Source organism: Rousettus aegyptiacus, unplaced genomic scaffold (assembly GCF_014176215.1).
Source record: "Rousettus aegyptiacus isolate mRouAeg1 unplaced genomic scaffold, mRouAeg1.p scaffold_m13_p_4, whole genome shotgun sequence".
Lineage (NCBI taxonomy): Eukaryota > Metazoa > Chordata > Mammalia > Chiroptera > Pteropodidae > Rousettus > Rousettus aegyptiacus.
In genome coordinates, this window is record NW_023416307.1 from 2,040,153 (window position 1) to 2,183,943 (window position 143,791).

Sequence of the window (143,791 nt, forward strand, 5' to 3'; positions counted from 1 at the left end):
TAGACAATCAGATACCTTCATTCGCTCTTTCCCTTTCGTTTAGCTCTTCCTTTTCTGAGGGACTCATCCGATGGAAGCCAGTGTTTACCACGCAGTGCCCGCCTTACAGGCTTTCTATACAATTTTTGCTGAATGGAAGGACGCAGGTTTTGTGTGCATTTAATTTCACCTCCACGTACTGATTCCGTTTTGTGGTATCACTCTTCTGGAGGTCCAACGCCATCTGTTTTTTTTATGTCCCTCATAACTATGCTGATATTGTGCATGCATGACCACCACCAGCTGCATGAACCTTAAATCAGTTAATATACATTTGCATGAACATACTGATATTAGAATTTGAATTATGTATCTAATTTTCTTTGCATGATCTCCACGGCTCATAGATTTTTCTTATTTTCCAAGCTTTCAAAGTTGACACTACTCTACTCTTTAATCTTCATTTTTTTTTTTTAAATGCCTACAGCACCCGATCTTCCTGGGTGGTCTCCTATCCAAGGACTAACCAGGTCCGCCTCTGCGTAGCTTTCTTTAATCCTCACTTTTGACCACTCTCCTCCCTGAATTGTGGGAAGCAGACTGGTTTTCTCACTCTTCTTCCAATATGCTTTACACACTTACTACTTTTGTGACTCGTGAGTGTTGACTTGGAAGGCCCCAGGGAATTGTTTTTTCTTTAAGATTTTTCATCCTTATGCAACTTCTCAAACTTTCTGAGCCTGTTTCCTCATCTTTAAAATGAGGAACAGAGTCTCAGAGACGCCTGTGACAAACGAGATTGTACGTGTATTTATGACATACATTTTCAAATTTCAGGTCTCATGAGCTAGCTGTGTGATTTTGTGTAAGTCCTTGACTTTTCAGGCCGATTTCCTCCTTCGTGAAATGTTGTGGGAGAAAATAATTTTCAGTGCTTGTGTTCAGTGCTGTCCCAACCTGGCTTGCAGGCTGGCTAGGCGCCCTTGGGCCCGTCTCAATCTCTCCGGGCCTGAGCTTTCTCAGCTGTAAAGCGAGTGTGTTAACGGCACCTAAGAGCTGTTGTGAGAGAATCAATATTTATCCTGGAAAGAGGTTGCTTGCTAAGTACTAAAACATTGGAGATGAGTGACAGCATCATAAACGATGTCACCAGCCATTAAGATCTTCCAACCCTTGCCTACCAAGCAACTTTTTGATAACTTAGCTCTCTGCATAGCTTTCCTGTGGTGAAATTTGTTATTTCCATTTACCGGAAAGCGAACCTCAGTGTGTGCATTCGGAACAGCTTGGATTCAGGTGTGTGAGGGACAGATCCCTGACTCCCGCCTTATTGGCCACTTCCGGCAGTTGCTGATGTGCAGCTTACCCCGCTTCCCTGGCATAAACGGGAGTCAAGTCTGGGTCTCCATCACCTGAGCATTGAGTGGGGAAGGCATCCCGCCTGGTCAGAAATCTGAGTCTATTTCAAATCTTGGAACACTATTTGTCACGGATGTCAGTGTACGTTACAAAGGGACCACTAGGGCTCTTGCAAAAGACAACTCCTGTCATCACTCCTGAGCTCTTGTAACAGTTACTGTGCTGTCCACAGCAAAAACCATTGTTTTGCACAATGACGTGTTTGGGATAGACATTTTTGTAACATGTTTTGGGGTTATCTTTTATTTATTATACTGTTACATAATGAAATATGCAACTCCTTGGTCGCTCTTTGAAAGTTTAAATTTTGTCTTTGTCACCAGGTAACTGGTGATCTTACAGCATCCAATCAGACAGTCCTGCAGGAAAATACGCCTGGGACTTCAGTCAAGGCGTTCCAAATCGTTCTGCATCTGAGCAATTCAGCTCCAGCCTGTATGCCCTGTCTCGGCCGGTGACACAACCGTGACTCTTCTCATTCCACCCGAACCCATCTTGCTGATTTAACCCCTGGAGTATTTCTGAACCTGTCTCTCCCTCTCCTTCCTCATATTGCCCTAATGCACCTACACTGCCTTCCTATTGCAGGGGTCTACTAAGAGCTTTTTCTGCCTCTTGGTTTTAACTCTCTCAAATCTATCCTGAACCAAAACCCTTAGAACCTTTCGATTGCTCCCAATTTTAATTCTCCCCTTCCCATTTTAAATTGACTTATTGGGTCCTATCCACACCTCCAAAGTCACCTCAAGTTGTCATACTAAACTTTGAGTTCCTTAAACTTGAAATGTTATTCACGCCTTGGCCCATCGTTGTTCATATGCTTGGAATCCCGTTCTACACACCTAAGTCCGGAAAACTCAAATTTCTCTAACATTTCTCCCTCCCACAAGCAGGTTGAGCTAGCTCCCTTCTACCTCCGCCCTAAGTCTTGTTACTATTTGCTTACATCTGTTTCCCCTAAAAGACCCTGAGGTCTTTGATGGCAAAGCTGTGGCTCATTCCTTTATCTGTCACCATGACTTGATAGCGTTTGCTGAATTAACTGACATTAAGAACAGACTGTACTTGTACAGACATGTTTGGGTTGTTTGTTCACCAACATGTAAGAATTTTTGCTATTTGGTGTAATTATAAAAGCTACCACGTATACGATGCTTACTATACAGCAGGAACACATATTAACCCATTAAACCCTCACAAGCCTATGAAGTGGGCACACACATTATCTATCGTTTACAGGTGATAAAAATTGAGGCTCAGAGGTTAAGTGATTTGCTCAAAGGCACACATCTAATAGAGGGGACAAGCCCCAAGGTCAGTCCCACTCCGGTATGATCTGAACCTCTGCATTTAACCTCTATATGCCCTGGAGGTTAACGACAATGTACACTCCACGAAGGCAGGGATATTGGTTTTGCTCACTGCTGCAACTTTAGGGCTCAGAACAGGGCCCTAGAACAGGCCGAGTGATTGATTAATCCAGTTAGGTCAGAAACCTAGCATGGCAATTAGGGAATTTGTTTGGCCCTTGTCCACTGCTCCAACCTCAGGTCCTGTCTTCCAAGAGAATCCTAATTACCCTTGGTTCCCGTGTTCCCCCGGTTCCTGCCTCTCGCCCCTGGAAGGACCGCTGCCAGTTCGTCCCGCCCGGCCAAGACGGCGCTCTGGGCGGCTTTCCCCCGCTGGCGAGCTTCACATCCTCGGCGACGTGCTGCGTTTTCCTTAACCCTTTCTGGGCACTGCCCGGCGGGGTTCCTCCGGGACTGCGGCTCGGTCTTATTCTCTCTCGCGCCACTGCATGGGGCGACGAAGGGTCCCCGTAAGCGTTCGCTGTACCCCCGGGCCACAGAGGGTCAGTGTCCGCGGACCCCGTCCTCCCCACGCCTGTGGCTTCCCCGCACCCCTCCCCTCCCCTCCGCTCCCCGGAGGAAGCTTCTGGGCAGTTCTGCTGAGGGCAGCGCGACTGCTTTAAGGGTGTCGCGTCTCCGAAGCGAGCGATCTTCGTGCTGGGGTCCGGGGGCAACACACTGGCCCCAGATGGCCGTCCGAGAAATGTCCCTTCCGAGAGCTCGAGGCGGGCTCCGCCGGCGGACCTGCGGCGCGTCCCGAACCCCTGCGCTCAGGGGTGGCGGGGCTCCGTGCGCGCCGGGGCGCGGGGACCTGTTCCTGTCCCCACCCCCACCGCGGTCCCCGGAGCATCCCCCGGCGCGGCCCCCGCCCGACCTCCGCCCCCGGCGCCCGCCCCGCCGCGCAGCTGGGCCTCCGCGCGGCCGCCTCACAATGGCCGGGCCCCGCCTCGCGGCGCAGGGATCCGGCCGCGCGCCGCCCCGCCCCCACCGCTGGCGGCCCCGGGCCAGGCCTTCGCCCCGCAGAGGCGGCTTCGCTGCGCCCCGCGGACGGGACAGCGCGGCGAGGGCCGCCGTGCGGGCCGGGCGCGTCCCGCCGGCCTCGCCGCGGCGCCGGGCGGCCCCCGCCGGGGACTACTTTTCCTGCCGCGGAGGGACTACTTCCGCGGAGGCGTCGGCGCTGGCGGCGCGCACGGCATGGCGGCGGCGGCGCGCCTGAGGTAGAGGGACGCCGGCCCGCTCAGGCCTCGGCGCGGCCTACACGCTTCGCTCGCCCGCTCCCGCCCCTCTCCCCGCGCCCGGCCATGGCGGAGCCCTCGCCCGCCCGACGCCCGGTGCCCCTCATCGAGTCGGGTAAGACGCACGGCCCGCGCCCCCCGCGCGGCGTCTCCGGCCCGCGCCCCGACCCCGGCCCCCTCCGGCCGGCGCGCCCGCGCCTGACCCGACTCCCCATCTTCCCGCAGAGCTGTACTTCCTCATCGCCCGGTACCTCTCGGCCGGCCCGTGTCGGAGAGCCGCCCAGGTGAGCGCGGGGCCCGCGGGCGGCGGCGGCGGCGGCCGTGGCCCGCACCCCGGCCGCGCCGCCGCCTGGGGTCGCGGGAGGCGGGCGCGGGCGGGCCGCGGTGCGGCCCCCAGCCCTCTAACCGCACGTCTCGTCGCTGCAGGTGCTGGTGCAGGAGCTGGAGCAGTACCAGGTGAGTCTCCGCCGCGGTCCGCGCCCCGCGCCCCCCGCTCGCCCGCCCGACCTTGTGCGGGGCCCTGTCGCCCCCGCCGCCCCCGCCGCCCCCCGCCCCGGACCCGCGCCGTGGTCACTCGGGTGCGCGTCTCGTGTCTTTGCAGTTGCTGCCGAAGAGGTTGGATTGGGAGGGCAACGAGCACAACAGGAGCTACGAGGAATTGGTGAGACTTTTGACATTTCCGTCCCGGTGTTTCCGCGCCCCCGTCCCCCGCCCCCTTTTCGGGGCTCCAGCTCGTGGGGCGAAGTGACCGAGCCGCGCTCGGGGGCGGGTGGGCAGTCGGGACGTCACCGGGACCGTGGGACTTGCCCCCGGGGGGGTTTGTTTTGTCTTGGGGTGGTCGGGTTTGTTTGGGTGGGAAACGGCCGTGGGGGGGGGGCGGCGGGGCGGCGGCGGGGGCGACTCTGCGCGGCGGTTTGCGGCGGGGAGGCTCCCCAGCTGCCGCTGCCTGCGGTGAGAGCCGGGGGCGCGCGTGCGCGCGCGCGGGGGCGCGCTGGCCATTCAGCGATCTCTTCTCACCCGTCTGTCTGCGTAACCCGACTTGTAACTCTGGCTCTGATTGGTCGTCTTTCTTTGGCCCCGCCCAGCCCTTAAGACCACTTGTTCCCTAGGAATAGAATCTTGGGTGTCTGAAAGGTGGAGAAATGTTCCTTGTTGGCATTTTCTTCTTTCACCCCATCAGCATAATAAAAAAAGTGCTGCTGTGAGAATATGCCACTCCTCCATTACTTTTTCCGCTCTAAATTACACTTGTTGAATGCGTTGAACTGATTTATTTCGATGAACATTTTCAGCGATCTCGCTGCGCATATATAGGTCCTAATGATGACGTTTCTGTTTTTGGAGCACCGATATGTAGATTTTAGTTTTTTTCCTTATCCTTTATCTGTCAGTCTATTAGTTGCCTTCACAATATGTAATTCAGTTTTGTCCACTCGCTTGTTCTTAGTGGAATAAAACATTTTTCAGAGAAATGTTTTTGACAATTTTTATATCAGGACAAAGGATGTTTTTTTAGTCGCAGGGCCCTGTTCTGCATCTTGTATGAGTAAAACAACTCATGAATGATACTTTACCACAGTTTTAATATCTGTAAGCACAAGTTGGTAGGATATGGTTACCATTCTTGTATTAAAAAAAAGAAAAATAATAGATTTGTCATCTGTACATGAACAGTTAAATATTAACATGGTCTGATGAAAGTAACAAAGGGTTTCTGTTTCAGTTGTGAGTTTTAATATGTGCTTTAGAATTTTTTTGATGAAAACATTTAAAAGCAAGTAATATTTTCAAGAACGTGAGTTCCGAAAATTATGTATGATGGTGGAGTTTTTATGTTTTGAGGTTAATACTTTGAAACTTTTAAGTCAAAGAAACATAGGACTAGTGTTTTACTCTTGTTGATGAGAAATATAATGTTTTCACTGAATTAGAGGAGCTTCGATGTGACAGTGAAGTGCTCCTGATGAGAAAATGTACAAATTTTGAGGGAAGTATGCTCTAACCTACTGGAAAAGATACTTTTAAATAGATTTATGTGTGTTTTGGTTTTTGCTGTTAGAATTGCTTAAAATCCTACTTAATGTTCTGAAAATTATTCAAAATCTTCAATATGCTCCTGTGATGTTGCTATGACATGTCATCACTCAGCACCTGGCTAGTTTGGTCTGGTGGGCATCTTATTCTTTTACCTTTCTTCCTCCCCCCATCCCAGCACTAAGTAGTAGAGGAGGATTATTATTTTATCAAGGTATATGGGTAGCTTCTAGTTTCCCAAAGTCTTTTTTAAAAAAATAAGTGTTTCAAATGAGGATAATGTAATGAACCCCCATGTAACAAATTCATTGCTAATTTGCTACATTTACTTTGGCTTGTTTTTGAGGTGTATTATTTTTTGTAAACTATCAAATCTTAAAACATAGAAAAATAGAATAATGAACCATCCACCAGGTGCCCTTATCAGCTTCAGTGATTCCGAAAGAATGTTGTATCTATTACCTGCTTCCCCCCCAGGCTGTATGGTTTTGGGGCAAATTTCAGACATTCCTTTCTTTCATTGGTTAATATTCTGAAGTATTTTAAAGTAAATCTCAGATATTACATTTCACTCCTAAATTGTACAGGGTGCATCTCTAAAGAATGTAAGAACAATTTTTTATGCTACCACTGTTCCAGGATCACATTTATAAAATGGTCTATATTTCCATGTGCGCACGCGCACGTGTGTGTGTGTATTGTATACCTAGTTCATACTCAGATTTGTTCTCTGGATGTGCTTTAATATTTAGTTTGAATTGGGCTTCAGACAAAGGTCCAGGCATTGTACTGATTGTGTCTTAAACATCTTTTTATCTTGCGTAGTTTTTTTCCCCCTGTGCCACTGATTTGTTGAAGAGCCTGAGTTGATTACCCTGTAGAATATTATATATTCTGATTTTGTCTTCACTATTTCCTTATGTTTGTTTTCTTATGTCACTTAACTTATTCCTTCTTCTTAATAGTGGTCATTCTTGGGTCAGAACCATTTAGGGAGCTTTTTAAAATCTAGGTGCCCAGGCCATATCCCTGGCCAGTTAAATCGGAATCTATGTGGTGGGACTGGACATCACTAGTTTTTAAAGCCTTTCAGGTGATTCCAATATCACTTGTATAAAGCTGCAGATTATCTAAGACTTGTGACCATGCTATTATTCCAACCTGTCCTTTGAAAGCAAGAATATTTTTGATACTACTTAGAAGAATTGAGACTAGTTATCTTTCAATACCTAACTTTGCATTAGCAATTGGGCCTGTAAATTCATAAAATTTAATTGGAATTTTCATGATTTATAGGTGGTGAAGAAAGAGGAAAAAGGAACCAGAACTATAGAGTTGGACATAGGAATTGGGAAGGACAAAGTTTGTAAAGATAGGGTGTATTTAAAAGGGAGAAAGATTTGATATGCTTAGTCATTGAATAGCATGACACTATTTTGTAGGTCACACTCTTAATTAGAAAACACAAATCAGAAGACCCTTATTTTGTAGTCATTAGAAAATTTATTGTCATTAAGTTTTTTTAAAAAAAAATTTGAGTAATCCTTTTGTGTAAGGAAAAGTCTTTAAGAATTATTTGTAATGAAATCAGTATTTGGTTTATTATGTGTAGTCACTTTTTAAACCTTTAAGTTCCGTTCAGGGACTAACCAGGCCCTACCCTGCTTGGCTTCCAAGATCAGGTGGAATTGGGCTTGTTCATGGTGGCATGGCCATAGACTCACTGTGCTACTTTGAAAGAGAATAGGTATTGCTTTCATAGGCTCACCTGATCATAACAGCTATTTGCATTTAAGGGACAAAAGTTGCATGACCTTTTTCCTTTCAAGTTATCTAAATCCTTACAGATAGTTGCCAGCTTGTTCTGTTGGTTTCTGGGGAAGAGTGTTAAAATGTCCAACTACGATTATGGAGTTGTCTTTTTAAAAAATTTCAGTTCTTTATTTTGGAGAGCTGTGTCATTAGGTACATAGAAATTCAGAATTATCTTATTTAATTGATCCTACCCTGCCCCCCTTTTTAATAGTCTTAATTTTTTCTTAGAATAGTTTTAGGTTTACAGCAAAATCAAGTGGAAGATACGGATATTTGCCAAATTCCCTAGATATTTGCATGGTTTTCCTAATTATCCATATCCCCCACCAGAGTAGTATGTGTTATAATCAATGATCCTGCATTGACACGTCATAAGCACCCACAGTCCATAGTTTACTTAGGGTTCTATTATGTTTACATTAAGTCTCACATTACTGTAGCCACACCAACTTTCTTTTGGTTAATGATGGCAAACTATATCTTTTTCTATCCTTTTAATTTTTCTCATTAAATTGCGTTTTTTGTAAAGAGCATATAGTTTCCTTATTCACTCTTCTTGGGAGTGTCTTAAACCATTTGTATTTAATATAATTGGACAATTGTGTTAAGTTTGCCAGGTCTCTATTTTATATATGTCTCAACTCTATTTGTTCTTCCGCTTTCTTTTGGATTAAATAAATATTGTCCTAGTTATTTATTGCTTTTAAGTTAAGTACTTTACTGTTTTCCAAATAAACTAAAACTATTAGTTGTCATCCTCCTGCCCTTTGGGCTAGTATCATAGTTTACTTTTATGTACGTTAAAAATTTTTCCGGATGTTATTGCTATTCTAAAGTTAATATTTATTTGCTTACCCACCTGTGTACCTCTTCTATTTTAAATTCCTTGTCTTTGCATCTTTCCATATGTGTTTTCTGATTACTTTTCTTCAGTCTGAGCAACTTATTATAATGTTTTTTTCCCCCCATTGTTTTATTGTTTTGGTTTAAAGACATCTTTGTCTTGTCATTATTTTTAAAGGTTATTTTTGTTAGCTCTGAAATTTTGTTTTTTTCTTCTTTCAGCACATTAATATGTGAAACTAGTAGTTTTACTGTTTTTTTTTTTTTTCCTGAGGATACTGTTTTTTCCTTGCAGCTTTTTAAGATTTTTATTTTGTCTTCTATTTTCAGCAGTTTTACTATGGTATATTGTAGTATTATCTATTGCTGCAGAGCAAATTACTGCAAAATTTAGTGGCTTAAAACAACAAAGACTGACTATCTCACACTTTCTGTAAGTCAGGAGTCCAGGCACAGCTGAGCCCCGTCCTCTTTCTCAGTCTCAAGGCTGCCCTCCGAGTTGGCCAGAGCTGGGTTTTCAACTGAAGGCTGGACCGGGGAAGGCTCCGCTTCTGAGCTCACGTAGTTTTTGGCTGGATTTGGTTCTGGGAGGGGATCGTTGGATTGACACCTCAGTCCTTAGCGGGCTGTAGGCTGCCTTCAGTTCCCACATTAGTCTCTCCAACATGGCAGCTTGCACCAGGAGATAAAAGCCGACAAGTCAAGTCTGCTACCAAGACAGAAGTCACAGTCTTTTGTAACCTAGTCATGGATGTGGTATCCCCTCAGTGTTACTGTATCCTGTTCGTTAGGAGTAACTTACTCAAGGTGAGGGGATTTCACAAGGCGGTGAATCCCAGGAGGCATGGGGACCATTGGAGGCCACGCCAGAAGCCACCGCAGATGCCTAGGAGATTTCTTTGTATGTACTTTTCTTGAGGCTCTCTGAGATTAATCTGCAGGATAGCGAAGAGTCTAATGTATAAAGTCCCAAATGGAAAAGATAGAAAAATGGGGCAAAATATTCTGAAGAGAGACGTGCTGAGAGTTTTTGAATATCTGGGCCATCTGTGAATCTGCTTCTAGTGAGCACGCCCTCTCTTGACCATGGGCCACATGTTCGCCTTGTTATGAATTTCGTTATCTTTTCAAGTACGCTGGGCCCTTTGTGTTAAACAGAGTGAAAGCTGGAGGGGGAGGTGGATAAGGTGAAGGGGGTCGAATACGTGGTGACCGAAGGAGATTTAACTTTGGGTGGTGAACACAATGCAGTGGATGTACGACATACTGAACTGTACATTTGCACCTATATGATTTTATTAACCAGTGTCACCCCAGTAAGTGTAATAATGACAAACAAGAGTGGAGGCTGAAGTAATACAATCAGCCGCAGTCGAGGACAGCACTTTTTTTCTCTCAAGCTGTTTGTCAGGCTGGGTCAGTCTAATTTGTATCTGCTCGTCTGGGCTTGTCGCAGCTTCAGGTTTTGAGGGCGAGACTTTCCCTTTCTGTAGAGTGTGGGATTTGAGCCCTGGTGGGATTCCTGAGGTGTCTGTATTTTATAGCTGAGTGGCCAGCTCTCCACACTGTGTAAAGTCTTGTGCGCTCGGTCCCGTCGCTAGCTTTCTGTGTTGTGGACGAGTGCTCTTCGCTCTCCAGCCCTGCCCTTGGCTTTCTACCCTGTGTCCTGTCCCTCGCCGTGGGAGGGCCTCTGCAGGGCACTGTGCTGGAGGGGTTCTCTCCCCAGCTGCAGTTGGGGAAGGTCTACGGGAGAGAGTGGTGTGGGTGCAGACGCACTGCCTGAGGCTCCTCAATGGTCAGATTGGTCCTGCCGGCCCCCAGGTGGCTGTTAGGTTTAAAAGTTTGACAGGTTTTTCTTTTTTCTCATCTGTGGTCAGTTCACAGAAGGGTTCATCAGTTTCTGGGGTGTAGCTAACTTAAATTTGTGATAGGTTAAAAATATATTTTTAAGCTAATCCAGCTTCTTATTGTTAGGGTGAGAGCAGTAGTTTCACATGTTCTCCTTTTATTGGTTGGAAGAAATGATTACTTTTAATCTTTAAAAAATCTGTGGTGTGTGTAACCATCTTTAGTTATCGGTTGGTACACGTGTACTTCCTGGCATATAGTAGGCTCTCCATATTCATTGGAAAGATTAATTTTTTTAATGCTTTAGTGTATTTTCTTTTTGAGCCTAGTGAAATTTGGTTATTAAGTGGTGTTATATTTCTGATTTCTTCACATGGCTCTAAGATGTGCACTTGGTCTGTAGCGGGACAGTGTATGCAGGGTGGCCGTGGGACACATGGGAGTTGTCCCTTTTAAGATCCTTCATCCATTTCACTAGGAATGTGCAAAATAAGTCTTTTGGTTTTTGTTTATTATCTTTTCTTTGAGTGGAGAATGGAAAGAGGCATTTTGAACACAAAACTTCTGTGTTAAAATTATGTAATAGCTATCGTGGTACAGGAGGAATTATGCATGCAGTGTTCAGAATTAGGTCGGGACTTTGATTTTAGTGTTTCTAATGGCATAGGTGCATGAGATTTGGATGTGAGAATCTAACCGCGTAGAAAAAATTCTCTTGATTTTAATCAATTTGCATATATTTGGCTTTAAAAACTTGTGGAGGTCACTTTGGTTGATTATCTCATTACTGGCTGCTTTTATCAAGATGCAGCATACCTGACTGCAGTGATCCAGGGCTGGAGAGCTGCAGAACTAGGCAGGCCGGGCTTACATTCTCAGCTCTGCCATTCAGCTCTTTGATTCTGGGCAGGTTTTTTAATGCCCGTGCCTGTGTTTTCACATCTGTAAAATAAGGATAAGTAGTTGGGAGTTACAGGAAGTACGTGTACTTAAAGTTCTTAGAACAATGTCTGTCAGATTGTAATCACTATGTAAGTGTTAGCTGTTATCATTAATGTAGTGAGGAAGTAGTCAAACCTTAACACTTAGGTGTGTGTCTTATACATTGTAAGCACACAATTTTACTTATTTTTGCATGAGAACTCAAAGTCTTAGTACCTTTTGAAGGTTAGTTACTTGTCTTGTAAGTACCTTGTCTTGTAACTAGTTAGAGGTAGGGCTAGGGCAGGTAACCTCCTGCGGGTCAGGAGAGGCTCCTCCCACTTTATTCTGGTATGTGTTTTAGTATCATTGGTATATTTGAAGTTGCTTCAAATTGAGAGACTTTGGCTTGACAAAGACCTTGCGGTAGAGCCTCCTCCATTGAAGGTCTTCTGATTTGCCCATGTTATCTTTGTATGTAAATGTTTGAAGATGTTGATAGTGGCCTTTCAGTCGGGGTGTAACAAGTGGCATGCAGTTCTCGATCAGCAGTTTGAATTGTGGGAATCCGTTTAGGTGGGCTCCTTTCGGTAAATATGTACATTGCCGTAAATGTATTTTCTCTTATTATTTTCTTGATAACATTTTTTTTTCTTGAGCTTACTTTATTGTAAGAATATAGTATATAATGTATACATACAAACTGGATTAATTGACTATGTTATCAGTAAGGCTTCTGTTAGGCCATTAGTAAAGTTTTTAGGGAGTCAAAAGTTATACTCAGATTTTTGACTGCATGGGGTTTGGCACCCCTCATCCCTGCGTTGTTCAAATGTCAACTGTAATTAGTTCATTAGCCTTTTATCTGTGAACCGTGACTAAAAATTGTCATAATGTCTTAATGTTAAAGAAAAATTGCTTAACGTTCATTGTACAATATTTAGAAAATGTAAAAGCGAAGAGAAAATAGAAAACCATTAAAATGAGAAGTGCTTATTTTTCATTATATATATATTCTAACATAAATAGCATCTTTAAAAAAATTATACTGTGAATTCTTTTCCATTTCTTTGGAGGAGTTTAACCATTTGCTTGTTGGACATATGGTTGATTTCCAGTTTTTTCTGTTAGTGATTATAAAAGCTATGTATCTCTACATTTATTTATCTATATCTTATGTAATTGTCACATAAATTCCTAGGAACTTAAATAATATGGTTTACATGTTTTTAATGCTTACTGTAAATTTGCTCTTCTTAAGGCTCTGCCAGTGTAAACTTTTGGCTGCCATGTGAGAGTATACAGATTTCTTACCCCGATAACCTTTCTCATCTTTGCCAATGTGATGGATGAAATAGTAGCTCATTTTTGAGTCGTTTTTTTGGTAAATTCTACACAAAAGAGCTTTAACCTGTATAACTTCATTTTATTATATTTATTTTAGAATTATTTTAGACATTTCGGGACTCAGCTGTTGAGCCCAGAATCTGTATCAAGTACAGTGCTTTTAACTCTTCTAAAATATTAAGATCGTAACAGTTTTTTGAACACTTTTATAAACTTGTGTTCTATATTCGTATTGAGTTTTTGAATTTATTTTAAAGCTATAACTAAAATGAACAGGTTATATATATATTTTTTGTCGTTGGAATATGACAGACTTATGATGAAATAATGAACTAGGAAGTCTGACTAGGAAATATTTTAATTAATGTTGAAATCTGTGGTCATCACTGTGTTTATGTGGCTAAAATTATTTTACCAAGTACTTTACTATTTCATATCTTCTGTAGATTGTTCCATGCTAAAAATCCAGGCATTTTGGAGTTTGTCTCTTCTGCGTTTAATATATCTTGTGAAACAATATTTTTTAAAAATAAAGTTTGACTTTTTGGGGGAATATTTGACTCTTCATTAAGTTCCATAAAGGATTGAGGTTTTATTTTGATCGTATTCAACTTAGAAAATTATTATTTCGATTTGGTACAACAGAAGACTCTGAAGCTCAGTGTTTTCAGATGGTAGCTGATGCACTGGTAAACCCCGAGGATTTTGCATCATGTATTTTATTCCTTTCAGATCCGATGGTAGGTCTAGAAACAGCAGGAGAGCTTCCTACAAAGAATATCAGAAATCTTAGGATATTTTTCTTTTGAAAAATTTGTAATTTGGAAAAGCTGTTAAAGTCTAGAAGTAGGGGTCATTGTCTTGCTAAGAGAGGAAAAACATGACAGGTTATGTAGAAATAAATGCTAATTTAGAATGTATCCGTGTTTAGTATTGCAGTCAGCATTAATAGCGTTTTCCAAGTAACCCTCACTTTACTTGGGTGGTTGGTGGGTGACTTTGCTACAGGTATTCAGCATACTGTTATGATTTGTGAGTGCATAGTTAATGAAAGTAGGCTTTTGGAATACCTCATCTGCTTACAAGCAGGGGCTTAGTTCATAAAGATATATAATGATGTCTTACAGGTTGCAGGTGGCATTCATACAGTGATTTAATGATGCCATTAAAGGCACTGTCTCTTTCTGCTTGGGCAGCCTTTACATTCTGGCTTTTTTCTCCCAATCTTAGTTTTACAGTTGCTAGATGGCTCTTGCAGTGATATCCTAGAAATGGTGGGAGGGAAGGTTTCTTTATTCCTAGGACTCTTATTGGAGAGGTGAATTTTTCCAAAGACATTTCAAGGAGATATTTTCTCAGTTTCATTGGCCAGAACTAGCGCACATGACCTAATTATGAAGGAGTCTGGAAAGTTAGGTTCAGCCAAAGTGGGTGGGTAATGGCTGTTGGGTGAGCAGTCATTTCCTGCTCTGTCTGGGAAGCCAAAACTGGTCTATATTTCTGAATTAAAATAAATTTAAGTGCTTTTAAATGCAGGCTCTCCATGCTAACACTGGGACATTTCTCTGAGTGTTAAGTTCTTTTGTGTAACCGAGTGTTAAAGTTCTCTTATTTCTATAGGAATGTTTATCCTGTCATCGACTACTAAACATTCTCTTCTTTATGTAAAGCTTAGGAAAGAGGCCAAGAACATCCATTTCATCAGAAACTAAGAGGAATTATTTAAGCAAGGAAGACACCACATTTTGTATTTGTATAAGTGCTTTCTCATTTCTTTTCATTGTTGTATTTTTTATTGTATAGGAATTGGGATATATGATAATTACATGTTCCCCATTAAAAGATTCCTAGGTGTAGTTTAACATACTGTGAGGGAAAGCTAAAGGCTAGATAGGCACATATTAAGATATTAAATATTCTATATCCTAATTAGATTACAGCATCCCAGACTTTACCGAAAAAGTTACTTTGTCCCATAACTTTATAGTTAGGATATCTAGAGCCTACTACTGCTTTCTGTAACTGCTACCCTGGGCTTGAAGAACTCATGCTGTCCTCAGTGTTTGGCAGTAGTGATAGTAATCAAGTGATACTAGGATTGTGGCTGATAAACTCTCAAGGCCGAATATGCCTACAAACAACAAGATGGTAGAGAGAGTTGTTGTTGGATTCTTGTAGGGACTTAGTTCTGGCCTGACTCCTGGGAATCTTGTATAATGGCTTACTCATTGGAGTTGATGATAGAAACAGTTCTAACATTCATGTCTAGGAGTTCAAAACATCGAAGAAACATTATATCGATTTGATCAATATGCCATTAATTTTGAATAATATAGAACCATTATCTATTGATTATTTTTGTTGCCTGTATTGGGACTAGAACCACATTATTTTCCAGATGCACTTTGTTTCGTATAAAATTAAGATAATCCCCTCCCCTCCATCTTTGATACTATTGTTAGAATCCTCAGAAATGCAAGGAATCTGTAATTTTCTTTATGGGAATTACAACTGCTGCATGAAATTCCTGTTCCTGTTATATCTGGACTTTGCCCAAATATGCCTATGTCGAAGCCTCCATTGTTTTAATGATTAGTTTTATCGCTTGTTCAGCCCATGCATTTAGTGTAATCTGCATGTTTGTAAATTTCTCCTTCCAGATCATTTAAGAGGGAAAGTAAGATCCTGTCTAGCATTGGGAAGCAACCTGTTTAAAATGTTCTTTCCATACCTTTTCTATCTAAAGGAGTTCCTTTTATCCATACCTCTTATATCCAATTTCCAGTCTCTATTTCCACATAGGCTTGGTTATGTAACTTCAAAACTTAAAAGTCAATTGTAACTCAATAAGTTCTATATCCACCTAAATAGTGGAAGTCTCAAAGAAAACTATTAGAGAAATAATTTTCCCCTTACAGAAGCCATTTTGCCATCACCCAAGGCCAAGTATTTAAACCTTTTGCATAGGCATATTGTTTAGGTCAATCAGTGCAATTAGTTTAGTGGGAGTTTTTGTTTTCACATTTGCATTAGGGAGGAGTTCTTCTTAGATATGATTTTCTTGATTCCTGTCAGAATTATCTTCTATTTCCTCTTATCTCCCTTTCCCCTTCTGTCATGAGCTAATTATCTGCAGTAGTTTTTGGATTTTTAGACGGACGCTTTTAAGCACACAGTGCTAATTAGTAGGACACACTTTTTGAGGTCTGGCTGAGCTTTGATCTTTCTAGTTATGCCTTGGAATATCTGTCAGGGTGGAACATGTAAGCCAGGTTGAAATGTCGAAGAAATTATTTTCTGTCACTGGGGCTTATGAACAGGAATGTGATATTTCCTCCAGGTTTATTTTATGTTTGAATTCACCTTCTCACCACATCACCCAAACCCCCTCCCATCTGGCAAACATCAGCTTGTTCTTTGCATCAGTGAGTCTTCGTTTAATATGAAGTCCAATTTATTAATTTTTTCTTTCGTGGATTGTGCTTTTGGTGTCGTAATTAGAAATATTTGCCCAACCTGAAGTCATAAAGATTTTCTCCAATTTTTTTTTATTATAAGTTTTATGGTTTCATATTATACATTTAAACCTATGATCTGTTGAGATAATTTTTGTTTATGGTGTGACATATGAGTCAAAGTTATTTATTTTTGGCAAGTGGGTATCTAATTATTTCAGCACCTTTCATTGAAAAGATTATCTTTTCTCCTTTGAACCTTTGTCAAAAATCAGTGGTCCTTATATAACAGGCCCTAAAGTCAGGTATTGTTAGCTCTTAACTTTGTTTTTTTTTTTTTCAAAGCTGCTTTGGCTTTTCTGGGCCATTTTCATTTGCATATGAATTTGAGATTGAAATTGTCAGTTTCCATAAAAAAAAAGCCTTTTGGGATTTTGATTGGGGTGACTTTGAATCTATACATCAATTTACTGTTTCTTTAGATCTTTAATTTTTCTCTCAATAATGTTTTGTAATTTTCATTGTACACATTTTTCACGTGGTTTGTCAGACTTTAATATTTAGTATTTAATGTTTAGTATTTAATATTTTTGATGCTATTATAAACAGTGTTTTTCAAACTTGCTCTCCAATCAGGTCTTGTCCAATAAGCATGTGGCTCCTGATCATCTGTTGCAAATCTGCCAGCGCATTGGTCCCATGTTGGATAAAGAAATTCCACCCAGTATTTCAAGAGTCACTTCTTTACTTGGTGCAGGAAGGCAGTCTTTGCTACGTACAGCAAAAGGTACCTTAATTTGAAGAAGTGTTCTGCTTTGTATTACTAGCTTAATAATTATAATTGTGAAGTAATGTAAGCATTGTGGAAGAAAGGTGATATGTAACTATAAACTATGCTGTGGACTATAAAATTCTTTGCATTTAGCGTAGACATTGAATTTTATTACATAAGTGTTTAATGGGTCCTTCTGCATTTAAAAATGATAAAGGTATAGATGTTAAGCTAAAAAGCTTGAATTTATTCTGAGATGTGTTTGAGGTTTTATCAATGTGAGTTCTTAATTTTCCACTTTGTAGCTCACTTATAACTTCATTGAATGTAATTGTATGTGTCTAATAAACTCTTTAAATGCTAGAAGTACTTCATTTGATATTTAGATTCTTGAAAGCCCTTTGTTATAAGAGGAAAGTGATTTTCTAAATTTGGTAGCAGTTTGAAAACAAGCACTCAATATGTACAATTGCATGGTTCTTTTTTTACCAGTTTAATTTTTTTTTGCTAAGTTATGTGGTAGCAAACTGTTGGAATTGCTGTTCTTTTTCTGTTAGCTTGGTATAAATCACTTAGATTATATGTATGTGATATGATCTATGTATGCAAGCAACATGGCTTAACTGCTAATGGGCAAGAATGTTGGCTCTTTTGATCCTGAGCATACATTGAGTTCATCCCCGTGATTTTAAAGATCTATTGCTGACGCAATGCTGCCTCTTAGATGTACCACCGGTATCAAGGTCGACCGAGAAAGAGCCCTCCCTCGTGGTTCCATGCCCGACTGGTTTGTCAGCAATGGTTGTTCCTTAGTGCTCTATGGCCATGCCACACTGGCTCGAATCAGGAAACTGTCCATATTCTTCCTTCTTCTATGTCCCTGTTCACTTGTAATTACTCTGTTTTAGGTTGTTATATAGTGGTTGCCTGGGTAGCCTGTTTTCCTCTGTTTACTTGTGTCAAGTTCAATGTCGTTTTGTGATGGGCACTGCTTTAGAACTGGCAGACCTTAGAAGAGACTTCATTCAGCAAGCTGTTCTAGGGTAGGGACCATATTTCTCTGTTTTGTATTAGTGCCGTGGGAGGATGCCTGGTAACTGCTCTTTGATCATGATCGTAGTAATGAATCCATTCATGTAAAACGTAACCTGCCTGTTAGTTTGGGGCACCCGAGGCTCAGTAGAGGTTTAGTACCATGCCTCCCTTCCCTTCCTCTTCCAGTTGTGACGAAGCTCATTTCTAGCACAGCGTGATCTGTGTGTTCTGCTGCTCTCCCCTCTAGAGGGAGCAGATGCTTTTCCTTAGTACACTTGCTAGTAGGTCATAGAGGGAAGGGACTTTGGAATCAGTGTTCAGTCTCACAGATCCTATATATGTGCTCTTGTGAAGGATTATCCGTGACCCTTCCACAAGAGGAGAGCTGTTTAATTTTCTCACTACTTCCTAAGGAGATTAAAGTCATGGTAATATTGGCCAAAATTAATTTTAAAACTCAGTAACATTTAAATGGTTACTTAAGTCAAGGATTTTCATATAAATCAAAGAAATTTAAATTTTCCTTACAAAAATTTCCATTTTTGGAAAGTTGCATCAGTTGTGATTAAGACTTTTTATCATTAATATTTTACGGCATTATTCCGCATTGGAAAATAAAAATATTGAATGGGACTTGAAGTTAAAAGACCTAGTTTTGTGCTCCATCGTGACTGATCATTTGCAGTGGACCTCTTTGAAGGTCCTGGAACCTTTGAGCCTCAGTTACCTCACTTAATAAATTGGCAATCAATACCTACCTCACAGGGTTGTTGTGAGGACTCAATGAGATAATGTACATGGAAAGCACTTTGTAAATTGTAAAGTGCTACACAATGTTAGTTGTCGTTGTTGTATCTGAGATGTCTTAATTTTTTTTCCTTCAGAAATAGTCTAATAAACCTCTAGGGCTTTTCTGTTAAAGTATATTAGTTGGTAAAACTTTAAATAAACAGTTTATTAAAATATACGTAAGTATTCTATAAAATCTTTCTTGGGGTTAACTTTTCAAGATTTTATGTGTATCTAAAATTCATTTTAAAGACTGCAGGCACACAGTTTGGAAGGGCTCTGCCTTTGCTGCTCTTCATAGAGGAAGACCTCCTGAAATGCCAGTGAATTATGGTTCCCCACCAAATCTTGGTAAGTGAGGTTGGCCATTCAGATGCCGAAATCATTCTTTTAATTTCTTGACCAACTTCGTAGCTGCTATATCAAAATTTGAAAGGAAATACTGGTAGTAGTGATGTTTCAGTAGTAACAAGTATCAATTTTCAAACTTGTTTTCCTAAAATAATTTCTAGAAGTAATAAAGATTAATGAAAAAAAATTTAAATTATAACCAGAAGTCTGTACCAGTGATTATGGTAGAACGCAACTGGGAAGAAACTTGTGTCCTTAGCATTTCTTGAACTTAGATTTTGTTTTGGAGTTTTTCTTAGTTTTTTACATATTGGCTTCCCCTTAACCATTTTCGTTGTTTTTATTTCCTAGTGGAGATACATCGAGGAAAACAACTCACAGGGTGTTCCACTTTTAGCACAGCATTTCCAGGAACTATGTATCAGCATATAAAAATGCACAGAAGGATTCTTGGACATCTATCTGCTGTTTACTGTGTAGCATTTGATAGGACAGGACATAGAATCTTTACAGTGAGTTAACATTTTTAAACTCAATTTGTTATCTGGAGCACTTTAGTTCTTCTGAATCTTCTAGGAAATCTTATAAAACACATAGATTCTGTATTTCCCATTCTCAGGGATTCTGGCTCCCGCATGTCTGGTGTGGGGCTCATAAATCTGCATTTGTATTTGGTGTCCCAAGTGATTCACATGCAGATAGTCCGGCCTCTGTCGTGTTTGTGAGTCATTGGTTTAGAGCGGTGGTTCTTGGGTGTGATCATCAAGGATGCTTGAAAGTGTGTCTGCCAAGTATTTCTTCAGCCCATTTAGAACTACTGAATTAAGTCAATTGCTACTGTGTGTATTAACCAGAATCAACCCCCCACCTCCCCCAAATATCCAAGTCTCTATAGGTGATTCATAGTCACATCGATTATTCACTGATCCAGGGAAATTGAGTGATTACTTGAACACTGAAATGTTACTTTATAATTATTATAAAACTATATATAAATAATTGGAATTTAATTTGCCTTTTTAATGTGTTAAGGGAAAATTAAGAGGGGCAGAAAGTTTAGATATCATTTCACAGTTGTGAGATTCAGAGTAGATCCTCAGATACTTGCAGAACGGATGGATGCCAGCGGCTACTATCAATTTAAGACACTGTTCTTTGGTTATTTAATAGGGTGTGAGTCCAGTTACGCCTTCCTTAGTCGTTTTTGGGATTGCCACCTACTCTTGTTTCTCAGCCTATGAAATGTAGAGATATCTGTCTGAACACTCATCAAATTATTTAGCTTGATGTGAGCTAAACTGACATTTAACTATCGTTAAGTAAAATAGGTGAGCCAGGAACTTTAGTTGGACTTACTGCTTAGCAGAGAATAGAGGGCAGATAGTGTTTATAATGTGGTGTGATTAATAGGAATGAAATTTCATAGTATCTTTATGTAGACATTCTTTGATTTGAAGGAAGAAACTTATTCCATAAGAGTTCTGACCATGAGTCAGAATCTACAGAGTATTCTACAGTCGGAAAGAGAGGAGGAGTTACAGATACCTGATTTGAGTGACATGTAAATGGTGGTATTTTAGGTGATGTAAAAGATTTCTGTGTTAACATTTATTTTTGGGTGTATTTTTTCTTAGGGTTCAGATGATTGTTTGGTGAAGATTTGGTCAACACACAATGGCCGCCTGTTATCCACACTAAGAGGTCATTCTGCAGAAATTTCAGATATGGCAGTAAACTATGAGAATACAATGATTGCTGCTGGGAGCTGTGATAAAATAATTCGAGTGTGGTGCTTAAGGACTTGTGCCCCGGTAGCTGTGCTCCAGGGACACACGGGGTCCATTACATCTTTACAGGTAGATGTTCATGTGCGCGTTTGTGCATTATCTCCTTTTCCTTTAAAACTCGTCTCTCTTTGGAGATGAGAGATAGTAAGATGCTTAATCATTACATGATTTATTTTAAATTTAGTAATAAAGAAAAATATATACTTAATTGTACTTCCATGAATCTTGAAAAGGTGATGTAATAAATATGTAATGTAGGTAGAGCTTTATATGAAGGCTTAACGGTGACTTACTGATTCCTTTAGGTTTATAGTTGAAGTGAATGAGTCAGTTACAAACTGGCGATAGGTTAATGATTTTTCTACTATATTACTTGTAGATTTTGATAAACTGATTAAATTTTCAGGAATACATTTAAACTCCGTTTCGGTCCATATTCTGGAACATATCTGCTTAGGTTTAAATAGTCATTTTCAACATTAATCTAGAGTTACCAAAGCTGCTGGCGCGCACCCACCTGCCGGGGCCAGGGGGAGGTTGACCAGGTTGGTTTTGATGAGGTTATCTAAGTTTGAACATTTGAACTCTCCATTTTGTATACTTGAGAAGGAGCTTAGAAGGTACTTCTATGAAGAAGTCACAGGTTCAAGTCCTACCTACCTTACAAAGTATATAACCTTGGGAAAAATCATAAAACAGATCATAAACTGTACTCTCTGAGATGTTGTAATAATCAAAAGCATGTAATCATCTGAAAAAACACCAATAGCAATTTTTTTTCTCTTTTCCGCTAGTGGTAGTCCTGGTCTTCCTTTGCTACGCTCCTTTGTCCTGAATGTCTTGTGGGTCAGCAGATTGTGTTGCTTCTTCCTGGCTTTCCTCCCCGTTCTGAGGGAAGGAAAGGTTAAGGTTAAGCTTCTTGGAGTACTTGGATTGAGTAGATTGATGCTCGGCTTTTATCTGTATGTTTCCTTTCAGTCGGTGTTATATACTACTGCCAGACAAGTCTTTGGGTTGCCGTCAGTGTTTTATTTGAGAACTACAGTTACCTCATAATTTGCCGTTTATTAGGCCCAGATTCTCTACCCATTTAACCCATTTCCCCACCACTTCCGGAAATGAACACTTCAGTCATCTGGGTCTTTCCATTGCTATCGCATACTGTATTTCCTGTGACGTTTGTATTTTTGTTCACATTATTTCTTCGCCTAGTATATTTTTCTTGTTTTCTTTGTATTTTCCTCTGCATCTTTTAAGCCTTCTTGGACATCTCTGGACCAGATTGATCTTCATTTCTCCAGCCTGTTTGTACAGCACAGTTGCTATTTTATTAAATACAAATGTTAGTCCTGTTCTGAAGTTAGAACATAATTCTTGTATTTTCTTATAATACTTTCATGGTTTTGTTTTTTTAAATGTTTAAATCATGATCCACTTGGAATTGATCCTGATGCACAACCTGAAGAACCGCTCCCCACCCTCCCCCCAATTACTGCACACTGGGCCCTTTACCATTTATGCAGTGATTCACTGTTTCCCCAGCTGATCTGAGAGTCCATTTTGGAGTTTGTATTTTTTCCGTTGGTGGTTCTGTCAGTGTACCTAGTGTGCCCCAGAGTCTTGATGATCGAGGCTTGGTGATATGCTTTCATATTGATAGGCTTAGATCTTTATGTAAAAGTTTTGCTGCCTATTATAGTTTATTAGTTTTGGGAATAATCTGACTGAGATTACATTACATGTATAAATTAACTTAGAGATAGACTTTTCTTATAGGTTGCCATCTTTTCACTACAGTACTACCACGTATATTTTGGATTTCTTGTGTGTCACAGTGTCAGTTGAAGTTAACTTTGAAAATCTGTTTAAATTACTTTAGTACAAGCTCAGAAAACTGACTTGTATGTGTTATTGCTTTTTAGTTTAGTCCAATGGCCAAAGGCTCTCAGAGATACATGGTCTCTACTGGTGCTGATGGGACAGTTTGTTTTTGGCAGTGGGAGTTGGAATCCCTGAAATTCAGGTAAGTGACTTTTATTGTGTAATAAGTTGTCTTTTTTAATGTTAAGACAGTCTAATGAAGTCTGATTATAAAGAGAAATTATGGATTAGAGTTACCTTTTTACTTTTGAACTTAATTTTTATTATATACAGTATATGTGCTATTGACTACTTACTATTTATAGTTTTTGCTATTTAGATAGTTGGATATGTAAAAGGAGCATAGCTATTCTATCCTGGCACATTTTTGTGGGAAAAAAAAAAGATAGTTTGTATGTGAAACATTTTGAAAAAATGTTAAAAATGTGTAATTAGATACATAGTCAGAAATTTGGGCAGGATCATTTGAGAGTCAGAAGACCTGGATTATAGACCTGTGCTGCCCACTTCGGTACGCACTGGTCACATGTGACCGTTGGACACTTTAGATGTGGCTGATGCAGTTGAAGAACTGAATTAATTTAAGTTTAAAAACTGTTACTTGGTTCAATTTTTATGAAACTTAAGCATATTTCCAACAACTTGAGTATGTGAATTTAGTTTTTCAAGTTATAAAATTTGAATATTTGATGAAAACTTTGTTCAAATTGAGATGTGTTAGAACCGCCTAATACACACAAAGATTTCAAAGACTTAATATGAAAGAATCTAAAGTTTTCATTAAAATTTTGTTAATATTGATGTGTTTTGGATATATTGGGTTAAATGAAATAAAACTAATTTTGTCTCTTTTTACTTTTAATGTGGCTACTAAATTTAAAGTTAGTTACACATGTGGCTTGCATTCCGTTCTTGCTGGAGAGTGCTATATCCTGGCAGGTTTATACTCTATCTGCAGCCTCAGTGCCATGGTGGGTTCCTTCAGCTCTGAGGTTTAGTCACCTCAGTTACAAAATGGACATTAGTGGGCCTGCTGTTTCTGTGTGGTAGGGTCAGTGTGAGGACAGAGATTAGGCCATTTTCTAAAATCCATCCAGCTACAATAGCATTTGTGGAAATAGTTGGCATACTCTGAGGCACTATAGAAATTAAATTATAATATTTGAATATGCTTGTTAAAGCATTTTAAGCCATGTTAATGTGTAAAACTACTAACGTATTTTAAAACATCCTCTTTTAAAGTCCACGTCCCTTGAAGTTCACTGAGAAGCCTCGACCAGGTGTTCAAATGCTTTGTTCTTCTTTTAGTGTTGGTAAGGTAACTTTGGTACTTTTTTTCTTAGTTTTATTTTAGCATTTATTGAGTGACCACATTATTACCAAGAATGTTTATCAGAGAGATGGTAAATGGCTTATGTTTATTTCGTTAGGTTAATCTATGATGCTCCTTTAATTAGCCTTTTTCTTGTCTTTCACTCCTCCATTTTGCCTGTCTAGTTTCTAATAGCAATCAGTCAATGACGTAAGAGGTAGCTGGCAAAAAGGAGGGTTGAGATGTCCACATGAGCGATTCCTGTGTCATGTCCCTGGGTGTGTGATATACCAAAATTGTCATTTTCTTTTAATAAGCTAAACTGTATTTTTTTTGGGAGTTTTAAATTTGTTTTCTACTCATCTTGGTGGAATTAGTGCCCATTTTCTCTTCTCGTACGGTGAACTCGCGTGCTAACCTTTCTTTTTAGGAGAGTTCAAAGACTTTTCCCCTATAAAAATTTGAAAGCTTCAACATGTGACCTTTATGTTCCATGGCTAGGTTTAGGTGTGTCAAGCTGTGTAGGAAACAGAGCCCCTTTTGTCGAGTGTTTTTAGAGCAGCAACACTTAGTCATTGCCACAACTAGAAAAGCAGAGGGAGACAGTGAACATTAACAGATTGAATCAACAATTTCAGATTAAAGCCCCGTGTTGAGTTTTTCAGCACCAGCTGGGTATCCTACAATTCAGCTCAGTTATAATACTATCTAGAGAATAGTATGAGATGTCAGAGGTTAAGGGCCCTCCATGATTCTCCCTCCCTCCATGCCAAACTTCACACCGGGTTGTCACCTGTGCTTCTGATCGCCTGGCTGTAGATTGGAGGTTCCCACAAACTCCTCCTTGGCTTTGGCTAGTTTTGCTGGAGCAGCCCACAGAACTTAAACATTTTACTTACTAGATTTCCGGCTTATTATAAAAGTGTATAACTTAGGAACAGCCAGATGGAAGAGATGCGTAGGATAAAGTGCGTGGGAAGGGGCACAGTCGCGGTATGCTACTCTCCCCTCATCCCCGTGTGTTCACCAGCCTGAAGCTCTCTGAATCCCATTCGTTCGGGTTTTTATTAAGGATTCTTTACACAGGCATGACTGATAAAACAGTCGCTACAGTGATTGACTCCGCTCCTTCCCACCTGCCTCCCCAGAGGTTTGGCTGAAAGCTCCAGTTCTCTCATCACATGGTCGGGTCCCCTGCAGTCAGGGCCCCCGTGACTTTTGCTGTTTTCCCAAAGTCACCTTGTTAGCATAGACTAGTGTGGCTGAAATGTGTTTGTTATGGATATCAGGACACCTTTATCGCTCTTACCACTTAGGAAATGCCAAAGCTTTCAGAAGGAGCTCTGTGCCATACATGGGAACAAAGAGCAAATATATACATCTTATTATAAACCCTGCATTATATTAATTTTAAAATGTCTTTTGCAATAAGAAATTTTGCTTAATGTAATATAGAAATTTGGTTTGTTCAGATATTTTGTTACAAATTGGATTTTTAAACCTTAACTTTTCTTATTACAGGTGGTATGTTTTTAGCTACAGGTAGTACTGATCATGTAATCAGAATGTATTTTTTGGGTTTTGAAGCACCTGAAAAAATTGCAGAACTTGAAAGCCACAATGTAAGTATTCATGTTCTACAATTCTGTAGGTTAATTTTAATAATATTCTTGTTGATATGTAGTCAAATATTGCTAACAGGAGAAATTGCAAGATTTTGACAACTTGAATAGAACCTTGGCAGTGCTGGTATTTTGCAGTAGTTTTTTCAGCTTTAAGTCCAAAATCTTGATTATGACAGTTGATTTGGGTGGGCTAGGTTCAAGTGGGCCTGTTTAGTTTTAACTGAGCTCACGAAATCAGAATGCCATTTTATTAATGCGTAGTGAGATATATAACTCAATATTCTGAAATACTGGTCAGTGGTAAGGTCATCTTTTCTCCTAAATGAAGTTTTGTGAGGTTGTTTGATAAACAGGTTTGAATCACTTTAAAAGACAAATTTTTTTGCATAATCCTAAAACATACATATTCAACCTCGTATTCAACTGTTTAAACTTTTAATCACTTTACACATATTTCAGTTTTTATACAGATGTTTTACTGCATATATCTATCTTTGAGACAAGAGCTGAGCCTTAGTAATCGTGTTATATTCATGGTTAGGTTCTTTGCACTTAAATGTACAATACGTGGAGCCAGAGGAGAGAAAGAGCAATTAGGGGGAATGTTTTATAAACCATATAAATATCTAAGCAATGTACTGTATACGTGAAACTAATAAAATAAAAAAAAAAGGTACAGTGCATGTTTGAGTGCTGGGACTAAGCAGCACAGACTATGTGGATGATGATGTTGGTGTTTATTTTTTTCCTGCTTTAGGATAAAGTTGATAGCATCCAATTTTGTAACAACGGTGACCGGTAAGGAAGTGTGTTTGTATTTTCGTATGTGTGTTTAGGCATATATACTATGCTCATATGTCACTTTGTATATTGCAGGTATTTATTAGTAAATATGTTAATTGAATGAAAAGTGTCTGGGATGGGGGAAACACACGAAGTAGAATAGTTTCTTTTGTCTCCTATTACCAAATATAGTTCTCCTTTAGCTCACATTGGTTATATTTATGATTTAGAGGAAAATTAGGTGTAAAGGCAATGAAATTCTTAGGTTTGAGTAGTTAAAATCTTTCTCATCAGCCATTGTGACATAGATTGCAGTGAAATTATCACTTAAATTATATCCCTTTTTTGTGGTCCCCATTGTCTTTCAGGTCCCTTTCCTCAACTACTATTTTTAACAGTTTACTTTGTTAAAAGATTATTTTTACATAGAGTCCAGCATGAATTAATTTGAGTTTAGAATTAAGATGCTTATAATGGAGCTTTTGCTCTAATTTTCCCATACGTCTTTAATCGTTTTATTTTTTCCCCCACTCCAGGCACTGTTGTTTTCTAAAAACTCAATCTTTTCCACTAGCTGTTGATTTTGAAATGTGCTTTATTTCATAGGGCCAGGCAAATTATAGCAAACCTGATTTTTTCCATTCATATATACTCTAAAGCTCTCTTTTGAATGAACACCTATAGATTTACCTGCGGTCAACATAGCTATATTAAAAATTTTCTTGCTTGTGATTTTGACTGTAGCTGTTGCTGAGAATAAGATCTTTTGTGAATATTTTAAGGTTCTTAAGTGGTAGCAGAGATGGAACAGCCCGGATTTGGAGATTTGAGCAGTTAGAATGGAGAAGCATTTTATTGGATATGGCTACGAGAATCTCAGGGTAAGTGAGATAGTTTTTGTTGTAAGCACTTGGTCTTGCTCTCTCTACCTGGTTGCTTGATTGCTTTTGTTCAGGTGATTGGCACAACCAGGAAGTGCTGTGACGAAAGTGAATAGCTGCCTCCTACATAATCAGTAGATACTTAAATCTCATATATCCGAAAGAATTTATCCTTAACATTTATGTAGGAAGGAACCATACATATGTTCTGCTGTGGCTCACAGCATTGACTTCCTCTTAGGTGTTGCATTTAAAACCACCTATGATTTAACAAAATTATGAAAATAACGAGGTATGTAAAGTGCAGCAATTTTACTTTTTCTATAGATAGGAGTTTTAGCATTTAAAAAAAATCGCTGCTAGCCAAGACTGGTGACCACAGTAAGCAGACTGCTCTATTGTTGAGATTAGTCATGCACCAGTGGGAGTGCTTTCGTGCATGCTAAAATTTTGGCTTGTAAAACGGCTTTTAAGGCAAGTTTGTCTTATTGTCTTCCTCTTCTAACACTTGAAAGTTTTGAACATTTTTTTGAGAATCATTGAGATTAGTTTAGCACTTCCCAAGATATAAATAATACAGATTTGAAATACATCGCATATTTTTTTTGGTTTGTAAACTTTGGGAGGTGGTACAGGTGGTAGAAAATACATGTTTTGGAATCAGACCTTTGCTAAAATACAACTTATACTATTTATAGCTACGTATTTTTGAGAGCATCATTTAATATTGATCTCTTTCATCTAGGAAATGAGACAGACTGCTTTAAGTATCATTAGGCATTTTAAATGCTATGACGAGGACTTCCGGCATACTGCCTGGCCTAGAGTTGGCGTAGCAGTGTGCTTTTGTCCCAGTGCAGACATTGTTGCTTTAGTTATACTGTAATATAAATCAAGAACTATGAATTTTACTTTAGGGTTTATTTCCAAAGTTTATACTTTTTCATAGTAGTTTTTCTGAGAAATGTTTTACATTTTGTCTTTTGGAAATCCTCCTGGTTTATTTTCAATAATTGTAGAAGAAATTAATTCATTTTCTCTGCTGTGGGTCTAACAGTTCTGTTGGGTTTCAGAATAAATTTGATCTTAATATTTTTGTGGAATGATCTCTGACAGGAAATGGAAAGAATACTTAATGGAAATCTGATAATCTTTGTTCACAAACAGCTCTTTATCACTATTTAAAAATATACGTGGGTACTCAAAAGCATTTTAGTGTGAAAGTGAATACTATCGCTCCTTGATTAATTGAAGTGATGAAGGGGAGTGGGAGTGAAGATAATTCGAAATCATATTCACCTCTGAGTAATGGCTTTATTAGGAAAAGAGGAACATCTGTGTGAACACTGGAATAAGAATGTTAAAGACGAGACTGGCAGTTGCTTAGTTTTCTTGCTGCCATACTGTGCATGGAGAGAACTTTCCCTGTAATTCTCTTCATGGTGGAAATATCATTTCCTCATTTAAAGTTTTACCTCTTTCAAATTCGAAAAGCAGAATCTTCTGTATGTAAGAATTGATGGATATGTTTATTTTAGTGTGCTAATCTCTGCCGATCTACTTGATGAACTGTAACATGTCCGTTGGTAGATTCAAGGTTATTACCAGGGAATACCTTTTTGAATCTTACTCTTCATTACATTTCCCCCCTTAAGTTACACTTTTCCCCTTATCTGTATAGTTAGAATTATTCTCTTGTCTGTGTTTCATTGTGCTTACATAGAGAGCTGTTACATAGTACTCATTCCATATTCTTATAGCTGTTTTTTTAATTAAAATGTTTTTTTTATTACACCTTTATAATTTCTTAGAATGTTTTATATAATTTCAAAAGTAACTAGGCTTTTCTCTACCCTCCCACTATTTATCGCTGCTGCTGTATTCTACAGAGAAACTTTGCATACCACTTTCATAATGGCTGCAGTGCACTGTGGACTTGTATCCAAGACCATTCTTGCCAGGGGACCAGTGGGAACAGTCCGTAGGGAAGTAAAGTGAAGAGATGAATATAGCCTGTGAGCAGTACAGTTCAGCAGATGAGCGTCTGTGTGTCAGTCACTTTTCTAGCCATTGGAGATATGAAGATAAATTACCTTCTTTTTGTCATCCTAAAATTTCTTATTTCTGAAGAGAGAAACAGTTGAAAGTATTACTGATGGGGCTTGGGTTCAGGAGAAGATGGTAATAGGAAAGAGGTAGAGAGAAAAACTGCTTTCATGAGTAGTAGTGGTGTCCTCAAGTCTGCCTTTATTCAGTCTCTGGACCGAGTCTGAATCACGGCCTCCCTCTCTGGGTTTGGCTGTAATTTGTTTATGGATAACCTGTAATGGGTAAGATATAATAAACTATAGAGTCGATGAGGTGTGCACATGAACTGGATTACTTTATGTTTGTGTAGACAAGGGATTGCATCCACTGTTTCATAACCTACCACTCAAGTGAATTTACACAATGTATATTTTTTTCTTAGGGACTTATCTTCCGAAGAGGAAAGATTTATGAAACCCAAAGTAACAATGATAGCTTGGAATCAGAATGATAGCATTGTTGTAACAGCCGTGAATGATCATGTCCTCAAAGTGTGGAATTCTTATACTGGACAACTGCTTCATAACTTATTGGTAAGTAGTTTATATATAATATAATAAATCAAGATTTTTTTTTGAACTATAATTTTATTTTTGAAGCTACAAAACAAACATTTTTTTATATTGTCAAATAGAAATTTGTACATATACTGATATACATTACTGTCATTAATACATTTTTTAAAGTCCTTATACGCTATGTCAATACGGGTTTTTAATTTTAAACTTAGAACTTGCAAACCCTCCTTAACTATATGACTTTGTTGAATAAAGGGACATGCTGATGAAGTATTTGTTTTGGAGACACATCCCTTTGATTCCAGAATTATGTTATCTGCAGGACATGATGGCAGCATATTTATATGGGATATTACAAAAGGCACCAAGATGAAACATTATTTTAATATGGTAAGTAATGGGTATCTTCATGCATGCTTGCGTTTATTTCAAGTATGGATTATATAGGTTAGCCAGAAACAGATCTGCATATATTGGCAGTTTATATTTCTAGGAATCAGGGTACTTAAAGCCTAATAAAATACTTGACACACACACAATTCCCTGTTTAACTGATGCACACAAGGGAAAGGTTTTCAGAAGTTACCTATTTAGCTTTGTGTATATGTATGAATGTGCTCCTATTTATTTAAATTGGCAAAATTATGGTTATTTTATAGAACTTTTTGCTTAAATTTATTTAAATATTTGATAACAAAAATACAAAATAATATTCAGTAAAGTCATCTAGGGAATCAAACATCATTGGGTTTTTCCAGCCTTTTTTCTTTTTTGCACATGTCTATTCTAGAACCAAAATAGGAGTCTATTGCATATTTTTAGAATTTCTCATACATAACCACCGTATAGTTACCCAGATCAATTTAATATTCATGAAGTAGTAGCTGATACAGGTTTATATTCAAATTTAGCTAGTAGTCCTAATAATGTTACATTTTTCCCCTTGGACCAGGATCTGATTAATCATGCATTATATTAAGTGGTTATATATTTCTAGTTTTCTTTAATTTTCAATAATCCTTTCACCTTTTTTTCTATTTCTTGCCCTTTAACTTTTTTGACGAGTATGGGCAAGTAATGTTACAGAATATTTGTTTTTTTCTGATGTTTCTTGATGACTCAATTCTGTTATTTTTTAATGGAATGAAACAAATGATAATGTGTCCTCCATGCATTAATTATATTAGGAGGCACACAGTGTTTATTTGTCTTGCTATTGGTGGTAATAATTTTAAGTATTTGGTTAAGGTGGCATCTGCCAGGTTTCCCTACTATCAAAGAGTTGTTTTTCTTCTTTGTAATTCTGAAACTAATTTTACCAGGTGCTATTTTGAGACTATGTCACTATCTTGTTCGTCATTCAACTCTTATTTACAAATATTAACATCCATTGAAGATTTTCTGATGACATTATTTTTTCTATATTTATTGGTATTCTTGCACATAGTTTTGTAGTCTATTTTATATAAAGAATGCTCTTCAAAGCCTTAAATATTTTTTAAGAATTTGCAAATATACTTTGGCTGTAAGTTCAGCCTTTCTCAGAAAAATGTTACTTATATCATTAATTTATTATTGTTGAGTAAGTGGTGTCTAAAATGTGCACAGCAATAACACTTAATATCCTTGTATAGGGGTATTTATGTAGAGCCCTGATTATCCTTGGGATAAATTCTGAGGGAATTATTGTGTCAAAGGGTTTGAATATTGTTAAGGCTTTTAATATAATGCGTTTTATAAAATTATTCTCCAGTTTACATGGCATTTTAGGTCAAAGCATAATTAATTTGGGAGACAGTATGGTCATAGCCTGTGGGTGAGAGGTAGTTAGACTTTTGGGGAAGGCCATCTTATTCCACGTGTTCCATGTTTTTGTTGTTTCTTTAACCTTAGAGTTTTTATTTCAATATGCTTATTCTGGACAGTTTCTTCATAAACAGTTTAAAAATGGCAGTATTTTACTTAATAATGTTAAATGCATTAAAACAACTCAAATAGCATGGCTGAATTGCAAATGCGTATTTAGGTATTTTTGAAAGTTGCATCTTTAAGATATGTTCAAATTATTGGAAAAAGAACAGCCTTCAAATTTTCTCTGGTCTTAAAATTCAAAGGTACATTTATCTTCTTAACCTTTAAAACTCAAACTCATTGTATCTTGCATTTAACTTATTAAAACAGAAAACTGGGTTTAAGCAGAATATATCAGATAAACAACCTCTAAGCCAAAGAATAACCTAAAAGAGTCTCAGGTTGGCAACCAGGATCTTACTTTCAAACACCTCAAATTGGCCTTGTAGACCAATTCTTCTTGTTTTACTGCTCAGCAGAGAGGTTAATTCTCTGATGCCAGACAGATTACACAGTGCTGTAAGTTACGAACAATAGTATTTCATTAGACGCATAGTAAACGTCAGTGTGACATTGAATTGTTCTCCAGACACAGTTGCAGGTTGAATTTTGTCAGGAATCATTGTGTAGGACTTTTCAAACCACAGGTAAACATCCAAGTCTGGCTTGCCCTTAGATAGATGGATTTGCCCACTTGGAAAAACTTCCTTTACAGCTGGGACCCACAGCAGAGCTTTTGGTCCAGTTGGGTCCACGTGTATGACAGGAGAGTAACTGCCACTGTCTTCACCTTGTCAGCCTGGGCTCTTGCTCCTGCCTGCCCCCTGCCTCTGCTTTACTTGCACTGGGGGTCCTAGGCTTGGGGTATGAAGTGGCGCCAAAGCTCAGGTCAGAGGTCAGGCTGTGGCGGAGGTGGCTTGTCTAAAGGACTATGTGGGTGAATTTGTGTTCCTATGTTTTAACAAAGAATTGGAGGGAAAATATTTACACATTTTTTTGCTTATGGCATGAGAGGATACCAATATGTATGTATTATTAATTATCTTATTCGGCAGTGCCATAAATATCCAAGTAACCAATTTTTTTCATGTTTGTTTATTGGCACCCATTCATGTGCAGTATGGCGGTAGTCAAGTGTTGCTTTTCAAGCAGGTATTTGGGCATGTGTATGAGTTTTGGCAGTTACTGGGTGGATGATTCATTTTTCCAGTACTGATCAAACTTGTCCTAAAGTTTAGTTATTGAAAAGTTAGAGGCTCAGACAACAAATATGCATAGTTCTACGCTATCGAGTTAATGATAGCTCAACTATAAATTCATAATGCAATAAACTAATACATTTACAATTAAAAAGAATATAAAACAGTTAAAAGTAATCTAATTAAGGCATTATTCATGATGGATTTAGAATATCCTGAAATTCGAGGCATTTTTAAATAAGATAGTTGCAGGTGCAAGTATTTGCAAAGGCACCTTCAAAACTTAGCAGCATTAAAATTTTGCATGGCTGTCATCTTAGCAGAAAGTTGAAACTCCAGAAAAGTATTAAATTTAGTCATGAATACCATGCTTTGTTGTTTTTTAATCATTTTCCTTGTAGATTATTAGTTAATAGCTATTTGTTATGTATTAAAAGAAAAGTTTATGAAAATGCTTGTCATTCACTTGTCACAAATAAAGACTTCACTTTGGATTGGTTTATGATCATTTGATCATTTTGAGAACTAATTCTTAGAAGATCTTTCAAGCTTTCTTTTAGACTAGTGGTATCTAAAAAATATTTTCTGAAAATAAAAATTAACACGCTGAATGCAGAGTTTGTCTTTAAAATTTTTTTTTGGAAGTGATACATTGTCGCAGGCTGTTGGGGTGAAAACATTTGATATAGCAAAAGCACTTGAATAGACTTGGTCATAACTATTCCTCTGTTTTCTAGATTGAAGGACAAGGACACGGAGCTGTATTTGACTGTAAATTTTCTCAGGATGGACAGCATTTTGCCTGTACAGATTCTCATGGGCACCTTCTGATATTTGGTTTTGGATGCAGCAAGCCATATGAAAAGGTCATTTTAATATTTTCTTAATAGCATGTAAAATAAGTTGTTATGAAGGATATTTTGAAACGAGGTTAGATATGTTGATCTGATTGCCTTTTTTTTATATGGTTGTAATTAACTTCTTAATATTTGTTTTGTTTAACATACATAAACCTCAAAATGTCAATTTGTAAACTTCCTTTTTCTAGATTCCTGATCAGATGTTCTTCCATACTGACTATCGACCTCTGATTAGAGATTCTAATAATTATGTCTTAGATGAGCAAACTCAGCAGGCTCCTCACCTTATGCCTCCACCATTCTTGGTAGATGTAGATGGAAATCCTCATCCAACCAAGTTTCAGAGATTGGTACCAGGCCGAGAAAATTCTGCAGATGAACATTTGGTTCCACAGCTCGGCTATGTGGCAACAAGTAAGTGCAAATCTTTAAAAAAACAAAACAAAATTTTATTTGAAAAATGAATAAAGGATACGAAGAACTTTTGCACTTTCAGATTTACCAGTTGTTAACACTTTACAATGTTTATTTTATCATTTATCTCTAGATACTTATTGTTGGGAACGATTTGAAGCTTAGGTTCTAGAGCTCATGTTCATTTCCCTTTAATATGTATTTTCTAAGAACAAAGATACTCTTTTACATAATCATAAACAATTATCAAAGTTAGGACATTTAACCCTCATAATACTGTTATCAAATCTGTAGTCTAATCAGATTTTGTTTGTTATTCTGATAATGCCCATGGTGGCTTTTTTTGTTCTCCCCTGCCGTAGATTTCAGTTTGGGGACTGCGCATTAAACTTCATTCTCACTGATTAAGTGCTGGTTCTGCATTTTTGACACAGTCCAGCATGACGGACGTCGCAGCCTTCCTGCATGCGGCATCGCAGAGGGTGCTTGTGATTGTGTTGTGTCTGGTTGTTGATAGTGTTGTCTTTGAGTACTCAGTTAAGGACCTGTCTGCCGAGTTTCTCCACTGTGAAGTTATTTTACTCTTTGTAATTTGTAGGACGATATGATTTAAATAACCTGTTCCTTATCAAACTTTACCCTCAAGTTTTAGGATTCACTGATGATTTTTTGCCCAAATCAGTTTTTATGATGAAGATTGCAAAATGGTTGTTTCTAGAACGTGCATTTTATTAGTTGACTTTTGACTGCTCTCTTTCGTTTATGTAGTTCATTAAGTTTTAGTATCAGCTTATGGGTTGTTGTACAGTGGGTGACAATCTATTGCTGTTACTATTTTATTGCTCATATTATCTTTAGATTTGACTATGAGTTTTGTGACTTTCCTCAAGTCCCCTGGGCACCTCCTTACTTTCTGGCATAAGATGTTCCAGCCTCAGTCTCATCTTGTTCTTTGCCTATTTTAGCCAAGTGTAGAGTTTTGTGGTGTTATTGTTTTTTGTGTTTGTATTCGTTTTTAGCAGGGCATTGTTTCTCCTGAGGATACTATTAAGCAAAGAAAAAAAAAAATGCTTCTACAGGCCTACTTTGGAGATATTGCAGATTTGGTTCTAGGCCACCACATTAAAGTAAATATTGCAGTAAAGTGAGTTACATGAATTTTTTGATTTCCCAATGCATATAAAATTTATATTTATACTATACTGTGGTCTATTAAGTGTGTAGTAGCATTATACCTAAAGAAATGTACATTGTTCAAAGAGCTCACATATTAATTGTTCATTGAGTTGTAATTTTTTTGGTGGTAGAGGGTCTCGCCTCATTGATGACTAATCAGGGTTGTGGTTTGCTTGAAGGTTGGAGTGGTTGTGGCACTTTCTTAAAATAAGACAATAGTGAAGTTTGTCGCATTGATTGACTTTTTTGCACAAACAATCTCTTTGTAGCCTGAGATGCCATTTGATAGCATTTTATCCACAGTTGAACTTCTTTCAGTGTAGAAGTCAGTCTTCTCAAACCTGCCACTGCTTTATCAACTAAGTTTATGTAATATTTTAAATCCTCTTTGCCATTTCAGCATTCTTCACAGCGTCTTTACCAGGAGTAGATTCCATTTCTTTGCTCATCCACAAGAAGCAACTGCTCATCCGTTCAAGTTTTATTATGAGATTGCAGCAATTCCGTCACATGTTCAGGCTCCCGCTCTCTCTTTTAATAGCCTGGTGGTTTCCTCTTTATTGATATGCCTCTCGCCTCCTAATTATAGTTCTGTCGCTATTTCTACCACATCTGCAGTTTTCTGCGGCCTTGAATTTCTCAGAATAATCCATAAGAGTTGGAATCAACTTTTTCTAAACTCCTCTTAATGTTGATATTTTGGCCTCTTCCTGTGATTCTCAAATGTTTGTAATGGCATCTGGAATGGTGAATCCTTTCTAGAAGGTTTTCAATTTATTTTGCTCCGATCCATCAGAGGAATCACTGTTTATAGTAGCCACAGCCTTAAGAAATGCATTTCTTAAATAGTAAGACTTGAAAAGTTGAATTAACTCCTTGACCGATGGGCTGCAGAATGGATGTTGTGTTAGCAGGCATAAACGTGAATCTTGTTTTCTGTCCATCTCCATCAGAGCTCTTGAGTGACCAGGTGCTTGGCAGTGAGCAGTAATATTTTGAAAGGAATCTTCTGAGCAGTAGCTCTCAACATTGGCTTAATATATTCAGTAAATCATAATGTAAACAGATGTGCTGTCAGCCAGGCTTTGCTGTTCCATTTACAGAGCTCAGGTGGAGGCAACTCAGCTTAATTGCTAAGGGCCCTGGGGCTTTGGGAGTGGTAAAGTAAGCGCTGGCTTCAACTTAAAGTCACAGCTGCTTTAGTCCCTAAGAAGAGAGTCGACCTGTCCTTTGAAGCCAGGCACTGACCTCTCTAGCTCTGAAGGTCCGAGATGGCATTGTCTGCCAGTACAAGGCTGTTTTGTCCTTACCGAAAATCTGCGGTTTAGCGCAGCCACCTTCGTTAATTATCTTAGCCGGATCTTCTGGGTAACTTGCTGCTTCACCGGGCACTTTAATGTTATGGAGCCGGCTTCTCTCCTTCAACCTCATGAACCAACCCCAGCCAGCTTCATACTTTTCTTCTGCAGTTTCGTAACCTGTCTCAGCGTCATAGAAATGAAGAGAGTTAGGGCCCTGCTCTGGATTGGGCTGTGGCCTAAGGGAATGTTGTGGCCGGTCTGATCTTCTCCCCAGACCGCTCCATGCCAGCAGGAAGGCGGTTTCACTTTCTTATCGTTCGTGTGTTCACTGGAGGAGCTCTTTAATTCCCTTCAAGAAGTTTTCTTTGCATTTACAACTTGGCTGTTTAGCACAGAGGCTTAGTTTTCAGCTTGTCTCGATTTTCAGCGTGCCTTCCTCATTGAGCTGAATCATTTTCAGCTTTTGATTTAAAGTGAGAGACATGGATTATGTTGTAGGGTTATTAACTGGCCTAGTTTCAGTATCGCCGTGCCGGAGTAGGGAGAGCTGAGGAGAGGGAGAGATGGGGGAAACAGCTGGTCAGTGGAGCAGTCAGAACACACAACATTTATCAGTTAAGCTCCCTGTCTTATATGAGTGTGGTTTGTAGTGCCCGAAAACAATTAAAATAGTAACATCAGAGATCACCGTTCACAGATCAGTATAACAAATATTATAATAATGAAAAAGTTTGAAATATTTCAAGAATTACCAACATATGACACAGATAGGAAGTGAGCAAATGCTGTTAAAAAATAAATGGCTACAGTAGACTTGCTCCATGCAGAGTTGCCACAGACCTTCAATTTGTAAAAAACACAGTATCTGTGAAACTCAAAAAAGCAAAGCAGAGTAAAGTGAGGAATATGCCTGTATTTTGTTTAGATGAGGATTGATTTACTGAAGCTAAATCACCAGTTTATATATAAAGTTTTTAAGCTTAAGGTAAATTACTGTTCACTGTTTTAAATGTTTTTTATTAGTTTGATTGAAGTGTACTTTACATACAACAGAATTCATGATTTTTAAGTGTGTTATTCAAATGAGTTTTTACAGCTGTTAAATAGTCATGTGACAACCACCACAGTCAAGACATTGAACATTTTCAGGGCGCTGAAAAGTTCTCTTGGGCCTATTTGGAGTCAGTCTTCTCTTTTCTCCTGGGCTTTGTAATGTTTGTTCCATTTTGTCACTTTAATTTTGTCTTTTCGAGGAATTTTGTACAAATGGAATTGTACAACATGTGGTCTTTGTATCTGGCTTCCTTCACTTAGAGTGGTGCTTTTGAGATTCATTCCTGTTATTGCATGTATCAGTTGCTGGTTCCTGTTTGTTGATCGGTAATGCCCCATTGTATGGACGTATCATCATTTATTTATCATTCACTAACAGTTAAAGGACTTTGTTCCTTTTGCGGGCTATTGTAAGGAATCTGAAATATCCAAGTATCATGTGGGTTTGTTTTATTTATCCTTTTGGTTCTATCAGTATTTTAACGTTCTGTTACTAGGTGCATACACATTTCAGATTGCCTTCTTTTTGAATCAATGTTTTCATCGTTATGAGATGACCTTCTTTATCCTTGGTAGTATTTCTTGTTTTAAAGACTTTTAGTTTGTTTTATGTTAATAGAACCAATCTAACTCTTTTGGATTAGTGTTGTCCTGGTATATTTTTTCAGTTCGTTCCTTCGAACCAATCTGTGTGTCTCTTTTAAAACAGATTTCTTGTAGGCAGCAATCCAGTCCACAACCTGTGTTTTAATTGGAATATGTAGACCATTAACATTTACTATAATTATTAGTAGGGTTAGGCTTAAATCTTTACCAAAGTACGGGTTGTTTTCTCTTTATACCTTATGTTCTTCGTGTATTTCCTCCTTTTTTCTGCCTTTGATTTTTTAGAGTTTTCTGTTATCTCTACCAGTGTCTCATCAGCACTGCCTGTTTTATTTATTTTTAATGGTTGCTTTGGCCAAGAGTTGTCAGTGTGTGGTTTGTAGACCCATAGTTTTATCCGTGACCTTTTATGGGGTCTTCGAGGTTACAACTATCTTTATAATAATATCGGAATATTATTTGCCTTTTTTAGTGTTGACATCTGCAGTGATGGTACAGAAGCAGTGGTGGGTAAACTTTTGGCACCTTAGCACCAGTCGAGGCTGAGACGCCAAACTACTAGCAGTCACTGTATTCTTCACTGCTTTGGACACACATTTTAAAGTATTCTGAATGTTAAAAATTGAAAGTGTGCAGAAAGCAATCCTGCTGTGTACTCTGAAGGTTCTCTCTCTGGCTGGCAGGAACATGAACTATTTCCAGCCCCGAGAGAGCTCTGGGTTTTTTGGCACACTACTCGTTCATGTTTCTTCCCCAGCGTGAAGTTTTCCTAAATGTGTGCATGTAGCATTAGTTACGCAAAGAGTTCATTGGACCTCGCTGTACATCTCTGAGCTCTGTGCAACTCACTCCGCTCTGGTATTTAGCCCTGCGTGTTTTGTTGCCCCTGCTGCCAAACTCTGACCATCGTCCCCTCCACTCGGTGAGATTTCCGGATGCTTCTTGGATTCCCTTTTCTTGCGTTGCAGTCCGCAAACTGCCTCTGAGCTTTCGCCTGGAGCCATCAAAAGGCTGGATTCCGTTACTTGCCCTCTCTCAGGGATCACAGTCCTGTGCTTCCTGTTGTCCAATGTCTGAGAGCCCTTGATTCCTGTATGATTTTTCCAGTGTCGTTGTAGTTTATAGTGCGAGGGCAGTTCCTATTGCGCAGGAGCCTTTATAATGGAACCCACCTTTAATATTTGAATTGTAACTGTATCATGCCAAATAAAACCAGTTATCATTTTGATGATATTTGCCAAGTTATATTGAAATGTTCTGTGCTGTGAAAGAAAAGGTGTGTAGATTTAGGGTTTTGCGGGGGAAGGAGAGAGGGTTAGAAGTGCCCTTTTCTACTATTTTCCCTTTGGTTTCAAGTATGTTCATAGGAATTTTATGATATACTCAGTTTATTTAGAATCTTTTTATTGTTTTAGATTAGGGCTCCATTTCTTGCCTACTTAGCTCATTTTTTGAGAGTTGATCAAAAAATTTAAATGCTATTAAGAGAGTTGCTCTAATGACAGTTAGACATTGATTTTGTTAAGTTCTTCATTGATTTCCATAGTAAAATGAAACTAGAAGGGACTCTAACTCAGGTAGTAGAATGGAAGTTTTTCTCCCCTGATGTAGTGTATGACATTTTTTAGTTTCTGGATCTGTTACTGTGGAAGCAGGTTAAGTCTTTGCATTCCTTTTGCTTAATACCCTACTAATTTCAGTTTGTTAGGATTCCGCTGGACCTATTAAATATCTCTGAAAACGTGGTATTTGAAAACTAAAGAAGCTAAAGCACTGAAGAAAGTTTGAAATTGTACTCGAAGTAAGAAATATTGGTACTGGGGATGCTGAAAGCATGCGAGAGAGCAGTGGAAGCTTAGCGAGGGAGCAGGTGTGGCTGCCTCCCCCAGTTGCACGTGCTCGTGGGACTCATGGGGTGGGGTGAGGGGCACTAGGGTTGTGGTCTGTTGGAGGCCAAAAAGGGTATTATTCTCTATCTTTTTTTTTTTTAAGACAGAGAAGAAATATCTCTCCTTTTGTCTTCATTGGAAATCATACATTGTTGGCTCAGTTCTAGTGAGAGACCTTGGGCAGTAAGATTTTGATGAAATCTGTCTTGCGTGAGCGTGAGAAAGCAGCAGGCGGCTCTCACTGAGATGTGTTGTCCGCGTGCTGCTTGCGGATACTTGAGGGGCTCCGCCGAGGTGTCTGGGGTGCTTACTGCCCTTAGGGAAAGGTCTCGTTTTCCTTCGTGGGTTTCAAATCTTTTCTCTGACCTAGTTTGAGTGTATTAGGGTATCTTTAATTGATGATTTTTAAAAAAACAAATTCTGACAATTAATTGCTAATGTAATATTAATTGTGGTCTACTGAAAGTCTTTTTTTCCTGTTTATAGAGATTACGGTTTTATATTCATTGGATTTGCAGGTGATGGAGAGGTAATCGAACAAATTATAAGCCTACAAACTAATGATAATGGGGAGCGAAGCCCAGAGTCCAGCGTTCTTGATGGAATGATAAGACAGTTGCAGCAGCAGCAAGATCAGAGAATGGGGGCAGGTCAGGATCCTGTTTCAAGTGGACTTCCAAACGGAGAGGAAACGCCACGACGAGGTAATAAATAGATGAGAGAGATTTTGCCTTAATATGGCTGAATCGAAATTGAAGAGTAAATCACCCTGTAAATCATGCAAATATCTAACTACTGTGCCGCACACCTGGAACTCATATAAAGTAATATTAAAAAACCAAAGTCTTAAAAATGTAAAAATAAATCGTAGAGTAAGTGAGGTCATCAAAAATTGTAAGCGGTGTATTTGTATAATTTAACAGTCTGGAGGTAGCTTTATTAGACGTAAGTTGTACTAACATGCATATTTGATTTTCAAGTACTACGAAAGACATTGAAACCTTTTTTGCTCTAAAATAGGGTATTTATATTAAAAAATGAGATAAAGAATATAGTGTTTACCTTGAATTTGTAAGTTCTAAAAAACTGAATTAGGTAGAGCACTAATGTTTCTTACTGAGAATGAGAAGGCTTGGAGTGAATTTTCAGGGTGAAGTACTTGATATTGGAATGCAGTAGTAATCATATTAGTAGTGGAAATAATCTTGAGACTGGTAGTTGTTATGCAAATGAAATTCACTCTGGGGAAAAGTAAATGCCTATGGGAGATTAGAAAAGCTTCCAGAAGTCTGAAATGTCACAAAATTCCAGCAGTGCCACCAAGTAATCCCGTCTTATCACACCTTCACAGGGCACTCCGCCATGAATTTCAATACCTCTTTCTGCCAAATGTTTCTGCTTGTCTGTTGGAGAATTTGCCTTCTTATGTAGACTCTTAATTTTTATTTTGTAATGGCAGAATAATTTATTTCACAGAAATCTTCTTTGAACAAATTAATTTACAACCAATAAAAGTATACTTTTGTTTATAGAAAAAAACTTTAAAATAGTTTTGCCAAGTTTGCTTTATTCCCTGTCTTGGTATCACTCGCGCTGTCCTCTGGACAGTGTCTTCTGCTCAGTCTGCCCTGTCATTCTTGATCTTTTTCTCATCTGATCTGCCACGGAACTGGTCTTTAGATTTTTATTTGCAGTGACTGTTATACCTAGAAGTCCTGGTGATTCTCTTTAAAATCTGACTTTAAATGTAGTGCTGTGCTTTAAGTTTTACTTCTTTTATGTTTCTAATTGTTTTGGATTCTAGGGTCACAGAATTGGCCCTGTCAATCCTTTGTTTATGATGTACTATTATTGGTTCACACATTTGTTCTTTTGTTTTAAAATCATGGTAACTTATATCTATTTATGTGGTCCTCCTCTGTTTCCCTCTCCCAAGAAAACGGTTATTCCGAATCTAACGCTGACCCTTTCTTTGCCTTTTTAAAATGTTAGAAACTATATTCTTATGTTTATTACTAAAAGCATTTTTTTAAATCTTTATAAAAAGCTTGTTAGGCTGTATATATTCATTTGAGACTTAATTTTTTCACATTATATATTTTTAAGATTGCTCCATTGTTGCATCAGATTAATTTCGACTATAGTGTGTTTTATTCTGCTGTGTGAATATATCTGATTTTATTCTCTCAATGGGATTTTGGGTAGTTTTGAGGTTTTGCTATTCAGGAACAGAAATGATACTAACAGTCTTGTTTAGGTCTCATATACATTTGAAAGAATTTCTCTTGAATATTAATTTAAGAATGAAATTGCTGGGTATAGATAGATTATGCCAAACTAATGTGTACGTTATAAATGTATCTATTATGTGTGTATTATGCATTATGTACTGTAGTTCTATATATCTACATATTACCCAGTGGTTATACAGTTCATACTCTCACTTAGCAGCACATAAAGAGTGCTGTTCATTCACTTCTCTTGATTTTTGCTATTCAAACAGGTGTCAGATGATAATACAATCTTAATTAGAAATTTTAAAAAACCACTAATGCAGTTGAATGCATGTTTTTTGGTCATGTTTCCTTTTTTTCATTCTCAGGTATTTATTTTATAGCGTATATCACATTTCTTACTATCTGAAGTTTTTCAGGTATTCTAATTCCATGTCGTTATGTATCCATATCGTCGTATCTCATTATGCGATTTTGAATTATGACCTTATCCTTGGGAGGAGAGTATCAGTGGAAATGGCGTGCAGCCAAAGTTGAGAGCCTTTCCTTCCAGAGTGGTTTTTATAAAAGATTTCGTAAGGTACCCAAGGTTGTCACCTTTTTTCAGTAAAATATTTTGTTTAATCTATGATCATGAGAAGTTGTATAAAACATTAAATAATCATCTGACAAATTGCCTTTACTGAAAAGGACAGAATGGCATAAAAATCAGGCTAAGCCAAAGAGGTAGCCTCTGCATCTTGGTGGAAGATGGCATTGCCACATGCAGGTCCTGCAAGGACCAGTTTGCACTTTAATTGCCGTCTTCATAGTTTTTGGACCACATGAGTAATATAAATTTGAACCTCTAACTGGGGTGAATACACAGGCTCATATTTCTGAATTTCCCTGTGGCAGTCCCCGTCACCCCCACTCTCCTCCTTGTCTGCATTCAGGCAGAGATTGACAGATTTCCTAGTTATCTCCTCATGCCAGTAGGCGGATTAGAATTTTGTTTAGGGTATAACATTACAAGGATTCTGGTTTTCGGGGGCAGCATAGGGTGGAGTGGGGGTTCTGCTTCTTATTTACAGCCACGCACCTGACTCGGCCCCAAGGCTTTTTCTCCTTTTCCATGTGGGCTTTGAAACCCAAGCCCTTGGGCTGCTGGGGTGCACAGCTCTGTCTGCTTCAGCTCATCACCTCTAACTTTGTGTCCTCTTTGTTTCCAGCCCACGGTGATCTCCAGGTTCCCTGATCCATTTAAGAGAGTATTTGTTGTCTTTTACAGGGCATTTTCGGGAGTCTGTGGAGGAAGTTAGCTGCTAGGACACAAAGACAGTGATCTTCCTGTCTTCTCTGATACTTGGATCTGTGTAGCGTGTTAGACAAATACTTCCTGTTAAAAAATTTCCTGTTATAAAAATTTTGTTTCCCTTGTGGAATCCAGTTTCTTTTATTTTGCTTGGTTGCTTTTCCTTGGCCTGGCTGAGCTTTAAAGGTCTTTAAAGCTGAAAACAGATTTACTAAAAAAATTTTTGGTGAAGTTATGCTGTCTGTGGAATAGGACAATAATCAAAACTAATAAGAGGAATTAAGGCTTTTTCTCTTAAAGTTATACTGTAACACACTTCCAGTGTTTTATTTTGAAAAAAATCAGTCGTGTAATAAAGTTTCAGGAATAATATGGACACCCATGTATTCTTTACATAGGTTACCGTTTTGCTACCTTTCCTCTATCCCTTTTTGTGTACATGCGTAGCGTATGTCTGTATCTCCGATGCGTTTTCTAAGCCATTGTAGAGTAAATTGGAGACATTGTGATACTGTCCTTTAATGCTTCTTCCTGGGTCTTCCAAGGCAGGGACATTCTTTTATACAATCATGATGCAGTGACCATAGTAAACAAACTTCATGTTGACCCCCGTGCTAGCTAATGTGCAGCCCTAATTTCCTCAGTAGTCCAAACACGGTCCTTCACGGCTTTTTAAATTTTTTTTTTATTTTAGTATTTAATCGAGCCTTGCTTGTTGCATTTAATTATTATGCCTTTTAATCCATTTTTAGAGAGTTTAGGCCTGTTTCACAGGATTTCCCTTAACATGAATTATGCGATTGTCTCACGACCGGACTCAGGCGGGACATCCCGGGCAGGCAGGCTGCCGTGGGGCTGTGCTGCGCCGAGCGCGGGCCGCGGACACGCGCGCTCTCATGCTTCTCGCTGCCTTCCCTTCACAGTGTGTCTGGAAATCCTTCCATATCCATTCGCAGAGCTCTTCGTCCTTCACAGCTTCATAGCGCTCCACTGTGTGGAATGACCAGTCTTTGAAACTTTTTATGGCCATTTAAGTTATTTCTCAAACTCGCCATTACAGGTGATGTGATAAAACCCTGTGCATATGTTTTCTTCCGATTTTTGGAGAATTGATGCTATGACTTGGGCAGTTAAATTTAGGATTATTTTTAGATCTCAAATCAAAAAATTATTTCTTAAATGTCAATATATTTTAACATAGATGTTTAAGGCCAGTTTTAGTAGGTGAAGTATAGTGTGTTGTGCAATGCAAATTTGTTCATTTGATTGGTAAGTGGAATATGTACCTAGAAGGCAGAAGTTGTGTTTACTCATGTGGATTTTACCCTAGGCAAGAAGAGCTGGCATAGCTCGAGTGCCATTTTACAGCCTGTTGCGGAAAGGATGTAGCCCCCTGTTCCTCTGTCGCATTGGTAGCAGGAGACCCCCCTCCCCCATATGTGTTTTAAGAAAACAAGAGCTTCGCCTGGCACTCCCCCCGGCCCTGAGCCCCATCCTCCCCCCGTCCTCCGTCCCGCAGGCTGGTCTCCATCTTCAGTGACTTCCAGCTTCCACCCGACCTGCTCTGCTCCCTGCTCGCCCAGCTCCAGTTCCGGAGCTGCCAGCATTTCCCCACTTTGCAGTTTTGTGCATTTTTATTCCTAATTCCACTCTCGGCAGCTGCGTGCCTGAGTGGCTTGGGTTATCTCTCGAGGTCACAGTTAATGTTGTCACAGCTTTTCTTATAAAGCTGTCGCAGTTTGAGAGTCTATCTTCAGTGCTACTTTTTCCAAAAAGAGGTGTTCTCTGTGCAGTTTTGAAGGCAAGGTGTTTAGGAATGCAGCTATAACGTTATGATATAAAATATTTGTAACTAAAATATTTCAGAAGGTCTAGTGAAATGGAAATTAAGGTTAATAGTTAAGGTTTGTCCTGAAGTCTACATTTTGATCTCAGTCACATTAAGATTCTTTTTTTCCAGAATCTTTTCAGTAGACCTTTATTTCTGGTTTGTATCTCAGAAGGGATGTATATGCTTATTACGTGTTAAACGCATATTAGATAGAACTTTGTTTTGGAATCATTTCTTGACAATTTTTCCTTAGGTTTTAGAAGACTAAGCTTAGACATCCAGTCTCCTCCAAATATCGGTCTGCGTCGTAGTGGACAAGTTGAAGGGGTTCGTCAGATGCATCAGAATGCCCCCCGTAGTCAGATCGCTACGGAACGGGACCTGCAGGCTTGGAAGCGAAGAGTGGTTGTCCCAGAGGTACCACTAGGCGTATTTAGGTTTGTTTTAGGATATCTATTAATACTGTTTTTATCTGTGAAAATATATCTATATGGTTATTTACATATCTTAATCCATTAGTGGTACAAATAATCATATAAATATATTTCAGTAATGAATTGGAACCTGTTTTAATTGTGGTAAGAAAAATGTCAAAATTCTTTTTTTACTATGGTAAATATTTTATAACCAGTCTTGTTTCATCTGTACCAGTGGTCCCCAACCTTTTTTGGCACCAGGGACAGGTGCTCCTATGAGAATCTAACGCTTAAGGATCTGAGGTGGAGCCAAGGCGGTGATGCTGGTGCTGGGGAGCACCTGCAAATCCAGATGGACCTTTGCTCTGGCCCGCCGCTCACCTGCTGTGTGGCCTGGTTCCTAACAGGCCACAGACTGGTTTCTGTCCATGGCCCGGAGGTTGGGGACCCCTGATCTATACAGATAGCCACTTTTATCTTTTAAGTATTGTTTTGAAAACAGTCCTAGACATAATATCATTTTGTCTATAAAGTATGTCAGTTTGTATTTCTAAAATAGAAGGACAATGCCATTATTATACTTTAAGAAAACAAACAGTTCTTCAGTAGAACCAAAAATGTAGTCAGTGTTTAAGTTTCCAATTGTTTCAAATGTCATAGATGTTTTTACTTCTTTTGTAAGAATTATTCATCATTGGTAATAATTTTGTTAGAAGGCACAGAAAATGTTTTCTTCTTGTGATGCTAGCAGGCATTGATGCTCATTGCTTAGATTCATTAATTCTTTAGGGGTTATAAAACAGTGATATTTCAACTCTATAAAGTCTTCATTATTTTGAATACTTCTGAAGAAGAATTTTACCCAAATCTAATATTTGATTATCCAGTATTAAAATTTGTATATAAAAGACATAGACGTTGGATTATTTTGCTTTATTTGCCTTCAAAATAAAAGATTTATTCCCTGTCATCTTCCAGCAATGTCCCAATTTGTATGTTTGTGGCTTTTACTGTATAAATCATACTGTTGTGATTTAGCTTATTTCTAATGCTCCTTATTTCTATTTAAAGTGTCCTATCTTTGGCCAGGAGAAGTCTCTTCAAGTTTGCTCCTGAGTCCTTTTGAAATGACCATAGTAGCCTTTCATAGTGTTCTTGCCGTTAGGCATGGCCAAATGTTTGTTACTGGTTTATCTTGTAAATTTCTTGAACTAGACCTGGCATTAGTCTTTTCTCCTAAGCAGCTCTGTTTTTTAGTGGGAAATGATATTTCATAATAAAAGTTTGGATAGTAGGGTCTTCCTTGCTACTGAGTTGTAACAGACTGATTTCTGAGTTATTTGAAATGGAGGCCACAAATACTGTTTTTCATTAATATCTAAAATCTTTCAGTGTTCTGTCCTGTGTTTGGACAGAATAATTTTGTTGAAAGTGTTTCCTTCGTGCATTTAGCCAGAAGAATTTTAGTGATTGGTGGAGTAATATAGGATAATACTTATAAATTGTACAGTGAATTTGAGAGTATCTAAAGTACACAATAAAATAGTAAAAAGCAAGATCTGAAATTGGGATGAGAAATACAGAAAATCATCATTATGTATGTAGAATGCTATAATAAAGCCTTAAAATTGTGTCTGAGTTAGTTTGGTCATCAGAACTGAAAGTGTTATTTTGGGATACTTTTTATGTTCAAACCAAGAGAAGCAAACAGGTGTCAGGAGTGAAAGACTTGAAAAATAGTACCTTAAACAAGCATTTGTTCTTTTAACGTGAAAGAAGACTGGAAGCAGTTTAAGGCTGTAATCAGAGTTCTCCAGTTAATCAGGGACACAGGTTTCTTTGTTTCTGATCTCCATCTTGGAGTGTGGCTTTCAGTCTTAAATTAAGGTCTACTCAAAGTCCAAGATAGCTGGTCTTTATATGATAGCCATTGCATTATCTGGAACTGATGGAGGCTGAGATTTAGGCCAGAAGAGGGAAGAGAGGCAGACAACAGAAAGGACATTTTTAGTTGAGGGAAATTCATTTAAGCAGCCTTAATGATCCCACATGACATTTCTTTTCACAACTCATTGACTAGAATGTTGTCATAGGGCTGTACTGAGCTCCAGAGGAGGCTAGCTGGTAGTTTCTATTAAGGGTAATAAAGAGCCTAGATAAAAAATGAGATTCTGTTTCTAAAGAAGAAAGGGAGAATGGATTTTGTGAGTCAGCTAGCTGTCGGCCATGAAATAATTGTCCCAAAGAAGAGCATTGCTCTTTCTGTTGCTACATTCTAAAGTAATACATAAGAGCTTATGAAGGAGGTGCTGAGTGACGTTAATAGTGGTCAGTGGCCTTGACAACATTCCTTATAGTGGGGAGCAGTGGCATGCTCCCCAGCTGTTTGTTAGTGTCAGTTGGTTAGGATCAAGAGAAACAAAAGTTTGTTTTCTACTATAAAAGTAGTACGTATCCATTGTGAAATATTTAGGTAGTAGATAAAATTGTGAGAGTATAAATGACCCCGCCGTGCAGAAGGACGAGCGCATGGTGCAGCTTCCCCGTGGAGGGATTCTTTCGGGGCCTAGGGGTCTAGGCATGTTATGGTTTGTCTTAATCCAATAATAGTAGAAATTCTGTTCATTCTAAAATAATGAATTGCATGTACATTCTGTGATCTTTTATAATATCTTTTGTTAGCTGAGTGATGTTAGTGATTCGTTAGGCATGGAATTGCACACAGTCGAAGGTGGTACTTCTGAAGGCCTAGAGTGTTCCTTTGCTTTATTATTGATTGAAAATGTATTGTGTGTAGTGTTTCATTGTCAAAGGGTAGCATATAGATAGAGGGTAAGAATTTCATTTGGCTGCAAGTGAAAAACCTCATATAGTTTCTTAAATATACATAAAAGTGGTGAAATTGACCATTCGCGAAGGGTCAAGTCTGATTTAAAATTCCCCTGTGGATAGAATAATATTCCACTGTAATCTGAACATGAGCTATAGATGAACCCTGAGAAAAAACTGACTTGCCCTTATAACATTTGTGCTTATAGTCATTTGAGTGTCCAGTGACATCTTTGGAACATGGCTAAGATACCAGTTTTGAAACTTCTCCATTGGGTATTTAAAGTAAACACCCCCCCCCCCACACACACACAAAGCCATGTGTTTTCAGTAATGTTCAAATTGGAAAGAAATGGCATTTAGTCAGTTGAATTTTCTAACTATGAAGAAGGAAAATAATGATAAGTACCTTCCTCATGGTGGGTGTGTACTTTAGATACTCTCAGATTCACTGTACAATTTATAAGTATTATTGCTTTGAAATCAGTCAAAGTAACATTATAATTTTTCTTTTATATCATGTAAGTAAAATGGAAGTGATTAGAAGAACTAGTAACATTGCTATTCTGGTTTTCTACAAATTATAAAACATACAGTTTTAATAGTTTGAAGGAGGACTTTTTTTTTTAGAGAAAGGAATTGCAATCTTGAAAAATTATAGGGACATTTTGAGCAGCTAATTTGAGAGATCCTGTTCGAGTTGTCCTAATAAGGCCAATGAAAATACAAACGAGTGACCGTTTCTGTGTAAAACATGAAAAATAGGACTTCCTAGCTGCTGCTGAGATTTTATTTATATTAAATTTCTAACAAGTACAGCTTGACTTAAGCTTTGTTACAATTTTAAGAATTTTCTATATTTAAAAAGTATATAAGTTTATTCTTAGAATCATAATGACTAATTTTTCCTGTTAGTTTACTTACTCTCAGTTCAGTAACTAATGTTAAGTGGATATTTAAATTTGTAGGAAGTTGGAACACTTCAGAATAGAGAAAGGTGAAGAGGAAAGAAATCTTTATATAATTGGAAGAAAAAGGAAGACTCTCCAGCTCTCACAAAAGGTAATCAAAATTCTATTTTAGGAATAAGAAAATTAGAAATTAAACTGACATTTGTTGTTTTCTTGTAATCAGTGAGAATATTAGTACTATTCACCTGAAGTGGAAAAATATATCTTGCTTAAAGACATTTTTGGGATTTAAAATAGAAGGCTTAAGTTTGTACAGCTGTTAGGAAAGAGTAGGAGTTTGAAAACGTGAGGAAAGTATTCTAATGCCTGAAAGTGCTAACAGATTCCAGAAAAGTATGGTCTAATGACTGTTCAGGTCAAGAACTAGAACATGACCAGCCCCCCAAAAGCATTTTGTGCCTGTTCCCAATTACCAATTCTCCTTTTTCCCACATGTAACTGTCTTACTTCTAAAACTGTTGGTTAGCTTTGTCAGTTTCTGAAGTTTATCCAAATCATGCATTTATTTAAAACAAACAAACAAAACTTAGATGTTAAAATGGTTTGTAACTCTAAACATAAGAAAATCTTATTCCTTGTTTAATATCCCTGCCTGGATTTTCTCGAGTATCTCATGAACAGCATTAACATTGAGTTCATGGACCATGCACAAAATGGGTGTACGATCAGTGAAAATGGTGGTGTGTTTGTAGGATTTTCTCAGAATTGATCGCTCAGTCTTGAAATTCTTGTGAGAGGTTGGCCTGTGCGTGTCTGGCCACCATCAGCTGACTTGTTTAAGCTAGTTGCACAGGGCTCTCGTATGTAATTTGGGGTTTGAGAATTAAATAAAAATACTCTTTATCTTACTATTTAACTTAAAAGTGATCCGACTCATTATTGTATGTTAAATACTGAAAAGAAAAAATGCCTATCTGAATGAATGAATATCTCTGGTCTTAGGATATTTTCTCATGAAAAAATTTTTTAAGTTAAAATTACTAAAATAATTTTAAAGAAGTTAATACATTTTTCCAGTTGCTTTACTTTTTCTAGAATAAATTTAAAAATTAGATTACATTGCTGTTATATATTCACAGCCTTCTAATTTGAACGTGTAATTTGATATATTACAGTCAAATTACATAAAATTGGAGAAATTACGAAGTTAAATGTGAAGAGCTTTAAACATTTCAGTTGAACTTTTATCAAAAATTTTAATTATTCTTAATTTTGTATTGAATAAAAAGGCTTTTTAAAAAAGCTTTATACTTAATTTTTTATGTACAAAACACAGATATACATACGGTATAACTTTAGTAATTGATGCCATGTGTGATATCAAAATGATTGCACTCTTACCTTTGGTGAGGTATGTGTTAAAATATTACTGTGTAGATTTCTCTGTTTCTGCTTGTGTTTTACGTAGTTTAAAGCTGTTATTTGGCATGTACAGATTTAGAATTTCCCTTTTTCTACTGAACCGAACCTTTTATGATGATAAATTTCACCGCTCGATTCTTTGAGTTATTTTGTGTTAATATAGCTGTGCTAGTGCTAGCTTGCTTTTGGCTAGTAGTTTGCATAATCTGTTTCCATCCTGTACTTTCTCTCCCCCTCCTGAGGCTCCGCTTATATGTGTGTTAGACTTTAACTGTTGTGTTTTGTTTCTTAGGCTATTTTCTGAGGTTCTAAATTTCTTTTCTGACTTATATTTCAGTTCATTAGTTCTCTTGAACTGTGTTTAATCTGCTGCTAAACCTGTTGTGCTTTTAATTTTAGTTACTGTATTTTTCATTTTAGAATTTTCATTTGGCTTTTTTTTTAGAGTTCAGTTATCTACCTAAGTTCTCATTTTTAATTTCTTAAAGATTAATTAGCAGCCATAGTTATTTTATAAAAAACCCACATTTGGTAATTTCATTATTTCAGTGTCTTTCTCCCAGAACAGGGGAATTTGTTTCCATTTCCTGTTGATTTTTTTTCCCCTTAGTTTTTACAATGGCACTTTCCTTATTGCCTGTATTTTTGATTGAATGTTAGGTGCTAGAGATGATTTGAAGCCTAGGATGGTTTTTCTCCTCCAGAGAGGATTTAAATATGCTTCTGGTAAGCTGCCAGGGCCACCGTCAAGCCTATATTGCCTTAATCTAAACAAGGATGGCCTTAGTGCCTTGGCATCGCTGTTCATCTTCTGTTTACCTATAGGTCTAGGTTTTAGCCCTTTGAGCGAACAGCCAAAACCTGGGATGTTCTCCTACACAGGGGAGGCCCTGAATTGCAATTTTCATTAGCCTAAACTCATGAGTTTTAGCCTGTCAATTTTTTGGTTACCTGCTAATAAACCTTTTAGTTTCCTCTTCTAGAGTGAAGGAGGTTTCTTTTTTGTTATTTGTCTTTTTTATTATTTATTTTTTTCCAGTCTTGGTCCTGTAATTCTTCATAGCATTGTTAGGTATATAATTTCCTCAAATTGATTTTTTAAAAATATATTTTGGACAGATTTTCTTGTTATTAGTAGTAATTTTGATCCACCATTAATATATGATGTATTTATACATGAAACTCATTAATACATGTTTTTTGCTTTAACAAAAATCAGTGCTGACAAATTAATGAAAGTGTAGTTCATTGTAATATGTTGCAATGATAATATACACCATTGATTATCAAACAAGGCACCAGTGTGCAAATTTATTTGTATATTCAAGGAATATGTGCTTTTATCGAGTGATTCCACATGTGACTTTGGTGTTTGAGGAATATAGCCTGTCCATGCACCTCTCCTCTTTTTAAAAAATACAATCTAGCTACTGTGGCCAATTTTTAAAGATAATTTTATTATTTTGTTTTGATACAAATGACATTTTAAAAATTCAAGCAGAATTAAAAAGTACTGGCAACAAATCATCCTGGGAAATAACTAAGGTCAGGTTAGTGTTTGAGGATTATTTAAGATATTTATGCCTATGAATTCACATAGTGATACATTTCTTAGGATTGGTTACCGCATTATAATATTTTTACTTCTAAGATATATATTTTAAAGTGATACACTTCTTGGGCTATTGTTATTTCATTCATGGTATACCGATTAATTTAAAATTTTGTTTGAAAAATACCTTTCTAATGTGTGTCTAACTTAGGCATGTTTTCTAAGTATCTTAAAAGTAAAAATATAACGTTGATTTAACATTAGATGGCAAAAATCTGACCATTTAAAGATGGTTTGTTTGTTTGTTTACGCCTACTGCACGTGGTCTTCCTAGGTGGTCTCCCATCCAAGTACTAACCAGGCCCACTAGAATATTTTATATTTTAAATTACTATTATTTTTTGTCTTACATCTTCTTAGGAATTTGAATGCCATTTTGTTGAAGATTTTGCTTTTTTCAGTGTTGATATTCATCTGTGCTTCTTTATGTTGGCAGTCTGACTCGGTGGTTTCGATGTCCCAGTCTCGGCAGAGGACGTGCAGGCGTAAATACCCGAGTTATGGGAGAAGAAATCTTGAACAGATTGAGATATCTTCTGGGAACGAATCTTCAAGCTCTATAAGACATGTGAGTTTTATAACTTTAAAATCTTGAATAATGTCCTACTTTGAATCTGCCCTGAAATTATGTGAAAATATTGTTCTGTAGAGGTTAAGATGAAATTTTATTTTGACAGAAATTTTGACAAAAATTTTGAACAGCTTTGTAGAGCTACTCACTATACAAGTGTATCATTCAGTGGTTTTAGTGTATTAACAAATATACTAATTTGTTATTGTCACTATTTAATTTCATTGCCTCTAGAATGAAACCCTGAGCCCATTTTTGCCTATCCCATCCCATTCCGCCCCTGGCAGTCACTGTTCTACTTTCTGTCTCTCTGGATTTGCCTGTTCTGGGCATTTCCCATAATCAAATCATACCATATGGTGTTGTGACTGGCTCTTTTTACTTAGTGTAATGTTTTCAAGACTGATCCATGTGTAGCATATATCAGTACTTCTTTCTTTTTCTCTGCCAAGTGTATGAATGTACCACAGTTTGTTTATTCACTCATCAGCTGATGGGCATTTACATTTTTCCATCTTTTGCTTATTATGAATTATGCTGCTTATTAACATTCATGCACAGGTGTGTGTTTGGACATGTTTTCAGTTCATTTGGGTGTCTATCTAGGAGTCAGTTTGCTGGCTCATATGGTAACCCTGTGTTTGACTTGTTGATAATTTGCCAGACTGTTTTCCAAAGCGGCTGCACTATTTTATATTCTCATCTGTATTTTATGAGGGTTCCAGTTTCTCCACATCTTTGTCAAATGACGCTTGTTATTGTCCTTTTGTGTTTTAGCTATCCTAGTGGGTTTGAAGTGGTGTCTCATTCTGGTTTAGATTTACATTTTCCTCATAACTGATGATGCTGAACACGTTTGCATGTGATTGTTTTCATTTGAATATCTTCCGAGAAATTTCTGTGTAAATCTGTTGTCCATTTTTCAATTCGCTTGTTCTTTAATTGCTGTAAGAATGCTCTGTATCCTTTATACAAGTCCTATATCAGATATATGATTTGCAACTATTTTCTCTCATTCCATGTATTGTCTTTTCACTTTTTTGATGATTTCCTTTGAAGCACAAAAGTTTTACATTTGATGAAGTCCAGTTTTTTTTTCCTTAGTTGCTTGTGTTTTTGCTGTCATAACTAAGGCTTTGCCTAACTCCTTTACTTTCAGTAATTATATGTAACTTACTAGTCTTTATTTTGATTTTTCCTGGGAAACCAATATTTTTGTTAGAGTATTTAAAAATTAACATTAGAATGTTAAAATTTTCTAATTCAGTAATGTTTTGAGGATTGAAATGTTTCATATGGATGAATAATTCATTTTATTGCTTTTATAAAGAAATTGGACCATATTCCTATTGTTGGTAGAAATGTGTCTACCATTTTCACATTAAGATGCTTTATTTTAGGTCTATACAGTATACATATGTCATTATGTTAGGGAAATATCAGTGCTTATTAAGTGTTCTTTTTGAAAATTCAAGTATAGATTTTTTTTCTTTTTAAATCATCAGTGGTGTTAGTTTTATGATTCTTCTCTTTGTATCTATTAATTTGGTATGTTTTCAATTAACAGAGAACTTTTAAACTAATTCATACATAGATGATGTAGAAGGTTAAATCCCTTGACCTTCTAAAGTAAACCGTAGTTTTGTGTTGTAGTAGCTTGCTTTACCTCTTATAGTGGTACCAAGTCATTCTCCTGTATTGTCGCAGAGATAGGGAGACGGGTGTGTGTGTCTGCCGGTTCTTTTCCGTTTTGATTTAGAAAACTCTGATAGTAGAAAAAGTATGGGCATAGAGTTAGCTTAATTTCTCATTGCAGTTCTTAAACTTATTCTCCTGTGACCTCAAGCATATTACTTTACATTTCTTAGCCTTGGGTTTCCCTTTGTACAAGGAGGTAGCAGTGGGCAGGTAGGGACTTGAGAGACAATACAAAACTCATAGGCAAGTTAGGTCCAAATTTTGTGGGGTTTGATGCTTGTATAGATTAGGGACTTTTTAAAGAAAAAGTTACAGCTATGCACAAGGCCTTGAGAGGCAAGTTAAATGGAAATACTCTGGAACTTGTTTCATTAGCTTTTTGTTATTATAGTCTCTGTTTACGAAGGTAGGTATTTTGAGAATGAATTGAGATAATATATCTAAAACATTTCACAGAGTTCCTAGTTTCCAGATGGTAGTTTAAGTTTCTTTTATTACTGTGACTTTAAGGTTATTTTGAGTTTAAAAGCAGATTCCATTCATTAGGTCTAGAGGGATAGGCCCAGGGGTCTATACTACTGGAATGGCACTGGGCTCCCGTTTTGAGAAACAGTTTTTGGAATATGTTGACCTTACATTTTTCCTTTTCAAATAAGTAAACAAAGGTCGATACTTGAGATTTGGTCTTTTGAGTTTCAGTTCTCAGTGGCATTTTCATTATCCATTATTAACATAGCTGATTTATGTGGTTGTTAGAGGAAAAGGTCATGTCTCAATATAAAAGTACCTGCCTGGTATCCAGGACTGGAACTTAAAGTAGACTGTAGCTGTTAGGGTTGTGGCATCAGAGTTTCAGAGCAGTTTTAGATTTATAGAAAAATTGCACAGTAAGTACAGCAAGGTCTGCACCTCCCCCCCCCCCCCCCCCGCAGTCTTTCATATTACTGATATCTTGAATTAGTGTGGTACATTTGCTACAGCTGATGAGGTGATTTTTATACATTGTCATCAGTTGAATTCCATAGTTTATGTTAGGGGCCACTCTGTGTTTTGCAGTTCTGTGGGTTTTGACAGAATGCATAATCTACCATAACAATATTTTACAGAAAAGTTTCACTGTCCTAAAAAATCCTTCCACTGAATACCTACTTAATCATCCCATTCTCCCTCCTCCTGTTCCACTGGCAGCTGCTGATCTTTTGAATATTTCCATAGTTTTGACTTTTCCAAAATGTTATATAGAGTTGGGTCATTGTGCATGTAGCCTTTTCAGATTGGTTGCTTTTCTAGTAATATAACTTTGTTTCCTCCATGTCATTTCATGGCTCCACAGTTCATTTCTTTTTTTTTGTGCTAAATAATATTCCATTGTCTGGATTTATCATAGCTTATCCATTCACCTACTGAAGGGCATCTTGGTTGCTTCCAAGTTTTGACAATTATGAATTAAGCTGCCGCAACCATCCATGTGCAGGTTTTTGTATGGTCAGCATTTTTCAGTACGTTTGGGGAAATACCAAAGAGCATGATTATTGGATCATGGAAGTCCATGTTTAGCTTGGTCAGACACTGCCAAACTGACACCCAAAGTGACTGTGTACCATTTTCCATCCCCATCAGCAATGAATGTGAGTTCTTGTTACTCCATATCTTAAGGTGTCAGTTCTTGGAGGTTTGGTGAAGGGAGTCAAAAGGTGTGCACTTCCAGTTATTTATAAAATAAGTCACAAGGATGTAAAGAAGAGCGTGGTGACTATAGTTAATAATACTGTATTGCGTATTTGAAAGTTGTTATGAGAGTAATCTTAAAAGTTCTTATCACAAGAAAAAATGTTCTGTATCTGTGGTGACAGATCTTAATTAAACTTGATGATTATTTTAAATATACACAAATCTCAAATCATATTGTACACCTGAAACTAATATAATATTATAGGTTAATTATACTTCAATAACGAAGTCAGTTCTTCCTAACTTCATTTATAGGTTCAACACAATCCCAATCAGAATACTAGCAAGATAATTTTGTGGATATTGACAGTGATTCTAGTTTATATGGAGAGGAAAAAGACCCTGAGTAGCTACCTGAATACTGAAGAACAACAAAGTCGATGGACTGACACTACCTGACATTAAGATTTACTATAAATCTACAGTTTTTAAAACGCTGTGTTGCTGGTGAAAGAATAGGCAGATAGACCAATGGAACACAATGGGGAACTCAGAAATAGGCCAATACAGATCTAGTCAATTAGTTTTTGATAAAGGAGTTAAGGACAACTCAGTGGACAAAGCATAGTCTTTCAACAAGTGGTTTTGGAACAACTGGATATCTATATGCAAAAAAAAAAAAAAAAAAATCCAAGCACAGACTTAAAAAAAAAAATTAACTAAAAACAGATCATAAACTTAATGTAAAACACAAAACTATAAAATTTCTAGACAGTAACATATGAAATCTAAGTTACTTTGGATGTGATGATGACTTTTTAGATACAGTACCAAAAGCATGATCCGTTAAAGAAAAACTTGACAAGTTGAACTTCATTGAAATTTAAAATCTATTGATTGCTCTGGGAAAGACACTGTTAAGAGAATGAAAAGACAAGCCATAGACTGGGAAAAAATATCTGTAAAACATATCTGACAAAGGACCTGTATTCAAAATATACCATGCATTCTCTTTTTTTTTTTTTTAAGGCAAAGCAACCCTTGGTCGACCTCACAGATTGCAAGGACCTTGCCAGCCAGCTTACAGTCCCTTATTTTTTTTTATTTTTTATGCCTAAAACATCTCGTGTTCCTTGGTCGTCTACCATCCAAGGACTGACCAGGCTGAACCCTGCTTAGCTTCTGAGATCAGACGGGATCAGGCTTGTTCAGGATAGCATGGCAGTCGACCCATGAATTCTTAAAAACTTAGTAACAAAACAACTCAAAAAATTGGCAGAAGAGCTAACAGACAGTTTGTCAAAGGATATTCAGATAACAAGTAAACATGAAAAGATGCTTGCCATCATATCACGTCAGGGAATTGAAAGAAAAAGATGTTGAGCTACCACTACACACCTGTTACAGTGGCTAGAGTCCAAAACACAGACGATTGACATTGACTTTTTATTAACGTCACTCGGGGAGTGGCCTGTTGAATGGCCCGTTGTGTCATTTCTTTTGTTAATGGGAGTAGTTTTAGGTCTCACAAACATTCTCTGTTGCCTTGTGCTTTGACAAGAAAAAGGAAGTCGTAAAGACATTTTTTAAAGAAGTTTATCTAATTTCATTACCGGATTATCATACTTACTTCTGAGATAACTGTTGTTTTTCTTGACTTCTGTTATTTATTCTCATATCAAAAATTTTATTTTTCCTCCCTCACAAATCAGGAGACTTCCTGTGATCAGAGTGAAGGTTCTTGTTCTTCCGAAGAAGAAGAGTGGAAAAGTGATAGGAGGAGTGAAAGTGATAGTGAAAGTTCAAGGTATCTGTTTTTAATTGTTTTGATCTGTTAAGCATTTTAGTATTAGCTTTGGACGGAACTGTACTGCATGGCATTCAAGATGCGAGAGCTTGCAGCTGTGGAACAATTAACCTAGAGTTTGTACTACATTTAAAAGGAGAAGAAAAGTGGATTAACAGCTATTTCCATAGAGAATACTTTGGATATTTTTATTTGACTGTAAACAGTAGAGCCGGCAGTATAAAATGTGTGCACTCAAAATGTCGATTTAGTCTTGGGCTGCATTCATAAACAGCAATATCCAAAGTATGTGTGGTAAAATCATCGTTCTATTCATTACTAGTTATTTCATGTGTTACGATACCCAGATTTCATGGGACCAAGATGTTAACATCCATTCTTCATCTCGGCAAATGTCAACTTTGTCTGTCTGGTTGGTGTGGCTGTACATTTCTTGGTCTTCTCAGTGTATGCACTGATGGTTTGTCATTCCAGTGAAGTTTTCTAGTCTGTTCCTGAGCCTTTTCCAGTGTGGTGGGAATACTACTTATTGTTCTGCATGACCTCTATTTTTATAATGACACTTCATTTTTGAAAAGGGGAACCGTTAGTTGGCTCTAGTTGTTGTCTTCTGTGCAGTCTCATCTATATTATACTTAAAAAAATTCCTCAGGTTTCCACTGTTTTCTAATTTCCAGTGTCCGCAATGGTTTCTCTCTTTCTTGCTCATGATCTTTGGTCGTTTTGGTATTCATTGGTAGAGAAGGGAGATTGTTCAAACTGAATCTTGCTGGGATCATTCTTTCCTCATCTCTATTTCTCTCTCATCTTAAGGTTATGTGATTAATTATATGATTAAGGGCTTAAAATTTTAAATGTTTTCCTTGTTTAGCGATTCTTCATCTAGATACTCTGATTGGACAGCCGATGCAGGCATCAATTTGCAGCCTCCTTTGCGAACGTCATCTCGTCGACGAATTACCCGATTTTGCAGTAGTTCAGAGGATGAAATGTCTACTGAGAATTTATCTCCTCCAAAAAGGAGACGAAAGAGAAAGAAAGAAAATAAGCCTAAAAAAGAGGTAAGAAATGTATATCTTAAAAATAACATCTATCTCAGTTTTATAGAGGCATTTCTGTCTGTATTCAGAAATTGGAAATCTTTGGGAAATTGGATGCTGTTTTTGTCGACATTGTTATGTCATCAGGAGTCAAATGAAAAATGCGAACTTATTTTTGGAAAAGATACTTTATTATTAAAACTTCTCTTTCTAATCTGCTCTGAGTTAGACTTAGGACTTAAGTCTTTGTGAATCTGAAACTTAAAGGGAGAGCTATGTTTTGCCTAGAATCCCATCATAAATCTTTTCTCCTGTTAATGTCAACACCAAAAGGTAGACTTCAAGGCATTTTAAGGCACTTTCTTTTCGTTTTGTCTATTGTCGCCTTGTTTCTCATTTTCATTCGACACATTCTGTTTTTCTCCTAATTGTAATATCCCTATTCCTTATATGTACGGTGCGTGTGCTTCTATCGTGCAGGTAGCTGTCGTTATTTAAGGATGCTACGTCTTTGTATCATCTATTGCTGTGTAACTTATCACCCTGAAATTTAGCTGCTTAAAACGGCAAACACATATCATTTCGTGTTTCGATGGGTCAGGAGTTTGGGAGCTGATTTGCCAGATGATTTTGCTCATGAGGTTGCAGTAATCATGTCTGCTGGGGCTGGATGGTCTTTGAAGCTTATTCATGTGGCAACTGGCTGGTGGCCTCAGTTCCTCATCTCATGAGCTTCTCCATGGGGCTTCTTGAGTGTCTTCATGACATGGTACCTGACTTATACGCCAGAGCAAGTAGTCCAAAAGTGTAAGCAGGGGGTAAGTCCTGATGCCTTTTGTGACCTAGTCTTAGAAGTCGCACATGGTCACTTTCGCTTTATTCTATTTGTTAGAAGTAAGTCAAGCACATCCTCAAGTGCAAGAGACTTTTGGAGAGGACGCGTATCAAAGAATTTGTGGTCTTATTTTAAATCACCAGTCTTGAAAAAAACCTCATGATCAGGAGGAGACTTCTCTGTGGTGATTATTCTGTGGTGAAATTAAGAATGGCAGAGCAGGCTGTGTCGAAGAGAATTTAGGTTGGAAATTAGCTCCCTGCTACAGGATGTAAAGTGTTATGAGGAATCTATTAGAAATTCAGCACACACTAGGAAAATGCCAGGTAGATTTACTTGCAAACAAGTGGTTTGTTCCTGTGCACATTAAGAAACCAAATATGAATGCTGCTTAAGAACTAATTATTAGGTGTAGTGCCAGTAGTCATTCCGTATGGTGAAGTTTCTTTTGTTTTCAGTCAGAGTGCATACTGCTCCTTTCTGTCCCGCTAAACTGTACTCTCTCCCCTTGGGCAGAATTTGAGGAGGATGACGCCATCAGAGCTTGCAGATATTGAACATTTATATGAATTTCATCCTCCAGTTTGGATAACCGACACCACGCTTCGCAAGTCTCCTTTTGTTCCTCAGATGGGTGATGAGGTGAGAGTGATACAGTTTAGAAACATGAATATGGAACATAAAACAAAATTAATATTACTCTTAAGTTTTTACTTTTTAAAATTTTTAAATGTATACTTACCTTTTATAGGTAATATATTTTCGACAAGGTCATGAAGCTTATATTGAGGCTGTCAGAAGAAATAACATTTATGAACTAAATCCTAATAAGGAGCCATGGAGGAAAATGGACCTTAGGGTAAGATGATGGTATAATTAAACATTTAGCACATATATAATTAAATTACTTACAAATCCATTAAAAAAAAAAAACCTGGAGACATATCTTTCCATTAATTTCCTATTTAAAAACATTTTTGCTATTGTCTGCTAAGATCCAGCAGGAAGACTTAACGTTTATCAATGAGCCGTCTTCTTATATTACTGATTGGCATATAAAATTCTAAGAGCGTTAGAGTTTCTTAGGAAGGCAAGTTTGCAAAAGGAATCATTAATCTTAAAATGTGCTTACCCAGGGCAGATTTTCAGAAGTACGAATTTTCAGAAGAAGAAATACAAATTGGAAAAAATGGTTCAACCTCATACATAATATAGGAAAACTTTAGCTCCTCTTACTTAACCAATTTTGTAAAATTTATTTACTTTTAAAGAAAGGAAATACCAAAAGTTTGAGCAAGTAGCAAAGGTTTTTGTTAACATTCAAATCGATGATAAGGGTGCATGAAACTGGCCAGGTTTTCTAGAGGGTATCTTGGCAATTGGAATTGAAACTGAAAAATGTTTAGACCTTTTAAATTAGTGGTTTTACTTCTGGTAATTCGGAAACAACCAGAAACGCATGCAAATTTATGAGCAAGGCAATTCTATATCATTGTGTATGAAAACAAAAAAATTGGGAAAAATTTAAATGTCTCAATACTGAATGAATCGAATCATGATGCAGTCACACATTTGATTGCTATATAGAGTCTGCCATGGAATTGGGACTTTAAAAACATTGTTGAATGAATGAATGTTAAATTTACACAGTGTATTACTAGGAGGAAAATGGGATGTGAAATGCTCTTAATGACAACAAAAATTCAAAGACATACATAGTCAAACCAGATACTTTTATATGTTTTTGGTATTTTACAGTAACCATGAGAAGAGGAAAAAATATTTTAACAAAGATAGCTGTTCTTAACACTCATATTCAACTTTGTGGCTGTACTTCTATGAATTTGGCTGTAGACACATTGAGATTTATGTGTTTCACTTACTGCCCTGTACTTAAGTAAAGTCGATACTCATTATTCATTGATTCCATGTTTGTGAATTTGCCTGCTTGCTGTACGTTGTTTGTCATCCCCAAGGCAGTACGCAGGGTGGTTTCTGGTCATTTGCAGACATACGCAGCATGGCAAAAAATCTGATTCGCTTGACCAGCATGTTCCCAGCTAAGATTCAGCAAGGTGGTTACAGTCTTGTTTGAGCTCTCACATTGTAAATAAGTGTCTTTTTTGTAGTCTATTCAATGCCACGTCAATTTTTTTTTTCACAGTTTTGTGCTTTTAGTTCATGACTCGAGGTTTAAAATTACCCTCAAGTATAGTGCTGCAATGCTGTCTTGTTATCCTAAGCACTGGAAAGCAGTGATGCCCCTTGTTGAGAAAATATATAGGCGTGAGTTACCATGCTGTTGGCTTTGAGTTCAGTGTTAGTGAATCAGTGACGTATTTAATGAGGTGTCTTTCAACAGACAGACACATAGCAGGTAATTATACATTGGGTGACTGCAGCGTTATGACCAGAGACCTGTAGGACCCTAACCCTGTGCTTCCTCTAGGAACAGTGGTGAAGTAGGCACTGATTCACTGTTAATTCAGGGTTCTAGGAGGCTCTGCAGAACTTAACTGCGAATCAGTGAGAATAATCTATACTTAGCACTGTAATGCATTATAACACCCACATATTTGTGCGGAGAATGAATGGATGAGTAAGCTCTTGTATTCCTAGTGCTAAGGAAACGCGTTTGGGGGAAGGCTGATGGTGGCACATCCATTGATGGGTATTCCATCATGGGAGGGCCTTGCATCTCTCCTGTTCACTGTCCTGTCCCTACTGCCTGGAATAGGTCACGGCACCTAGTAGATCCTCAGCGGAAATTTATTGAAGTGTATTAGGTGGCAGTTCAGTGTCAAGTTTTTGAAGAATATTTAATGAGCTAAAAGCTTACACGTTATCATTTGAGTAATACAACATGATATAAATGAAAATGTGTCTCCAGGAAGAAAGCCAGAAGGAAATCCAGATTATTGACAGTGGTTGTCTTTGGACTAAGCTGATTGGTGATGTGTACGTTTTTTCTGATACTTCTGTGGTGCCCAGTAGCAGCCCCTTATCTGTGGGGGATATATTCCAAGACTCCCAGTGGGTATCTCTAAACCCTATATAGACAAACCCTATATATACTATGTCTTTTTCTATACACATACAAATGATAAGGTTTAATTTATAAATTAGGCACAGTAAGAGATTAACAACCATAACTAGTAATAAAAAAACAGTTATAACAATATACTGTAATAAAAGTTATATGAATGGCTTTGGGCCCTTGCTAAAGAATATGAAGGTCACTCGAACACAAGACAGTGGTCGATGTGATAACTGAAACGGCGACTAAGTGGCTAATGGGCGGTGGTGTCTACGGTGTGGATACGCTGGACCAAGGGGTGGAGCAGAGTGCGCAGGACAGCGTGAAATTTCATCATGCTGCTCAGAACAGCACACAATTTGAAACCTATGAATTGTTTATTTTTAGAATATTTCATTTAATATGTTTGGACCACGGTTGACCGCAAGTTCCTAAAAAGGCAGAAAGCAAAACCATGGGGGGAGGGGTTGTTATATTTTCTAAAGTGAATGTATTCCTTATATTAGAGACAGTATTGAATGTTTATCTTCAAAAAGATGCAAAGGTTAGCTTTAGCAAAAATGACTGTAATTACAGGTAAATTAAATTTGCTGGTTTGGAAGCCTAAAATTGTGAGTTGACCAAATATTGCAGTATGTGGAGCATTAGAATCTTGAAGAATTGCTTTATTTTAACCATTCTTTTTTTAAAAAATCTGTTACAGGATCAAGAATTGGTCAAAATAGTTGGAATACGGTATGAGGTTGGGCCCCCTACACTCTGTTGCCTCAAACTAGCATTTATAGATCCTGCGACTGGAAAGCTCACAGACAAATCTTTCTCTATCAGGTGCGTGTTGCTGCTCCTTCCTGGAATCCTCTAACTTTCTATTCTCCCTCTCGCTGCCGAGCCCTCCCGCTTAGCTGCAGGGGAGACGGGAGCGCTGTCCACAGCCTGAGGTGTGGCTTGAGGTTCTGACAGACAGGAACCCGCTGGAAGTAAAAACTGGGTGCCCCAGCAGAAGTCAGGCGTTGGCATGTCTCACACATTTTTTTCATGCTGCTTAAATGTGTAGAGTATTCCAGCCTGTAGGGCAGTTGCTCCTGCTTTTGTTTTTGAGAAAATATTATTTGCTAAACCTATACTGTCTAATCATAGCCATTAGCCGTGTGTGGCTCTTAAGCACTGGAAATGTGGAAGATTAGAATTGCGTGTGATGTAAGTATACACACCGAATTTTGAAAACTTCGTATGAAGAAAAAGAATGTAAAATATTATTTCATATTGATTGCGTGGGGAAACAATATTTAGGATTCATTGGGTTAAATAAAATAACTTAAAATTAATTTCACTGATTTTTTAAAATAAGGCTAGTCAAAAATTAAAAATTACTTATACGACTCCCAGTGTGTTTCTTTTGGACACTGTTGCTCTCAATTATAACCTGCTACACAAGAAATTTAATAATCCTTTATTTGTGTTTAGATATCATGATATGCCAGATGTTATTGACTTTCTTGTATTGCGTCAGTTTTACGATGAAGCAAGACAGAGGAATTGGCAGTCTTGTAAGTCTGTCCTTATTGAGCTTTATATACCCTTAGAAATTTATCCTTTTATTAACTTTTGGTGTGGTACCGCTTATTATAGTGCATGGAAACATGTAAATTCTGGAAAGAAATATGAGCGACTGATAAGTGTATTTTGCTTAGAGTTTGGTACTTAATACTTCCTAGACTTTTTAGCCAAACAACATTTCGGCTTAACGGGGTGTAACATTTGGAAGGGATTATATCTTACTCATTGATTATAGTGTAGATTAGAACACCTTTTATTTCCTTTCAGACTTTCCCATGCTGCATTATCTCTAATTACCTTTAAAGTGACACTGGTTAATTCAGAAAATTATCCTATAAAAAAACAATCAGGAAGTTGAAAAATAATGCAGATTTCCAACAGATAATGTTCTAGTATACCAGAACATTTTATGTTTGGTATCATATCAACCCAGACTTAAATAGTCTGACTTGAGGAAACCATTCCATTAAAAAATAAGAAATTCTTGTAACATGCTTTATAACCATGAGGTGTGGGTGGACAGAAAAAATAAAGTCACCTCAGCGCGGGCACTGACTTGAACATGGTTTTCATGGTGACCATTTAAGGAGGACTGGTGGGCTTATTTGCTTAGATTTGTGTAGGTTATCGACCTCTTCAGGACACAATGGATGACTAATTAGGCCAGGCCAAATAGACGGAGCTGTGGTGTCCGTTCCACAAACGTACATAGAGCATTGCTTTGCACTGCGCAATGTCATCTGGGGAGCGCGTATGTTGACTTTGACTTCAGTATGACTCATTCTGCTGCCACAGGTTTTGGGCTTTTACTAGAAATATTAAGTTTTACCCAAGCTGTGTCATCTGGTGCATACATTCATAAATGGTGCTAAGGCCTTTTTAGTTTTCCTAGTTTGTTGCCCTTTTTTTTTTTTTGCAGACATTACAGGCAGGTGCAGTTTAGATAAACTTCCTGAGCCATTTCTGTTTGAAACAGAGATCGTTGTAGTTGCTCTTCTCGTAGACTGTTTAACAGTAATGTCTGAACAAATAATCCAGACTATTTTGGGACTTAGAGGTAAAGGAAATTTTTCTTGAAGAAAAACATCTGGTGCCCTCTGTCCCCAAATACGAGACAGCTGGCAATGTGGGTGTTAACAAGTCATACAGTTAAGTCCCAAAGAACGTGGAAGTTTGTCTTCTGTTAATCTTTTTTTCAACACCCGAGACGTGTAGGTCAGAAGCTTTTATTTTGTACTGCCAACATGTCTGTTCAAAAGAATTTTTAACTTAATTCTCTGCAGCTAAACTTAAAGATGGATTCCCAGTTGCCCCTTATGATTTAGTCTGTGTGTGTGTGTGTGTGTGTGGTTGAAAAATTGTTGTGCCAGATCTTCTATACTAATTAATTCGTTTTTGCTCCCCCATGAAGTCTTACCTGTTCTCCTGAAGTTTGAGCTGTGCTGTTAGAGGAAGTTGCTTGTTTCTGCTTTTACCTTTGTTCTTTGTTTCATGTTGCAAAATATAATAGAACTTATTTTGGAGTGGGAGTTTGGATCCACTGAACAACAGGGCTGTTTTAGCCAATTATGCTGTATGGTTTTACATGCCTTCAGTGAGTCGCTGAGTGTGAAATTATATCTTTTTTACATCTGTTTTATCACTGCAGATTGCTGAGAATTGGGGAGGAGTGGCTAATTTTAACAAAAACATACCTTGATTTCTGTATTATCTGTATCATATATGGTACTTTATAAATTAAAAATATTAGTGTTGCAAATTGGGTCATCTCTCTTCCAGGTGACAGGTTCCGGTCTATCATCGATGACGCATGGTGGTTTGGAACGGTGCTAAGTCAAGAGCCCTATCAGCCCCAGTACCCTGATAGTCATTTCCAGTGTTACATCGTTAGGTCTGTATGCAGATGAAAATGAATCATCTACAAACATTTGTTCATTTTGGCTGCTTGTTGTTTGAATAACTAATACGTTTCAGGTTAAAAAGCCCCACGATTGAATGATATTAAGTCCTGTCAGTCTCTCCTCTCTAGCATGCCCCTGTGGCCTGTGTACTAATACCCGCCCTGGTGCACTTTCTTCTTGCTTTCCTCAGACCATTTCTGTAGCTTCCTAATATTTCCTCAACCTGATATTGCTGGATCACTGTCCAGCACATGTTACATCACTTCCTTTGTTCAGGAAAGTGTTTGCTGCCTTTCCATTGGCTGCGGAGTAAAGTCCACATTCTGCAGTGTCACATTCAAGGCCTTCACACTATCTGAGTTTTTCTTCACTTACCCTGGTGTAGGCCACACAGGATTTCTGATTTTGTTCTGAACCTGCTACACATTTTTACATTTCTTATAATGTATCCTTCTAGAAATTTTTTACTGTTAATATTTAATCTTTCAGTGATACAATGAGGTTAATTTTTACATTTTCTATCTTTTTGTTTACTCTCGTAGTGGATACCTAGTTATTAGCCACAACTTAGCTTTATGAAAGGCTAACCAGACTTGGTTTTAACAGGTGGGACAATACTGAAATTGAAAAGCTTAGCCCATGGGACATGGAACCGATTCCTGATAATGGTATGTAATTGTTTAATGAAAACATTTTACCTTTATGTTTTAAATTTTTTATCTTAACTAAAGCACATAGAGCAGATTGTATTCTTTGAGAAATATTTTCAAATTATTATGCTAACAGCTTTACTAAAAGAGGTCAACAGAATTATGTGTATCTGGTTTGCTAATTCTTATCCTGAGTTTCCAGCTTGAGGCTGCCTGTATTTTAGCCCACTATCATTTCTCATGAAATCCTGGCTTTAAACTCATTTTGACCTCCTTCATGTAACCTCTGTTTCCTTTTCCTCATCCTTTTTCTGTTATTTTTATTATCCCTTCAAAGACAAGTTCTAACTCTATTTCCGTCTGTCTCTGCTTTACTTCAACTCGTCTGTCTTACTGTGGCTTATCTGTTCCTTTCCCTTAAGAGAGAAATGTCTCTGCTCCAAAGCCCACCTCGGAGTAACTTGGTTCAGGTCACACCCACATCTAGAAAGGACACAAGTTTGAATTCTAATCCAAGCCATCGGACACCAGCCAGTGCTTTTACCTGCTTTTTACAACTGCTCTTTTGTGGAAGCACGTATATAATAAAGGATCTTTTATTGATAAAACTCTTCTGTCTGCCCTTACAGAGATAGCAGCAGCTTTTGCAGGCCAGTAAGCCTTTAGAAGAATTGTCAAAACACATGAGCAGGCAGACAAATACTTTTGGAGGCATGTGAAGAGAGGCTTGGTTGCATTAACATTCTTGGAAATGTATATTAAAATAACAAAATATGGTCTTACCTGTCAGATTATTAGATGGATAAATTTATCTTCTATTCCTGGTGACATTTTTCCCCTTTTATTTACAGTTTTCAAGGAAAAAGTTCTGAATATTTACAGTACCTCTTATTCTTTGTTAAAATGTATATACTCTTTCATTATCAGTTTTCTTGCACTTTTTAAATATTTCATTTTGAAATAATTTTAGATTTACCGAGTAGTACAAAGAATTCACGAATACCCAGTTTTCTCAGCTGTCGACATCTCAGAGAACTGTAGTGCGGCTGCCGCGGTCAGGAAGCCGTGGGCAGTGCAGCTCAGAGCTCTCACTTCGCCTTGGGCAGCATCCTCATAGCTTTTCACACCTTGGGTTTCATTGCTTGTCTTTTTAACCTCTTTTAATCCGGGGTCTCTGAGTCTTTCCCTTACCTTTCATGACCATTACGCTTTCAAAGAGTACTGGCCAATTATTTTGTAGAGTTTCCCTCAGCTTGGGTTGATTTAGTGTTTTTTCATGATTAAATCCAGGGTTTGCATTTTGGGTGAGAGTGTCACAGAAGGGATATGTCCTTAGTGGGTCATAAGCATTTGATTTAGATGATACCTGCCAGCTTTCTCTGCTATAAAGGAGCTACTCTTTCCTTTGTAATTAGTGTCTTATTAATGATCTTCGACAGTCGATGTTAAATTATATATATTTTTTATTTTTATTTTTAATGGAATTCATAGTTGATCCACCTGAAGAATTAGGAGCTAGCATTTCTGTCACTTCAGATGAACTAGAGAAATTGCTCTACAAACCACAAGATGGTGAATGGGGTCAGAAATCGAGAGATGAAGAATGTGAACGAATTATTAGTGGTATAGATCAACTTTTGAATCTTGGTAAGTTTTTTAGGATGAAAAGGTTCATGTTCAAACTTTCTCAAGTATTTTAAAGTAGTAATGTAATTGTGCTTGTGTTCATTGTGACAATTTCTGTTTGTTCGGTTAAGCCTGCAGTGTTAATGTATTTCTGTTTTATGAATAATTTGTAGAAAATGTCAGAGATGATGCATTTATTGATAAAACTCTTCTGTCTGCCCTTACAGAGATAGCAGCAGCTTTTGCAGGTCCAGTTGATCTGTGTACTTACCCGAAGTATTGCACCGTGGTGGCCTATCCCACTGATCTTTACACAATTCGAATGAGACTTGTTAATCGATTTTACAGGTTAGTAGAAACCTACTTAAAAAATAGTTTGAAAAGATACTTGGCCATACCAACTAGAATAAACAGAAGCAGTGGTGGTTGACAGTGGCGGAAAGGGGAATGTTTAACATTATTTTCTGTTTCACTTTTGTCTTTTGTTATTGTAATTTTTTCACCTCGTGAGACATTGTGTTAGGTGCCTGTGGGTGTAGGTGTGGATAGAACCTGGGTAAGAAAAAAGATCAGATTTCATTTTTCAATCTTTAGTAATCTGTTTTTCTTACAAATTGTCAAGTAGTGAGAAATTATATTTGTTTTTTATGTGTATGTTGACATTCCTATTTAGCTATTTCATTTAAAAAGAAAATATAACTTCGTTAATAATGGGACTTTGGCCTTTGAAAGAGTAGTTCCCTGGAGTCATCTACTTTTTAATCTCTAGCTTATAGAGCACTAATAACTATAAAATTTCTTCTCAATGATTTTTTTTAGCAGGCAATGATATTTTTTATAATTCCAACTGAAAAATTATTATAAAACTGAGTTTTCGAGTTCACATTGTTGGTATAATTGATCTCTAGTCAAACATGGAAGCACAAATTTGATCAGAAGCTACTTTGCCAGTTTAGTGAGATTGAGTCTGTTAGGGTTGGACGTTGAACATATTTTCTTCATTGAGTCTCAATGTAAAATGCGCATGGATACTGTGAAAAGGGAGGGTTGCTCTGCTGGGTTTCTGGATGTGATTAAGTCATCTGTTAGATGTTGTGCAGTTCAGCATACAGCATAATGCTTATGACTGCGACCAAGTTGATAGCACAACAAGGTTATTCATTGTTACTTTGTACTTATGGTTCAAGTAATACCTAATCCTGGCTTAACATGCTGGATTTTTTACTTGGTTTCTGTCTTTTTATTTGCTGAACTCTAAATTGTCTACTTTTTATTTTGAAGGAGACTGTCTGCATTAGTTTGGGAAGTCAGATACATAGAACATAATGCCAGAACATTTAATGAACCAGAGAGTGTAATTGCAAGATCAGCCAAGAAGATAACTGACCAACTTTTAAAATTTATCAAGTAAGTGACCTCATGTTATAGATGCTATAGAAAAGTGACTTTGTATTGTACTCTTGCAGCCATCCAGTTCTTAATTTTTGCTCTCTGAATTATACCCTTTTATTGTATTACTTTAATTGACATTTCTTTCTGTACCTATGGTGATTATAAAGAAATGAGCAATTCAAATTTTTCTACATTTAAAAATTTGTAATAATTTTAAACTACAGAGAGTTTCCGTGTAGATAGATAGGTAAATATATATCTACGCATCTCCATTACCCTATTTCCTTTAGGTTAACATTTTACATATCTGTGGTGTCCTGTTGAAATGTTAGAAAATTATCCTTCGTCCTGTACTATTGACTAAAGTGTAGCACTTACTCGGGCTTATCATTTTATATCAGTGTCCTTTTTATGTGTCAGGATCCAGTCCAGAATTCCCATTGTGTTCACTATTTTGTGAATTTTCTTTAACCTGTTCCTCAGTTTTTTCTTTCTTTCATGACCTCATCATTTTTTATAATTGTTAAACGTTTACTTTGTAGAGTATAGTTAATTGGGTTTGTCTGATGTTTTCTCAGGCTTAGATTGAGTTTTAATCTTCGGAGTATATCCTGTGAGAGTATCTGTACATGTATGAATGTTACACATACCTTCTTGCATTGGGAAAACAATTTGGAATGGTATGGGGAACTGACCTAGAAATTGAGATTCCAGATCTAGTCCGATCTGTTCTAGTGAACATTCTGTGTGACTTTGGACAAATGACTCAGCTCGTATTCTTTAAAATGAATGAGTTTTGCTGTATTCTTTTACATGCCTTTTTGCCATAGCTATAAAAATTCTTAGATATATTAGAGAAGATAATTTATAAACTCTGCCGTCATTTTCAGTATCTAGCTACAAACTGGGGAATAACTGATTTCCGTCTGTCTCACTTTCCTGAATCGACTCTGTCCTGTGTCTGGAGGACTCAGACGTGCTACCTCTTTTTCTTTGGGAAGATCACACTCCCATTGTCATCTCCCTTATGCTTGGATGTCCCTATTTAGCATTCTTTCTTCTGTGTGTACAGTAAGATTAAGATATAATTCGCTTTAATTTTTTCTTTTTCCTTCTATTCTCTTTTATCTCAGATCTATCATTTTTCCTGGTACTCATTATACGAATATTACTAGTGATGATACTTAGGAAAATTCATTTGTGTATTTATCCAGCTGAGGCCAAACATATGTTATTTCTGGATTACCAGCTTATTTGTGTATATTCTTAACGCCTTAGTTTCAGTATTCTAAGGTGGGCAGTTGTTTCCACAGAGGGTACAGTAAAAACCTGGTATTTCTCTGCTTGAAATTAGGTATGCACAGTTGGGTATTGTTTATATCTAACCTGTAGTTTGAATCTTTGACAATAATAACTACATCTGAATACTGTTAAAAAAATGAAAAATTGTTTTTTAGGAATCAAGACTGTACAAATATCTCAGAACTCTCTAATACTTCTGAAAATGATGAGCAAAATGCCGAGGATTTGGTATGAAGTTTGTTAATTGTATAATGATTTTTGTTACTTTCAAGTGGCAATTTGAAAATAATGAGTGGCGTAGAAAATGTTGATTACCCATATCAATTCTTGTTGTAGTTTAGTGAACTATGAAAGTAAGGTACTTGATAAAATATTTTTTGTAATTTTCTAGATGGTCAGTGGTGTCATTTGTTTTAGCCAATAATTGGTATCAGTATCGAAAAAGATATGGCTAAATGAATAACTTAGGTGTGGAATAGGTTCTCTTTCTAAATTTTAGCTAGAGAAAAGTACATTAAAGAGGTACCTTGGAAATATTTTTGGTAAAACCAATATCTGAGAGTTGGATTTAATTGTAATTAAAAATTAATAACTTACATGTTCAGAGTACCCTAAAGTTCTTCACTCGGAGATGGTCGCAGACAGAGTGTAAGGAAGGGCAGATGTCAGTGACGTGGTGGTCGTGTACTTTACTACGGAATCCGCTTGTCAGGTGGAGCTGTAGGAAGGGTAGCCTTCAACAACAGTATAGCATTAATTCCTACACACTTCTGCTGTAGGTCACTGATTTTATGCTAATTTATATTGGAGTAAAAATAAGTATATAATACGTGATTTAGGTGAATAAGAAAATGTAGAGTACGAAATCCAGGAACTTCAGGAGACTGTGTTTCTGGGGTTTATGGATAGGGATAAAACAAATTTAATGCTACTTTTCATAGCCGTATTTTAGAATTATCGTACGACCTAATGTCTTTGATATGTTTTTTAAAAATTAAGATTATTATGTTTCTAATGAGAATATTAACACTTAAGGTGCTCTCTGATTTTTATTCCTAGGATGATAGCGATCTTCCTAAAACATCTTCTGGAAGAAGGAGAGTAAGTTAAAATCCACCTAAGATGTTAGGTGTTGTCTTTTGAAAGTTACATTGATATAGATGTGGAATATTTTTAAGAGAAAGGGGAGCATTCACCAGAAGGTGACTAGTTAGGTAAGGTTTAGTGGAAGAGTTGGGATTTGAACTGTGTTCTCAGGAGGTGGTGTTAGAGGAAGACATTCAAAAAGTGGGGAGTATTACCATCCAAGCCAGAAAAGTAGGAAAGTGTGGCACGTCAAGGGGCTGGTGAGGGCGCCGGCCTGCCTGGCGTAGAGGTGGAATGTTGGAGTGAGCAAAAGTGGCCGTGTCTGGATGTTATGATGGGGGCAGATGACGGCGATGTTGGAAACCAAGGTTTTCATTTAAAGTAGAGAATCAGTCGTGCAGCCAAAACAAATAGATTTTAAGTGGTGAGAGGATAGGTATTAAAGGAAGAGAGTTAGGATTTCATTGAAGAATTGAGGAGTAAAGGATGGGAACCTGGTCGAGGACAGCGTTTGCTCAGAATTACTAGCATTTGGTGACTGAACCTTTTTTTTTTTTTTTTTTTTTTTTAAAGGATTAGTTTGGGGGCTATATGTAGAAAGAAATAAGTTTTGGATATTGGGTAGTTAGAATTGTTTGTCACCAGCAAACTCTTAAAGTTCTAATGTAATACATTAATTAAAAGTAAAGATTATTAATTTGAAAGTGCTCAAAATGTTAATGTTTATAATTTCATCCAAATGCTGCTTAAATTTAAGCTTTTTGTAACAGTAATTTTCATAATATGCTTGCCCCAAGTAACATTGAAAAATGAGACTTGAATCATTGCCATCTGATTGTCATTTTCATAGAAGTCTCTCGTGTTTAGTATCTGTTTGAATTTGTAAGCAAATCACAAATCCAGTGGCTTAAACAATAAGACTATTATGTTACGGTTCTGAGTTAGAAGCTTGACATGGGGTCTCACTGTGCTAAAATCAAGGTGTCAACATGGCTGCGTTCCTTTGTTTCCTTGTATTTTCCAGCTTCTGGAGGCTCACGGCCCCCTCTTCCATCTTCAGGCCAGCAGTGTAACCATCTTCCATACTCTGCCTCTGACCCTCTGCCTCCCTCTTAGCAAGACCCTTGTGATTACATTGGGCCCACTCTGATAATCCGGGACAGTCTCCCCCTCTCAAATCACATCTGCAGAGTCCTTTTAATGTGTTAAGTGACACAGTCACAGGTTCTTGGGATTAGGATGTGGACATCTTTGAGCTATTATTCTGCCTTCCACATTATCCAGTGTGATACTTCAAATTCTATGAGAACGTTTTCTCAAATTGAGAGCTAAGTGGTGGAATGAAAAATGTTTCTAGAGTAACAGACGTGACATTATTGGATTTTACAGGAAGGTGGATTTTTTCCAAGTAGAAAATCAAATACCATACCATAGTATGACTTTTCCAAGACTAAAAAAGCTTTTAATATTTTGAATGTATTTTTAGGTCCATGGTTGGAAAAAAAGGAGCATCAAAGCAACTAACTATGTTGAAAGCAACTGGAAGAAACAGTGTAAGGAACTAGTGAACTTAATTTTTCAATGTGAAGATTCTGAACCATTTAGACAACCTGTTGATTTGGTCGAATATCCAGTAAGTTGCCATTGTTGAAATGTTTGGGGCTTGTCTTATTTTATGTAGAGGAGATCAAGTTAGAGTTTAAATTAAACTTTTAAAAAGTAAGATGTCTAGACTTCGTGTTAGCTTTTCTCTTACTAATGAGTCAGTTGTGGAAGAGTTACTTTATGATGGCGGGATTCTACATGGTTATCTATTATATGTGTAATTTCAGCCCCAGGAAAACTATAAAGTGGATAAAAAGTGTCTTTCTTCACTCCAGTAATAGGGGAATGGAAAATGACCTTTCAAAAAAAGTCTGATTATAAAGCAGATATGCTTAGAATGCTTGGACATTACAGAAGGCTGTAAAGAAGGAAATAAAAACTGTTCCATATCCTTCTACCATGTATAACATTTTTGGTTTATTTCTTACCTTGGCTCTGTCTGGGCCTTCTTTAAAAAAAAAAAAAATAATGATTCTTAAGGACTTACTAATTTTTTTTCTTGTATCATTTTGAATATTTGAGATCTGATGACTTACATTTCAAAAAGCAGGAATTGAACCTTTGAACTAATTATTGTTTTTTCAAACCTAGGACTACCGAGATATTATCGATACTCCAATGGATTTTGGCACAGTAAGGGAAACGTTAGAAGCCGAAAATTATGATAGCCCTTTGGAATTCTGCAAAGACATCCGATTGATATTTAGCAATGCAAAAGCGTATACACCAAACAAAAGATCAAAGGTAATTTAAAAGTTTCTGTAAATACATGAGCATGCATGATCTGTATAGATAATTTTCCACTTGCTGGTCAAGGCTGGACTATTAAAGATAAGTGAGTAGAGTGGGACTATTAAGAACAGAGCTTCTGCCATTGCCCAGATATCTGCTGTTGCTACCTTACGACAGTTAATGTTTGTCTTTCTTAAAATTTTATAAACAAACGAGGAATGGTGGGAGTCAGGGCATCATTGAAAAGGGGACATTGAAATTTGATAAGTAGACTGAGAAAAATCTGTGTTTTTATACATATGGGAATCTTGAAAAATGGGTTGGAAACTTACTTATAGAGACTGGAAGAATAAGAAAAAGAAACTCAGAAGGTAGGGGTGAGACTGACTATAAATGGCACACTAATCATTTGGATCCAAAGAAGGAGCACATGATTATTTGATTATTTAAGAATACACATATGGAGTACATTACTGAGTTTTTGTTAAAATATCATATGTCGGATAAGTTTTCAAAATGTGTTGAAGCATACTAAATATACAAAAGCACATTTACTCTCAATTTTCACAGTATCACAAACCCCCTTGTAGAATGTGCTGGATAATTAAAAAAAAAAAACAAAAACACAATAATTTGAGAAGATTTTAAAGTAAAGCAGTTGTTTGATACTATAGCACTTTCTCTGTCATCAGAGACTATCACTGTGAATTAATCACTTTAATTTTACTTCCTCTTCTTTACTTATTATCAGACTCCTCCCAAATTATTAATTTTTGTCTCAATTTGAGAACTCTCATTGCATTCAATATCCAAATTGCTTATTGGATCAGTTTAACATTCAAATCTAACATTTTTCAAGCTTGTGTTACCAACAGTATTCAGCAGTTGTGAGACTTTCCAGAAAGAAGATAAATTTCATTCATGTCTTTTTTTTCCCTTTTGTTTAAAATACGTTTTGAGGATTCATACCATACAACTCACCATTTACAGTGATGTGTCATTTTAACTGTTTTAAGTGTATAATTCATTGGCATTTATTACATTCACAGTATTATTCAATCATCACTGCTCTCTATTTCCAAAACTTTTGTCCTTCCAAACAGAAGCTCTGTGATCATTAAGCAATCGCTCCACATTCTCCCCTCCCCTCCCTTAGCCTTTGTTAGCCTCTCATCTACTTTGTTTTTATGCATTTGCCTGTTCTAGATATTTCATATAATTTGAATAATATAATATTTGTCCGTTTCTGTCTAGCTTGTTTCACTTATTGCAATGTCTTAAAGGTTCATCTGTGTTGCAGCATGTATAAGAACTTTATTCTTTTTTCATGGCTAAATAGTATTCCATTGTACAGGTTAGGTATATGACTTTTTGTTTATCCATTTATCTCTTGATAAACATGTGAGTTGTGTCTACTTTTTAGCTATTGTGATTAATGCTGCAGTGATTATTGGGATACAAGTATCTGTCAGAGTTCTTGTTCTCAATTTTCTTGCGTGTACTTATGATTGGGATTGCTGTTCATAGGGCAATTGTATGTTTGGATATCAGGAACCACCAAACTATTCCATGATGGTCGCAGCATTTTACACTTCCACCAGAAATGTATGAGGATTCCAGTTTCTCCACATCCTGGCCAACACTTGTTCTTTTTTTCTTTTTTCTTTTAATTGTAGCCATCCTAGTAGTGTGAAGTTATTACCTCATTGTGGTTTTGACTTGAATTTCTCTTCTGATGTATTATAAATTATACTTGGGATTTATTTTAATCTGGTATGGTAAGACATGCACGTATGAAAATGATTGTCATGAAAGAAGGTGGTTATGCTCACAGATCCCTAGAAACAAAGCAGGCATGACACACCAATGAGGGCTGCAAGGGAATGAGCCAGCATTGGCCACGAGGCAGAGGGGGAAGAAGGGGGGAGATCATGGCTCAGAGCATATAGTATTGGGGTTTTCGCAGGAAGGCAGGGCAGGGCAAAAAGAGTAATTCTGGGAGCTTTAGCCTACAGGAGCACTCTCTAGTGTCTGGTTCCTGGTTCCTGGCCCTGGGGCGATGTAGGATGGGGGAATATTGACTTGGTATGTGAAAGTTTTATAAAGATAGGGATGTGAACTCCAGATTGATTGTTCTGTACATCAAAGGTGTGCTTGTGAGAGAGTCCTTTGCTGTCTAGGAATTAGCTAGTGGTGCGAGGAGCAGTTTCTCCAGGATCAAGTCTCCCAAGGCCAGAGCATCAAGAAGTGCTTTGCCCATTTTAGATTTTTTGTCTTGTCGAGTTGTAGGAATTTGTTAATATATTCTGGATAGTAAACCTTTGTCAGATAAATGTTTTCTGAATATTTTATTCTGTACATTGTCTGACTTGTTGATAATGTCTTTTGATGTGTGAAAGTTTTTTATTTTGATGAGGTCCAATTAATATTTTTTTCTTTGGTTTCTTGTGCTTTTGGTTTCACATCTAAGAATTCATTGTCAAATCCAGTGTCATGAAGATTCACCCTATGTGTTCTAAGAATTTTGGGATCTAGCTCTTATATTTAAGTTGTTGATCCATATTGAGGTATATTTATGTGTGGTTTAAGGTAGAGGGTCCAATTCATTTTTTTGGCATGTTGAAATACGTTTGTCCCAGCTCCATCTTTCAAAGAGACTATCCTTTCTCCATTGAAAGAATTTGGCACCCTTTTCGAAAATCAGTTGGCCGTAGATATATGGGTTTATCTTAAACTCAGTTCTACTCTCTTGGTCTGTATGTATGTGTTTGCCTATATGTTCGTCTATTTGTCGGTACCACGTTTTATTTACTGTAGCTTTGTAGTAAGTTTTGAAATCAGGAAGTATAAGTCCTCCCACTTTGTTCTTTTTCAAGATGATGGCTATTCAGGTTCCCCTGCAATTCATTGTGGATTTGGGAATGGCTTTTGCCATTTTTGAAAAAGTCCTTTGAATTTTTAATAGAAATTGTGTTGAATGTGTAGAGTGCTTTGTGTGGTATTGATGTCTTGACAATGTTAAGTCTTTCTATTTCTTTAAAATGGTCTACTTTCTTCCACCAAGGTTTTGTAATTTTCAGTGACAAGTCTTACACCTCCTTGATTAAATTTATTCCCAGATTATTGTTTTAGATGCTATTTGAAATGCAGTTGTTTTCTTCATTTCTTTTTCTGATTGTTAGTTGTTGGTATATAGAAACACAACTGCTTCTGTGAGTCGATCTTATACTCTGTAATTTTTCATTAGCCCTGATAGCTTTTTTTGTGGAATCTGAGTGTTTCTATATAGAGAATCATGCCATGTATGAATAGTTTTACTTCTCCCTTTTCATTTGGAATGATTTTTCTTTTTTTCTAATTGCTCTTGCTAGAATTTAAAGTACCGTGTCGAATAGCAGTGGTGGTGGAAGCAGCATCTCTGTCTCATTCCTGATCTCGGGGGAGGATTTCCAGTCTTTATTGTGTATGATGGTCACAGAGTGTTTATACATGCCCTTTCACGTGTTGAGCTGATAATTGTAGCACCCGTTTTTGTTAAATGCTTATTTTAAATTCAAATATATTATCGAATTTTACATAAAGTTAATGAAAAAGCATGGAAATGGTAATAAGATAATCAAGTCTCAAACTTAATATGATTAAGAAAAAAAAATCACTTGTTAAAATTGGTGACTTATGATAGAGTCCAGATTTGAAAAAAAGAATAAATTTGATATATATACAAAATATTGGAAATGTTAAAGATAATTAAAGATCATACCAGAGGTTACTAATTGTGTGTGTGTGTGTGTATTTAGATGTATATGTGAAGCATATAGGAAATTCATTTATCTCACGTGCTTTTGTTTTATGATTCTTTAGTATTAGTCTCTTCACGCTCTTAACATGTATCAGAGTGATAGGTGTTTAACTTTTGAATATTAGACTTTTGCACTTATTTTCAGAATGATTACAGGCAAGTAAAGAGTATGTCTTGTAAATACATAGTTGTACAAAAAATTACTTATAGTGGCACTGAACATAACAGTGCTGTTCTTTTAAATATTTGATGTTATTTAATTATAAAATGGTTAAAATATAATTTTTATATGAAAGCTCTAGGGCCTATTTTCTTCTACTGGATGCAGGGTATCCTTTTGTCTGTAATTCAGATTTAGATCCACAGGCCTAAAGGCAGTGAAATTGCAAGTGGAGACTGTTGTAAAGTGCTGTTTTCTTGCCCCAAGGCAATACTGCTCTTTCGCTGCCAAAGTAGCAGTCCAGCCATTGTCCCCAAATAACTTTAGGAAAAAGGGACATTTTGAGGGTTTGTACATGTAGATGTGAAAACAGGAACAGCCAAGATGTTCCCTGTTTCTTGCAGACGTCCCTGAAGCGAAGAGGCGGGAAGTGAGGTAATAGCCACTGCCCGTAACAGTGGCAGAGCAGGTTGCAGGTAGCTTCTGTGATTGCAGTCTTTTTTGGAAAAATATTTTTAAAGATATTTTGTGGTTATAGTTTTGTTTTCATATCCTTGCAGATTTATAGTATGACCTTGAGATTGTCTGCCTTATTTGAAGAAAAAATGAAGAAAATCTCCTCTGATTTTAAAATTGGTCAAAAATTCAATGAAAAACTTCGAAGAAGCCAAAGGTTCAAGAGACGGCAAAATTGTAACCGTGTCAACCAGGCTAACAAAAGTATCAGGTGAATTGGTTATTGCAGACTTTATATGCAGTTTTCTAAAATTTGAGATTGCGATAAAATCTTTGATTTTATTATGCTGAAAATTTTTAATCATTTTAGAGTACAGTATGTATATCCAGAAAAGAATAGTTATTTTTTGTTTGGCTTGAAAGCATTCTGTGTGTTTAGAGCTGTTGTGTTGATTTGGAATTACATAAATTTACAAGCATTTAATGAAAATCATCAATTTAAAAAAGTTTATAAAGGATTAAAGTGTCACAAAGTGATTACTATGTACAGCCATTGAGCATTTGATTTGGTATGGAAAAATGTCCATTAGGTATAATGTACCATTATTTTTACTGAGAATTAGTTGTAAAGAAATATAAAATGGAGGATTTATTCTCTTATTATCAGTAATTGAATATTAATTTATATTCTAACTTGACTATGTAGCTTATATTAGTATCAAACTTACAGGTATTTTAAAATGTTGGAATGTGAAAATTGAGTTATTCAATGTTTAGTATGTTTCTATGTACATTTGAATGTGGATTTCTTCATGGTTCTTGGGATGACACTGTACATCTCAATCTTTTCTACTTGGGATTAGTACTATTTAATCCCCATAGATATAAGTATGTTGTTGTAGTTAGTTCCCTCCCCCCCCCTTATTTATGCTGTTATTGTCATGCAGATTATAGCTTTAAATGTTATGTTTTATGCAGTTGTCTTTTAAATTAGTTAAGAAAACCATTGATACTGTTACTTATATTTGCCTACATAATTACCTTTCCCAGTGGTCTTTATTTCTTCTGGTTTTGAGTTACCCTCTGGTGTCATTTCTTTTCAGCCTGAAGTCTTTTAGTATATCTTGTAAGGCAGATGTGCTAGCAATTGTTAGTCTTCGTTTATCTGGGAATGTCTTACTTTCACATTCAGTATTTAAGACTGATTTTGCTGGATATAGAATTCTTAGTTAACAGTGTTTTTCTTTCAGCGTTTAGAATCTTTCATTCCACCACCTGCTGGCCTCCATTACTTCTGATGAGAAGTTAGCTATTAATTTTATTGAGGTCTTCTCCCTTGTACATATGGAGTTGTTTTTCTCTTGCCGCTTTCACAATTTTCTTTGTCTTTACCTGGTAACTAAATATGATGCATGTAGGTGTGGATTTCTTTGAGTTTATCTTCCTTGGATTTGTCTAGCTTTGTGGATGTGTAAAGTTTTCATCAAGTTCGGGTGGTTTTCAGCCATCAATTCTTCTAGTATTTTTTTTTCCCTGCCCTTTTCGTCTCCTGGAGTATCCATTATACATATTCTCGTATGGTTAATGGGCTCTCACAGGTGTTTGATGCTCTCTTTATTATTATTAAATTTTTTTTCCCTTTATGTTCCTCAGACTGGATAATCTTTATTGACTGACCTACTTTCAAATACTGATTTTTGTACCAGCTCAAATCTGCCTTTTGGCCCATCTTGTGAATATTTATTTTCAGTTTTATTTTTAAACTCCAGAATTTGATAATTTCTGTCCCTTTACTGATATCCTCTGACATCACAGTTTCCTTTAATTCTGTAGATATGAGTGTGAATAATCATATTTATAATTGACTTAAATATCTTGTCAAAAGTTCATAAATAAAACCAATGAATCAGTGAAGTAACACTTAGTAAGAGTTTATTGTACGCTGCTGGAGACAGTTGTAAACCTGGAGCGCTCAGACAAAGCATGGAATGTGGCTCAGGTATGTTGTTACAGAGCAGCTTATGTGTGTGGAAGTGGTGGCTGTTTACTTTTCATGGTGATTGGTTTTAGAATTAGAATTTTCTAATTCTAATGAGAATTTTACACTGTGCATCTGAAATTAGAATTTTCAACGGTTACCGTATGTCAGTCAGCCATGGGACACAGTTCAAGTTTTGCTTATGATTTCCAGAGGCATAAGCAAGAAATGACCCAGGTCAGGTTAGTCTTGCATAATAAGCTAAATTAAACCTTATTCATATGACTTAACAGATTTTGTTTGCTCAGAGCATTTTCAAGGCTTGTGTCTGTTTGATTTGAACAATCTTTAGTCCAACATCTGAGTCCTCTCAGGAATAGTTCCTATTGATGGCATTTTCCTGTATATGGACAAACTTTCCTGTTTCTTTGTATATCTTGTAATTTTTTGTTGAAAACTGAACATACTTAATAATAATATAATTACTAAGTGGCAACATTGGGAATTGTAACTGCCCCAAGTTCTGATGTTAACATATCGTAGCACCTCTGGATTCTGGTGTTCTTCTCTGAGGGGTAGAGGTTGTTGCCGATGTCATTTAGTGAGTCGATGAGACCAGCTTCTGTAGAGTCTGTCTTTCCTGCAGTGTTCAGCCACTGAAGTCTCTGCTGAAAAATTAAAAAAAAAAAAAAAAAAAAAAAATCCGGCCTGTTTTTCACTTGTCTTCCTTGGCTCAGCATAGCTCAGTGGTCAGAAATGTGTGCTTAAACATCTTAGGTAAGGTTTCCACCATTTTCTGAAGGGCATCTGTATGGGAGGTAGGGCAAACTTCGTTTTTTGCTTATATTTTACCAGGCAAAGAATTTCAGGGTCAGCCAAGTCCAAGTAATAACTGGGTTCTCTCCAGTCTTTCTTCAGTATGTGTGGAACCTTCCACATCCCCCAGGAAAATGTTTCAGACTCCTCTGGCCGTCTTATTCCCGTAATCTCTTCTTGCGACTCTCTGGCCGAATTCTCTTCTTGAGAAACCACTGTAATTGTCAGCAGTGTGTCCAGTGCTCCTGAGTGTGCGGCTTTTTCTGTGGGGCCCCCGTCAGGTCTGTGCTCTCCACTCGCTAACCTGATCCTCAGGGCTGTCGTGCCACAGAATCGGGGTGTGTGTATGTCGGGGAGTATCCCTAAGTCACAATGCCAAAAGATGCCACTGTTTTTACTTAGATTTAGAAGTTTCTCTTAAACAGTTTTTAATTTGTTGTGTACCTTTAATTACTTTCTGGAGTCTGAAATGGTTGTTTTGGATTATGTTGCCAGTCTTATTTTTGCTTTTTGAGTGAGATGATTTGCTGAAGTCCTCACTTGCCTCCCTGCCCCATGTTTAGAATAACAAACCTCACTGAAACAGATAAACATACACATTAGGTGAATGACCTGTTCAGCTGCTTTGCAACCTGTAATTCAAGTACATACATTACACAGTACTGTAGAGGCCTCTGTTATCTCTTTTCCCTAACTTTTCATTTTGAAATATTTTCAGAATTACAGAAAAATTGAAAAATAATTCAAAGAACTCTAGTATACTCTTTACGGGGATTCACCAGTTGCTCACATTATGCCACATTTACTTTATTTTTGCTTTAACATTCTGTAAATTTTTTTTCTTTGAAATCATTCAGAAATATTTTTGCCATCATATACCTTTCTCCCTAAATACTTGGTGTAGACTTTCTAAGAACAAGGTTCTAACCGCACCTAATTTGTATTTTTGTAGTTGACTCAATAATGTTCTTAGGGCAGATTTTTTTTCTCTAACCTAGATCATGCATTTTTTTTTGGAATTTTCATAGTCTTTTTGATTGACATTTTTAAAGACTATGGGTCATTTATTTTATAAAATGACCCTCAGTTTGGGTTTGTTATTGTATTGAGTTTTGATTTTTTTTGTTTAATTATTTTTAAAAACTCTAGACAGTTCAGAAGAACATAGGAAAAAAGGGAAAGTTTTTACTCTTGAGGTATTATGACCCTGTCTATTGTTAAAAACTTAAAGTTATGACAGGTTTAAGCAAGTAGTTATCTTTTTGTATTTATTGATTCCCCTCCAGTTGATGGTAATGGAGGTTAAACTTTTGATCTGACATAAACAATTACTGCTCTAAAGAATTGTAGTTATCTTTTAGCTCAAGCACTGTAGATAATACTCCTAAAAGCTAATTTATCTTTTGTTTTAAAGGAAAAAAGGATTATCTTCCACATGAATATTACCCAGATCTATATTGTAAATCCATGTTTCATGATTTCCCCCCATAATCCATGGCTCAGGGACCAAACATGGTGAACTGGCACTTAGATGTAAATGGTTTGGTCTTAGGAAAAAAAATAGCTTGTTCTGATCTCTTTTTTACCTCTCTGTTCTTTCCGTTCAGGTTTTGTTGATTTCTCCCTCTTAATTTCATACTATGTTTAGAGACATATAAATAGACTAGAGAGAACGTTGGGTCATATTGAGACTCCATTCATAACGTGTTATGTAGACGGCTCCCTTAGCAGGTAGTCCAAAGAACCTAAGGTATTCAGTATGATTTTTGTAACTCTGTTACTTGGATTGTTTGTTTATTACTCTAATTTAGAATAAAGTCAAATTTAAAGTAAGAAAATATCGATAGTAATCCATGCCAGAATAAGATGTTAACAATGAATTTTTTAGTGTTTTGGTCTAAAATAATTATCAGATTAAGTAATAATACACTTACTTTTATTTAGGCATTTTCTGTTATCTTAAACATTGTTTCCTTTGTTCATGTCCTTGACCAGAAATATCAAGCAGAAGCGTGTGAAGTCTCAGACAAGGGTGATTCCCGAGCCCGCAGGTTCTCCCGCCCAGTCTGCCTCAAGTCGGGCAGCTTACTCTGCCGGCCGCAAGACAAGTGCTAGTGTCTCTTCGGGTGTTACTTCTGGTGACTCCTCAGATTCTACAGGATCATCAGAAAGAATGAGAAGAAATAGACCTGTCACCGTGACCAATGGTTCAACATTATCTGGTGAGAAGTAGAACATTATGTTTATCAACTGTTGAGCAGTCATGAGTGTGACCTGCTAGTTTAGAAGCAGGAATAAATAATATACATGGAACAGTTAGAAATATGTTTGATAAGTCCTGCTCTCTGCAAACGGCGTGACCACATTTTATGTAAATTTGAATCCTCCATATTTTAAATACTGTGATATAAATACCACATTTTATGTGCAAAATGTGACATTTTTGTATTTCTTTAAAAAAAAGTCACAGAACTAATGTAAGTTTAAAGCTGATGACCTAGTAAATTATAACCTGTTTATGTTATTACCATTTAGTATGCTAACTAGCGGATGCTAATCCTTCATTAGCATTGTGCAGTGAGGCTGTGGTGTTTCTGTGCTTTGGCATTGCTCTGAGTGATTTTGCTGACTTGTGATGATAGTATACTAACTACAGCTGTAACTTAAAGTACTGGGATCAAACAGGTAGAAACGCAGCCACGTTCTAGAGACTGGCAGGCCGTGCGGCAGAGGTGTTTAGAATGCTTGATTGGGTCCCTTGTTTTAAGTAAGGGGGTCACGTGAAGGAATTCTGTTTCAAGAAGATTGATCAGCTTGGCAGTGATTTGCAGAGAAGAGGTCGAATCTGGAAACAGTCGTCATGTCGAGTAGTAGATTAGAGTAGGAACAGTTTGAAGTGGAGAAATAGCAGAGCAATTTCAAAAGGAGAAACAACAGTTTGGCAACTGATACTTTCCTATCATAGCTACTCTCTTCTGTGACATGGAGTTGGGTTTTGTTATGGAGTAAAATTTTGTCTTTTAACAATGCTCCCACTCATTTTGAGGAAGTTTTCATTCTGTAAAGGCATGTAAGAAGTAAGTCTGCATGAAGGAACAGGAAATTTGGATTTCCTGTCTTGTGCTTACATGGGACCTGCGCTCATTAATGGGGTATGGGAATGTGTCCTGTCCTCCACTATCTAAATTATTCTTTCTTTCTTTGTTTTTTAAAAATAAGCATGTAGATACGACCTTTCTTAAGCTGAAAGCATGTATGGTACAACTATGCTGTTAGGAAGGGCTACTAGAGAGAGACTTAAAAGTATGTCTACTGAAATGATAGACTTGAAGTGTTTTCTCTATAGGAAATACCTATTTTATATAACAGAAGTGGATAATGGGGCAAATTTTTAAGTGAAAGTTTGTTTATTAAATATATGAACTGTATTTTCTGAGTCCAAATTAGGATTAATATGTTGCTTTCAGAAGAAAACAAACTTGATTTGGAATACTGATTGTTTAATTTTATCAGACAATAAGTATTTTAGGAATCTGCTTTAAGTCTTTTGTTATGAAATATATGCATGTGTGTCTAAATAAATATAGGGAGAATGTGTAATAAACTGTTGATGCTTATTTTCCTTAGAAAGTGAAGTAGAAGATTCCTTAGGTACATCTTCATCATCTTCAGCTTCACATAGTTCTGAGGAAAGCAAAGAGAGTCCGAGAGCTCGCGAATCCTCCGTACGTGGTAGGCTGGCCAGAAGCAGCAGGGTGACCAGAACCAGAGCTGCTCAGAGGAGGACTGGTAAGAGCTCGCAGTGGTGCTTTGGACGAGTGTACAGGGAACCCAAAAGCTAAGCATCGAGTGGCTTGTTGATGCAGCGCATCTACATATGATTAAATGTCCTTTCGGCCTTTTTAAAAAATTGAGGTATAATTGACATAGAACATTCTATTATTTTTAGGTGTACAACATAATGATTTGATATTTGTATACATTGTAAAATGACCACAGTCTAGTCATCATCCATCGCTATATATAGTTATATAAATTTATTTTTTTTCTTATGAGAACTTTTAAGACTTTCTTAGCAGCCTGCAAGTACGCAACAGTGCTGACTAGAGTCGCCGTGCTGTGCATTACATCCCCTTGGTTTATTTTATAACTGGAAGTTTGTGCCTTTTGGCCGCTCCACCCATTTCTCCCGCCTTTCTCCAGCCTCTGGCAATCGCCAGTCTGTTGTCGGTATCTATGAGCTTGGTTTTATTTGTTGTTAAGATTCCACATATAAGTGAGATCATGTGGCATTTTGTTTTCTCTTATTTCACTTAGCATAATGCCCTCCTGGCCCTTCATGTTGTTGGAAATGGCGAGGTTTCACTCTTACGTTGAGCAGTATTCCGTTGTGTATACACTCCACATCTGGTTTATCCATTTGTCAATTGATAGACACTTTTCTTGTTTCCATATCTTGGTTATTGTAACTAATGCTGCAGCGGACATGGCAGTGCACAGATCTTTTGGAATTGTTTTCATTTTCTTCAGCTAAATACCCAAAAGTGGAATAGCTGGATCATATGGTAGTTCTAGTGTTAATTTTTAGAGTGACCTCTGTACTGTTCGCCATAGTGGCTGCACTGATTTACATTCCCACCAGCAGTGCTCAAGGATTTCCTTTTCTTCACGTCCTCGCCAACTCTTGTTATTTCTTTTTGATGATGGCCATTCTAACAGGTATGAGGTGATATCTCATTGTGGTTTTGACTTGCATTCTCCTGATGATTAGTGATGTTGAACATCTTTTCATGTGCCTTTTTGGCCATCTGTATGTCTTCTTTGGAAAAATGTCTGTTTAGATCCTCTGCCCATTTTTTAATTGGATTGTTTTTTTGTTGTTTTTGTTTTTTGTTTTGCTATTGAGTTGTGTAAGTTCTTCCTATATTTTTGGATATTTACCCCTTATCAGATACATGATCTGCAGATATTTCCTCCCATTCGTAGGTTGCCTTTTTATTTTGTTGATGATTTTCTTTGCTGTGCAGAAGCCTTTTAGTTTGATGATTTAGTCCCACCTGTTTGTTTGTTCCTCTATTGCCTTCGCTTTTGGAGTCAGATCCAAATAGTCATCGCCAAGCCCAGCGTCAAGGAGCCATATTACCGGTGTCTTCTTCTAGGCTCATATGGTTTCAGGTCTTACGTTCAAGCGCTTACCCATTTTTAGTTAATTTCGTGTGTGGTGTAAGATAGTAGTCTAGTTTCATTCTTTTGCATGAATCTGTCCAGTTTTCCCAACGCCATTTATTGAAGAGTTTGTTCTTTCCTTACTGTGTATTCTCGCCTTCTTTGTCATAAATCGTTCGTATGTGCCTGGGTTTATTGCTTGGCTCTCTATTCTGTTTCACCCTTTGGGCCATTTAGATTTAGAAAGGAACTTGGTTTGGCAGTAAAAAATGAGGAACGTCAGTACTAAAATAATAAAGTCATTAAAAAATTGTTGCAATAAGAAAGACCTTCCTAATTTTATTGTTACCTTATTTTCAGGTTCAGTTTCTTTAGAAAATGGATGCGGCAGAAAAGCCACTCGAAAGAGAGTCTACTTAAGTGACTCCGATAATAATTCGCTGGAGACTGGCGAAAGCCTAAAGGCGCGAGCTGGAAACCACCGGAAGGTGCTGCGCAGGTGCGCCGCCGTGGCTGCCAGCAAGATCAAGCTCATGAGCGACGCCGAGGAGAACGCGAGCTCCGACAGCGTCTGCTCTGGTCGGAAGCTGCCTCACCGCAACGCTTCTGCCCTAGCTAGAAAAAAGTTACTGCATAATTCTGAAGACGATCAAAGCTTGAAGTCAGAAATGGAAGAAGAGGAGCCAAAAGACCAAAATCAACCATCTCCAGAGTCCTGTTCTCATGCTGCCCAGAATGCTGCCAATGACTCTGAAAACGGAGAATCAGAGTCAGAAAGTGATTTGCAGGTAGTCCGGAAAAGCTGGCACGCTAATGGTTACAAGTCTCATACTCCAGCAACTTCTAAAACAAAATTTCTTAAAATAGAGTCTTCTGAGGAAGACTCTAAAAGTCATGGTTCAGATAATGGACTTAACAGAACTGCTGGTCCGTCAACGTCTGGGCAAAAACTTAAGGCAGAAAATATCTCAGAGGAAGAGGAGGAAGAAGTAGATTCTGAACCAACGAGATATGTTGGTAGGAAATACAACACGGGTCGCAAGAATGCTGCTTTCCTTAAAAAAGCAAAGATCTTCAGTGATTCAGAAGACTCTGAATCTGAAGAAGACGGAGAGGATGGTAGATGCCACAAGGAAACAGACCTGATCTCAGGAAGCCTGAAGTGTGAGCCTCTTACTGGGTCCCAGTGTTTCTCAGATCATGTGTCTGAAACAGACGTGGATTCAGATGAAGACAAAACAAAAGAAAAACCGAACAATTTTACGAAAGGTATGCACAACATTTCACTGATTGATTCTCATTCTCCTTCTTTGCTTATAGCACACCTTGTTTTTCTTTCCCATGAAACTTCTCTTTGCCAACTTTTCTTCCCGTCCCATCCTTCCCCGTTAGTCTTTTCTGTGCATTCCTTATATTTCTCTGTGCATGCGTAACTGTTTTTTGAGTATATTTAGTTTTATTCATGTAACAGGCGATCTTGACTTTAACTATTTCTAGTAAAGATTTCATTCGTATTGGTGATGGGATAGTGTATCGGTAAGGGAATAGTGCATTGGCTGTGGGTTTAAGAATAGCAGAGGCAGACACAGTTACAAGTCATGGTGATAGTTTGACAGGAGGAAGGAAAAGGGTAGCATTGATTGAAAGGAATGTGATAAGTAATAATATCAACTAACAGAACAGTTACTAAGCTGTTTCTATGCATTATGAAGTTTTTCTAAATGGTTTATGTTTATTCATCAGTATAGTCTTCGTATCTTTTTTGAGATAGGTCCTGTTATTGTCCATTTTACTGATAACTGGAGCATGGAGAGGTGGAATAATGTGCTGAAGTAAGATTGTGCTCCTGGTAAACGGGGATTGATGGAAAATATTAGAGTAGGGGGAGCTAAATCTAAGATTAGAGGCAGTTGGCATGGTTGGAATTAGTGAAGGTAACAGTAGTTTCAAGGAGGCTGAGAGTAAGCGACTAATTTTCATACCTTAGTGCAGTGGTAAAGAGATTTTAGTCTATATTCGTGTAAATAAAATATTTTAGTGTCAGGTGTTTTTGTGTATGCAAATAGAAAGGCCTGGGATATTATTGATAGGAATGTGTTACACTCGTGAATGGTGCTGAGGCTACAGAAGTCTCTGCTCTAAGTATTAAGAGCCCCTGCCACTTGCCAAGTTAATAAGAATGAAGAATTCTGGACTGAAGTTGTTTAAAATGTTGAAAGTTTAATTCCTTTATACTTATTTTTAGATTCTCCATCACAAGACCATGAACAAAGCAGAAAAGTTTCCAGGAAGAGGGTCTGTTCCAGTGACTCAGACAGCAATTCACAGGTGGTTAAGAAATCATCGAAAGCCAAGGCGGGCCTCGCGAGGGTCCCTCGAAGATGTGCAGCCACCGCTGCCAGTAAAATGAAGCTCATGAGTGATGTGGAAGATGGCAGCTTAGAAGATGTATGTACGCGAAGCAACGATGGAAGGAAAAAGGCCCTCCGTTTTGCATGTACCACAGCTAAGAAGATGGCGAGTGATTCTGAGGGGGATGTAAGCTGTGAAGTGCCAAATGAGCAGAATGCCAGCGATGCGAAGCCACCTGAAGCTGACTCAGAACGCAGCACAAAAAGCATTAATCGCTCTTTAAATGAGGACTCAGACTCTGAAGGTGTGTCGGATTCCGAACAGAAGGGCAGGCCTACCAGGCATGCCGATAATCGCAAAACACGTGCCGCACCTTCTAGAACAAAGAATTCCTTGATCGGGTCTTCAGAGGATGATTCAAAAAGCCATATTCCAGGGGGTGAGAGTGGTAGAAAATTGTCTTCTGAGTCAACTTTGGCACAGAAAGCAGAGAGTAATTTTGAAGAGGAACTGAGCTACGGGCTGCGCAGGTGGAATGGCAGACGGCTCCGGACCTATGGGAAGGCTCCCTTCAGTAAGACGGAAGTGATCCGTGACTCGCGGGAAGCGGCCAAGGTGGAAATGAAAAGGAAGAGAGTGCATCCTGAACTGGAAAATGTGAAAATTTCGGAAACAACAGGGAATGCAAAGTGTGGACCTGACACTAGTCCCAAATCTGACTCAGATTTGGCATCTGTAGCTGAATCAGATGTTGACTGTGCTGATGAGACAAAAACTAAAAAGAGGAAAACGAAAGGAAAAGCGAAAGTAGTTAGAAAAGGTAAAACTTTTACAGCTAACATATGTAAAACTGTGAGGCGACAAAGACAGAGCAAACGCCCTAGGTTCAGTGCGGATGACAATGACTGGGAGGACCTGGACTACGCACAGTCTAAGAGAGTTCCTCGACGTTCAAAAATAAAAACGAGAAATCAGGGTAGAAGGACCGTGAGGTACCATGATGGGGATGATGACAGAAGCCTAGAAAACGTGTTAGATTTTGATGATTGCACCTTATGACCTTGAGGGAAAACCAGTTCATTTAAAGAGGAAGTGGACTGGAATTTACGGTGAAAGTTGGCTGTTGAAATTATTATTATTATTTTTTTTGTCCTACAATTCAGGGAATATATTTATATTTTTCTATGAAAAGTTATGAATGTGACTAAATCATGACTGTTATTTTTATTTGCACTTGCTTGCCTTTGTAGCAGCATTCAGCACAGGTGCCAAAATATGCTTCGTTTTGGGGGCAGATCTACTTTGACAGTATTCAACTACAAACAGCAAGAGTTTGAACTACGTTAAACACTAGACATCCTGGTTATCAAAACCAATGAGCATTATTTTCATGGTAGCAAGTGCCATGCAGTTATTTTCTGAATTCATCAAGAGGTGGTAGTTTCTAACCCCTGTCCTGTTATAGTGTAACAATTTCACATGACCTATGTTTACAGATTCTTCATAAACATCATGTGCATACTGACATTGCAATCATGGGAGGTGTGACCATGATTAGTGGGCGAGGTACCTACCACTTTTTTTTCTTCCCCTGGCTACTTGAGTAGAATGCATTATACTAGATTTGGCCATTTTTATTGAAATTGTTCCCAGTTTTCTTTCCCAATGCTGTTGGGCATCTGTCTTTCTCTGTCTCTCTTTATTTTTAAGGAAAATATCATCACTTTTATTTTATAAACTTGAATTTATAAAGTGCTGGTAAATTATTATTATTTTTTTTAACATTTTGATTGTATATTTTAAACCTCTAAGGCCAGACCATAGTCCTAACATTTTCTTTTAAATTGTGCACTAACAAAATGCTATATAATTTCTTTCCAACATCTCCTGATTTCCACGTAAGGGGTTTAACCAAACTCTTGGTCTTCCATAGTCTTACTCTGTGAAATAGAGGAGTTTGTGTGCCTTAGATTTAGGAAAAGTTTGTTCTTTGATAGAATGTACAGAACTAGAAGAGTATTTAAATTATACGTAGTTCCCTCCTTTTCTATTGAAATTGTAGGGTTGAGTTTTGTTAGGTGTGCAATCACATCTCATCTGTATAGGAAAAGAGTTAAATGTTATTCTCCATCTCTTTGTTTTAGCTTACTCCCGTCATGTGCAATCCCAAACATCCTTTGCTGGGGCAACTAAGTGTGTCTTCATTAGCGACCTCTAGTTTAAATTTAAGAGCCCTGTCATGTTTTGTGGGAAAATAATTTTGGAATCCATTTAAATCGAAACTTCACATCATCAAGTACCATAGTACACTTATTTTTTCGAGCCAAATATTTTTACTTGATCGGCTGTGCTGCTCAGACAGTGTAGGGTCCCATCCCGAGCTTGTTTGTGCCTGAGATGGACTTGATTCCAATGGTTTACATGTTTTGTAGCTGAGGGGTATGTTACAGTACTCCCACCTGTGTTATTTATTGGCCCTAACTATCTGGTTTCACATAAAATTAATGCTTTACTCCTGTGTATCCTTAAGGTAGCAGATACAGAAAAGCATCTGACTCTGGTTTCAGAGTTAGAGAATGTTTCTAAGTGTTACCTTTTAATTATCTTCTCCGTGTGACATGGTAGAAGGTGTTTGCTTCCCTGATGTAAAGGGAAGGATATTTTTGGACATGACCAACCGAGATAGGTGGGACACCCGCCTGTCCTTGGAGAGGCGGCTTAGAGAGCCAGCACCGCTGCAGTCCATGGTGCTCTTCGCAGAGCTGGTAGTAAGTGTGTAGGAGACAGTTTGATGCAGGGTAACTATCCTTAATTATTGACCTGAAAAACATTAACGGATGCTCTTTACTTCCCTAAATTTACGAAATGGTGATAGCTGCCATATCCATTAATTTATTTAAACTCTTCTTAAGCTTCTCTGTTTTATATTTCTTCTCAGGGTTATAACTCCATGTTTACCATCATTTGCAAAAAGGTACCAAAAAAATCCATAAATAAGTATGGAATACATTTATAAGTATGTAAATTCTTTTGGTAAACGGTAACTTTGACTATTTAGGCTTCATCAATAGAACAATTCTTATGTTTTGGACTGGATTAACTAGTCATTGATTGGCTGGTCAACTAATTGCTAATTTTTAATTTTGTCCAAAATGGTGAGACCCTTGTTTATAGGAGTATTCTAGTTTCATCCGGAAAAAACAATTGGCCTGGTGACATTGAAAGCATGTTGACAATGGTAGCTTTTCAAGTTCTGAAATAAAACTAAGGAATTAGAAAATCATTTTTATGGGTTTTTTTGGTTGTGGTGCTATTCCTAAGGTTAACTTTGAATATGTGACACACACACTCCTAAATACTTTAAGAAAAATTAATAAATCATTAATAGTTCAAAATGTTTACATTGAGCACTAGAACGTTTGACTTTTTTTCTACTTTACACAAAATGCGCAGGGATTTAATGCACAGATGTACTTTAATATGTTTGAGATCAGTTTGTATTTTTCTTGGTGAGAAAAGATAAAAGATTACAAATTGAATGTGAACTGATCCAGAAGTAAGTGCTGTAGCTTCTCCTTGCACTTGAAGTAACTTAATGGTATATGGGAAAAAAATACTACTGTGATTGTGTACGTCTAAAGTCCTATGCTTTTATCCATTTATGGTTTAAAAAGTTTGAGGTATTCAGATTTGATTTTTGATTTTTTTGAAAGACTGATTTACCAAGCATATTAAGAAAAAATATTTCAAATATTAGAAACTAGGTGAGGTTTTAAGAGCATTTTTTTTTCATATTCTGCTTATTTAAAAAGGGTATACTGACAGTGTGTATTAACTTCTAAATAAAAGGAAAAGTTTATCCCATTTTCAGATAATTCCTAGGGTGGTGGTTCTCCCTTTATTAGGGGAAAATCTCTGATTAAATCCTTTCTCAATTTAGTAATTCTTGCAAAGGATGATAAAGCAGTTACACCTTCTAAGTTAAAACACAAGTTTCTTTTAAATAGTAGAGTCATACCTGAAAAGGAAATTAGTTTTATAATAAGGAAATGGGGGGGGGGGAGGGCTTATTTTAGGAAAAGGCACTTCAAAACTTAGAGTGCAAATGGAAGAAGACACAAACCAATAAAAATGCCACCTGAGAGCACTAGCGAGCCAAAAAGACCTTTCACGCTCCATTGGTTGATTACCCCTTAAGTACCAATCCTTATTTAGAATAACACTGGGTCCATATTACTCTCCCTGTCTCGTGTAGCCTTTTTATTTTTTCCCCATTTAGAAATAATCAGAACACAAGATTTATTTGAACTCTATCATACTAAAAACTAAACAAAATATTTTATTCTCTTCTGTTGGTACAAATTAAATTTGATCATACTACCAGGAAAAAAATGAGAGATTCGTTTATCAGAATGCAAGAACATTGATAAAGTTGTACGCAGTTTTTGTTTCCCCCTTCTACGCAATTGGTTTTTCGAGTAACTTTTAAATGGCTAGAAAAGGTCTTTTGGCCTTGCCCTTTATTGTAGCCGAAATACCTGATCTCCATTCTTTTCATCAGCAAGTCGGTATATTCACTCTATCAGGCATCTTGTAGTTGTCACCAGTTCTTCAGTTTTCTTACATTGTGTGGAAGTTACAGTTCAGTGATTCTAGTGTGGTGGAGTACAACAAAGCACCTTCATTGCAGAAGAGAGTTTTGTGTGTTAATTTATACCTCTCACTTCTGTGGATATCAGGGAATGATAAAGCAGAAACCCTAGGAAATTTGCAACCTAACAGTTGAAAGATTGTCTCTTATTTTAGTATTTGGGAACAGAAAGACCAAACAAATTTGTCCAAGTTAGAGAGAAAATGGAGCATTGTGGAAAATCTAGTCCAGCTAGACTAGTAAATGCTAATCCTACTTATAGCTCAAATAATGAGTTAATGGAAAGGATCAAAGTATAAAGAATGTTATAATGAAGGCTGTGTTGTCACTTCTCACATTTTTAAAGAGTATTTTTATAGCTATTTTCTTAAATTATAGATGTTGCCTAAGGATACACGGGAATCCTCAAAGCTTTTTAAGGGGAATTTTTCCAGTCATTCTCCCAAGCTTGTTCCCAATGTATTGTTAATGCGGTGGAAAAATTGTTAAGACTCTTACTTGGTTGCTCTTATGGGTTTGATGGAGGGAGGATGGAGAGGGGCGGGGCGGTCCGGTTCAGCCCTACGAATTTGCAGGCTCCATCTTTGGCAGCATGTAATTAACTATAGGCTGTATATCTATTTGTCAAGACTAATAGTTTCATTTAATATAATTCTCAGTATTACAGATTATTTTCTGGTCATACTTTAGTTTTCTAAGTTAATTTTAAGGTAAGTTTTATCATTTATTAAAACCTTTAATGAGAATTCGGACTGCTAAAGAGAAAGGGACATTCTAACTGACCTAACTGAAATGAGATGGCCACTTACAGACTTTCGACTGCAGCAGCTAGCTCTACCTAACGATGATTCCACAAGGAAGATGTTTAGAAATTATTACCCTTTTCAGTCATTGGTTAAACATGAAAGGAATCTTTCTTTCTTTAATATGCTGAAGTTAATTTTCTAACTGTTGATCCATACTTAGCCCTTGAATTGTACATATCCAGTTCACCTGTAAAATTCTAACCATTTTTTTCTGGAGACTGTCGAGGCAACTCTTTAATTTTCTACTCCCACACAAGATCTCTGCTTTAACTTTCAAATTAACTGATTACCACATCTTAGCATTTTCATCTAGAAACCAGTTTTTCAGTCAGTTACTAACTAAAATAGTAGTACAGTAAATTTAGTAAGGCTTTTTTTCTTTTTAATTAAGTACAAGCTTCCCAGCTGGTTAATTGTGCAAGGTCTGTACATGTGGTCGATATTCCTTGCAGCTCATCTTTACCTTTTAAGCAGCCGGCTTCCTAACCTCTGTCCACTGCGATTCTCCTCGTGCGAGCAGAACTCAGGCCGCGAGCTGGGCGAGGCCGGGCGGCTGCAGGGAGCCACGAGACCTGCACAGGGCTGTCCCTGGGTTGTCTGTGACTCGCTGCTGTTCGTTAGTGAAGTGAGGAAGGAGTTTGGAAACCTCGCAGTCCCCTCGGTGGCTTCCCCTGCCTGCGTTAGTCTGCGGTGCTCCGAGGTGTTGGTTAGAAAGGCCATTAAGCAGATGAGCTACAAGATGATCCCTTTCATGCTTTCTAGAGCTTTCATCATCGGATTTTTAGAGAAAAGCTGTAATAGTCATCACAAATATTGTGAGAATGTTACCGATTAACTTTTAGGGACGAGAGGAGGCTGTAGATGAGCTGTAGGTGGGAAACAAAACAAGTCAAGGTTTTGTGGTGCCCTCGCTGCGTACTGAAGACTTAACAGATGGTTGAGTTCGTCTGTCAACCGTGAAAGTGACCAAGGTAGTGAAGAACAACTCTAGACTACAGAGTTCTTTCTGACAATTTCTTGACCTGATGCTGCCATACTGGGGAAGTTGACTTCTCAGTGTCACCAGCTTCCTCTAGGAAAGAATAAAACGTTAGGCCCAGAGAGTTACAGAAAATACTTTGTCCTACAGTCATTCTCTAAAGAGACAGTTTGGGGATCCTTTTGGAAACTTATGCTTTAGAAGGGATGAATATCAGCGATAAATGCTGTTTGCTTCCTAAGTTTGGGTCATTTCATTATCAGTGAAGGGCAGACAATAAAGGACATCGTAAACCAGCTCTGGTACAGGCTTGCTTGGGAGAGGTTGATCTGCAACTGAAAGGTTTCCCCCTGTTACGAAAGTGATTTAACACCACCGGTCAGTAACGTCGGTACTTAAAAAGTATATGAAATAGGCTAGTGTATTTTCATTTTGATTCAGACAGTTTTATCTCATTCTCGTTTGTTTTTAATATGCCAATTAAAAGGCTGATGAGATTAAAATTCTTCCTGCTTCTGCAGCAGTGGTGTGTGGTGTACTTTGGATTTAGAAAAATAATATATCAAAGTATCATAATTGGGATATGAATAATCCTTAAAAAATAGAAACTAGAGACTACTGCTTCCAGTCGAAGTAATGTCTGCATCCAAGTTTCTGTTCACAGACCATCTTAGAATACAGTGATCTGTGAGTTACAATTTAAAGTGATCATCTAGGTAAACTGACCTAGTACTACTACACATGGAAACTTTCTGCTGTGGTTTTTGCCATACCCAAATATGGAATCATTTATAGGAGACCCACAATGCCTCGAGCGCTCGGTCACTGTTCCAACACATAACTGACCCAAGTCCGTGCGGGACAGTAGGACTTGTGGGATTGTACTGATTCGTTAGTATTAAACGACACCATCACACATGTATCGTTAGAGTAGCAGCCTCCAAAATTTTGAAGCTTGTGTACTAACATAAATTGGACTTCTTCTTAACCGTGAATTCTGTATATCTAAAAACTGTTTGTAGTTTCCCAAGGAGAATAAAGCACTTTATAGTTTATCAAGTTCTCAGTAATAAAATTAACACTGACTTACATGTATGCATTATTTTTTTGAATTCCCAATAGTTGCTCAGATTGTTTCTATACGAAATTCCCATTTTCTGTTCTAAGACTTTAGAGGTAGTTTCATCAAGTTGGAGTTTCTGTATGCAGTATAATCCCATCTTCTCCCCCTTCTGGACATATTTATTTGAAGTTCAAGTTTCCTTATTTTTAAAAGCTTGGAGTTTCTTCCGTCAATCTTAACTGTCTTCCCTTATTTTGAGTCACACGTAAGCATTTGGTAACTGTTCTAGGGTTAGCGTTTACTGGGTTCTAAATGCGACGTGGAGTGCTTGTGTCAGCACGTCACAGAAGAATTCATTGCCGCAACTTAAATCGTGTGTCCCACAAAAATGTTTAGTTCTCATTGGATGTTATCTATGCTGTTCAACTGGATATGCTGGGAATGGATCAACTGTCTATTGTTAATGCTTTTTAAAAACGCAAATGGATGCAGTTAGTTGAGTGATACTAGTATCTCCTTATCATACGCACAAATTTCACCTTAATTTTGCTACATATTTTTAAAAATGATCTTTTCACTTATCTGTTGTAGCGCATATATATATATATACACACACACACACACACACCAGCTTTTGCCTAACACTGGTGTAATGTGCTAAAGATTGACATTGGATCTTGGGTTGGTTTACAGAGACTAACATTCATAATTTTAGAATTCCCAAGGAAAAATTCTCTGAAGTGGTGAAAACATTGCACTTTAAGTCACTCCCGAACTTCATGTGCAGGTAACTCCCAGAGCCCAAATAAGGGGCATCGCCATGATGAGCTTAGCCGGCTAAAATGCCATTTTTGCGCTGCCAAGTGACTGCAGATGTTTACATTGAACAAAACGGTATCTTTAGAAGTAGAATTCAGTGGAAGAGCACGTGAATCACATAACTGGCAAAAGGGCCTGATGCATTAATGGGGGGTTTCTTTTAGTAAACTGGTTCCCAGCCTTTTGGGGGGAGAACCCTTTGGGGTCTTGGAGAAAGTACAGGTATGTCTTTGAAATTAATTTCACAGACCGAGATAAAATCTGAAGGGCTTTCCTTGTGAGGGCAGAAGACGTCTCATAATTGTTGCCCAGTCCAAAGAAGCTGTTTTCACTTGCACTCATTTGCCCTTGGTGATGGAGAGCAAACATCTCCACTCACAAAAGGAAAACTCGTAATGCTGGCAGTTGGTACTTTCACTGGTAGAGAATTATAGTCTTACTCGGTAGCTGACAAAACAAAACCCTAACAAAAACCCAAACCTGATTTTGAGTCCTTCGTAGTGAAACGGATCTAGTGGGAGAAAGCCCTCCAGATGTCAGGTGGCCATTCCTTGATGAACAGCCTGTCCTTGCAGACTGTCGAGCGGTCCTGAGACTCGCCCTTGGTGGGCTTGTGTACTGTGAAGACAGTTTTAGGTGGTTCGATTCTTCCTGATTTCAAGACTGCATTGCCAGCAGAGGCCTCGCATGCAGGGGCTAATGTACCTCAGATGCTTTTTTTCTCAAAAACACATCTGCCCTGGGGGCGTAGCTATTCCTCTTGTGTTTGAGGTGTGAAATTCAGCGTCAGTGTCGGGGAGCAGGCCCCTGGAAAGTCACCTCAGGCCACTTGCCTTTGTCCAGGGCTTTTGGTCAGACCTTGTGTCTGATGAATCCTGTCAAGTTTTCTAGCTCCCTCAAAGGGAGCCTTCCTTGCCCCTTAGCCGAGGTTTCTGTAAGATGTTCTCACGGCAACTATACTGACATGTGTAGAAGTCGTTTATTTTTGAATCTTAGCCTCTCTGTGCCCGGCACATACCTAGCTCAGAAAATATTTGAATGACGGTGAAACTAGGATCGAACAATTCCATTTACACAAAATGGTCAAATATTTGGGGAAAAAAATGGATCTAGGATTAAAACCACATTTCAATTCTATAAGACCAATATACAGTTTTAAGTTTTTGACTAAGGGAGATGTTGGCGTTAGAATTAAAACCTGAAAGACCTCGAAGCAGAGCTGATGTGGTCAGTGCAGTCACGGCGGCATTTCCTTGTCTAGGTCCTCGGAAAATTATTTTAGAACTATCGGCTCTTTTAAAGTAGTTCAACAGAGTGTTAGAAATGGTATCAAGAAATTTAAATCTATATAAGGTTCTATTTCAAAAATTCAGATTTGAAAAAGTACTTTTCGATTAGCTAGCTTTATGATGCTGAAAAGTACTTGGCCCCGATCTTACGAGTCTGCTGCTGCTTTATGTGACAGTCATCCTCAGAGATTATAAAATATGCTTCTGTCCAAGACTTCCTTTTGTAGATAAGGAAATGGAAATTTATATCAAGTCAAAAATGCGTAGTGGCATTGATAATGATAACAATGTTTTTTTATTTAGCAATGTGAGTCGTTTTACAATTTATTGTTTAGGAATGTTTTGCTGAGGAATGTAAGATCTCGTGTTACAAGGTTTTTGCATTTACGTTAACTTTCACTCTTTTCAGAATTTGTTCCTAGAGACAGAGAACCCCATACAAAAGTGAGACCATGTATGCATAATCAGAAGGATGCAGTGCAGATGCCTAGTGAAACTCTGAAAACAAAAATGGTGCCTGAGAAAGCTCCCCGCAGATGTGCTGCTGTCGCTGCAAATAAAATAAAGATAATGAGTAATCTAAAGGAAACGATTTCAGGACCAGAAAATGTCTGGATTAGGAAGAGTAGCAGAAAACTGCCCCATCGAAACGCTTCTGCTGCGGCTAAGAAAAAATTACTGAATGTTTATAAAGAGGATGATACAAGCATAAATTCTGAAAGTGAAAAAGAGCTAGAAGATATTAATAGCAAAATGCTGCTTTGTTAGTCAGTTCAGATCTCGGAAAGAAAAAGCGCAGTAGTGACTATGGGAATGTAGAAGTGGAATTGAAAACAGTGGGTGGGGGGGCACAGGTGAACCCGCAGGCGCATCGTGCTCCTAGCTCCACAGGCAGTTTCTTGTTGGCACCTTTTGAGGAATTTTCTGAAAGCCGGGACCCAGTGAGACAGTGGGAGGAGGCTTCCCCTCGGCCTTTGTGCAGACTCACTGTCAAGATTCTGGGGAGGAGACGCTGTGAGGCCTGCATGTAGCTGGAGAGGCAGAAAGACTCAACACAAATGGCCTCTTGTAAAAGTATTCCTTTTCAGAAAGGAAGGGCCTTGGAAGAAATTTCTTGATTCCTTAGAAGAAAATACAGTCGTCCCTTGCTATCCCCAGTGGGTGGGGTTGGGTTGGTTCCAGGACGCACCCCCTCCCCCCCGCCCCCCGCCCGCTCCAAATCCACAGATGCTCAAGTACCTTCTCTAGAATGGTGTGGTTGCATGTGACCCATGCACAGCCCACTGTATACTTTAAATAATCTCTAGGTTACTTATAATACCTAATGCAATGTAAATGCCGTGTAAATAGTTGTTACACTGTATTGTTTAGGGAATAATGACAAGGAAGAAAAGCCTGTACATGGTTAGACCCTGGTTGGCCTAATGACATAGTACATGTCGGCAACAATGTGACATTTTTCCCAAAAGAATATTTTTGATTTGTGGTTGGTTGAGTCCCCTTGGATATGGAGGGCCAGCTGTAATGGCAAGTGGACAGGGAGGGTCTATACCAGAAACTTAAAATGACTGAAAAAAAATCAAAATCTTGACCTGCTAATTTTAAGGTTCTTCAGCAGAGTGTAAAAATTCAGACTACCATGACTGTGGTGTCATTACTGAAATAAAATGAGGCACATTTCCCGAGGAAGTGCCACTGAGCCTGTTTAACTTTTGAATGAAGCAAATATTTTAGCAAGATCCAGTCCCTACAATTCACAACCCCAAAGTCAAAACAGCTTAAACTAGAAGGACCCAGGGATTCAATGACGGGGCTGTTGATAATCTAGTTCTGAAGTAGAGTTGGAAATAAAATCCATAAATGTCATAAAACATTTTGTTTATATTCGAATTCATACTGAATGATGACCACTTGGTAAGACTAATTCAGGGAATATATATTTTTCTATGAAAGCTATGAATGTGACTATCACAACTTATTTTCCTCATTTTTACTTTCAGGTAGCATTTATAGAGATGCCAAAATGTGCCTCGTTATGAGGCAGGTCTTAATCAGAAAATAAAAAGTATAGATGAAGATAAAAAGTCATATTTTTAGATGACACAGGGATATCCTCTTATGTTTCTCTACAGCACCTTAGAAGTTAGAACTTTATGAACACTGAGCAGATTTATTAATCACATTATGACAAACTAATGGCAGCATGTCTGGGGTATTTCATTGTGGCCTTCACTAGGATTAGAAAACCTGGTCTCAGACACTAAAGAATTTCTTTGCAATGAGGTTTCATTTGTTGTTAATAGCTATCTGTTGAAATTAAAATTGCCAGATTAAATGAACGCACTGTCAAATCTTTTTAACAATAGAACATGCTGTTGGAAAAATGCACTGTTAGAAGCAAGTTGTTTTCCCATTTAAAAATATCTGTGAATATTATGATTTGCATGTGTAAGTCTGAAAAAGTAAAACCTAAAGGTTTCTATTCTTTTCATTAAAAGCCTAACGTAATGCATATTTTTTGGTTAAACAAGTCGACCAAGTGTCTAGATTACTTGAGAAATTTGTTTGTGATTGCATGTCTGCTTAAAAAAAGGCTTCTGTCATTTTCTTTTTCTTAGCGTAAGCCAGAATGTTTCTAACCTACAGAATCTGTGTCCTCTGCTTTGTTCATAGTATACTTTTATCTGAAATACTGATACTAGTTTGTTACTAGTGCAGGTGAGAAAGGGAAGAATTCCTAATAAACTTATATTTTTAGGTGTGTAGGGTTTGTTTTTTGATCTTTAGTGCAATGTTTAAACCTATTTCCAGTCCCATATTTACACTTAATTTCATACTGGGTATGTTATAGCCTCAACAAATACAAATAACCATAAAGTGAAAATATTTAAGTCTCAAGACTTATGGAAAATTTTTGACAATTTCAGTATAATGAAAGGATTTCAATTTTGAATTTATAGTTTGTGGTGGGATTAATTTCTGTCAGTACTTGAGATTGTATCGCCGGCCTTTCATAATGGAATCCCCTTTCAGGTTTAGTATTTAATTTGAACATATATTTGCCTTTTTTTAAGTGCTTGGCCTAAATTTATTGTAACTGCATGAAATAAGCTTTTGTTTGAAAGTTAACACTCTTGTAAAATGTTCTCTAAAATGTATGCAGAATTTTAATCATGACCAAATGTATTATCATTACCCCATTTATAATTTTAATCAGGTTTCCAGAAATGATTTCATAATGTTAACAAATCAAATTGAGGATCTGACTGGTAAAAATGACGTTATTTTATTCAACTAGACTAAGAGTGATACCCAATCTTTTTATTCTGCAGCTCAGTCATTCTATAAAGCCAATTAACCCAGGAGTCTTAATGCAGTTTTAAAACATAATATTGGTAATCTTTATATTCACTAACTATAAGTTTCCTAAGCTCTGATGGGATAGCAAATTGGTCTTTTTGTTTGTACCGAAATGTTCAAATTTTGCTTCAAAGCCAGTCATATTTTGCAGTTATGTGTGAAATCGCTAAATATTGGTTTTATGTAAATGCTTTTGTTGCTCATTGTTTCTTCCACACCTTAAACGTTTCTAGCAACTTCTTGATTTCTTTTTCTTTTTTTTTAATATTAAGAGGCTTCCCCGACCCCAAATTAGTACTTAACTTTGTGACTATTTGACAGGGTTCCAAAATATAGGCAATGTCGTCTAGTGTCAGCACAACTAAATCTAGGTAAACGGATTTTTATTTTTCATTGCAATACCGGGTATTTTCATTTAAACTATGGCACAGTTGTTCTTTTTTCTCCTGCTTGGAATTGTGCACCGTGAACATTGTCTTCCAGCAAATTTTAAAGAAGAGAACCAATTAAACTCTTTGCTTATTAATGACAGGCTACTTAAAGCAAAAACAAATTTTGTATTAGAAATGGCCAAGTTCGACAAAGCAACTATTTTTGCATTCTCATAGTCTTTTAGATCAGCTTGACGATCATCAGCTTTTGAAATGTGAATTCCTACTGCCAGAGTAAAGGTCTCATTTTTATAACACCACGAAGCACTGTGTTTCTTCTTGGCTTTCCATCCTCCTATCCGGGGTCCCGGGGACGCGCCGGGCCCCGGGCCAGCACCTACCTGTGGGCGGTCGCGCTGCGGAGCTGGGTGATAAACCAAAGCTCACCCAGTCGCTTCACGGAAACGGGGCAGCGTGGGCGGCCTCTTCCGGAGCGCGGCAGAGCGGGGTGGGGGTGGCTGCCAAGCCCCTCCTCTCTGCGGCCCGTCACCTGGCCTGACGCGAGGTCCCGTCGGCCCCTCCCCGACCCGGGCTCGCCTCTCGTCTCTCTAGGCCGCAGTCATTTCCTCTCGGTCTCCTAGTCGCCCCGGGGGCGCGGGGCGCGTGCGCGAAGGTGGCGGCAGGGGGCGTGGCAGGGCCCAGGGGCGGGGCTCAGGGCGGTGGGGCGTGGCCATGCTCCAGGGCAAGTGCACGGAGGCTCGCAGGGGGCGTGGCGGGGCGGGTTTAGAGGCGGGGCTCCGAGGTGGCGCCGCTCCGAGGCGCGTGCCCGGGCTCGGTGCGCCAGGGCGCATGCGCCGTCCCGCGGCGCCGCAGTTGGGCGGGGCTGGTGCGCGGTAGGTGATGGCCGCCACGTTCTTCGGGGAGGTGGTGCGGGCGCCGTGCCGAGCCGGGACCGAGGACGAGGAGGAAGACGGGGAGGCGAGCAGGGAGACGCCCGAGGACAGGGAGGTCCGGCGGCAGCTGGCGCGGAAGAGGTGGGACACGTGGCCGCGGTCCCAGACCCCGCCCCCGGCCGCGGGGGCGGCCGCTCGTCCGCGGCGCCGCTTTGTGCCGGGAAGTCCTCGGCGGGTGCGGGGAGAGCGGTCCGGGGCTGCGGCGCGCAGGCGGCACCTGCCGCGGGCGGCGGGTCGTGTTCGTGAAGGGAACCGCCTCCGCGCCTGCCTTCAGCATGGGTTTAGGTCGTTTCCTGCCCCCCTGAAACTTCTTCCCGGACGACAGCCCTGTACCTGCGTGTCCCAGGTTTGTGTCATGTCTTTGGTTCGTGGACGTGACACAGCTCTACGCCCCACGCTTAAGTTAGCATTACGTGTCAGTGGTAGATGGATAATGTCTTTTAAAAGTACAAATACAGTAGTTGGAGAAGATAATAAAGCGAAGATTTTGCATTTATTTAATCTCCCATCACCCCTGAGTCCCAGCCTGATCTCTTTTGTAGAGTTCTCCAGGAATTTCGTATAGAATGGATTTATCTGTTGATTATTGTCGCCTGAATCCATTGTTTCTTGAGGATTGTAATTATGTTCTTTATAAAATTAACATTTGCATTTTACTTAATGCACTGATGGTAAGCATCCTTTTTATCATGATCCAATATTAATTATATTTAAGTTGCTTTAATTTTGTCTTTTGTTTCTTGTGTTAGGGAGGTGCGGCTTTTTCGAAGAGAAACAAAAACATCTTTGGAAGTGTCTCTGCTAGAAAAATACCCCTGCTCCAAGTTTATAATTGCTGTAGGAAACAACGCAGTAGGTAAGTGGAAATGCATTCGACTACACATTTAGTTGAAAGAATAAAATCTCCAGTTACTTATGTTTCTTTTCATCATAAAAGATTTCAAGGGTCTGTTATTTTGTTTAGAAAAAGTCATAGAATACCTTTGTATCTGAGTAAAATCTATTCCTGCTAATGTGACAGTCTCTTTTTGATAAACTTAAAAAATGAGATTTAAAAGGAATGTTCTAGGTTTCAGGAACTTTCAGACTCAAGGGCTCAGTCCTAGTGTTTGCGGTATTCGGGGTCCCTTAGGCTCCTGGGCTTGTTTGGGCCAGACTGGGAGGGGCAGAGGTGGCACGTGCGTACACGGCCCTTGGTAGCGCTGGCTCTTAAATGTTTTTGGGTTAACGAACTCTGCAAACAACAGCGATGGCTAATATTTGGAGAACTCCAGTTCTAAGGTTTTTACATGCGTGAATCCATCTGAGAGGTTAAAGTTAGAACGGCGCGGAGTTCAGCTGGGAGAGCGTACATCTGCAGGTACCAACACCTGTGTAATTCAGGGGTTCACTCGTCCCGAGGAGAGCATTCGGCGTCTCCGTGGGCTCCTGTGCCCTCCCTGTACGGTAGCCCCAGTGCCCACAGAGCAGTGCACGCTGAATAACCACTGACTCGTTCACGCGAAGTTCTCTGCGCTGAAGCTTTCTGGATGAGCGTCACACTGTGCGAGCGTGGTAAGGTCTGTCAGTAGACCTGTTGTCCCAGGTCCTGGCTCCAGTGCCATCTGCGCTCAGGACCTGGCCTTCACCGTCTCAAGGCCTCATTTTCCTTTTCTGCAAGATGGTGGTGCAAGGCCTATGGCCTCAGACGGCTCTTTTACCTCTAGAGTTCTGGACTAACTTAAATGAACTTATTTCTTTGTTTTTGTTATTATTTTTTAGTTTCAAATAGTCGTCTCATTAGTCTCTTACTAGATTTTACAGGGACTACTTATTTCTTTTAAAAAACTCTTTTATGGTACAACTTAGGCTACATGTGTTTAAATATTTTGAACTGCAGAATTCTTCTGCATGGTTAGAGGGGAGGCGACCTTCAGCGAGGTGGTCGGGTTTGCGCTCAGGCGAAAAGGGGAGCAGGGATTTCCAAGGTGGCGTTAGTAAGGCAAGAGGTGGACTGATTTTTTTACTGAATAGAAAACGCACCTCGAAACAACACTAACTTTTTTCAATTGTTTTCCACAGCATTTCTGTCATCATTCGTTATGAATTCGGGAGTCTGGGAGGAAGTTGGTTGTGCTAAACTCTGGAACGAATGGTGTAGAACAACGGGCACCGCACATCTGTCCCCCCCAGAGGCTTTCTGCGTGTTTTACCATCTGAAATCGAACCCCTCGGTACGTGGGCCATGCGTCGCATGTGTCAGAAGCAGGCGGCGTTGATGTGGTGTTCACCTGAACGCCACCTTCCTCTGTGTTTAGTGGTGCGCTGAGACATGCTAGAAGCCTGTGGGCAGTGGCAGCCACCACTCTGTTGCTTAGATAGAAATTAACGTGGCACATACAGTGTGTTGGTAAAATTCTTAGGCGATTTGAAATAAGTTTGTTAGAACTGTAAGCATTAGACATTTAAATCTTGCCCTCATTCAAAAACTAATTTCAGTTGGCAACTCAAAATGTGCAAAAATGTGTCCACTTCGTCTGAGCAGGGCGTTCTGCTTCGTTGCTGTATACCCAGCACTTAGCCAGTTAACGTTCGTTCAATAAACGCATCAGAATCGTGTTTACTCAGAAGAGATGTTCTGTACCTGAAGCTGCATGATTCCTTTAGGTTACACTTGTCCCGATGCCAAGGTTGGGTTCCTTCAGAGAGCGCAGCACACTGGGCAGTTTGGGAGACAGGTCAGGCAGATGAGGTGGCCCGGCAGGTTACGTATGTGCCCCCAGCTGCTTGTCTGACCGAGCGCCATCCCGCACTGCTGCGCACTCCCACAAAGGCCAGGGACTCAAGCAGTGGAAGAAGTCAGTAATTCCTCAGTATTATAGTGTTGCTTATTTCGGAAGCTAAGGACCAAATGGCAGCCTTGAAAACTGTAGAATTTGATTTTATAATACAGTTGGTTTCTATAACATGATCCAAAGTTATTGAAGGATTCGTAAGGATGTTTATAAATATCCAGTTATAAACTAAACACGCTCTTTATAACGCCTTAGTGGGGGTGTTACTTTAGACCAGGCAGCGACGGTCAGGTAGGAGGTCAGGTCAGGTTACGCGTACCATTTATTGGTTAGGTGGCTCTTGAGTATTCAGATCCTTTGTGTGTAGCTAGTTACATACCCAGTCTTCTTCTTCTCCCCTATCCCGGGGCCTCCTTTGAAATAACAACCTGCGACCCTCAGGCAGCAGGGCTGGCATCATCCCTGTTTTTTATAAAGAGGGTTCTAGTGGGATTTGCTGGGAGTATCTTCAGCGTCTCAGAGCTGTCAGTGTGCACTTTATTCTGATGTTAATTGCCACGATTAGCTTGATTCTTAAATTTAAAAGGTAAGCCAGTAGCAGATTCAGGAAAGCGATATCTAAGTAGTACGTTAGGATTTATATAACATATATTGTGATAGGTTGCGGCGTGTTAAATCTATTTGACCTTAGAAAAACTCGCATGTTGGTTTTCCAGGTGTTTATTTGCCAGTGCAGTTGCTACGTTGCTGAAGATCAGCAGTATCAGTGGCTGGAAAAGGTGAGAGTTGCAGGCCGGGTATGGTCGGGCGACCGGAGCTGCCGTTTCTTAAGGGTTCAGTATCTCCACACTTGAACCTACATAGTCACGTATTGAAGTGGGGGAGTAGTTGGATTTTTTCCCTAATAATGTTCTAGGAATTTGCTACAAGATATAAAGAAAGAACGAACCTATTTAACAAACGTCATCAGCATTGTGCTAGGTTATAGTGTCATAGAAGCACGTAACAGTTGAGTTCTTCCCACCCGCCTTATTTTGTTTGAAAGAAAACCAAGCTGCCCACGTGAAACAGAACAGGGTCACGGCCAAGGATGAAAAAATGGCAGTGCTGGAAACGCACAGTGTTGGGAGGCAGGGAACGGGCGTGGCCTGGAGCCAGGCTGTTGTAACAGCTTCTCTGGCCACCTCTGTTCCTCGTTTCATTTGCTTGGACTGAACCTCCTTCAGGTAGGCAGTGTTGTCATTTAGTTCACAGATGAGGAAGGTGACTCGGAGGTCAGCCAGCTAGAAAGTAACAACCAAGATCAAGCCTGGGTAAGGGGACTAGAGCATGACTTCTGTTTGCCACCGACACTTGCCCTGCAGGGCGTGACATTACTGGAGTGGTGCAGGCGGGCTAGAGGGATCGTCTGCTCTTAACAAAATGATGTATGTATATCGTATATGTGTGTGTGCATACTTAATTTGAAACCAATTTTGTGTTAGGTTTTTGGCTCTTGTCCAAAGAAGAACATGCAGGTAACTATTCTTACGTGTCGACATGTTACCGACTACAAAAGTTCAGAGTCTACGAGCACCCTTCCTTCTCCGTTCCTGAAGGCCCTGAAAACGCGGAACTTCAAAGAGCCTCCCTGCTGCTCGCTGCTGGAACAGCCCAACATCGCGCACGACCTTCCTGCAGCAGGTGGTGCTCAGACGGTCACCGTTCCTTGTCATGGCTTTGTCGATCGTCCTTACTTTGGATGTTAGGGACCTTTTTGAGGGAGTGCGTTGATGATTAATAGTGCGTCGCTGTTTATCCTCAGTTTCTGTAGTTGCTAGTACACTGTGTTTGGTTTGCGTTTAAAAATACTCCAGACACAGAGCAGCAGCCCAGAGTTCGTAGCTGTTACCCTTCAAGACTGCTGTTTCTTCTCAGTCTTTGGTACCTCCTCATGCGAGCCAGTGCTAGACGTACCTTGCTGGCATATGGAAGTTAGTGAAGTATGTTTTAATTGTCCAGATGAGGTTTCAGATATTGAACCTTGGTGGTTACTTTAATATATTTACATTTTTTCTTACCTGCATCCCCCAGTTCCTTTAATATTTTATCTTTGGGCCTTTGAGCCACACTTCTCTCATGGAGGCCTGCTTCCGCGTCTGGAAGTGTGCTTTCCCTTCTAATAAAGCTTTGCTTTTCTACTTGGAAAAAAAAAAAATACACACACACACACACATATATGTATTTTATCTTTGTTCCTATTACTAATCGTATCCGAGCATTATATCAAAATTAGATTGTCACTTTTCAGTAGTTAATGTTATAATACAAATTGTTATTGGTTAACAAATCAGGTTTTTTTCCTTTAAATGTTAATTAGAATAGGTGGCTAAATATTTTACATTATGCATTGTATATCATTTATATTTATTATAGTCAACAAAATTTTAATATTATAGCTGTTTAAGATGTGTTTCAGCATATGTTCATGAAGCGCAAAATAATATTTGCAAATGCAAGAGAATACTTAGAAAAATAATTGGCTTTGAAAGAAAATATGCATTATGATGGGTTCAAAATGGCAGTAAAGGCTTTGATTAAAAGAGGCAACAGAGACAGCTATTTTTAAAAACAGTATTATTTAGATGATTAGCTTAAACATTCTGTAATAGAAAACTCGTGTGTTTTTTTCCTGGTGTGTTCGCAGTTCTGAGTTACTGTCAGGTGTGGAAAATCCCCGCCGTCCTGTACTTGTGCTACACGGACGTGATGAAGTTAGACCTAGTCACAGTCGAGGCGTTTAAGCCTGTGCTCTCTACCAAAAGCTTGAAGGGTTTGGTCAAGGTAAGGTTTTGCTCACTGACTTAATAGCTGAGTTATTACAATGAACTTAATACAAACGTAAATGTACGATGTCGGTTTAAAACCTAAGTAACATGTAGAGACCTTTTTTTTCTTAACGTTTTCTGATCTGGCAGTGCGAACGTGATTGCCACCCTCTCTTCTAGCCAGACCTCTGTGACTTGAGTATTTTGTTCATGTCTCATAGATCAGTTTAGAGCATTTAAATCCCAGGTGGCTGTGTAGAAAGATGGTTTTACTGTTCAAGAAGTTTCTGTCACTGACTCATTTGGAAGGTTATAATTTTTGAGAAGGCATTTAATTTGGATTTAATCTCGTCATTTGGAAGGTGGTAGTTTTTGAGAAGGCAGAGTATGGATCAAATTATCGTAACATTTATTCTTCTAATTTCGGTGGGACTGCGCTGTGAGGGGAAGACACAGCTGTTCCTGCCTTCAGTCTGTGTCCTGCACCTGTGGGCCCCTCCCCCAGAAAGATGCGCACACAGAACGCCGGCCTGTTCCTTCAGGCAGTTGAGGAAACTGCCCTGTTTTCTAAGACATTTGCTGGCAGTCTGTGGACTCTGAGAACAGCTTCCTTCAGGGACGAGGTTCTGGCCGTGTATTCCGCAGCCCCGTGTCGTGCTAGAATGGCCGTTAGTGGTAACTTCCCCGTGTTGGAGTCGGCTCATTTCACAGGTCTCGTAAGTTAGTTTTCTTGCTAAAATATCAGTTCTTCGTGGGAATGGGCCACGGGTTTTCATTCTGGTATCCCAAGTTCATCATGAATGCAGCCCCCAGCAACCATTTGTTGAGTTAACAGGAGTAAAACTGTAAAACTCTAACTTAGAGTACAGTCGGCCCCCGTCGGATGCGTGCACTGTTCTGGGCCGTTTTGAATGAGGAGCTCGAGCTCGAGCGTCCGTGGATTTTGATGTCTGCGGGGGTCCTGGAACGAGTCCCCCGTGGATACCGAGGGACGCCTGCCGTGTGTCGTTAGATCAGCGAGAGTGGTGGTTAACCTTCCTGGCAGATCGAGCCGTTTTCTGTCAGTCATCCCCTCCGAAGTAGACGCCGATGGTCTCGTTTGCTCCCGTGGTCAGCTGTCTCTTCCCACGTCACTGCGCGGGCGCCTGCTGCCCGGTTCACGTGGCGCCCGCTCAGTGCATGGGCGCTCCGGGACACCTGACTCGTTCTGAGAACTGACGCATCCGTCACGCAGCGTCAGGTCAGCTTTCAGCTTTTAAGAGTGTTTTGGAAGGGGAAATGTAACTTTCTAAACCTGTTTTCTTCTTGCTTTAAACGTATTGACTTGAGGTAGGGCGAGGTGGCAGTTTGGAAGAGCGGTTTTCTTAGTGACCAAGTACAGTCCCGAGTCACACTTCCTGCCAGTCTGGAGTGCCGTTTGGGGTGCGCTAACGCCAGCAGGGCGAAGTGCTGTTGGGTCAGCCCCGGGGGTTCTCTGGCGTGGACCCACAGTGCCAGGTGGCCGTCTGCTGTGGGGCCACCAGGCCATTAGCGCCCCTGCCCGGAGGTGGCGCAGGTAAATGTCCTGCCAGGCTGACGCAGAGGAGCACAGCCGTGTGCCGGCCAGGGGACGGGCGCGGCCACACGGGAGGGGGGCCTGGAGCTGAATCGAAAGCTGGGTGAATCCCGGCGGAGAGTGGGGGGCGGCGCGGGCAGCCAGGGGCGAGTTTGGGGCGCCCTGAGCGGTGGCGAGTGTGGTGTTGCGCAGCAGACGCAGGGCCGGGCGGGGTCCCGCGAATCTGGGCGACGGGGAGACCCGCTCAGACAGGTGACCTGCCGGCCCTTCGAGAGCGGCGGCGAGCGGCAGCAGCCGCCCCTTTGTGTCCTGAGGGTGCAGGGACCGGGCTGGGTAAGTTGCTGCCGACTGAAGTCTTGGTCTCACTTTGTCACAACTTTATTCTCTCCTTCCAGAATGTTCCCCAGAGCACAGAGATACTGAAGAAATTGGTGACAACAAATGAGATTCAGAGTAACATTTACACGTGACGCAGAGACGTTCGTGACGCCCGGCTCCGGTCTGCTCCGTCTCGGGGAGCAGCTGCACTGACGCACGTTGAGGGTGTTAAAAACAATAAACTTATTTTAAATTTATCATGGTTACAGTTCCTATTTCATGGTGGAACTGTTCACATCGGGAATAAACCAGAGGTTTTTCTTGATCCACTAGGTGGGAGTATTGTTGTACTTGAATATTTTGAGGTAATATAGTTGAATTTTTAAAAGGGCTACAGAGAAGAAGAGGCAGTACTAATTTGGCAAAATACAGTTAATTTGGTACAAAAACTATGATATCTGAATGTTGATGACCGGTTGGTGATTCTTAATATGTAGACAGTTTCTATTTTATGAATTCTACAGGTTTTTTTTATTTTGTGGCTAAAAATTGATGAGAAGGTAACAAAGTTATGTATTTGCTCAAAATGAAATGAAAAGAAAGTTGCATTTTATCGCGTGGTGGTATCCGACAGGCGGCCTCCTCACCCAGGCTTCCCCGGGCGCTTGTGCAAGGTTGGCTGCGGCCCAGCTCCCCCGGGGAGGGTCTTCCCATTCGACTGTGGCCTGAGTGAAGGACCTGAGTCAGGTAGCCACACTACTTCTCAAAATCGCAGACTAACGTGCGTTCGTGAAAATAAATTTTAAAATGGTGTTCAGAAGTGCTTATCCTCCTTTTTATTTAGTTACTGAATTGTTTCTGTAGTACAGATTTAGGCAGCTAGCCTGCTCATATCCTCTAGGTTCGGTTCGTTCACTGTTCTTGGCAGTGGTTGGAGGTGGTGTGGAAGACAGTGTTTGCCAACGCCTTGAGCTTGGTTTCCCTTGAATAATTAAGTACCGGAAGTTTTGTGCATGGCCCATGTGCGAACCTGTCCTAACGGTAGAAATGGAAGGGTGTTCCTTGTAGAAATACGCATCCATTTAGAAGTATGTGTGCAGAGCCCTGAGGTGACATCAGTTGTAAGAATGAAAAGACAAAAAAATCTAGATATGTTCAGTTTTAAAGCCAAAGTATCTAGGCAGGTAACAAAACGAAAGTTACCTAGTTTGCCCATCAGCTGTGACTGCCTAATACGCACCCTTGTCCTTGGAGGCTTAAGTAACCTGCCGGGGCGTTTCTTATCATGATTGCAGAGGAGCAGGAGGGAAGGGAAACCTGCAAGTGCCTTTCCAAGCCTCTGTCAGGTCTGCTGCGGTCGCAGTGGCCACACAAAGAGGCAGTATGGGAGGGTCGGGATGGGGACATGACAAATGGGCCATTAACAGTCGGTCCGCCTGTGTTCTGAGCACAGTTACTCGCCCCTGCAGCTGCAAAGTATGTGCACCCCATCCTAGGACACCCGGAGTACCGTCCAGGTTATCAGACGTGAAGACCAGGGTCTTGTCATCCAGATGTGTCTGCTACAGACATGCCATCTGTAAGAAATATTTTCATTTGAAGGGCGAAGGCTAGGTCACACAAATAGTCCCTGAGCTACGATCTCGAGTTCCGCTGGACAACTAGTGTCAGACCCCTACTTGGGGGAGAAGGGCGTTCCCTGACGGGGTCGTTTCCGTTCTCTGGCTGAACTTCCAGTCTCCTTCTTGCCTCTGAGATGTCCTTTTTTGTCACATGCCTTGCCTTGCCCGAAGAAACGATCTTTGAGAGCAGCTGAGTAGCCCTCTTATCCGTAGATGAGCGTCTGAGATGCAATACCCTTAAAAAGTGTGGGCTTCCCATGTATCTAATTGTGGTCCCGCCGTGTTGCAAACATCGCACTGTCGAGAACTGTGAAGGGTCTGGGATTTTGCTGACGTGCAGCCTTCGAAGCCTGGCAGTTTCACGGATCCTGGGATAAGACACGAGACTCCTGGGTCAGAGACACAGGACTTCATCACAGCTTGGCAAGAAGTGTGAGCTCCATGTTCACGTCAGTCCCGCCTGTGCCCCAAGTCCCGCAGGAATGATGCAAAACCGTCAGGGGTGTCCCGTGCCCGTGGTGGGTCTGTCACAGCTAAGGAGCCTTGAGTTTAGGGAATCCAAACCCTTTATGCTGGCCGACAAGCAAACCTGCCTTTTCTCTGCAGGAGACAGCTCACTGGACATTAAGCAGATCTGCCCTTGGCTGTAGCAGACACGATTTCTGTCTTCCAAGGTGGTTTTCTATACAAACAGCCTTGAAAAGATAGCGCCTTGCTGTCCAGTGCAGAAATGTGAAGCCATGAAGCTTTGCCTCCCAGTAACATTCACTCCTTGTGCCCTTACGCCGCTGGCCACTCTGACCAATCTGACCAGTAGGATTTTCGAACAGCTTGGATGTTATGAAACAGAGGAGCCAGGATGAACCCCAGGTCTGCTCCGAGCAACTGGGAGAATGCAGCTGCGTCACCTGGGACCGGGGCCCCGCAGGTTACAGAGGAACCCTGTGTGGTTTGGGTGTGAGCCAGAGATGTCAACAAAACGTTCAGGTGAAGGCGTTGAGTGGGCGTTTGGACATAGCCTGCTGCCTGGGAGACAGGTCCCGGCTGGCAGCTAAAGCTGGGTGTCGTCTGCAAAGGGACCATTTAGCGCTGTGGGTCTGGCTGACATCAGGACCAGGGGAAGGGCCCAGGCCCTGCAGTGTCCGTGGTCAGGGACCGAGTGCCTGGTGGAGTGGGTGGAGCCTGGAGGCCGTGGTCTCCGGGGACGCGGAGGGCTGCCCTCTGGGCTTCACGCTGCCGCCACGTCCCGGAGGATGAAGACGGGTGCTTAAGGGGCGGGTTCAGCCGTGTGTCGCGTGGTTGCACGAGTTCTGTGTGTTTTACTTCCCACTGACTGAGAGTAACATCAATAATTATTTAGAAGTATCGAATTTAATTATATTCTCGCCAATAAGTCACATTTGGATGGCGGTGGTTTCTGGAAAAAAGTAATCAGCAGAATGGACAGAAACGATTACCTACAATTCTGATTTCTCTCTTTGTAATGCCATGCGGCTCATTTCCGAATTGTATTCAAGTCTTGTGATCCTGACTTGGGCGGGGAGGGCGGTGGAGAGGAGGATGTGGGAGACGTGGAAAATGCCGCGCTCATGGCTGCCTGGGCTCCAGGGTCTTTAGGGAAGCGGGGTGAGCCCTTCGGCGTGGGCGGTACAGGGGGACTACGGGAAGTCTGGTGTCACAAAGAGCTCCGTGGGGTTAGGCTTGGTCGTGGCCGCGGAAGCAGGAGGCCGCGGCGCGTGCCGTGCGGTGTCGCCCCCGCGTCTGCAGCCCGTCTTTGGGACAGCTCGCTGCCGGTTCTCCAGGCTGTGGCTCGTCCTCATGCTGAGGCGTCACCACAGAGACGTGGGTGCATCCAGAGGGTGCTTGCTATGCGCAGGGCGACGAGGCGGAGAGGCAAGGACCATGAGCTCACATGCAAATAAATGAACAGACTCATAATACAGAGAACGCACCGAGGGGTGCCAGATGGGAGGGGGCTGGGGACTGGGTGAACACGAAGCGGTTAAAACAGTCACGGAGACGGCAAGTCCAGCACGGGGAACGTGCTCAATATAACTACGTGTGGTGTCAGGTACCAGACTAATTGTGGGGTCACTCGGTAAATTATATAAGTAATCACTGTGCTGGTCACCTGAAACTAACAAAATAATACTGTCAACTGTAATGGGAAAAAAGTACAGTCAGCAACTAGCACAAATGTTTTTTTAATATGAGAAGCGTCACGAGCCCCTCTCCGGGGACCTGTCTGACTAGGAGCTGCTGAAGCTGCACGAACAGGCTCCAGCACGACCACGGGCCACCTCGTCTGGGCGAGCTCTGCCGGCCGCGTCGGGTCTGCGGCGAGGTCCGCGGCCCGGCCACGGTGCGCAGGGCCTCGGCGAGGAGTCGGCGGGCGGAGGCCGCGCCACCCCGGTGCCCCCGCGGGCGCCCTGCGTGGCCGTCCGGGCCGCCTCTGCCTTCGCCACCACGGACCCCGGGAGAGAGCGCGTTCGGGGCGGTCCTCGTGGGAGCCGGTGCGCGACAGAGGCAGGAGCGTCGGTTCGCGTCCTTAGGAAGAGGACGAGCTGGCCCGAAGCCCCACTTCCTTCCCCGTGCTCAGCGTCACTGCAGGCGCGGTGCGCCGAGGACGGGAGGAGGGGCGCCCCGCGTGCGTGACCCCCTGTGCGTGACGCCGCGTGCGTGACGCCAGCGTGCGTGACCCCCCGTGCGTGACCCCCGCGTGCGTGACGACAGCGTGCGTGACCCCCTGTGCGTGACGCCAGCGTGCGTGATGCCAGCGTGCGTGACCCCCCGTGCGTGACCCCCGCGTGCGTGACGACAGCGTGCGTGACCCCCTGTGCGTGACGCCAGCGTGCGTGATGCCAGCGTGCGTGACCCCCGCGTGCGTGACGCCAGTGTGCGTGACCCTCCGTGCGTGACGCCGCGTGCGTGACGCCAGCGTGGGCGACGCCAGCGTGCGTGACCCCCGTGCGTGACGCCAGCGTGCGTGACCTCCGCGTGCGTGACGCCGCGTGCGTGACGCCAGCGTGTGTGATGCCAGCGTGCGTGATCCCCACGTGCGTGACCCGCACGTGCGTGACGCCACACGGGCTGCCGCTTCTCCTTTTGAAACAGGCCTAGGAAGAGCCCGCGTCCCACTCGGCGCCAGGGCGGCTGAGGACGGCGGGGTCAGACGCGGCTGGGCGCGGTGCGGGGCCCGCTTCTCCCGCCAGCCTGCCCGGCCCGAGGCGGAGGCCGGGGTGCGAGGTCCCGGCCACGCGGCCGGAGCCCCCCGAAGGCCGGACACCCTGTGGCCCCAGGAGACCGGCCCCGCCTGGCGGGGCGCAGAGCGGCCGCCTTCGGCCCGGCCGGCCGGGCGCCGGGCAAGGCCGTTGCGCTGTGGCGTCCCCGGGCTCTGCCCGCAAGTCCCCGGCCAGGCTTCTGTGCAGGGTGCGCTCGAGCTCCGGACCCGGCTCCCTGACCCTCGTCTTGTCACAAGCCTCCGTCTGGGTCCTGTTTGCCCCTGTGCTAGTTCGAAAGCCGGGCAGGGGGTGGGCCGAGCCAGGGGCCAGGCCCGCGCCCCGCGTCCTGCTGGGAAGGACCTGGGGTGGGGGGCGTGTGGGCCGTGGCTCAGCGTCGTGACAGGCTGGAGACCCGCAGGTGTTCAGTGGGTGACGCACGCCAAGAGTGGGGGCCGGCAGTGGGAGCGCGCCCCAGACGCAGGCCGGGGCGTGGAGCCTGCCCTCCGGGGTGCCAGGAACCAGCGGCGTGCCAGGGCCGTTCCAGGGCCCGGTCTCCCGCTGCGTGGGGCCAGGATCCAGACAGCGCCGCCCGCGAGGCCTGCCCCGTGGACCCCACAGCCAAAGCTGGTGCCAGCCCGCAGTCCTGGCGGTCCACGCTGGTGTCTGGGCTCGCCCAGCAGAGGTCGGGTTTCTCCCTCTGGTTCCAGAACGCCTCTGGCTTCGGGGGATGCTGGGCCTGGGCAGACACCCCAGGCACACGCCGGGCCTGCCCTGCCCCCCTGGGCAGGGTCCCTGGGCACCTCCGAGGCCTTGTCAGCCTTGGACCCCGAGTTCCACACATTAGTCTTGCCCCGCGAGGGCCCGCAGCAGTGCGGGTCTCCACGGGGTCAGCGTGGGCCTTTGATGTTTGTAAGAAAACGACCTGTGGCCCGGGCGGCCATGTGGCTGCCAGACTGCAGAGCAGGGCTGGCGATGACTCAGAGTTTCCGCCTCAGAGGTTCCGCCGCGGCTTCTCCAGCCGCCGCGGAGCTGGGTCTGAACCGCATCTTAATAACCTGGCCGCCTGGGCCGCCTGTCGATATTAAAATGTGAGATCGCTCACATATCCCTGTCTATACATTGTGAATCCAATATGAAACATGACCGATACCCAAACGGCTCGTGTGCATTTGTTTCACAGGAAATGGAGTGATTTCCATCTGAGTCCCCATAGCCGAGGCGAAATTTAAGGGTCCTCTGAGAAAAGGGTAAAAAACCGTGCAGTTATGACTGCAAGTTCACAGAAGTGTTTGGACTTTTAAGAGACGAAATCTTTTCTATTTAAAAACCCGTCAACGGTGCGTATAACTGCAAGAACACTTCTGCTCTGGGACCCGTGATCGGCCTAGATTTCTCCGTCCCGTTCCCGTCCGTGAGTTGCACGCTTCCCTCCACACGTGCCGCTTCTCCCTGTCTGGCTCTCGCCCCTGAGCCCTGCTGCTGCTCGCAGCTGCCACGCCGCCACCCCCGGCCCTGCGTCCTCCAGCTCTCTGTGACAGTCAGCGTGGGTCCACCGTGCAGCGCTTCCTCCCCCGGCTCCTCCTCGGTCCTCGGCCACCTGTTCTCAGACGGGCCTTGTCACCGAGCCTTAGGTTTCAGGTAGCAGGAGGCTCATTCCTCGGCCACCTCGGTCTTCTCATGAGCCTCGGTGCCTCGGTTCCCTGCTCCCCATCCCTTCCCCCACGCGCCAAAGGCCGCAGGGCCGTGAGTTCCAGACGCCTGCAGTTCCTGCTGTTCATCAGGTGAAGTCCAAACACCTGACCCCACCCGGGCTCCTTTGGGGCCACACCTGATTGACCGTTCCCACCTTCTTCAGGCCTCAGCTACAGGCTGCCTTTTCTGAGAGCCACACCCACCACTCACCTGGGGCTGTTCTGGCCCTGGGTGCCCCCAGCGCCGGGGAGCACCTAGCCCTTCGACCTGGCTCCGGAGCTCTCCGTGTGGACACCACCAACCGGGGCAGGGACCCCAGTGACATGCATGCTCTGTGCCCCTCCTCACCCGGTGCCCTTTCTTCTCATCCCTGGGGCCAGGAAGGACAGGCTCGGGCTGATCTTGGTCTTCCATCTTTCTGTTTAAACCAACCTGGAGTGTGACTCCTGCCTCCCAGCTCTGGGGTGACACGTGCTCTGAGGGACCCAGAAGGTGGCATGGGGCAGCAATGAGTCAGACCTCCAAACACCCGCAAACACTCCCTGGGGGAATAGTTGCTTAGATTTTAGTCATCCTTGTTTTTAAGTGGTGGGGATTTGATAGCTTTTTTTTCCTGCTTTTTATTAAAAAGTTTTTTTTTCAATATTGAACATGAATTACTTTTATAATTAGGGGAAAAAAAACCCAAACCAGTGAATTATGAAAACGCTCCACACTGTATGATTTTTAGACGCGTCTGGCGTGGATCTCACCGCGGAGCGCATTCAGGTCCGCCCCCGCGTCTACGGTTTAATCTTCGTAAAGACCCGCGTTGAAGAAGGTGCCACAGACCCGCCCACCCATCTCCCCAGCCGCCGCTCAGCTCAGCGTGTACCTCTTTACAAGTGCTTGGGGTGCGGCGACAGGTGAGGTGGACCCAGAGTCTGTCCCACGGGCGCGGGGTCAGCGAGGAGCCGACCTGACCCGCAGAGCCCCGCTCCGGGCCGAGCCAACGTGGGGACAGCCGCACACACAGCCGCCATCCTCACACAGCTCTGGTCCCGGCCGCTCACGTCACAGCGGCAGAGGCAATCTGGTCAGTCCTCGGTATTTACAGATTCCACATTCGCAAATTCACCTACTTGCTAAAAACTCATTTGCAAGCCCCAGATCCACACTCTCGGCGCTGCTGTGGCCGTTTGTGTGGACATGTGCAGCGACTTGCCCGACACACACGTTTCTGGCCGCGGACGGACAAGGCGACACTCTGCCCTCCGGGCTCACCTCCTATGGAGACGACCGGAGGACGGTTGGCAAGGAGCTCGCTGGCACCGGGCTGAACCCCAAGGCCAGCACCTGTTAGTGGGGCAGCCTCGGTCCCTCGACGCTTCCGAGCCTCGTTTCCTCTTTCGTAAAATAAAGAAAATAGAATCCGCCTGGGCGAGCTGCGCGCGGCTTGGGGCCTGGCGTCTGCGGGAGCGAGCGGCGGCCCCGCACGCCGAATCCCGCATCCTGGAGGCTCAGGAATGGCGGCCATAGCGAGGCCCTCCAGCCGGAGGCTCCTGCCGAGCGGGCCCCTCTCAAGGTGTCCTGAGGTCTCCGGGGTGTGGGGTTGAGTGTGGCAGGCTGTCCCCACAAAGCCCTACAGACTGGCAGCTTAAATGACACAGACATTCCTTACAGCGCTGGAGGCCGGGACGTTTGAGATCGGAATGCCAGCCGGTTCGCTTCCCGGTCAGCCACCTTTTTATTCTCACGGTGTAGAGAGGGAGCAGCACTCACAGGGCACCAATTCCATCACGTCCCCCCGCCCCCCATGCCTAGTCACCTGTCGGAGGCCCCGCTTCCAAATACCATTGCGTTTGGGGTCGGGGTTCCAACATGCGAATTTGGGGGAGACACAAACATCCAGTCCTCAGCAAGGAGGCAGAACCGTTGTGTGGCCCTTGGCAGGGGGTGATGACTTATAGAGGGACATCTGGGCGGTCAGGGAAGGACAAGTGCGCCTGGCACTCGGGCGGACATGGGACTCAGGCGCAGAGACGGGCCGGGAGGCCCTGGGGACACCGGTTTGCTTCCGTGCTGCGTGGACCTTGGGCCACCCCACCAATAACACGCTGCAGGAGGGTAAATCCAATTATGCATATAACTTCTGCTCTGGGTTAAAAATCGAGTTATGTTTTCAGATAGGGTTTTATTTTTCATTTTCAATTACCGTTTTCGCCGACTTATGGAGCCTTTGGAGCTTAAAAGTGCACTTCTTGGGACGAGGCCACCACATTTGCGTCACAGCCGACAGCCACTACCTTAATCCCTTCATTACGAGCGAGAGATTTATTTTCCCAAGTCCACAGTCTTAGCTGTATTTTGGGGGCTCTCTCTTCCCTCTGCCTACAGGGCTGGCCCGGAGCCCCCTGCCGCACTCTGGGCTGGGCCACTAGGTCTCATTGCTCATCTTCTGCCACTACGCTGAGCCCAAGGAGAGAAGGCGGCACCCCAAAGCCTTTCCCCTTTTCTGGTGCTGTGCACTGAATTGCATCCTCTCCCCCAACCCCCAGTTCGCACATCGAAGCCCTGGCTCTCAGTGTGACTGTATTTGGAGACAGGGCTTTGACGGGTAACCAAGGTTAAATAAGGCCAGGAGGGTGGGGCCCTGATCCCCTGGGACGGCGTCCTGTAAGAGGAGACACCAGGGCTCGCGCTCCATGCAAGCGCACAGGGAAGGGTCACGAGAGGACACAGGGCGAAGGCATCCGTGCACGAGCCGCCCTATTCACACCTTGATCCTGGACTTCCGGCCTCCGGACGCCGAGACGTAAAGGTCTTTCGCCGACGCCCGCAGCCAGGGTGCTTTGTTTTGGCCCCCAGGTCGGCGGGTACGTCTGGCCGTGAGGAGTGGGGTAATAAGGGCCACGTCGCTGCGGCGCCCTGGGCCGGGCCTCGTGAGCCGCCTCCTCAGCCTCCGTCCAGCCCCCCGTTCTGGCAGGACCCAGAAATCCCCGGCTGTGGGGTGCGTGGGGTCCGCCCTGGTCAGTCGAAGTCGGACGGCTCGCGCATTCTCTGGGTCGAGGCGACTGGTTCGGGAGCGGGCACGTTCTCTAAGCTGACTCTGAGACTTGTATGGAGAAGCAAAGAGTCATCTGGGAAGGAGAGGAACAGAGCTGGAGGATTAAATGACCTGGTTTCAAGACTCACTGCAGGCCTCGGGTCAGTATGAAGCATGGGGTCAACTAAGTACGCGCACACACGGCCAACTGATCTTTGGCAGAGGTGCCAAGGTAATTTTTTTTTTTTAAATAGCAACTTTATTGACATAATTTATATACCATAAAATTCACCCAGGTAATCCAGTGAGTTATATGAAAGACTTACAACTCAACAGTAATAAAAAAGCTCACTAAAAATAGACATAAGATTTGAAGAGATGGTTCGCAAAGGAAGGTATATGAACAGACAGTAAACACGTGAAGAGATGCTCAGCACCTCTGGTCTTTAGGAAAGGCAAGGTCAGACCACCAATGAGAAGCTACTACGGACCTAGTAGAAGAGCTAAAATGAACAAATCAAAGTACCACACGTTGGCAGGAACGCTGAGCTGGCTATTGGAGCCCTCGAACGCTGCTGGTGGGGATGGAAAATGGTTGGGAAACCAGTTTTTGGAGTTTCTTATGTAGTTAAACCTAAGCGCACCATAAATGGTAAGCTTACCAGATGGCCCCACGATTTCACTCCGAGTTGTCTTTCCAAGAGAAGTGAAAACACGTCCACGAGAAGACCTGACCGTGAACGCTCACGGCCTCATGGTTCACGACGGCCCCAAAGCGGGCACGACCCCAACGTGCGTGACCCGGTGCGTGGGCAGAGTGCTGTGCACCCACGCGGTGGGCGCTGCTCCGCGTGGAGGGCGGGCGGGGTGTCGCTACGACATGGTACGGACCCACTTTTATCAGAGTCGAGGGAAGGCCACACCACAGAGGCAGGAAGCGACCGCTGGTTCCGAGACGGGTGGGGCACCCGGCCGAGTGCGCAGGGGCACGAAGGAGCCGTTGTCTGGTGACGGGAGAGTCCTCCGCCTTGACCTTGCTGGCAGCTGGCATGACAGCGGACTCTGTACGCATCTATCAAAGCTCACTGAACATAAGCACGTAAATTCTTTTTCTTTTTAGCGTGTAAATTATATCTCGATCAAGCTGGTAAACAAAGTCCGCCCTGGCCTTCCGTGGTCTCTGGGTTAGAGGCCATCCACCTCCCTCTCCACCTTGCCTCAGGGCTTGCACAGGACACGGTGGCTCTTGCATCTGGTGTGGGCTGGAGGGAGGGGACACTCAGCTCCACGTGGTCACTCGGGGGCCAGGCTCCTCCCCTGCTTCAGCTCCTCCTCCCTCGGGGTGCTGGAGTTCTCTCCTTTCAGCTGGAAGGTGGAGGAAGCACAAACTTAGAGAGTTTTGCAAGAGGTTTTTACGGATTTTATTAGATTCTGCCGTTCAACAAACCGCTCTGAACATAGTGGTTTCGAACAATGAGCACTTACTGTTTCTCAGGGTTTTGTGGACTTGCCGGGTGGCCGACTGGGCCTGGGCTGGCTTGGCCGGGCTGTGCTCCCAGCGGCCTCACTCCAGGCCTCACCCCGGAAGGCCTGGGCTCGCTCACGGGGCAGCAAAGGACTTCCAGCGCCAGGGGACAGCGAGCCCCAGCCCCACGCGCAAGCGAGTTTCTGCTTCCAACACATTTACTGCTGTGCATTATTAGCCAAAGCAAATCACATGGCCACCCCGGGAGCTGGGGAAGAGACCACCCAGGGCGAGGAAGCAGAGACGCCCTCTGCAAATGACCGACTGCCCCGGCCCAAGCCTGGTGGCCGCGTTCTGCCCTCGTTCCGTGGGGTGGACCGAGGCTGCTCTCTGCCAGCGAGAGGGTGGATGTGATGCGGTCAACACCGCAGGTGGCGATTCTGACCTACCGGTTCCCGCCGCGCCCCCCGCGGTGGGCTGTGAGGTGACAGCTCTGCCTCAGGAACCCCCAGGGTTTTGGAACCCCACCTCTGATTGCTTATTGTCTTGTCCAGCACAATGAACACCTGCCTCTTCCCCGAACGGTGGAAGCAGTGCGGCCGACTCCCCCTTTCTCTGGGGCGGGGGACTCTCTCCATCCGGGCTGCTGTTCTGGGTGCTTGAGGGGACCCCTCGGGCAGAGCTGAGCTCCACCCCATGGTGTCCACTACAGCACGTGGTTCCCGGGGTTCCTGGCAGCTTAGTGACTCTGCACTCCCTCTCCGTGCTCACCTGATCCGCAGGGCAACGTTCCAGATCTTTCTCTGGTGCGTCTGGAAGTTCCCTTTCTTCAACTGTTAGTGCCAAGGCCTTTTGTAAGGAAACTTAACCAGAGGGAGGCAGAGCTCGAGGCCACTCTCATCTCCGTGGGCTGCGGGTACAGAGATAACGGTGGTCTGTGGGTACCGGGGTATGCCCAATGCGACTTCGCCGGGGGTGGACCCCAGCCCTCTGCAGTGGCAGCCTTGGGCACGTGCGTGCACAGGGACCACGAGGCAAAGTGACCTCCTGGACCAGGCAGATCTCAGCCAGCAGCTGGGGCTTCGCTGACTGCCTTGTAGCTCTGTCCTACGTCACCTCCTAAGCCTGAGTTCGGGAGCCCCTCCCCCCACCTCTTCCACGCCCGGGCCACAGCCCCTGGGCGCCTCCCGCCTCTGTGCCATCCGTCCGAGACCCTGCCGTGAGCCGAGTCATGTCTCCCTCAAATTCACGAGCTGAATTCACGTGCTGAAGGCTCGACCCCCCGAACTGCAGAATGTAACTGTATTTAGATATACAGGCCTACAGAGAGGAGAGCAAGTTAAAATGAGGTCACACAGGTGGGCCCTGATCCAAGCTGGCTGGGGGCCTTGCGGGGAGAGGAGATTAGGGCACAGACGCACGCAGAGGGACGACCGCGGGGGCACAGGGGGGAGGAGAGAGGCCTCAGGAAAACCCGCCCTGCCGACACCTTGGTCTTGGCCTACAGCCTGCAGGACTGCGAGGAGTGGGGGCGCCCGTCGCTGCAGCCGCCCGGCCTGTGGGATTCCTGACGGCCGCCGAGCACACGGAGACCCCGCCCCGCCATCCTCTGTCACACCGCCCTTTATTTTTCTTAACTCCGATCACTGCTTCAAATTTGATATTTGTTGACTTGTTTGTGGCCAGCCCCCGGTCCTGTGCTCACGCGGGTTCCCGAGCCGCAGGCCCTGGCCCAGGCCGGCCTCCGACGTCCACGCAGGCCCCGGGGTGGAGGCGCAGGCTGGGCAGGCTGGCTGTCCCCGCGTCACACGCCACGGCGCTCCTGCCCGTGACTCCAGGCCCCGGCACCCTCGGCAGCCTCGGCCGCCGTCTGACGAGCAGATGAGGCTGCAACGTCAAAGCAGGAAGTGCGTGAGGTTTTGTGTGTGAGAGTATGAGTGTGTGTGTGAGTGTGAGTGTGTGTGTGAGAGTGTGTGAGTGTGAGTGTCTGTGTGTGTATGTGTGTGTCTGTGTGAGTGTGAGTGCGTGAGTGTGCGTGAGTGTGTGTGAGTGTGTGTATGTGAGTGTGTGTGTGCACACACATGAGATGTGAAACGATGCGAGAAACAAGAAGCTGTTTAGATGGAATGACCCAGCCAGTGGAAACGGGGGCCGGCGGGTCGGCTTGGTCTGGGTTAAAACGAACACTCGTCTTAACCCCGTAGACCCCGCGCTGTGTGCGGACGTCGCCTGGGCCGGCTGCTCAGTTCGGGGGACGCCGGGCTGTCCTCGCCTGGAACTGAGTCTGCCTCCCAGCCAACCACACGGACCTGAGCGGAGGTCGGGAAGCCTGGGCTTCCTGGTGTGGTGGACACGGTGGGTCCCGTGTGGCCATTTACATTTAAATGACTTAGAGGGAAACGGAAAATTCAGTCCCTCAGTTGCTCTAGACACATTTCAAATGCTCTGCAGCCCCATGTGACGTTTGGGCATAGAAAATATGAACATTTCCAGGGTTACAGCACGTTCCGTTGGCTTTGGGGCAGGGGCAGGCAGGGCTGGCAGACCCCCCCCTCCCCTGGAGGCGTCAGTACCGAAATGGGGGTCAGCTGTCTTTGCTTTGCCATCAGCCAGTAGGAGAAAGCTCCGCCTTATCGGAGTTGCAGGTGAGCTGAGCTCTAGGTGTTTCAGACACATTGACTACTCATAACGATTCTCCATGCGATTCCCTCAGGTCTGTGACTGAGAAGGTGCTTGTCCGTCCCCGCTGGTAAGTGCCAGAGTCAGGATTCGGGCTCGGGTTTGGCGAGTCCCACGCGACTGCCCTTTCCCGTGGCGTCTCTGCCTTCTTAGGCTCTGGCGGAGCGGCGGAGGGGGAAGATGACCAAGATGACCGCCGTCCCTGGGTTGACCGCCCCTCCGTCGGGGCGCCTTCTACCCCGAAGACCCTGGGCCGCCCCCCTAGCTTGCTGGAGCCCGTAGGTTCTGCGGTGTCCACGCCGCTTTCCCACGGGTCCTCGCCGTGAAATCCGAGCATTTTCACGTGTCTCCAGGCACGTGCCTAGAGACAAAGTCACCTGCGACGCAGACAGGTCGTGCGTTTAGTTATCACTGGCGTTGGTGAGACCCGCCCGCACGCGCGCGGGGCTTCAAGGCCGAGGAGAGTGTGGGCGCCGGTCCTTCTGGCCTCGCTCTTCCTGCTCCTGAGAGGGGGCTGGACCCATGTCATGCAGCGGGCCCGGCCACAGGTCCCCCGTGAAGTCACGTTACACTTCAGTCGCCTTACAAATTCAGTGTGTTAGACCATTTATAGTATGTGTCTCTTTAAACAGATTTTATCTTTATTTTATTTTATTTTTTAATGAATAGGGATTTACAATCTAACTTTATTAGAGAAGTCTATTTTTGACTTCCGGTGATTTTGGGAGGGTTTGTGCACTTTAATCATCATGTGTCTGTCACACAAATCCAGAGCGTCTTAATTAGGCAAAGCCCGACGTAGGGGTCAGTCACACGAGGCACGTCAGAGAGGCCCGGGGGACGGATTTTAGGATCCAGAACCCCAGGCCTTAGATACAGAGCGGAGTCCGCCCTTCAACCAGGCGAAAGTCTGGCCTTGGGTTGGGTCCTCCTCTCGCCGGCTGGGGACGGAAGTGAGACCCGAGGCAGTAGTGGCCCCAGCGGAAAAATGCGCAGACGGTACACACAGGGCGACGGGGGCGCAGGTTTGCGGTCTGCCCCGCCCCGCGCCGCCCCGCGCCGCCCCGAGAGGTCTCGGCCCCGCCTTTCCCCCTCTGCAGCCTTTGCAATGGGGGCTGCGATCCTCCACCTGCGGGTGATGCTGCGGCGGCTGGTGGGAGGGGCCGGCAACGCCTGGGCAGGGGGCTGCCCCCCGAGCCCCCGCTGACTCGGATACATAAATGCCTGGCGACTATGAGGACTAAGGGCGCTGCGGGGCAGAGCCGGTAACGACACACCATAAACGGGGGGAAAATGGCCAGTCACCTGCTCTTTAGAGACGGTCTTAAAAGTCGCCGCATATGTTTTGAACAGCAGTCTCCTGTTACCCTGAAAAATCCAGAAGGTGAGTTATCTGGGCTGGAAGGAATTGATACGTCGCCTCCCCCAGGCATTTGCAGTGCGCTTATTTGTGGGGAATGTTAGGGAAAAAAAATAATAATAAGAAGAAGACACCTGGGATGGAGCGGAGGCCGGCCCCCCATCAGCGCCCCGCGATTTCTCAAGTCCGGCTGAGAACGCAGCGTGCTCGGTCCGGAGGCGGAGAGCGCGCCCCGCGCTCCGCCTCGCCCAGAAGCGGTGCCGCACCCGCGAGCTCCCTTCAGGGGGCGCAACGCGGAGCAGCCCCGCATCGAAGCTGCGTGCGCAGCTCCTAGCGACGGATGCGTGAAATCGCCGGATTAACAGTTGACCACAAGGGGGCAGTATTGCCACACAAATGTGTATATATATTTTTGCTGGTGGACCCAATGTTTACAACCTGCTCTTTCTAAGTATGTGTCTGTATCAATAATACTCTTTATTCTTCCTTCTTCCAGGACCGGTAAGCAAGTAAAAACATACCAAAGAAATCTATATGCATCAGGTCATTAAAAATGTCTGTCGACTGTTTAAGACAATACTTTTAAGGTTTTAAGGTTTTTTTTTTTTTTTTGCAGTTTTCGTGCGACTCCAGCTAGCTGTTACTGATGACCGAAAAGCGACCCTTTCCTGGAAGGCCGCAGAGACACTGGCGTCTTCAGATTGTGGACGTTTTGTTCTCGAGGAGAACGTGGTCTGTGGGGGGGAGGGGATCGACTTGGAAACTCGGTTATTCTCAGACTCGTGTCCTTCTGCGTGGTTCGGTTGCCGCCTGGGTTGCTTCCGAGGGGACGTTGTCACTAGCCGCGGGGACTACTGAGGGCCGTCCCAGGACACGTGACCCACTTCCCCTCGTCCACCCTCGCCCGTTCCACATTTAGCTCCCGCCGCGTCCCCGTCATCACTGGTCTGAAGGCGTCTCCTGTTACGTGGTGACGTTTATTAAACCTCACGGTTTCTCCACGGTCCCTTTTTCAGGCGTCTTACACCTTAAGGTGGCTGGAATGCGAGGTGTTTTGCCCATTCCCGGAGCCTGGGGCCCGGGACTGCCGCTTTGACGGCTTGTTAACGAGACTCCTGCTTCGATTAAATCGCGGCCCCCGCCCGGGCCGCGTCTCCAGATGCCAGGCCCCCCCCACCCCGATATGGTGTCCATATGTGACCCCGTGTGCTCTGGCGGCCACCTCTGAAGAGGCTGGACCCCAGGTGCCCTCCGGGGAACCATAAGTTGCCTGTGTCTCCCGGGCTTCCTTCCAGGCCGCACGTCCACTCACACGGGGCCACACTTGGGAGCCTCCAGGCCGGGGTTCCCCGGAGCCTCTGAGCCTCCGGAAGCCGCGTCCGCGTTGCTACGAGCAGAGGCCGGGCCCCGGGGTCCGGCCCGGCGTGTCCCAGCCGGCCTCTCTTCTTTGGGCTGAGGACGCAGCAGGACTTCAGCAGGGACCGAACGTGTCTACGAAACCATTGAGGGGGGCCCGGAGGCGGACGCCGGGCCTGCAGTCCGGCGTGGGGCGTCCAGAGACTTCGGATGTCGTCCTCGAAGGGAGTCCTGGGTCATCTCGGACTCCCGTGGCCAAAAGAGCCCCGGACTGTGGCCTGCAGCCCCCTGGCCTCCTGGTCCGCTGCGGCCGGCAGCAGGTGGTCATCCCGGCTCCTGGCTCCTGGCTGCAAAACCCAGGGCGTCCCGCGGCCATGAAGGGGGGCGGTCGCCCCAGGAAGCGCTGTGCCCGGACTCGGGTGGGCTGTCCCCGGGGCCTCCCGCCTGGGAGGCGGCTGGGCGTGTTCCGTGGGCTCCAACGCACTGTGGCGCGAAGGCGGGTCCGGTGGAAGCAGCTGGAAGTGCGTTCGGTCACGAGTGTCAGGACACCCGCCTGCAGAGGCGGAACCAGAGGGTGAAGAGTTAAACATGTAACACGCATCAAAGATGAACGGATCTCCCTTTGTGAGAGCAGTTTTAGGTTCATAGCAAAATCGAGCTGACGCCCCGAGCGCCCTCCCCCGCCCCGGGGGCGGCTCGTCTCCCCGGCTCCCGAGTTCTGCCTCCTCCGGAGTCGCACAGTCCGCGGCCTTTTCAGACCGGCCTCTGTCACTTAGAAGTAAGCGACGGGCACGTCTCGTCACGGCCGAGAGCGCGTGTCTCGTTAGCGCCGAGCCCTGGAGCACCTGTGCTCGTCGCGGAGTCCCGGGCGGGTGGCCGTCTCGTCCCCTCGTGGCTGCAGAGGGGGCTGCGTCTCCAGGCAGCAGGTCCAGGACTGCGGCGGGGGGGGGGGGGTAGGGAAAGGCAGAGGGGAAGGTGTCGCCAGCCCGGGCTGCCCCCTCTGTGCAGGAAAGCAAGGGGGTTCCGGGGAACCCCTGCAGGGAATGGCCAGACTGGGTCCCGTGGCCGCCTCTGGACAGCAAAGGGCAAAGGTGAATCACGCTCAGGCTGGCACCGGGCAGGGGCCTAGCAGAGCGGCGTGTGGGCGTGCGTGAGTGTGTGCGTGTGTGGGAGTGTGTGCGTGCGAGTGTGTATGTGCGCGAGTGTGTGCGTGTGTGTCGGATGGGCACTGGTGGGCGACGGCAGGTGTCTGTAGGCCACAGAGTTCACTAAAAAGACCATTTTCATGGCAGGAAATGGTGCGCTCGGGCCCTTGGAGGCGGCTAGACAGAGGCAGGTGCTGTCACGTGGGGGGGGGGGGTGAGGAGAGTCGGGGGTCAGTCGGGAGACGGGCTGTCGAAGGTTAAGTGTCATGTGGATGGTGCGGATAAAGGGTGGACGGGAAGGCATCGCCGTGAGCTCAGAGAACTGAGGACAGAGGAGATGTCCGACCTAGGCGCCGGAGGACGGGGGGAGGATTTAAAAACTAGCTGTTTTCTCACGTAGCAGCATTCGAGATTGCTAATTGTCCTTGAGCGTCCGCGGGTCCCGTCCTCCACGGCAATGGCGACTCTGGTTTTGGGCTGCACGAGGCTGTCTTCCCCAGCTTCCCTTGCAGCTAGGTGTGGCCGGGGGAGGTGAAGGTGTGGATGCGGCTTCCCCGTCGTGCCTTAAAGGGGAGGGGCCCTTCCCTTTCTCCCCGCCCACCGGCTGACGCAAGGCCAAGGGGGTGTGAGCCATATTGGGGGCCACGGCTGAAGCCGCCCCCTGGGAGAGCCGAAGCGATAAGACAGAAGGAAACAGCCTTGGCTACTGAGAACCCTACAGCCGGACTGGTACGAGAGAGAAACAAAAGGCTTCCTTGTTTAAACCAGTATTCATGTGGTTGTAGCTCTGAGCCTGTGTCCTAATTAAAAGCGATAAGCTTTTAGTGTCTCCTGAAAGCCATGTTAATCATTCTTATCTAAGTCGATGCTCGCCCAGCCTTGCACTGTGAAGGAGCACTTTATGGCTTCCTTTTTAGAAAAGGAGTTTTCTGCGTTACGTGTGAGTGGTTGGTGATCCGCAGTCCATTTTACTTCGTGAGTCTGACTCTCCCTGTGGGTGTGGGGGTCTCTGACGGGAGAGGCAGGATATCAAGGGGACCTTTCCTCTTTGCCCTCTAGCGCTTCCTCAGGTAGGTTTCAGTGGTCTCTGGAAACAGATCTGCGCTTTTGATTATCTCAGGCCCGGCCCTTGGGGACCTCAGCAAGAACTTGTGTGCAGGGACCACTGGGCTGGGCGGGCATGGGGCAGGCATGGGGAGAGGGGCACGTGGGGGGAGCCGGGCCAGGGGGGCCTCGGGAAGGGGGCGCGGAAACTCAGCAGGACGGATGGGAATGAGGCGCCTCGGCAGGGGCAGGCATGGACGAGCGACCTCTTGGCCCTTCCCCAGCACCTACGGCCTGCGCAAGGGCCCCGGAGCTCAGCTGTCACTCGGTGAGGTGGAGGGGACCCAGCCCCGACTGGTGGATGTCGTGCTGGGCTGTGGACAATGACCAGGGGTTACGTTTCTCACACGTCCGCAGGCATCGATGGGTTCGTGTCTACGACCCGAGTATTTGTGGACATCAGTTCTGCGCCCGGCAGAGCAACGGGAGCGGCAGAGTCAGAAATGTTGCAGAAACAAAGAGGCGTGAGGCGTTTCTCTCCTCTCCTCCCCCTCCACTCTCTGCTCTGGCCACCAGGGCCCTCGCTGGCCACGTGACAAGGTCTCGATGCTGCGGATCCCAAGTCTGGAATCCGTAGAACTAACATATGGAGTTCCCTTGCTGGTGGTGATCTTTTGAGCTTTTTTTTTTTCGTTAGCAGCTACTCAGTTTGCATAGCGTGCTCTGCCGGGAGAAGGGGGTGCCCTCAATATTCGCTGAAGGAAGAGAAGGACATTTCTCTGAGATTTCCCAACAATTTAGCTTCTGTTTGAGAGGCAGGCGACTTTAAGTGAATGGACTCTATTGACACCGTTATGATTTCATATCTAGAAGTAGACATACAGAGACAAAATGACCTCTGATCGTAAATATCCAAGGCCACAAAAAAGTTGTGCCCTAAACGAGAGAGATCAACAAGGACTAGAATAAACTGTATCATTGGCTACACGTGGATGATGCTGATTTTGCACCAAAAAAGAGCTTTCCATGAAATTTTATTGCTTATCTTAGAGCCATACTCAGAATTGTACATTAAAGGGGGAAAATAACTTGCTGAAATCCCACTTCTTCCTCTTAAAAAGTCACTGATTAGCAAAATTGTGAACAAATAGATTTTTGAGCAAGTCAGCAGCAAAATAGTTTATACAAACAAATTACCCTGATGGTGAAGAAGAAGTTCCTCCTAAATGGGATGCTCGGCCATAATAATGAGCTATTTTAGTAGACGACATGGATGGGCTATTACATAATCTTGAAGGGGGAAAGTTATTCGTGACATGACATAAATCACGACAATATTCAGAAACTATAGGGGAAAACATTGACAAATTTGACTACGCACAAATTCAAAGTTTCTGTATATCGAGACTACCATAAACAAATTTAAAATACCAACCACAGAATAACCATTGAATGAAAATACGAAGCCAATCTTTAACCTAACAATTTTCCATTGCTAAGAAAAATAGTTGTGGCCTGTTGTGGTGGAGGCTGGTGGCTAGTTGTCCTCTGAAATCTGTGTTCTTTCTTTCGTTGTCGTAGAATTTTAGGGAGGTCTCATATAACTCTCGGGCGGTGCCCACAGTCCCTGGCTTCTGATGTCCGGGACCCTTGCATAGTCTCCTTCTCTTAACTGACTGACTTCCAACCAAAGGAACCTGACAAGGGTAGCAGGACATACAAGATCGCGTGTGCGCTGATGTGTACAAGAATGTAGCACTCATCTTGCTGAAGTCTCTGTGGTTAGCTTGACGAAATCCCAGATGACAAAGAACTGAAGTGGCCACTAAGAGCGGGGGGGAAGCATCTGAGAGACCAGCAGCAAGAAACCGAAGGCTTCGTTTCTATAGCTGCAAGGACCTGGATTCTACCAATGGCCAGAGTGAGTTTGCAGGCAGATCCTTCCCCAGCTGAGCCTGAGATGAGGCTGCAGCCCTGGCCAACCTGTTATCTGCAGCCTCACAAAGGTGCCAGAGAAGGTATGCCCAAGCCTCCAACACACGGAAACCGTGAGATAAGAAATAGTGAGTTTTAAGCTACTAAGTTAGCAGTCATGTTATCAGGCAGAATAGATAGCTAACGCTTAATCCGACCGTGCTGGGTCTCGGAGCCTTCCTTGTAGTGAGGTGGTGTCTGTCATATGACTAACTTCTAACCCATAGCACGGAAACTGAAGATATAGAAACCGCCAATGAGCACATGATGATTTGGGCAGCCGTTTAGAATTACTGATTCCTGATGTTTCCGCGGAGATGCTTCGAGGTGCTGGGTGTCGGTTTCGTCTAGAAATCTCTGTTTTCCAAGAGATAATACTTAATTCTTCAAAAGCGGAATAACCCAAGTAAATTTTGAAATTTAGTTGGTTTGTGTGGAACGACTCGAATTAATAAATGAAACAATTATTTTAGGAGCCTTCAAGGTTTCTAAAACACCAGAGAGCCACGATCTAGAAAGCATTGGGGAAAAAAATGAACACAAGAACCCTTCACTGGCAGGGACCATTTCTTCTACTCCCGTGGTGCCTCCCATGGCTTCCAGTAAATTCCATGCGATGTTAAGCGAATGCTTAATAAACTCACGGTGGGTGGAGGCGATTTTCACAGCATCACCGTAACAGATCATTCGACTAGATCCTTTTGACGATGTTGACCTTTGATTCATCGATCTCATGGTTGAAAATAGCTGACGTCCCTAATTAGGCAAAAGGAACGTTGAAGGAGACACTAGTCCTGGGAGAAAGGAATGCACAGAACTGTATCTTCACCTCGAATGGTCCCGCGTGGGACGTGGGTGTGGGCGCAGACACGGGTTCGAAGGTGCAGGAGCCAGGCGCGAGCAGAGGGCGCGGCCCCGCCGCCGACAGAGGACGCGGTAGAAACGCCCACGAGCCCCGGAAGACGCGCGACCTCGTTCCTGGACGTTTTCGTCACGCCGCTTTGTTCTTCTCGAAACGGGCAAATGCGTGTACTTTATCACCGGGTTCTCCTTTACTTGGGAATTTTCGGTTCTACATTTTTAGCTAAAACACCCACTCATTTAAAAGCGGGAATAATGTTCACCCCTGCCCCGCAGTCAAGCGCCGAAGGCCGGTTTCTCAACCTCCAATTACTGACACTTTGGCCGGAGAATCCTGTGGGGGGCCGTCCCGTGCCTGCGGGGTGTCCACCCTCTGGATGCCAGCAGCGTCCCTCCCCCTGTTGTGACAGACAGAAATGCCTCCAGGCTTCGTCAAGTGTTCCCGTATTGTGCGTGTGTGTGTGTGAGTGAGTGTGTGAGTGTGTGTGTGTGTGTGTAAAATTTTTTTCCTTCTTCTCCTTTGCTGTCCCTTTGCATTTCCTGTAATACCGGTTTGGTGGTGAAGAACTCCTCCAGCTTTTTCTTGCCTGGGAAGCTCTTTATCTGTCCTTCAGTTCTAAGTGGTGGCTTTGCCAGGTAGGATGATCTTGGTTGCAGGTCCTCGCTTTTCAGCACTTTGAATATTTCCTGCCAACGCCTGCTGACCTGCAAAGTTTCTCTTGATAAATCAGCTGACAGTTGAGGGAGCTCCTTCATAGATAACTAGCTGCTTTTCTCTTGCTACTTTTAAGATTCTTTGTCTTTAACCTTTGACATTTTAATTACGATGTGTCTTGGTGTGGGCCTTTTTGAGTTCTTGTTTGGGACTCTGCTTCCTGGGCTTGTATGTCTATTTACATGGTTTGGGAAGTTTTCTGTTATTATTTTGTCAAATAGGTTATTAATTTCTTGCTCTCTCTCTCTCTCTCCATCTTCTGGTACCCCTATGACACGAATGTAGTTATGCTTGATGATGTCCAGAGGCCCCTTAAATTATCCTCATATTATTGTATTCTTTTTTATTTTTGCTGTTCTGATGAAATGTTTTTCACTACCTTGACTTCCAAATCACTGAGTCAATTCTCTGCTTCATCTAATCTGCTGTTGATTTCATCTGTTGTAGTCTTCATTTCCAACTGATTCTTTTTTATGGTTTCTATGTCCTTTTTTTTTTGTTTATCATCTCTGTTGAAGTTCTCGCTGAGCTTCTCGATTCTTCCCCTAAGTTCATCGGGCTTTCCTATAACCAGTGTTTTGAATTCTGCATCTGGTAATCGCTTGCCTCCCTTTTGCTTAGTTCTTTCCTGGAGTTCTGTTCTGTTCTGTTCTTTCATTTGGGACATGTTTCTTTGTCTCCTCATTTTGGCTGCCTCCTGTGTTTGTTTCTATGTGTTAGGCGGGGTTCTACATCTCTCAGTCTTGGCAGGGTGGCCTTATGGAGTAGGTGTTTTGCGAAGCCAGCGGCGCAGTCTCCCTGCTCACCCGAGCCGAGTGCTCCAGGTGTGCTCCTCGTGTGGGTCGTGTGTCCCCCCTGTTGCGGTTGAGCCCTTACTGCTGTTGGCATGCCAGCGGGTGACACTGACCCTCGGGCTGACTGCGAGGACTGGCCAGGACTACAGAGGAAACACTGTTGTGCAGGGGCTGACCCCACAGGGCAGGATTCACTGTCGTGGGGCTCTGGTGCCTGCTGCCTCTAACCTTTGGGTGCTAATTGGGTAGTACTCTGATGTGGTCCGAAGCCGGCCATTGGGTGTGTTGGTTCTGGGGCCTCTTGCGGGGGGCTCTGGTTCAGGTCCAGGTCAGCCCTGCCTATGCTCTGCCTGGGGCCACCTAGTTGGAGCTACAGAGTGATCTGTGGTTTGTAGCTGCCTTTGCTGGGCTTGGAGGAGCCTGAGAGAGGCTTTGCTGCAAACTGAGGTCAGCTGCCACTAGTCCTGACCTGGGAGTCATTTAGCAAGAGGTATAGGGCACTCTGAGGCCAGATGCTACTTGTTTAGTATCGGCGGAGCTTTCAGAAGTCCGCAGCATGGGCCAAGGCCATCAATTTGTAAGTATCAGCTGTTGAAAGAGGTTTGAGTCTGTGCACGAGCTGGGTGGGGCGTGTTTGATGGAGACTCACACTTGACACTCCCCTATACCTGCAGGTTGGGTTGGGGGAGGGCACAGCAAAAGAACAATGGTCCCACCTGCTGGCTTTGGTTGGGGAGGGCTCAACAAAAGAACAAAATGGCGGAGAGAGCGGCCCCTCCAGCCCTCGCCCTGAAGCCCAGAGAACTCAGTTCCTCTCTGAGCTTTTTGTCCCTGAGCTTTTTGAGCAGCTGCCTCAGCGCTGGAGATCAGAGCAAGTGAGTTCATCAGCGGTAAGTCCACATGCAGGCCCTTTGAGAGGATTCCAGGAATTGCAGTTGCCCTTTGTCTCACCCAATGCAACCCCTGCTGATTTTCATAGCAAGATGTTATGGAGATTCCTCTTCCCGTCACTGGTGGTCTGCGCTGGGGAGCCCAGTGTGGAGCCGGGATGCCTTGCTTCTCAGGGGGGACTCTTCTCAGCCGAAATATCCCTTCTGATGCTCAACATAGGTGCCAGCCCAGGCCGTTTTGTGTCTTCGCCCTTCCTATCAGTCTTGAGGTGGCTTCTTCTTTATATCCTTACTTATAGGCGTTCTGTTCAGGTAGTCCTCAGGTGGTTCTCCAGGGTGGGTGTTCTGTGATTTAATTGTAATTTTGATGTGGTCATGGGAGGAGGTGAGCATAGTGTTTGAATATTTCTCATCTTGGCTGGAAGTCCTCTCACACGTCACTTTCTTCAGCCAAGTGTTCACATTTCAATGTGGCACATTTAAAAATCATTCTGAGAATGATTTTAAAGAAAACCACAAGTCAAGAGGCTGGGGTCGAGTCTGGCTTCTGTCGTAAGAGCCTCTGAGAAGTTATGGGACCTCCCCCAGCCTCAGTTTCCTAGTCCGTAAAGGAGCAGCTAATCCGTGTATCACAAGCTCATTGTGAGAATTGGATAAGACAATGTGTATGAAATAATATAAATTGATCTGTTATGAGTAAGAGATTATTATTATGGTCTCATCTTCTCTGATGATCGAATACTTATTAGAAAACTTTTTCTTATATGAACAGAAATCTGCTTCTTTACATCTTATACCAAATGGACCTAGTTTGCATTTTTGGAACAAAAGAAAGTGACTTCTAAGTCTTCTAAGTGACAACCCCCCGGGAAGCACTCGGATTCATAAAGTACTTCATGTTCACCTGCCTATCTCTCCTCTTTTCCTTTTCAAACACTTGTGTTTCTCTTCCATCTCAAAGCCACGTGGTTTCGATGCCTGGTGTCATCTTAGCTGGACTCCTGGACACTCTTCTACACTCTGACTGTCTTAACAAGTTGTGTTTAGAAGGGGAGAGAATATTCCAAAGTGATTTATTATTCTATGTTTTTTTTCCCTCTTGTTGAATTGTAAGGTTTCTAATGGCAGAGACGTTTTCTGTTGCTCGACTTTTCTGTTGGAATTTTATCAATGCCTCGTAAAGCTACCTACATATGTTGGATGAGTGACTCATGTCCTGGACAATGATGATAATTCTCTTCAAGACAGTGATAAGCTAAAGCTGGCTCATATTATCTTCTGAGGACCAAGTGTTAAATATTTAGGAATTTGGGGATCTAGTTGTTAAACTGTCGATGCCTTGAAACTGGCCAGGGTAGGAATATTTACATCATGGAAATTGGCAAATGCTATGAACCAAGACCCTGATTTTCCTCTCAGAGAGCTGGTTTACCAGCACAGCTCCACTCGAAGATGAGAAAAACCGTTTGTCATTCATTCCTGGAAAAAATGAGGAAGACACATCGATTTGTTCCCCTTGTTCTAAAATTGAACTATGCTTGTTTCCTGGAATATACATTGTTTTTTTTTTTTCTCCAGAAAGAATAAAAAGCAACTCTGGGCTAAATATGGGTGACTGGAAATAATCATGTGATTCCCAGACACACGTGCAGTCAGAACATGGGTAACTCCTCCTCCTTTCCCGTGAAGGCTTCGGTTTGGCCAGGAAATTCTGCCGAGAGAATGTAAGACTTTGCAGACACTCGGAATTTTAAACCACAGGTTTCACTGTCATCATTTCAGAGGCTTATTTACTTTACAGAAGCTGTGGGGTGGGAACATGAAATTCAGTTAATATTCAAGTCTGGTTTTCTGAAAATGACTTGCCATTTGGAAAGATGGTACAGAGCGTTGCTCTCAGCTGCTTGGCTGAATTTCCTAGTGGAGTTCTAAGTGTGCCAATCCCAGGATTAGGCATCGTGTTTCTTGAGGAATAATTCATTTTCTGAGCGTTCTTGGGTTCTGAAATCTCAGGGTGCCAGTGCTGATTCCTTTAGGGAGAACAATTCTCCCCCGAGAATCTCCGAGGCCTCAGGCTGCTGAGCCTGATGGATACACCAAACACTGAAGGTCTTAATTTTTTTCTTTCCAAAATATATTAACTTCAGTAAACGTTATGCCAAGTCTCTTGCAGATGGCAGACAGTTTGATTGCTGTGGTAAACTCGTCTGCTTTTTTTTTTGGGAAACTTTGGGTGCTATAATCATCCATCGAACCCAGGGAAAAGAGATTTCAACCCACACGAAGACGTGCATATGGCCCAGCCCCTCGACTTGGCTGCTGTGGCTTTGTTCAAAGGCATTCCTCTCTCCCTTTCCCGTTTCAATCTTTCTTGTATGGCTTGCGAGTTCTGAATGTATTATTCGATGACAAATCCGGAGAGATCAGGATGAGATGAATCGGGATTCCTGTTTCTTCCTGTTTCTGTGTCTGAGCAGGGCAAGGCTTCATTGTTAGGAGCCTTTGGGCTGTGAGCCACGGAGAATCTCGTGAGAAAAGCTTTACTGCCAAAACAGAACAAAACGAAACAAACAAACAAAAAAGACACATTGCGAAGCCCAGCGGTGGCAGCGCTTCTGGGGTTCGGTGGCCCCCACATGTCATCGGGGACCAGGAGCCCTTGGCTCCTTGAGACGGGGGCACCTTAGGCTTGTGTCCTCCTGGCCAACAGCCATCGCCTGAACACAGCCTCTGAGAGGCTGGCCCGCGACTTCCCCATCAGCTCTCTTTATCAAGAAGGAAAGGTTTTCCAGGTGCCCCTCCTGCCACCCAGGATTCCTCCAGCCCACACACTCTCTCAGGGGTCCCTGCCCCCGCGTGCTGTGCACAGGCCAGGTGGGTGGTGCTTCAGGTGCATCTAGAACCCCATCCCCGCGGCCCCTCCCCGCGCCCTTCCTTTTGGGAGTTGCACGCCGGAGTTCTCCTTGGGGCCTACAGCCTCCTCTCCTCCATGCCGGGATGTTCTAGGGCTCTCAGATAGCTTTCTGGATTTTCCTAAAGACTCCGCATCCCAACCATTGACGCCCGGACCGCAGGGGCCAGGTCTCCCTTCCGTCTGCCTTCCCTCCTCCTGCCTACGACGCCCTCGGTCATCGGACGCAGGCACCTCGACCTCGTGTTCTCCTGGCCATGGCTCGTTCACCGTGAGAGAAAGGCGGCCCCCCCTCCCACGGGGAGCCGTCTCAGCAGCCCCCCCTTCCACGGGGAGCCGTCTCGGCGGCCTGACCCCTCTCTGCTTAGAACTTAGACAATCCCCCCTTTCAATGAGAACGGGTTTTCAAGGGATGGTCTTGTTGAAATGCAAGCAAAAATGCCACGACAGTCAGCGTTGAGGAAAGACTCTGTCGTCTAGTGAAACGACGTGTAAAGCGCACGGAAGAGAGCCTGGCGTAGGGGGAGCATTCGGCCGGGAGCGTGACCGAGCCCCACGTCAGAGTCAGCTGGCCCCGAGTTCCTGCCTAGAAGGGCCTCCCCCTGGCTTCCCCACGGGGCCCGAAGCCTGCGGGGCTGAACCTGTGACCCCTCTCCTAGACCATGCTCCAGATATGGGGACTCTGAGGTTCCCACCCCAGTGATCCCAAGATTTCCTCTCCCCAGGGTCTGCCCCCTGCCCAGCGAGCCTCTGGCAGGTTACAGCCTTAGGCCCATGGCGGGCAGTGGGGTGGCTGTTTGCGAGGGTGGCGGGTGGACGGCCGAGTGATCAGGACATCCACGGGTGCCTGTGAGCTTCGTAGGGGGTGGACAGAGCTGGGAGTGGGGGGCCAGGGGAGGGCATGGGGGTGGGCTGTGGGCTAGCGGGCAGGGCCAGCTCCTCCCAGGCCACCGTATTCCAGTGGCGTCATAGAAACTCTGGGAGTGCAGATTTCTAAATTCTACCCAGTTTTCCAGGTTGTTATGTCCAGGTGGAAGGCTAGAACATAATTTAACCAAGTTTGTCGACTCGGTTGGTCACGTTTACAAGTTCAGACATGTGGCTTGGAGGCCCCCCTGGTCATTCCCTGCCTGGGCTGCCCCGATGTCCGGGCCGAGCCTGACGGGGCGGTGGCCCTGGGCTGCCCCGATGTCCGGGCCGAGCCTGACGAGGCGGTGGCCTTGGGCTGCCCCGATGTCCGGGCCGAGCCTGAGCCTGACGGGGCGGTGGCCCTGGGCTGCCCCGATGTCCGGGCCGAGCCTGACGGGGCGGTGGCCCTGGGCTGCCCCGATGTCCGGGCCGAGCCTGACGGGGCGGTGGCCCTGGGCTGCCCCGATGTCCGGACCGAGCCTGAGCCTGACGGGGCGGTGGCCCTGGGCTGCCCCGATGTCCGGACCGAGCCTGACGGGGCGGTGGCCTTGGGCTGCCCCGATGTCTGGGCCGAGCCTGAGCCTGACGGGGCGGTGGCCCTGGGCTGCCCCGATGTCCGGGCCGAGCCTGAGCCTGACGGGGCGGTGGCCCTGGGCTGCCCCGATGTCCGGGCCGAGCCTGAGCCTGACGGGGCGGTGGCCCTGGGCTGCCCCGATGTCCGGACCGAGCCTGACGGGGCGGTGGCCCTGGGCTGCCCCGATGTCCGGACCGAGCCTGACGAGGCGGTGGCCTTGGGCTGCCCCGATGTCCGGGCCGAGCCTGAGCCTGACGGGCGGTGGCCCTGGGCTGCCCCGATGTCCGGGCCGAGCCTGAGCCTGACGGGGCGGTGGCCCTGGGCTGCCCCGATGTCCGGGCCGAGCCTGACGGGGCGGTGGCCTTGGGCTGCCCCGATGTCCGGGCCGAGCCTGAGCCTGACGGGGCGGTGGCCCTGGGCTGCCCCGATGTCCGGGCCGAGCCTGAGCCTGACGGGGCGGTGGCCCTGCGTGGCCTTGGCGGTTCCCCCTCCATTCACGTGTTTTCTCGTGCCACTGTTCTCATCTTGCTGTCAAAGCAGCCGCAGGCCGGGGCGTCACTCCGATCCTGGCTCCCTGATGTTGAATGCTCAGAAGCTAACCCATCACGTAATTCAATTGTGTAGTATAACTTTCTCTTCTAGAAGAAGAAGGACTAAGACACTCTACACGTGGGGCGTGGACTGTTCCACGCGGCAGACGTGGCCTCGCTCGTCTCGGTGGCTCCGTTTCCCCAGGGGGTGTGTCCACAGCTGCCCTTCTCCCTGGGCCTCCGAATGGCCCTTGAGCAATGCCACCTCCTGATGAGGACTGGGCGCTTGGCGAGAAGCCACCGCGGAGAATCTGTGCTCAGAACTGTGCCAGGTTCTGCCGGAGACAGAAAATTTGAGGGCGTGGCCCCTGCTCTCAAGGTAGAGAGGAAGCTGAGGAGCAATACGGATCAAGAGAGCATATATTGAGAAAAAAATATTTCTCAACGATTTTACCTAAAAAGTTAACATGTAATATGTTCGCGTGTTCAGGAGTTAATAAACCATGGAAGGCCCTCCCCTCATCATACATCCTCTAAGCGCCCAGTTTTCCCCTCGGTGGGCGGCCGACCTTTCTCGTTTCTTCCAGAGATATCGTATATGTGTGTAAAGCAGCTCATGTACTTGTGCATTGTATACATGCACACACACGTGCTGCTTCTTTCTTTTGCACATGAGGTAATGCGCTATGCACTTAAAAAAAAATGACTGCTTTTAGAGGAGTTTCAATGTCACAGCAAAATGGAGCAGAAGGTGCAGGGGTCTCTCATCTACCGCGTCCCCTCCCCCCAGCCTCCCTATCAACGGTCCCCACCAGGTGGTGCATTTGTTACAAGCGATGAGCCGACATCGGCCCATTCTCTCACCCTGAGTCCGTGGTTGACTTAGGGGTCACTCTCGGTGTTGCACATTCCGTGGGTTCGGACAGGTGCGTGACAACGTGTGTCCACCTCGTGGCGTCATATGGTGCGATTTCCCTGCCCTGAAGGCCCCCAGAGAAGACGTGGTAATGCTGTCCGCGTGGGCGGTGCAGCGCAGGGCTCGGCAGAGGTCTTCTGAAAAGAGCCCGACGCTGAATACTCAGGCTTCGTGGCCGCACGATCTCTGTCCTCGCTGCTCAGCCCTGCTGTCCTGGAAGGCGTGGCCCCTCCGCAAGCTGGCGAGCATGGCTGGCTTCCAATCAAACTGCAGTGCGGACGTTAAAATTTGAATTTCATGTGATTTTAACCATCATGAAATATTCTTTCTGTTGATTTGTTTCCCAACTGTTTAAAAATGTGACGCCTAAGCTTGCTGGCCGTACAAAAACAGGCCACAGGCTGTAGCTGCTGAACCCTGGACTAGGGCAGTGACTTCTGACTGTTCATAGAACAAAATGCCTTCCTGAGTTAGTAATAGGCATGTGGAAGAACGAGTCTGGGAACTACTACAGACCCTGTGTCTTTCTTAGAGAGTCGTAGTGCACATTATTAGCGTATTAAAGGCTCTGAGAAGTCCTGCGGTAAAAAAAAAAAAACCTCATTGACTTTTGTGCTGCTTAGAGCAGCGCTTTCCCAACGTGGCCGTGGGAACCTGCCTCCTCCTGCTCCTTCTTGTCCTTCTTCCCCTTCCCCACCTCCTCCGTTTGTTCTTCTGCCACGGAATGTGTATTAACTTGTCACAGAGCTGTATTCTGAAGGACTGGGAAAGTTTAGCCAGAGGTCGCTGGAGAGCCTCCCCCCTGAAATGGGGAGGCTTTCTTTGAGGAAAACCTGCTGCTGGTTCGGGCTCGGGGGTCTCTAACTTGCCCCCGCCCTCCCTGCCTGGCCCCCATCTCGGTCCAGGGCACCTGCATCCCCCCAGCTGCTTGGGCCGAAAGCATCAAGTTTGCCCTTGGCCGCTCTCTTGCCTTCACACTCCACCCGATCAGCAAGTATGTTCAGTTCCACCCTCAAAGCACACTATGAATCCAGCCACTTCTCACCCCCTCCGCCCTCCTCCGCCCCACCTGCAGCTACCCCTAGACCAGTGGTCTCCAAGGTGGGGAGGAGGGGAAACCCACTCAACCTTTTGTTTGTATTTACTCATTTCCCACCCATTGTCTATTTAACAATGTAAATATTGTACATTGTTAAAATACTGAAATAGAACATGTTTATAATTCATTGTGTGTGTGTGTGTGTGTGTGTGTGTGTGTGTATCTGCACCTGTGTACGTAGAGGGAGGGGCGGAGAATTTGGATTATTATTTTTGCAAGCAATTTGTCACACGTGCACAGAATGAAATCCAACTGTCCTCCTGAGAACCGCTGAGATGAAAAAAATATGAAAAATCTCTAAAGGCATTGGAGAGTTAACAAGGCAGTGACAAAGTTTAGGGCCAAGATCTGGGAGAGGAATGTCATGCAGAAAGGTGAGCCAGCATTTGTGAGCGCAGCCCGCAGGTGTCTTTCTGCAGAGGAAGAGAGAAGCTGGGAGTAAGAAGCTGAGAGAGCTGTTGGTGGACAAGCAGGGACAGGAGAACAAATTTTAGCATTCGGGGCCTGCAAGGATCTGGACCCCCACCCCCCCCCGCCCACACACCTCCACACCCCCGGGGCATTTGGTTTGGGAAAATCCCACAGGGCTACAGTCTAGGAGTTAAGAGTTGACAAGAAATAGACTGACTTTCCCAAGAAAGAAAGCTCAGCTTTGAATTGTTTCAATCCTAGATTCAATTAATGAGATTAGGATTTGCTAGTGCCCACAGCTGCCTTTCTCTCTGGAAAAGATAATCCCTCCTACAGCTCTGTTTTTTAAACAAGGAGTTTGACATTCAATCAAAAGAACCTGTGCCCGAGGAGACAAAAACAATGATATTTATAAAAAAGAGAATTAAGAGGTAAAAGAAACATGCCATCAGGAAATCCAAATAGTAGACTTGAACTATATTTAATCTATTCAAGGAAATAAGTACGAGTTGAGGATTTTGGCAGGAACTAGAAACTATAAATGAGAAGCAAAAGAAAATCTTGGGAATTGAAACTACGACACATTAAGACCCCAAGGTTTCATACAGATTAGACACAGCTGAGGAGAAAATTAGTGAACTGGAATAAGAA

General features: G+C 42.2%; 2 protein-coding genes across 4 annotated transcripts; both read left to right on the forward strand.

Annotated features, from left to right (window-relative positions):
* Nucleotides 1-3,931: 3,931 nt before the first annotated feature.
* BRWD1 (bromodomain and WD repeat domain containing 1) lies at nt 3,932-103,860 on the forward strand. 2 transcript variants are annotated; one of them, XM_036219882.1, is made up of 42 exons: nt 3,932-4,097; nt 4,208-4,266; nt 4,409-4,438; nt 4,584-4,643; nt 16,882-17,032; nt 19,094-19,192; nt 19,544-19,704; nt 20,827-21,048; nt 22,902-23,002; nt 24,103-24,173; nt 25,694-25,794; nt 26,555-26,595; nt 27,363-27,461; nt 29,932-30,082; nt 30,323-30,457; nt 33,855-33,983; nt 34,166-34,391; nt 40,935-41,120; nt 46,029-46,212; nt 49,989-50,082; nt 53,402-53,533; nt 58,618-58,712; nt 59,584-59,773; nt 61,104-61,229; nt 61,339-61,446; nt 64,328-64,452; nt 65,089-65,171; nt 66,961-67,072; nt 67,689-67,750; nt 69,224-69,379; nt 69,586-69,706; nt 70,640-70,765; nt 72,208-72,280; nt 73,112-73,153; nt 74,625-74,771; nt 75,335-75,487; nt 79,995-80,161; nt 84,680-84,906; nt 86,312-86,473; nt 88,211-89,119; nt 90,096-91,022; nt 100,219-103,860. In XM_036219882.1, the coding sequence occupies exons 1-42, from the start codon at nt 4,049-4,051 to the stop codon at nt 100,575-100,577; spliced, it is 6,951 nt and encodes a 2,316-aa protein (XP_036075775.1). In that variant the 5' UTR covers nt 3,932-4,048; the 3' UTR covers nt 100,578-103,860. The 2 variants fall into 2 exon arrangements, with proteins under 2 accessions (XP_036075775.1, XP_015977207.2); XM_016121721.2 differs by lacking the exon at nt 100,219-103,860 and having other exon boundaries at nt 3,933-4,097; nt 90,096-97,727.
* Nucleotides 103,861-104,407: 547 nt separating this feature from the next.
* PSMG1 (proteasome assembly chaperone 1) lies at nt 104,408-112,279 on the forward strand. 2 transcript variants are annotated; one of them, XM_016121794.2, is made up of 7 exons: nt 104,408-104,574; nt 105,243-105,349; nt 106,555-106,706; nt 107,984-108,046; nt 108,752-108,950; nt 109,954-110,090; nt 112,025-112,279. In XM_016121794.2, exons 1-7 carry the CDS (start codon nt 104,441-104,443, stop codon nt 112,097-112,099), a joined length of 867 nt encoding a protein of 288 aa, XP_015977280.2. In that variant the 5' UTR covers nt 104,408-104,440; the 3' UTR covers nt 112,100-112,279. The 2 variants fall into 2 exon arrangements, with proteins under 2 accessions (XP_015977280.2, XP_015977281.2); XM_016121795.2 differs by lacking the exon at nt 104,408-104,574 and adding an exon at nt 104,689-104,839.
* The last annotated feature ends 31,512 nt before the right edge of the window (nt 112,280-143,791 follow it).

Bases quoted from the DNA above. Each gene is read 5' to 3' on its own strand.
- BRWD1 (XM_036219882.1), top strand. From the start codon at position 4,049: ATGGCGGAGCCCTCGCCCGCCCGACGCCCGGTGCCCCTCATCGAGTCG. The intron at 4,267-4,408 runs GTGAGCGCGGGG...TCGTCGCTGCAG, and splicing joins CGTGTCGGAGAGCCGCCCAG to GTGCTGGTGCAGGAGCTGGA. The intron at 61,447-64,327 runs GTAAGATGATGG...AATCTGTTACAG, and splicing joins GGAGGAAAATGGACCTTAGG to GATCAAGAATTGGTCAAAAT.
- PSMG1 (XM_016121794.2), top strand. From the start codon at position 104,441: ATGGCCGCCACGTTCTTCGGGGAGGTGGTGCGGGCGCCGTGCCGAGCC. The intron at 106,707-107,983 runs GTACGTGGGCCA...TTGGTTTTCCAG, and splicing joins ATCTGAAATCGAACCCCTCG to GTGTTTATTTGCCAGTGCAG. The intron at 110,091-112,024 runs GTAAGGTTTTGC...CTCTCCTTCCAG, and splicing joins GCTTGAAGGGTTTGGTCAAG to AATGTTCCCCAGAGCACAGA.